Below are 102,226 nucleotides of genomic sequence, written 5' to 3'. Positions count from 1 at the left end.
TTGCTTTTCTGTTTGTCCTCCCTTTATCCCCTCTCCGTCCCTCCCTCCATCCATCCATCCATCTCCTCTTCCAACTACCCACTCCAGGAAGCAGAGTGTGTGTACGTGTGTGTGTGTGTGTGTGTGTGTGTGTGTGTGTGTAAAGTTGTGTGTCAGTGTGTGTGCAGTGTGTGTGTGTGTCAGTTTGTGGAGTTGAACTGCAGTTCATTGGGTTGCCTCTCCCTAGTTCGATAGCTTCATGTAATATGCAGGCAGGACCCTGTGAGCTCAGTTCATCTGCTACAGAATGTGCAAATGACTGGAAATACTGAGATGGAATTAGCATATTTGTGCATAAGTACTGCCCCCCACCCCCCCCCCCCCCCCCCGCTCATACTCCTTCACTTCTACTCACACTCTCTCTCCTACTTTCCCCAGCTCTCTCTCTTTCTTTTTTCATTTTCCGCATTGAAGCTATAGGAGGTGCTATTGCCAGGTCTCAGGACAGTTAGGTAAACTCCTCCTGTGTGTGTGTGAGCCATCAGCTGCGATCAGAGTTAGACTGTCAATCAGATAGAGAGAGAGAGAGAGAGAGAGAGAGAGAGAGAGAGGGAGACAGAGAGAGAGAGAGAGAGAGAGAGAGAGAGAGAGAGAGACAGTCCTGGCACACACAGAAATCAATACTTCTGACAGTTATCACTGATGTTGATGTCTCTCTCTCTCTATCTCACTCTCTCGCTTTTTCCCCTCTGAACCTCATTATTATTGGATAATAGACATGACATTCCACCTGCACTCTGATGTTGAATGTGAATATTTCTCAGGTCTGGGCTGTTCTACATGATCATCCATCGACACCAGAGAGACACACACCTCAGTCACAGAAACACCTCAAACTGCAAACACAGACACCCTCTCAAGCTCCAAAGTGTGTGTGTTTGGAGAGTGTGTGTGTGTGTGTACACTCAACAGGGTTTCCTCTATCCCCAGATGGGTCACAGCACTACGATTATAGCTCTGGAACCATGCTAACACCCAGCTTTGTTCAGCTGACCCAAGGCGTGCTGTGTTACTTCTAAAGGTGTGTTTGTGTGTGTGAGCAGGAGGCAGGGGAAGGGGAGATGGCCTTTATCAAACCTGCTGATAGTCTGCTGGCTTTTGTACTTTCTACTGGCAGACTGTGTGTCCAGGTGAGCCATAGAAAAGCCTTCTGGCTGAATCTGTGTGTGTATGAGTGTGTGTGTGTGTGTGTTGCTGACTGGCCAGTGTCAGCAGCATTCTGCTTATCTCGGTGGGTGGTTCTGTCAGTAGTGGCAGCTAGTTTACTCTGTTACACACACACACACACACCACACACACACACCACACACACACGCACTGACGTTTCCTTCTAAGGATACAGCAGTCAGCTTTCACTATGAATCTCTCACTGCAGTCTAACTCATATTGAGTACTCTCTGTGTCTTGCCCTCTCTCCCTCTTCCTCCCCCTATCTCTTTCCCTTCCTCTCTCTTCCTCCTCCCTCTCTCTTTCCCTCCCTCTCTCTCTCCAGTGTGTGTGTCCAGCAGAGACAGACAGGGTATTGATCCAGGCAGCATCTCATCCATCTCTGTCACTCTGTGTTCCTCAGACTACAGTAACAGATCTCCTCCTCCGCAACAACTGGGAGGGCAAGGGGGCGCTCCAGGAGAGCATGCAGGTCATGTTGTTGCACAGTGACTGACAGACAGACAGACAGTCAGAGTATATCATTTAAAAGTGCAAAAAAAGGGACTCTTCTTTCCGTCACTACCTTTATCTCTCTCTCTTTGTCTCTCTCTTTCTCTTTGCTTTCACCTGTTTCAGTCAATCTGTGTCTCCAGAGAGATTAGAACTATCGGGACTTAACTAATTGGACAATGACCAGTGTTTTCCTGGCTGTCAAGTGACCTATGGTAGCGATGCTAATTGAGCTACTGCGTCTGGTTACATGCCTCGTATCACTAATGATGGGGAGTGTGCTTCTTCTAAAGGTGAACTGATTTATACTGGGGCTTCATTAGTCTGAGCACACACACACACACTTACAAAGCTACACGCACGCACCCACACAGAGACACACGCACACAAGCACACACATACTCACACCCACACAGACACACCCACATCCACACACACACACACACACATGCTAACAAAGACACACACATGCTCTCCCACACAGACATGCACTCACAAACAAATATTTACTGTACACACACACTCACAGTCACACACACTCAGTCACACATACTGAGTAACCTTCCTTACTTCTTCCCATCCAACCCTGCACGGACAAGTGTATGTGAAAGTTGTGTGTGTGTGAGTGTGTGAGAAAGAAAGTGAAAGTGTTTAGCTTCCCAGTAGAATATTTAATTCCAGAAACAGTTCAAAATGTCAGGGTTTACAGCAAGCCCATGTGGTTATGCAGTAGAATCAAAGTTGGAGTTGAGCTGGACAAGAACATGGAGGTTGTTCTCGCACAGCCAAGGTCAGGCTTACCGCCCACACACTAGGAAGCCCAGAATAGTGCTGAGCCAGGAACTATTTTTATTACCATGGTGATGAAGTAGGCATGAGTATCTAAGGGTTATTAATTTCATGTGTTGGTATTATGGGATGGCCAGGCAGAATCTCCATGGTGATGTTAAACTGAGAAACTGAAACTGTCTGTGGACCTTCTCTTCATGTTAAAATGTTGGTTCAAGCACACTGAGAACATGGGAGCTTGTTTTTGTACCAGTATAGAAGTATAGAACTCGTAGAAGCTTGTCTGCAGCCTGTGTACCAGGCCCATCAGACACACTGCCTTCCTCTGAGGGCTTCAGTACTGGGCCCATGTGGAGGTGTAGACATTCAACTGCTTGGCACAAAACACATTCAAACTCTTTCTCGCTCTCCCTTTCTCTCTTCTCTCCCTCACATCCAAACACACACGCTCTCTTTCTCTAACACTTCCAAACACACACACACTCACACCCACACACACACACTCAGGCAAACAGAGGTATTAGAGAGACAGATGGGTGTGCAGCGTAGCTACATTATGAGGTCATAAACACAACGAGCTGTAGACATTGGCTCTCATTCCGACCAAGCTCTATCCCATAATTAACTGCTGCTCTGTTATGCTATTGGCCCCTGCAGCCATATTTCTGCTCACCTATTGGCTGCCCTCGCAGCCTGTCAGACATATATCACATCCAGTGGCTCGCTGGACCGTTTTCCTGTTTAGCCAATACGAAAAACCTGGCTCAAGGCCAGTTCCAATACTTTTTAATGATGGTCATCGCCATGGTGATGTAGTGCGGGATAAATGTCTCTCTGGTGACAGTAAAGGAGACTGATGAGGATGCGTGGCCAGACACGGGGGGCATCAAGTCCAGGTCCACACCTCACACCGACCCCAATGTCTGCCACTAGACCAAGAGGACATTCTTCTGGATCCAAACCACCTCATCTTCAGCCATAACTCCCATGCTACCCGCCGCATGCCCAAGTCCCTCTAATGGATGTTGTGTCTGTGCAATGTTTATGACTGTAGAACATAACAAGGTGCATTAAAGCATCAGTGAGCAGAGCGGTGTGCTGTCTCTGTGTATCTGATGTGTGTGTATCTGATCTGTGTCTCTACACTGTGTGTGTGTGTGTGTATGTGTCTGCTCTGTATGTGTATGGCAGTGTGTGTTTCTTATGTGTGAGTGTGTGAGTTTGGCAGGGTGCCTGGAACACTATACAACCTTTACTTTAGAGGTGATATACTCACCATGGAAACGCGTGTCAGCGTGTATTCTTACATCTCATTAGGCGCTGGTCAGACACAGGGAAACTAGTTCCACCTGCTGAGTGTGCGAATGTGGCTTTGCAGCAGTCATGTCACTGTAAGTGTGTGTGTGTGTGTGTTTGTGCGTGCAAATATTTAGGTTAGGGTCCATCATGTAACTGTGTGTTACTAAGAGCGAATCAGAATTTCAGATTGAGCAGAGTGGGAGCGAGACTATGGAGGAGAGACCAGGAGGGAGAGACTTGATGGAGTGACCAGGGAGGAGAGACTAGAAAGGGGGAGAATACAAGGTGGAATCCAAAGGAGAGAGACCATAAAGTGACATTTCAGTCATCCCTCGTGTTCTCTTTCTCTACATCTCTCTCGATTTCTGTCACCAACTCTTTCGCTCTCCCTTTCTGCATCTCTCTCTCTCTCTTTTCTTTTTATTTCCACCTTCACCTGTTTCTATTGGTCTGTGTCTCCACCTCCGTCTCTCCCCTTATCTCTCTCTCTGTGTGACAGTCTCTCCCCTGGGGGCCTCTCTGTGCTACATCTTCACTTCAACCTTTTTCAGGTGGCAAATCTATTGAATTTCAATGTGTTTTTCATAGAGGCAGGCTGGCCCAGAGGTAGAATATGTTTGACACAGGTCCATCCCTGGAATAGAGAGATGTTCACATTAGGAAGAGGAGACAAGAGGACAGCAGAGGAGAGAAGAGGAGAGAAGAAGGGAGATGAAGAGAGAGAGGCTGATAAAGGAGCATGTCTCTCTCAGAGGTGTTTTACCTTCAAATAGCAAATGTAAATATGTACCATTCTGCTCTCCACACAAATTACCAGTAATGCACTAATGAAGTCCTGAGGAGAGGGCTTGAAATAAGTCAAGTGCTAACTTTAGTTGGCAGGACTGAGAGAAGGAAAATGTGCGTGCCTGTTTGTTTTAGACATTGTACATCTTGTATGACTAGGACCTGGTAGAGGTACTTGAGCGTAGATTTTGCATGGTATCGTCAAAGTCCTTTTTCATCAAGTGCACTGTTTAACGCAATCTGACCAATGAAATTCTTAGGACAAAAAACAGCATGCAACGGCTACATAGGAGGCAACAATATCCAACTGTCGCAAAGGGGAAGAAGAATAACAAAAATAGCAGTCAAACACCACCTGCGATAGTCTCTCAGGCTGGTGATGGAAGGGTTATTTGTTAGGGAAGGGTAATGGTTGTCTGTTTGAAGCTGGTGGGGAATTCAGACCGGTTCAGAGAGAGGTGGAATATTGAGGTGAAGACGTTCGTTACCCAGGCGGCGCACGTTCTGAGGACATGGCCTGCCATCTGTTCCAGGTGACTTCCGAGGGTTCACTCTTTTAAAAGCTCTCCTCACGTCAGATGTAGCAACGGACAGAGTGCTGTCGTCCTGGTCTTCAGCTGGTCTTGCAAAAGGGATGGTGCCATCGGCCTCCTGGGGGAGAGAGGCGGCAGGCCGGGCGTCACTGCTACGTCTTCCTCAGGTGTTTGTGATGGAGAGCGGCCCCACAGGGAGTCAGGGCGGGGCTGGAGAGACTCCATCTTCGACCTGTAGGCTCCTTTGGCATCTTTGATGGTTTCTGAACTTCCTCAAGGCCCCCGGGTCTCCAGACCCACAGGCACAGGGCCATGTTCTTAGCACGGTTTGGAGGGGGGTGGAGTCCCCCCCTCATGTTTTGGACGTTGTCTGTGGGTTGGGGGTTAAAGAATGACTGTGTGATCCGCCTTCTCAAAGGTAGGCCGGGGGAGGGGTTACAGCTGTTTTACGGTTGAGAATAACAGTGGTCAAGATTCAGATCACCGAGAGAGGGGAAAAGAGAGAAAGAGAGAGGCGGGGTTTGAGAGAGAGAAGGTAGGAGAGAAGGGACTTGAGAGAGGGGAGAAAGAGAGAGAGAGCTGAGTATTCTATAGTTGAGTTATGAGGCAGTTTTCTGTCGTAGATGAGATCAGATCGGCCATCTTGGTGATGGATGACCTTAGTCTGTCATTACCAAGACTCCTTTTCTCTCCCCTTCTCCCCATCTCCTCTCCCCTCCCCCTCTCCCTCTCTCCCCCTCTCCTGTTGTCTCCTCTCCTGTCCTCTCATCTAGATGTTCTCTGTGAGTGATAAAAGCCAGCGACAGATTCAATAATGTGTACTAGAATCTTTTGACAAGCAGACAAATGAAAGTGAGATATCTGTCCTGTAATTTTCAGTCTGATGTGGATGATGATAAACATCAGAAAGCTCATTTTCTAAAAGCATCGTGATGCTGTTACCATCTGGGAGAGTCTTAAACACAGTCTGGAACCAACAGTCTGTCAACAGTCGGCTGGCAGTCTGGTTAAATACCTGTCTATTGATCCACATCATTGCTTTACTGCTTGACCTTTACACACACACACCTGGATTGTCAATCTATTCTGCAATGTGTGTGTGTGTGAGGGTGTGTGTGTGTGTGTCTGTTGTAGCAGAAAGAACACAGGAGATAGGCTTGAGAGGAATGACTCAAATGGTGAATGAAAAGGTAGGACTACAAGTAGGACTACAAGTAGTAGTAAAACAACAAAAAGAGCGTTGAGGCTTCCCTCGCTGTCATGGTAGAGCTGCTGGGATGGCCTGCTTGCCAGGCAGGCAGTGGTCAGGTCCTCCAACCCCTGAACCTTCTGGATGGGCTTCTTGCTCTCCCAAGAACACCAAAGGTGCGTCCTCCACTCCTAGCACTCTTCCCATGTCATGCAGCCATGGGTGTTTGTGGCTGAGGTTGTGGTTGAGGTGGTTGCTGCAGTAGTGGTCATGGTTGTGGTTGTGGCTGAGGTTGTGGTTGAGGTGGTTGCTGCAGTAGTGATCGTGGTTGTTTTTGTGTTTGTGGTTGAGGTTGTGGTTGAGGTGGTTGCTGCAGTAGTGATCGTGGTTGTTTTTGTGTTTGTGGTTGAGGTTGTGGTTGTGGTTGTGGCTGTGGCTGTGGTTGAGGTTGTGGTTGACAGACACAGACACATCCATGGAGGAGTGAATGTCTCTTTCTCTGGTGCTGAACCCCTGCTGGCATCTTTGACCTAAAAACCACAGCAAGGGCAGTCCCATGGTCAGCCAAACACAGTCACTGTGTTTGTTGTCAGAGGGTAGAGAGTAATTTCAGAGGTTACTGCTTGTACCAAACTGTAGCAGTGATGTGAAAACTGCCTTATTTTGTGTGAGTGAGTGTGTGTGTGTGTGTGTGTGTGTGTGTGTGTGTGTGTGTGTGACTGTGTGTGTACACAGTTTTGTGCTCATAAGTGCAACTTACTAGAATATTAAAGTCTGTGTTTTATCTCTAGGAAACACAGGGGTGCAATAATAAATCACTGTTTAGTGGTTTAATAGCTAAATGTATTCGTGGTGTGGAGGGCTCTCTCTCTCATCCAAGAAATAAAGCCAGCCCTCTTATTTAGCTTTGATTTATATCCAGTGTCCAGGGCCGCGCAGAGACCAATAATGTAGAATATTTATCAGGGTTGCTCCCTGGAGACTCTAAACACAGCCCTCAACTGAAAACACACACATACATTCATGTAAACCATTCACACACACAGTCATGTGACTCCCCTTCACAGACACACACACACGCATATGTAATCACACACACACACACGTGCTGCTGTAAAGCTGAGAAGGCAGCTTGTCCTTGTTATTAATCTATCCAGCCAATTGAAGCGTACCGCTGTGGACTTGATGAGAGAAGCAGGATGCATCTCTCTAGACACACATATACATCCACACACACACATATACACCCCTACACACACCTTCCACACACACACACATACCTTCCACACACACACACACATATACACACACAGACACAAGAAACCCACTCTAACACATAAACACACACAGACACAGGAACATAAGAAAGTAATTGGGAGCAGATTTATCTTGCGTGGACAAGGGTGGAAGCGGGATGGTGTGGCCATGTTAGATCACTGAAGCATCAGATTTAGCACAGCCCAGATACACACACGCACACACACGCACACACACATCCAAGGCCACAGCATGTGCCAGACTTATCTCCAGAGGTGTGCATCAATATCACCAACAGACAGACAGGCAGGCAGGCCGGCAGGCAGGCAAACAGACTAATAAGAATGTAAAAAAAAATTGCTGTACATCTCTGTTGAAATTTTGTGAAATAATTTCACCTTGACTAATGATGATGCAATCTTTCTGGCAAACACACACACACACACACCCTGTTCTTTCGTTACAGCTGCAGAGGCTCTGCCACGACCTGCAGGGCCGGAAATACTCTGCAATGTATTTACTGTACTCCACACATACACACACATAAACATACACACACACACATACAGACACACAAACACACTTACCCACACAGGGTGTTTAACCAGAGAAGTGCAGCGGTAAGGGAAAACAACTCCCTGGAGACTTCATTACCACCTGAGTGTCAGATGGTTCGCCCTCGGCCACACGCATGCACACACACACACACAGTTAATTGTCTCTGTTGATGTACTAGCAGCTAGAGAGCATGTACATAGTGTTGTGCCCCTGCTCTCTTCAGCAGTAAGACATCAGATATGGACAACACACACACACACACAAACACTGCATAACCAAACACATGAGCGCATTATGTACGTGGATAATAAGTTAATAACCCTCCAATATTTTTCACCTTGAGCCTAAAGGAAAACTGCAGAAAAAGAATATAAAATACTTCTCAAGGCCTCAAGTCCAGCCTCTGTACCAGCCTATAAAACTCCATGTAAAACACACTGAAAACCAGCCTCAACATCAGCCTCCCAGCCTTTAAACCAGCCCCCAAACCATCCACCCAGTCTCTAAACCAGGCTCCCAGTCTCTCGGCCTCCCAGTCTTCTAGCTTGTCAACCTCTCAGCCTCTGTGAATGAACAGTATAATTGAGTGTTCCAGAGTGTAGAGTGTTCTGTTTCCATGTGAGCACAGTTGTAATTACAGTGTTCTAACCTGAAGATTCTAGAAGGTTGAAACAACAGATCTGACCTCAGTCTCAGGTAACTGTATCTGTAATTACACACACACGCACGTGCAAAAACACACACACACACACAGAGCTGCCGTTCTGTCAGTCTGTCAGTCAGCAGGCCTGTAATTAAAGGGAGACTTGATGTAATTTTGTCAGCAACAAGGTCTCCCTCCTCTTTCTCCCCTCCTCCCTCTCCTCCCCCTCCTCCCTCTCCTCCCCCTCCTCTCTCTCCTCCCCCTCCTCCCCCTCCTCTCTCCTGTAACCTTGACCCAAAGTGAGATACTAAATCCACTTAGAGTCCTGAAGGAGGGATGGAAGGAGGACACATGAAGCCACAGAGGAATAGAAGAAGGGAAGGAAGGAAGGATAGAGGAATGGAGGGCTGAAGAGATGGTTTGAGGAATGAATACATGAATTAATAGATGAGAGCACAGGAATAATATATACATAATGAATATACATGCTGCTTTGATGGATGGATGGATGAAGAGGCTGCAGCGTATCATCCGCACTGCTGAGAAGGTGGCTGCAATCTGCCTACCCTCGAGGACCTGCACACCTCGAGGACCCTGAGGCGAGTGAGGAAGATTGTGTCCGACTCCCCCCATCCTGGACACTCCCTGTTTCAGTCACTCCCCTCCGGCAGAAGGCTGCGGTCCATCAGGACCAATACCTCACGCCACAAAAACAGTTTCTTCCCTTCCGCTGTTGGCCTCTTCAACAAGGTCAAGGATCCACACTGACTCTAATGACTTCCTGCTTAAAACACACTGCTTTTTGCACTGCATTACAAAATTGTATCTTGTACATATGTATTTTTTGTAATATTTGTATTTTTGTATTTTTATATTGTAAATTACGGCAACTTATATTTTATTGTATATTTTATTTAATTCTAATTCCACTTAGTACTGCTAGTTTATGTACCCTTAATATAGATAGTCCACATATTAAAATGTTTGGTCCCTATATGTTTATTGTATGCACCTTCCTGCCAAAGCAAATTCCTTGTCTATGCAAACTTTCATGGCGAATAAATCCCAATCTGATTCTGATTCTGATTCTGATGAAGGTATGGATGGATGGATGGGTAAATTAAGGAATCAACACATGGATGGATTAATAGATAAGGGATGGATGAATGGATGACTGAATGAATGTAAGAATGAATGACTAAGGGTGGATGGTTGTATAATTTATGGATCATCAGGCGTTTACAATGAAGACGTTGATTATAAAGTTATGATTGGTCCTTTCTCTTTCCTGACAGCCCAGCTATAACTCTCTCTACTTCAGTAGTCCAGACACCCTGCAGGTCTCTGTGTCACTCACTCACTCACACACACACACACACACCCATACGCACACACACACACACACAGACACCCATACGCACACACACACACACAGGACTCCACTGTACACTGATTGTGTTTCAGGTTTTACGACCGATCTCATAAAAGATAATTAAAAGGAAATGGCAGATGTAACAGTTTCAGTGGCTGGCATCAGCTCACAGAGAAATGTAGACGTGTAAATCAAACGCTATTAAACGTGGACGGTAAATCAAGTGTTATTGGAGCTGTGATGAACTTAGAGTGAATCAGAGTGAATCCTTGCTGGGTCCGACACTGGAACGGAAGGTCTGTTGAGAGCTGAAGGGTGAGCTTCACCCTGGCCAAGAGCAAACGGTTTGGATGTTTTTGTTTTCTTGTCTTACTTAATCTAACTCTAACTCCAACCACGTTAATTTTACACCAACATGACACACACACAAGGAACACACACATACAGTAAACACAGGTCGGACACATACATACACACAGGCAAGTCAGATTGGTGCACATGCACACATCGTACCAAAAACAGGGTATAATCTAGGAGCTTTACTCCTGACAGTTTCTCAAGCCCAGTTTTTTTTCAGTCTCTGACATTAATCATTTAATTACAGAGCTTGTCGTCGTGGCGACCACACAGCGGGCTCTCATTATTCAGGAATGAAAAGGTTACATTGATTTCTGCAGCCGTTTCCTGCCGCCACCACAGAATCTTAATAAATCACATCACTCCGTGACAGGCCTGGCGCTGGCTGGCCGTGCCGCCGAGAGTTGCATTGTGGGATATTGCGGGCGGAGTGCCATCGGAGCAGCGGTTGCCATCGGAGACGGTGGTATTTAGAGTAATGACCAGGTGACACAGGTAAAATGTCACAGTGTGTGTGTCATGGTGTGTGTGTAGGGAGATGACAGGAGTAATATTGCAGTGACAGGAGTAACATTATAGGAGTTAGATAATGGGATTTGGTTTCTGCTGCACCTGCGAACAGGAAATGTAGTAATGCTGTTAGTCACAAAGTTGAAGCGAGTTTCCTCTCATCTCCTCTACTCCTCCTCCTCCTCTTCCTCTGCTTTCCCAGCCACTCCTGTCCTGTCCTCTCTTCTCCTCTCTTCTCCTCTCTAGCTTCGAGGTTCTGAGGTCCAATGATAAGCGGCTCACCTGGTTATCTCTGAGGGAATGTCTTTTCCCAACTTCACCCACTCACAGAATCAATAGGCAATCTGCAGCTACGATAGAGACTCATGATAAGACACACATAGCCATGTGGCACATGCTTCCACACACACACACACACACACAAACACAAACACACACACACTGACATACACACACACACACAGACTTACACACAGCCTAGGGCCTATGCCCCAACACTCACACACACACACACGCAGCCATTCAAAAGTTCAGAAGGGTGTAATCTCATGTGACGCGTCACTGTGGTTGCAGTTTAAAGTATCCCCAGGTCGGGAAGCTAGAATTCTGGATGTAAGAGAATGTGTGTGTGTGTGTGTGTGTGTGTGTGCGTGGGTGTGCATGTGTGTGTGTGTAAAGCTGCTGAGGAAACATCCTCTCCTCATGGGCCACAGAGCTGCAGGCTCAAAATGGCTTTACACCTGATCAATGATATCACACACTGGCAGGCTGCCTGTGTGTGTGTGTGTGAGTGTGTGAGTGTGTGTGTCCAGATGTTTACCCGCTAGGAGTCTTAACTGCCCTCAGCATCCAGTCTGGAGAGCTCAGCCACAGATCCGATTAGCCCCCCCCCCCCCCCCCTCTCTCTCTCTCTCTCTCTCTCTCTCTCTCTCTCTCTCTCTCTCTCTCTCTCTCCCCTTCTCTCCCTCTCTCTCTCTCTCTCTCTCCCCCTTCTCTCTCTCTCTCTCTCTGTCTCTCTCTTCCACACACATTCTCTCACCATGTGCGAGCATTACCGAATCTTGAAAAGGAATTTCATACCACATCTGACAAAGGGTCATTCTATTTCTACATCAATAGGTTCATATCAGTCCTTTGTGTGTGTGTGTGTATGTGTGTGTTCTTTGTGGAGCTGTACAGAACTGTAAATCAATGTAAAGTTATTATTTCTATCATTAATCTGGAGCGGCTTGAAACACAGCTGTGAATACAAAGCCAGATCAATCTACCCTACTGTAATTACCTTCTGTTTGTAAAAAAAACAATGGAAAATCTCTATCTCTCCTCTCTCTTTCTCTCTCACTCCAGCTTATTCGATGCATTTCTCAAGCTCAAACTCTCTCTTTCTCTCTCTCTCTCTCTCTCTCTCTCTCTCTCTCTCTCTCTCTCTCTCTCTCTCTCTCTCTCTCTCTCTCTCTCTCTCTCTCTCTCTCTCTCTCTCTCTCTCTCTCTATCTCTCTCTCTCTCTCTCTTTCTCTTTCTCTGTCTTTCTTTCTTTCTCTCTCTCTCTCTCTCTCTCTCTCTCTCTCTGTCTCTCTCTCTCTCTCTCTCTCTCTCTCTGTCTCTCTCTCTCTCTCTCTCTGTCTCTCTCAGCTGACACCAGCTGTGGCGTGACTGCAGAGACAGGTGTTTGATATCTGAAAGTAGTTTCACATTTCAGAGGTATTGAAGATTACACGCAATCTGTCTGCGTTAGGCAAGATAGGAGGACAGGAGGATGAGCAGGGCAGAGGAGAGGGGAGGGGGAGTCAACCTTGTAGTTGTAAACATTCAAGAACTCTCTCCTCCTTTCTAGAACTATCATTGCCATTCCAGAACTCTCTCTTTCATTCTAGTGAAGGAACTCTGACCTCTCTAAGGGCCCAGCCATGGACTGCGAGACAGAAACACTGCACATGTTGGTGTCTGCACTTACACACCTGCTTGTTGAGGCACTGTCAGAAGTGCGTGCCGAGTTGGACTCTAGAAAATTCTTGTCTTGACAAGAATTTGTCACGTCACAGCTGTTTACAGCCTTGACGTGGCTGTGACAGGAACCGTCTGTCTGATCCACAACAATGGGATTGTAATCGGACTCGCCATCTCACAGCGACCATCTGACAACTATAGCCGCTGTAAACTGCCACGCACACAAGCACACGAGAACAGCTGCTAAAGAATCCTACAGACTCATGCAGCAGTAACCCGCCTCTCACCCAGCCACTAGACCAAGAGGACAGCTTTGGTCCAAGGAACACATGGGCTGTGTTATCAGCAGCCCTGGCGAGAGAAGTAGCTAGTATCTAGAGAGTTAGTAGAGTGTGTGTGTGTGTGTGTGTTTCAACCACCAGCACCTGCAGACCCAGACATTGTAAATAGCAGTTCTCATTAACCTCCAATGTGACACAGACCCACTAGTGGCTAATTACAACTGATGCTCCATCTCGGGGGAACAAGGCACACACACTCTCACCACATTTTTTATCTCTCTCTCACACACGCACACACATTTACACGCACACACGCACATATATAGGCCTCAAAGCTCATTAGAGGGAATGCTGGTGGTACAGTGTTCGTAGAGAAAGCTGTTTGGCCTTGGCTAGTACCTGAGAGAGACGCGTGTTGCTACACAACGTCAGACAGAGTCGCTGAATGTCAAGATGGGTTCTAGAACATCCAGGAGTTCTAGAACGTCAGGACGATCAGGAATGTTACAGTTATATAAAATGTTTCTAGAAGGTCTGAAAGAAGTTTCTCCAGGCTCTGGGGAAGATCCTAAAATCTCAGGCCCAGGACTGGCTGACGATTCACATGTTGGTTCTAAAGTAGTTGTGCTAGGGAGTGGTGTCTGTTTGCTGTGTCTTTGTAGCTGAAAGAAGAGGCTAAGAATAACTGTAGAACAGATTGGGTCTCTAATAATCAGCTGAGAAGCTGGCATGGTGGCATATGTTACAATATCATCCCAATATCACCTCCGGACGCTTGTATTTATCCACCAGATGGCTGCCCATTTCCTTCATCTAGCATGCTCAAATCAAGTCCACACCACTTGTAGTTGGCTCATATCGTTCCCTCCGTGTCTTTCTCTTTCTCTCCACAATATCTGAGGACCATCCCCTTCCCCTCCTTCCTCTCCTGCCCATCCGCTCCTCCACTCCTCTCCTTCCCCTCGTCTCCTTTCCCTTTTCCTCTCTCTCCCCCCTCCTCCCTCCCCTCCCTGCCATATCCTTTCTGCTGAGGTACGAGAACAGAACTCTAGCATGCGTCTACACCAGCACTTCTTCAACTCCACACTCAGGCGTTCCAACATGACTTTGACTTTCTGTCATTAGCGTAGAAAGAGAAGCTCATTACCATGAGAAAATCTTGTTTGCATCACACACCCCTCCCTCCTTTCCATCCTCTCCTCCCCCCCTCCCTCCTCTCCATCCTCTCCTCCCCCCCCCCTCCCTCCTCTCCATCCTCTCCTCTCCATCCTCTCCTCCCCCCCTCCCTCCTCTCCTCCCTCCTCGCCTTCCTTCCTCTTCTCCCTTTTCCCTCTACTTCTCATCTTCCTTATTCTAATATGGCCCTCTGATGTCACGGCAACGTCCTCATCCCCTTTCATTTAACCTTTCTAGGCTGCCACTCTGTCAGTTAGACTGGTCACACACACACACACACACACACATGCACACACACAGTATAGTGTACACATGTCAATGGGATGGCAGTTGATAATGCAGCTTATTGTTTTCTGTGGAAAACACTAATTAGTCAAGAAAGATGATAATTATCCACTGACAAACACTGTGCGCCCCCCCCCCCCCACAACAAACCCACCCACTCTCCCCTTCAACACACATACCCAGAAACACAGGCGCACACAAGCAGACCAAAACACACACTGCTGTTCCTGTCATCGGAAAACGCTCTTGAGTCAAGACGTTCCCATGGCAACAGATACAGACTTAGTTAATTAGACTGTCGGGAAGAGAGATTAATGTGGAGTTCTGAAGCACTCCGCGCGCTCGCTCCAAAAACCTGTGAGGAGTGACGCCGCGCTGAGCATCCTATCACAGACAGGTAGGAGGTGAACGGTGACAAGAGGAGGAGCTGACACAGTCCACGATGTTGTAGCAGAGGTGGTTCAGTGATTACACCGGAGAAAAATATGTCACTTCGTGTCACTTCCTGCAGGGCTTTGATCCAGTTCTCTCCTGTTCAGCCTGGTGGAGAATGGAATGGAGAGATGGAGAGGGTGGGAGCAGGGGAGGAAGGAATAGTGGCAGGTGGAGGGAGATGAGTCAGAAAGCGGAGCAAAGGAGGGAGGGATGAAGCTAGGGAAGGGTAGAGGAGATATGTGGATGCATGGAGATAGAGATAGGGACTCACAGGGCAGTCTTTCTCAGCCGGGTCTTACAGTAAAGTCCCTCTTCCCTGCATGTTTTAGATGTTTCCCTGCTCCAACACACCTGATTCAAAGGAACTGATTGTTATCAGGCTTCTGCCGAGCTTGATGACAACCGATTTATTTTAATCTGGTGTGTTGGAATAGGGAAACATCTAAAATGGTTGAGAAAGGCTGCACTGGGGAGTTGAGACTGGAGAGAGACAGAGACAGAGACAGACAGAGAGAGAGAGAGAGAGAGAGAGAGAGAGAGAGAGAGAGAGAGAGAGAGAGAGAGAGAGAGAGAGAGAGAGAGAGAGAGAGAGAGAGAGAGAGAGAGAGAGAGAGAGAGAGAGAGAGAGAGAGAGAGAGAGAGAGAGAGCACTGAAGGGTTGTAGAAAGAGATCAGTGCCGGCCAGGACTGATGTGCAGTGTCAGGAACCCTGTCTTCCATTAGCCAGGACAGAGCCCTCTGTAGCTCTGCCACCCTGCTGCCATCCTGCCCAGTCACATGCCAGCTGGCATCAGGGGGCATTAGTGACGCCACATAAACCAGGTGGGACAGCAACGCACAGCTGTAGATACAACTCTCCTTAAAGGGACAGCACACTGGAAACTCTGTCTGAAACAGACCCCCGGAGATACTGGGACAGGGCAGTACGCTGCCATGGCTACGAGGCTAAGCTAACAAAGACATGGCAGTATGCTAACGAGATAACTGCTAGCCCCAAGGCTGCACTCTGTTGCCCAAAACTGTGGTGTGGTTCTTAGATGAAAAAGTGTCTGTGTGTGTTGAGCTCATTCATCATATGCGAGAGAACACGTGTCTTTAAGAGAGATGATGATGATGTGTTTGGAGGGATGACAACAACAAGGGTCGATGGAACAGCTGCTCTGCTCTGCAAATAGAGACTAATATCCTGTCTGCAGGGCGGAGAGGAGAGAAAGGGACAAGAGAGGAGAGGAGAGAGAAGGAGAGAGAGACCCACAGGAGAGGGTGAAAGGAGGAGGGGATAGGGGAGGAAGAAAGAGGAAATGAGATGGGAGAAGAGAGGTGAGGAAAAGGGGGAGTGTAGTGGAGAGGTAGCAAGGAGGAAAGACAGGATGGAGAGGAGTGAGGAGAGACAGGAGGAGAAGGTGACGGGAGGGAGGGACAGGTGAGACTGTGGGGTGTGTGTGGGCATGCTTGGGGTCAACGGCCTGCCGACAGGGCGATCCATCAGTGCGTGTTGGAGACAGCTCCCTGTGACAGCTCTCTGTGAGGCTGCATAGAAACCAGCTCATCACTCACTCACACACACACTCACTCACTCACACACACATAAACACACACACACAAACTCTGTATTGCTTCTGTTGGACAGAGGAGAGCTTACAGAGATGTATGGAGACAGATAGGACACTTGCATACACATGAACACACACACACATAGAGAAAGACAATTAGCCTAATACATCCAACAGAGACACAGTTTCGGTGATGAAAGAAACAGTAATTGATAGTAACAGTATTAAGTATGTGTGTGTGCATGTGTTGGTGTTTGTGTGTGAGCTCCAGTAATTGATTGTAGTGTATTAAGTGGATCAGACAGCAGCTGAGCTGATAGATAATTAATTTATCTTTCACCTTCATTCATACTGATGCATCTACAGCTCCTCACTCATTTGGTTACGCTCACTACACTGATTACACATAAACACACACACACACTACACTGATTACACATAAACACACACACACACACAACCAGACAAGTTAGCTGGTATTTTGCAGAGTCTCTTTGGTGTTTATATTTCAGAGCAGCACTGTACCTCACGCTATTCTCTCTGAAGAACTGTTCTTTTTGAGGTGTGTGTGTGTGTGTGTGTGTGTGTGTGTGTGTGTGTTCGTGTGTGTGTGTGTGTGTGTGTGTTTGCTCTCTGTGGAGCCGAGGCCTTGATGGAGCTGAATTGTAATTAAGATAAATGGGGTCTGCTGAGTCATCTGTTTAATAAGCTGCCGACACACGCACACACACACGCACACACACACGCACACACACACACACACACACGCACACACACACACACACAGTGTGAAGGAAATAAGAGCTAATGTACCACATGCCCAGTTTTCAGCACAGAACCCCAGGTCTAGCCTGACAAGTCCTCTTTTAACAGGATCAGCTCTGTTCAAGAACTTTAGCTGTACCTCACATAAGTTATATAGTCAGCTCATGATTTAATGGCACCCCTGGTAAAGATGAGTAAAATATTTTACCTTGTTGTCATTCAGCTTGATGTCACATTGAAAACATTTAGAACAATCCAAACTTCAATTTAAGTACATTTATTTAGAAATTTTAAAAAAATCTGATATCGAGATATTATAATTTTTAATGAAACCATGTGTGCCATTATTATTGCCAACCCTACATAATATTATTTGTACAAACTCGCCTTGCTAATAAAACAGCACTGAGTCTTCTTGTATATCATCGAAGGTTGGAGAGCAAGGAATCTGAAACCATTCTTCTTTACAGAATCTCTCCAGATGATCACCTAAACACTGATCAACTTTGAAAAGTCTAATAAAAATTGAAAAATGTGTCTCTAAAATTTGTATTCATAAGAATGTTCTAAGGGTGCCAATAACTGTGGCAAACATGGTTTGATTAAGAATAATTATTTCAATTAATTATTTTTTATAGATCTATTTTGATAATAGATGTATTTCTTTTTTTAAATTGAGTTGACTGTGTATGTAATTAGAGCTACTAGATGAGGAGGCTCTAGCTGAGGAGGTTCCAGACGAGGGGGTTCTAGATGAGGAGGTTCTAGCTGAGGAAGTTCTAGCTGCGGAGGTTCCAGACGAGGGGGTTCTAGATGAGGAGGTTCTGGATGTCACCTGAGGTGGTTCTAGCAGGACAGATGGAACAGGAGCTCTGCAGCTGTCTCCTCCTCTCACAGGTGCACCCTGGGAACTGACACAAGCTCGCTACTTTCATGGTGAGAATTAACAGGTGCATTCTGTGTCCAATCCTGTGGGATAGAGGAGGCGAGGTGAGAGGGAGGAAGAGAGAGAGAGAGACGGAGGGGGAAAGAATGGAGGGGGATCGACTCTCTTTTCTGCTTCACTGAACATTGGCTCTGTTAACAAGAGGGAGGCGGGAGGAGGCGGGAGGAGGGGGGTGATGTATGTGTGTCCCTGGTGGTCTTACCTGAGATAAAAGAAGTGAGAGATGAAGGTATGTGGCAGGGAAGCTGCATGAGAGGCAGAGAGAGAGAGAGACAGGCAGACACAAAGACAGGGAGAGAGACAGAGAGAGAGGGAGAGAGAGACAGAGAGAGACAGGGAGAGAGAGAGAGAGAGAGAGAGAGAGAGAGAGAGAGAGAGAGAGAGAGAGAGAGAGAGAGACAGAGAGAGAGACAGAGAGAGAGAGACAGAGACAGAGAGACAGGGAGAGAGGGAGAGAGAGAGAGAGAGAGAGAGAGAGAGAGAGAGGGAGAGAGAGAGAGAGAGAGAGAGGGAGAGAGAGAGAGAGAGAGAGAGAGAGAGAGAGAGAGAGAGAGAGAGAGAGAGAGAGAGAGAGAGAGAGAGAGAGAGAGAGAGAGAGAGAGAGAGAGAGAGGCATATGTGTCAGAGGAGTGTGGCGGAGAAGTGCAGTCAGAGTTCCTAGCTGTCAGACAGCCACACTGGAGACGGCAAGAGGCTCTCTCACCTTGCTGCAGGCTAGTCTCGTCCTCTACTCTGACACACACACACAGTACATGTGTCCAGCTGTGTTGAAGGCCCCTAAGGAGGAAATTTAGAGAGGGAGGTCAGTGTTGCCAACAATCTACTTTAACAAGCGTGTGGTCTACAGGGTCACCACCAGGCTTCTCCTTTATTGTCCTACACACACACACACACACACACACACAAACACACACACGTCACACTGTCCCTCTAGCCTAGCCTTTCACGAAGCATAAGACAGCAGTGAGAACAGTAAGAGATCTCAGCACTGATTTAATGAGTGAGAGAAACACAGGGAGAGACAGAAGAAGAGAAAACGAGGAATAAAAAGAGAGAGAGATAGAGGGAGGGAGACAAAGGCAGAAACAGAAGAAGAGAGAGACAGTGTGTGTCCTCCTGACAGTCTAATTGGTGTTGTCAGGATCCTGCAGGAGATGGAGACCAGATTACTGCTGCTGCCACCTCAACTGAGGCTGAGCCTCTGACTGACACCTCCGCAGCAGTCAATGTGCAAATGAATGTCCTCATCTCTTCTTTATGTCCTCCCCTCTCTTCCTCTAGTCCTATCCGCTTTCTCCTCTCCTCACCTCTCCATTTCCTGCTACCTTCATGTACCCTCTCCTCTTCCTAATGTGAACATCTCTCTATTCCAGGGATGGACCTGTGTCAAACATATTCTACCTCTGGGCCAGCCTGCCTCTATGAAAAACACATTGAAATTCAATAGATTTGCCACCTGAAAAAGGTTGAAGTGAAGATGTAGCACAGAGAGGCCCCCAGGGGAGAGACTGTCACACAGAGAGAGAGATAAGGGGAGAGATGGAGGTGGAGACACAGACCAATAGAAACAGGTGAAGGTGGAAATAAAAAGAGAAAGAGAAAGAGCGAGAGATAAAGATAAGGGACAGAGAGGGAGGTGGAGAGAAGACAGGAGAAGGTAGAAAGGCAGAGAGAGATGGGGTGGGGTGGGAAAGAAAATTTATCCAGACATTTACTTAATCATGACTATTTCCAAGGTCTACCTCAGGATATTTCCTCATGCTGTCTTGAGGAGAGGAGAGGAGGCATCTGAATACCAACCTACCTTTGTTCTTCTCTGAGGTTGTGAAAATAAGTCATTTCTTTCTATCACAGTAGGGAAGCTCACACACAATATAGAGGTGCAGTTAGCCATCTAATCTATACATTCCATACATCCCACTTACTACAAAATGCTGTGGCTAGAAATACACACTTACTGTGCCATGTTTTATCTACTACACCCACATACGCACACACACACCAACATCTTGGCTCTGAATAAAGGTCTTGTTACATTGCTCTGATTATCAGAATATTGTCATTAGACAATTTGTCATCATATTTTTCTTACGGTTACAAACTGTCATTTGGATGCTTTCTCTTTCTGTGTGTGTGTGTTCACGAGTATGTGCATGGGATTGTGTGTCTGTGTGTGTGTGTGTGTGTATGTGTGTAAAGAGCATAATTAGCGATCAAGAACAACACATCAGCCTCTCTTGTAGTCAATCAGCTGATCAGCAGTAATCACGCAGTGGGTCACCCCACGGTGAGCACATATACACACCTGAAACACACACACACACTCTGAGCTGAGTGTTTAAAAAGCATCATATGAATGTGTAATGTAGACTAACTCTCTGCCTGAGGCGGACCATCCATCCTCCTCTACTCTGATCAACTCCCCCACGACACACATCTCAGAGTACGCCCCAAGGCACACAAACGCTCACACACACACATAGATATGGCACACACACACGGAGACACACACATCTCGGAATACAAACATACACCCGCACACACATTCCGGTATATACCCCAGGGCACACACACACATGCACGTACACACACAGCCCTGAATTTTATCTCACAGCCTAGAAATCAAAATATGTCATTGTGCTTGTCAGCCACAAGTTGGTTTAACACCATGTGGCAACAGTTTAGGTGATGACAACATTGCATAGCTTAGCTTGCTGTCAACACCATTAGCTCAGCTTGTTGATTACAGCATTGCCTTAGCTGAGCTTCCTAATGACAACATTAGCGTAACTTGCTGATTACATTTTTATCACAGTCAACAGGCAACAGGCAACACGCAACAAGTGGGTTAGTTTCAAATAGCTCTACAGTTTAACATATATCACATTAACGTTGTTATTAAACATGTATCATACTTACAGTATTATATATTAAAATAGTATACATTTACATCATTATAGAATCTATGTATAAATCATATTTAGCGTTCTTTTTTGGTCCTTGTGTGTATATGGTTCCTTCACTGGTCAGTCTTTGTCAGTTTGTCAGTTTAGTTTTCCTTTTCCTACGTGTGAGTAGTCAATCCATTGTGTTCCTGATTTTTGTTCATATAAATACAATAAAGTTCCTTTTATTCTGCCTGTCTACATTTCCTAGCATTTGGGTCCACCTGCTCTGTCATACGTAACAATAGTTTTACATACAGTATAGTATATATTCATGAACACACACACACACAAACATACACACACACACACACACACACACACACACACACAGAGCCCTCCTCACTCTGCTTAGCTCTAATGAAAACACAGATCCATGCTCCCTCCAACATTATCAGAACTGTGAAACTGAAACGATATTAATCGCCTCTGAAATAGAGCGCGGCCCCCACTTGGCTCCTGTCTCTCGTCTCTGAGTCACCCTCCCAGTAATATTATAAACGGATTGATTGGATCTGGTAATCGTCCAATCATGTCCAGCCATCCATACCTTGGTGGAGATCAAAGGTCGATAGATGCAGTTGACCCTGATAAAGAACCTGCGTATCACACAGCTCCAGGGGTGAAACGTTAACCTGTGTGTGTGTGGGTGTGTGTGTGTGTGGGTGTGTGTGTGTGTGTGTGTGTGTGTGTGATTTAGCGGAGATGGATACGTTTAGCCTCCAGAGTGCAAAGCCACCAGGGGAGTTGTATTACCACACATGTCCACGCCGGTCACATCAGATCCCAACCCAAACACAATCTCTCCGCCTCCACCTAGCGCCTCCTTAGAAAATCATAAAGTAAGGTAATTGGTTTTTCACCGTGCACTATATCAGAGTGACAGCTGAAAGCAATCAGCCAGGTATCATACACTTTTCACCTTGGGGAGATATTAACTCAGCGTCCACGCACAACAGCCCCCAACCCCCCCCCCCCCCCCCAAAGTTATCTCAATGTTTAATTTGTTCTGTTTAATGGTCTTTTGATTTAGATGGCCCACTCTCGCCTGTCACCTTCAATATGCTGCAGTCACAAGGCTGATGGATAGGCTGCACTGGAATCATTACCAGGAACTTACACACACACACACACACACACTCACACACACACACTCACACACACACACACACACACACACACTCACACACACCGACACAGAACACTGAAACTGAAAAAAACACAAAGTGATTTCTCTAACAGGCTCTACCGGGAATTCATGTGTAAGTGTGTGTGTGTGTGTGTGTATGTGTCTGTGTGCACTGATGACTGATGTTTTCTTCTGTGTTATGAGAGAAGAGTAGGGTGTTGCTGTCCGTGGTTCTGGAACATCCAGGCCACAGACTGCAACAGAAAAAGGCTGCAATGTATTTCATGACATATTGAAACCTTCTTTCCTGTGGTAAGTTAACCTGAAGGGAAGAGTTGCCTGGGTGGATAAAGTCACAGCTAGGAGGACAGAAAGTGGTTTTATTTTAGATCTAAACCAATCACATTTCAGGGAAGTGTATGTGTATAAACAGTACTGTGCAAAAGTGTTAAACACCTGCAATTTTTTACACGACTTGTTTTAAATATTTATAGTTTTTGTCATCTGTATTCATGCGGCAGAATAAAAGTGCACATTTGAGAAAATTGCAGTTCAGTCTTTTCTTTTAATTATATCTCAGGGTATTTTTGCATTTGTGCCTAATGACCTTTGCAACACTTTTGCAGTGCTATATGTCTGTGTGTGTGCAGTTGTACTGGCATGCTCCATGCTCCCACAGACTCGTCACCAACATCCTTGTTAGCTGACTGCTGTCTTCCTGCTGCCAAGCTAGTCTGTCTGTGTACACTGCTCTATATTTACAACCGCTTTTAGAAAAGTTTCATACATTCTTGGTCTCCTCCTCTTTCTCTCTCTTCTCCTCGTCATCGCTCCTCTCCAGGGGTGTCCTTCAACAATGAAAGGTTTGACTGAATTAATGTATATTCCAGAAGGTTCAGAGATCTCTATTTTCAGAGAGCATCCCAGAAGAGACCATACTCTCATTGTCCATGGCAACCCTGAGGCCTTGCAGACTTGGCCACACTAACAGACTTAGATGGGTCATGTTCAGGGTTTCTAAGGAAAACTATAGTCTGAACTATTCCAGTATGTGTACCATCTCCTAAAGCATGAAGAAAACTTGGTCAAATGAGTAAAAAAGAAACAACTTTTATGCAAAATAATGATTATGTTATCCCTTTTCAGACCCCCAGGGAATATGTTGAAAAACCTTAACCTTCATCCTGCTGAGAGATTTCGCTGTGACCGGCATGCTTTTTAAGTTGACAATTGTTGAACCCCTTAACGCCTATTTTATAATGACGACTGTGACACATTCTTTCTGTGACGGCCATTAATGTGAATAATAGAGAGAATTTAGATTTATTTTTCTTCTTGAACGCTTGTTCTATCCGTAATAAACCCGTGACTGTATGAATGTATTCAGCATGAGAGTTATGAACCCAGCGGACTGTAGCTTCTCATCATCACTACGCTTGTTTCCCGTGTCGCCGCGGTCTGACTGCCCGTGCCAAAGCGCTGTCTGCTCCGCTGCTGCTCTGTACCCTTGTCATCAGCTTGCACGGCTGTTTGACACCTCCGCGTGCCTTTGAAGCGTTCGCCAAACGGCGGGAATGCTTCCACATCTCATGCGCAGTGCACGTGGTTCATCATTAGGGTAACCGCAATATCTGAAGCCTCTGTGTTGAGGTCGTGCGTGCGGGACCGAGGGAGGGCAGGAGAGAAACAGGAAGAAAGATCCAGTCTCGGCGGGAGAGATGCAGCGCGAGAGGGATTTTCTCTATGAAGAGATTGAGTCAAACTCGGATTCCCTCACACGCGCATTGCCCCTTCTGGCGCTTCATTAATCATTCACGGACGTTGTGGCGAGGAGGAGCTGAATTATCACCGCGAATGATTCAACATGAAAATACGCACCAACTGTAAGTCAAAAATGTATTTTTCTTTGGATATTCGGTTTTCAAGTTCATCAGCCGTTGAATAGCCTAAATCAAAAACTGGCAATTGCCAAAATCGTCTCTCTCTCTCTCTCTCTCTCCCTCTCGCTTTCTCTCTAGCTCGCTCTCTCTCTCCCGCTCGCTCGCTCGCTCTCTCTCTCAATTCACTTTGTCGTCCTCAGGCTATCTAGTCTGACACGGCGTTGCTTTGATAATTCAATCGAATACAGCGGTAAACCTACGAATATTATAAAGGACAGCCTTTATAATAGACACTATGTACCTAGTCTAGCAATCTAATAAGCTAAAATACACTTTTTGCCGTTTTGTCGTTGCTTTCAGGCAAAACTTTCTCGTCAGCATCTTCTGGGGCAAGTGGTTAACATTGCGACCAGATATTTCAGCGGGAGTTGAGGGCGCAAAGTCCGGCCGTCGGTGGGTTTAGCTCCGGGATTCTACCTCACTTTCCGGTCACCATGAAGCGGCGGCAGAAGCGCGTGCTGCAGATGGCCTTCGTGTTCACCGTGGCGCTGATATTTCTCCCGAACGTTGGCCTGTGGTCGCTATACCGGGACAAACACCTGATGAAGTCTCATGAGGTTGGTGAGCAGGTAGGTCCAGCCAAAAACCTATCGACTCCTCCGCAGGGAAGAAAGGTAGAAGGTTTTTTTTTAAATGAATCGGGGAGTTCTCTGCACTCTAGTTGACATTTTAAAAATAAATTCGTCAAGTCTGGAGTTTCATATGAAAATTGTATGAGTGGGTAGTTTGCAAGAGGCTGTTACCCGCAGCGTAATTACATCTCTCTCTGATGTAGCCTATGTGTGTGTGTGTGTGTGTGTGTGTACACGCGCGTGCGTGCGTGTGTGTTTACATCACGATCCCCTCGGGCACCCCTGTGAGCAGAGCAAGCCAGCAGAGTCGTGCTAACTGAACTAAACAGTTGAACTCTGCCAGAAGATACAGTCAAATGTGTATGGAAAGGCAGCACACAGCACCACACACTGACACACACACACACACTCAAATAAACACACACACACAATTTCTGTCTTACATGCACACCGTTTTATACACACAATCTCTTTCTCACAAGCACACACACTGACCCAAACCACACTCTCTTTTGCACACCAATGTCTCTTACTTACCAACCCGCATTCACACACACTCTGTCTCACACACACACATTCACACACACACTGTCTCTCACACACACATTCACACACACACTGTGTGTGCCGACATGAAGCAATTTAGTACAGTTAAAGTGGCAGTAAAGAGATCATGGATGGAGAGATAGGTTTGGTCCTTTGCTGGTGCTGGTGACACCACAGCTATAGCCTGGTATTACGAGTGCTGTAGTAGCTGAGGGTCTTTCACTGAACACACACACACACACTCACACACTCAACAGCAATAATAAGCTGAACAATGAGGTCCAGAGAGCCATGGAAGTCATCATTACCATCAAGTGGTTCTCTCAGCACAGTGTGTGTGTGTATGTGTGCGTGTGTGTTTGCCCTGCCGAGTTGATGAGATTACAAGAGAGGGTGTTATAGCGCCGTGTAAATCATGGAGCTGGCCTGGTAACTGAGACTAATGCCACAGTATGATGCTAGTACTGTGTGTGTGTCTGTGTGCGTGCGTTTATGTGTGTGTGAGAGAGAAAGAGCCTCCCTTCCACTCCATGTCTTCTGTCTTCATCGTCAAACAGACCGAATCAGCTGCCTCCATTGACAGCGCTGGTTTCTTGTCTTTTCTGCTGTCAGAACCAATTAAATGTGACAGGAAGACTGTGTGTATGTGTGTGAGGCGACCGGAACAGTGTCGCTGTGATTCTGATGAGGCCTCCATGTCATAGCACAGAGATGCATCACGGATAAAGAGGGACGCTATGTTGACAAACGCGACACGGATGAACACCACTTCACTTTATCACTGCAGAGATGGAGGCTGGAGGATGTGTGTGTGTGTGTCTGCATGTGTGCGGATGTGTCTGAGTGTGTGTGTGTCTGCATGTGTGCGGATGTGTCTGTGTGTGTGCCTGATCTGTCTCCAGCAGCAAGCTGAAGCCTTAACTGTTTAAAAACGCCCGAAATGACAAATGGTGTAGTTGCCTGGAGCAGCTGAGAGACATCCAGGTAGTGGACCATCTGATGGGCAGGTGACTGTGTGTGTGTGTGTGTGGGGGTGTTTTGGGGGGGGGGCATCTGGAGGAGGAGGACTGGGAAGGGGGGGGGGGGGGATTTGGCTCAATCCTGCCCAGGTTCACTTGGAATGAGTCATGAGTCATTCCCTAGGAATCTCTCTTTCTGTCTCTTGTCTCTCTGTGTCCATGTGATCAGCATATATATGGTCATTTTTATGTGACTGTCTATTAATTCATTATCTCCTCTCAAGCTATAGTCAGCAATTAGTTACGTATGTTAGAGCAGGCTTCAGAGTCGTGGAGAATAGAACTACAATCATGTGGCATTCTTTTCAATTGCTCCTGTTGTGCCAGCGGACCAATAACAACCTCAGAAAATCATGGAACCAAATGTGATTGGTCAAGTGAAGAGTTTAGAAAACCGTGTAGAGTGTTGTGTATTAGTGTGTGTGCGTGTGTAGCTTATGTTTGTGGTGTAGGGCTCAGGGATTGAACACCAGCAGGATTTTATACCGACTAATACAAAAACACTTAGCCAAAACCGTTTATGTTGTGTGTGTGAGCGAGCGAGTGTGTGTGTGTAAGAGAGTGTGTGCAGGCGCCTCCATTAAGGTAATAGCACACTCCAGCAGCTGAATGACGGCCTCTCAGGAGCTGTGAAAAGAAATGGAAATGTGTCGCATGTAATGAGGTGTATTGTTTTTGTGTGTTTGTCTCGGTATGGGTGTGTGTTGGTGTGTGCATGCGTGTTTTCCTGTGTGTGTGTGTGTTTGTGTGTGTTTGCCCTTGTGTTTACGTGTATGCATTTGTGCGCGTGCACAGTGTGTAATTAGAGGTATTGTTCTCCGTCAGTCTCGTCCTCTCTTTCTTTCCCTCTCCCCATCTCTCTCTCTCTCCCTCCTTCTACATCTCTCTCCATCCCTCCATCTCTCCACCTCTCAGATACTCAGCCACAGGTCTCTTGTGGGCTGAAGATAGGAGTGTTGGTGTACCGGCAGCAGCCTGGCCCTGGCCCAGGGCTCGCCTCCCCATGGTGTGTGAAAACAGGCGAGAACAGAGAGATAACTCCGGATTATTATTGTAGCAACTAGGATTTACGCAATTTCAATTAGAGGCCGCTGAGGCCATTGATTGATTAAGAATTAGTCGCCCCTGGATTTCATTTAAATCGTTGATTTCTATTGATCGAAGCATTGTTGTTGTTTGGTGCGTGTACAAATGCAGACATAATGAGAAGGCAGAGATAGGAAAAGCACTGTGGAATCATTTAGTACTAATCACCTTCTTGATCCATGCTGGTGGTTGAGGAGACATCAATACCTTACATGAATTAATTCACAGCAGTGCTCAACTGATAACATCAACCTGTAGTGATCTGCTCCTCTCCTCATCGTCTCCTCCTTCCTCCTCCTTCTCCTTTCCTCTTTGTCCTCTCCTCCTTATGTCCTCCTTTCTCCTCCGGCTTTCTTCTCCTCTCCTCGTTTACATCCTCTCCCTCTCTCCTCCCTGGGCCCACTCCTCTCCCTCTCTCCTCCCTGGGCCCACTCCTCTCCCTCTCTCCTCCCTGGGCCCACTCCTCTCCTCTCCCTCTCTCCTCCCTGGGCCCACTCCTCTCCCCTCCCTGTCTCCTCCCTGGGCCCACTCCTCTCCTCTCCCTCTCTCCTCCCTGGGCCCACTCCTCTCCCTCTCTCCTCCCTGGGCCCACTCCTCTCCCTCTCTCCTCCCTGGGCCCACTCCTCTCCTCTCCCTCTCTCCTCCCTGGGCCCACTCCTCTCCCTCTCTCCTCCCTGGGCCCACTCCTCTCCCCTCCTTCTCTCCTCCCTGGGCCCACTCCTCTCCTCTCCCTCTCTCCTCCCTGGGCCCACTCCTCTCCTCTCCCTCTCTCCTCCCTGGGCCCACTCCTCTCCCTCTCTCCTCCCTGGGCCTACTCCTCTCCTCTCCCTCTCTCCTCCCTGGGCCCACTCCTCTCCCTCTCTCCTCCCTGGGCCCACTCCTCTCCCCTCTCTCCTCCCTGGGCCCACTCCTCTCCTCTCCCTCTCTCTTCCCTGGGCCCACTCTTCTCCTCTCCCTCCCTCTTCCCTGGGCCCTCTCCTCTCCCTCCCTCTTCCCTGGGCCCACTCCTCTCCCTCTCTCCTCCCTGGGCCCACTCCTCTCCTCTCCCTCCCTTTTCCCTGGGCCCTCTCCTCTCACTCTCTCCTCCCTGGTGTGTGTGTGTGCATGTTCTGTGTCTAAGAAAGGCATGGTTATGAGTAAAGAGCCCATACCAGTATGCTGTGTCTGGCTGAGATAGAAACTCCTGATTGATTGAGATATGAAACTTCAAGCACCCCTCGTCTCTCCTAAAGCAGGGCTGCAGGTCTTGAAAGCATGTGTGTGTGTGTGTGTTTCTGTGTGTCCAATCACTTAAGGGGAGAAAGATGCTAGTTGAGTTTGTTGAGTCTGACTCTACCTGAACATTTTGCTCTTTCGACTCCTGCCTGGTAGATTCACACGTGCCTTCCCTCCCCCTCCCCCTCCCCCTCCCCCTCCCCCTCCCCCTCCCCCTCCCCCTCTCCCTTTCCCTCCCCCCCCCCCTCTCCCTCTCCCTCACCCTCCCCCCCCTCCCCCTCTCCCTCCCCCTCTCCCTCTCCCTCTCCCTCTCCCCCTGCCCAAGAGACAGACTGGGGAGGGAGTCTGGCATGGACTGGGTGGAAGTGGATGGTGTGACAGGGGCCTCCTGATAAAGAGAGTCACTGATGCTCGAAGCTCATCATGGATGTTTACAGCTGACTGTATCGTCCCGTTTAATTAGCTGCCTGCCGTGACTTAAGGGGAGAGGGAATAAACATTAAGAGAGAGAGAGGTTGAGAGAGAGCGAGCGAGGGAGGGAGTTGCAGAGCTGAGAGACTTATAGCAGCAGCAATAGGTAAGAATAGTGGGATTGGAATTAAAAAGGAGTGGGGAAGACAGAGGGAGAGCGCGAGGGAGAGAGAGTGTGGGTGAGGTGAGAGAGAGCGAGGGAGAGAGAGAACGAGGGAGAGAGGTCAAGAAAGAGAGAGAACGAGGAAGAGAGGGCGAGAAAGAGAGAGAACGAGGGACAGAGGTCGAGAAAGAGAGAACGAAGGAGATAAGGGGAGAAAGAGAGAGAGCGTGGGAGAGAGAGAGCGAGGGAGAGGTGTTGTGCGAGTCTGGATGCAGCAGCAGTAGGTGAGTGATGACCTGAACAGACTAGTGGGTCAGCTGTTGCTGTGAGAAGTATCCACTTCCCCACTGAGGCATACTGCTTTTTGTGTGTGTATGTGTGCGTGCGCAGACCCTGAGAGCAGGATGGCAGTCTACTGTTCTCCCCCTCTGTGCTGGAGACAGTGTTATCTGACACTGGAACCAAAGCCAGCCTTCCAGTGTCCACTGTTTCTATCTAACCTCGTATCCATGCTGACGACGTTCTAGCAGAATGGGGCGATAGATTTACAGGCTCTAGTAATTTTCTATATAATCAGGGCCGGATAAGTGCTTGTACATTTTACTGATGCCTTAATGCAGGGGCCCTGGTTTGAATTCAGCCCAGACCATTTCCTCCCCCTCTCTCTCTCCCTTACATTTCCTGTCACTCCTCACTTTCCCTGTCCCAAAAGGCAGAATTGCCCAACAAAATAAATGTAAAACATTTGATGGGTGTATTTTATATCTGTGTGTGTACGCGTCTGTGTGTGTTAGTGTGTTTGTGTGTGTGAGGATGTGAGTGTGTACTGCTTCCAGGGCTGTGTGTGACAGCCACTTTGCCAGTGATTTGTGAACATGGCTCATTGTCTCTCTGTCTCTCATGTTATTTATGTTTCCTCTCAGATCCTCTCTGACTGCTGGCTCCATCCCTACTGACAGCTACTATAAACACACACACACACACGCATGCACACACACACATGCTCACACACATACACTGACATATTGCTCCCGTCCCTATAGGCAAACAAGGCACACACACTTACACTTGAAAACACACACACACGCCCCCAGCTCTTCTGTGCTGACAGATTAGACAGATCACACTGAAGCCCAAAACAAGAACTTTCATATTGTCTCGAAAAGGTTTCAGCCTCTAGTGGTTGAGTGTGTGTGGTGACAGGCGCCTGGAGGGACGTGTGTGTGTGTGTATGCGGATCTGTATGTGTGTGTGCATATCTGTGTTGATACAGTGTGTGTGTTGGTATGTGTGGGTATTCAATGTGACAGTTGATCAGTGTTATATCCTAATACATACCGATGTGAAAGGAGCTTATTGTATGCAATGTCCTACTCTGTCTTGTGTGGGTGTCCCTATGTCCATGCAGGTGCTGTGACTGGGAACAGTAGGCCCATGTCATATAGAAAAACAATACATAAGGTCATATTCTCTTGGTGACCATTGTTCATACTGGTGATGTTGCGTGTGATCATGTGTGGTGTGTGTGTGGATGTGTTTGGTGTGTGTGCGTGATTGTGTGTGTGGAGCCCAGCCGTGGGTGGTGATCTAGTGTAAACAGACAGTAAGCCACATCCTATCAGCTCCATCCATGCTGCTATGCTAGATCAGGCCTGCTACTGTTTGTATTCTGATCAAATCCTATTAGGCTGTGTTACTGTGTCGCCATGTTGCTCTTTTCTCTATCTCTTTATGTTCCTCTCTTTCTCTCTCTCTCTCTCTCTCTCTCTCTCTCTCTCTCTCTCTCTCTCTCTCTCTCTCTCTCTCTCTCTCTCTCTCGCTCTCTCGCTCTCTCGCTCTCTCTCTCTCCTTCTAGGTCTCCTCTGTCTATCTCCCGTCGCTCTTTCAAACACACTCGCACTCCCCTCTTCTCTCTCTCTCCCTATCTCGGTCATCACAGCCCACCCTGTCATCAGGCAGACACCGTTGACAGCTCAGTTGATGTGTTCTGTCAGTGTTACAGTGAGATCTGCTCATGTAATAAACTATGGTTGATCTGGTGCTGCACCATGTAGTGCTGTATCAGAATGTACAATAGAGCGAGTCTTCCCAACCTTTGCCCATCAGGACCCATCAGAACTCAACTTGTGAGGCTGGGTATGGACAGACAATGTTAAATGATGTACGGGTTTGGGTCAGGTTCGGTCTCGTCGGCTGGGCTAGCCAACTTGACATGGAGATTCAACAAATTTTGAGTGAAAATACAGTGTAAAAAAAAAAGAGTTGGGTTAAATTGTGGTAAAAGTGTGTGAATGAGTGTGTGTTTGTGTGTGAGTCAGTGTGTTTGTTCAGTGACAATTGTCTGTCAGTATGTGATGTGTAGGTCCTGCCCCTGTGAGGTTCCCCTCCGTGTTTCCAAGCGTTGGTGTGGCGACAGCACAGGGAACTATCGCTTCACTCTCAGGAAATGAGAGAAAAACAGCCCTCACGCTGAACCTATCAGTGTCTTTGTGTGTTGCGTGTGTGTGTGTGTGTCTCAGGGGAGTGTTTGTGAGTGGAACGATGCATAGCCATTTTGTTCATGAGTAATAGCATCTTGTTGGGGTGCCTGGAGGCTGGAGCTAACTAAGTTATTTAGGGAGCAAACAGCAACCTTGGAGAAAGGACTTCTATAGGCTAGAAAATGGAACCAGCTGATAGACTAGACGTGCGCACACACACGTGTATTCACACACATAGGAAGACATGTATCACATTATCTCTCTCACAAACACACACACACAACCTTACAAACACACACACACACTGAGGTAAGAGGTGTGTCGTGATCAGTCAAGGAGTTTTTTTGCTGCCTGGTGTTGTCAACGCTGACCAGCTACGTAGCCAAAGGAAAACCATGGAGATTTGAACCCCCCTTTCTCTCTCACTCCCACTTTCTCTCTCTCTCTCTGTCACACTTTTTTCTCTCTCTCACTCCTTTTGTTCAACAACAGAGGCAACAAACAAGCCGACCACATGCTTGTCTGCCCGTAGATTCACCAAAAATATATATGTGAGTATACATCTTTGTTTGTGCGTGTGTGTGTTCAAGATGTTGCGTGGGTGGGTGTGTATCCTAGCTTGCGAGGATACGCTGTATGATTAAAGCCTGCTACAGCCTGACAGGAACCTGCGTGTGTGAATGTGTGCGTGTGTCCTGTGTGTGTAAGTGTGTGTGTGAATGTGTGTGTGTTGCGCAGGCTTTGTTTAACCAGGATAGTGTAGAACCCTCTGAGGAGACAGAGTGTGAGCTGCACTGACAGGAGACGGATGACTTGACCTTGAGACTGCGCTGCCACACACACACACATGTACACACTCTCCCTCACACACTCGCACACAAACACACACACGCTCTCTCACGCCCACACCCGTTCTCCTCACACCCACAGACACTCTCACTCACTCACACACACACACACGGCACAGACACACACACAGGTTTTCGTCAAGCTGTAGTTCTCTTTAATCACACAGACACACTTGCTAGCTACCGTTTCACTTCACTACACAAAGCACACACTTACAGAAGCACACACACACATACAAAACAGAGGCCCAGACAGACACACACATACATTACACAAAGGTGTAGACAGACACTTACAGACACAGAGGTGCACACACACACTCACACACACATGAACTTAAAGCTAAGAGGGTCTTGTTATGTGTGTCTGAATCCACAGCGGCACTTTTTCACAGTAGAGATCCACAGAGGGAAGACACTCAATGAAATGTGTGTGTGTGTGTGTATCTTTTGCATTGTAAGTGGGCTTACACATCCTCTGTCATGGGTCTGTCAGCTCCATTGTTAGGATGCCATGGTGAATCTGTCTGGCCAGCCTGCTGCCAAACACACAAACAAACACACACACACACACACATCATGGCCAGGCCAGACCAGAGCTGATAGGACAGGCTAATGCAACTGCATTGTTCCATAATGATGTGTGTAATTACAGTGTTTCAGGAATATGACAATGCGTTTGTTGTTCGACATGAGTTCTGGGAGCTAGTGTTGTTCTAGAGTAAGGGAAATACTCTGTAGTGTTTTACTGTACTCTGTAATAACCGTTGTACTGTAATACTCAATAGCACTCTGCGATACTCTGCTGTACTTTGCAGTACCCTGTAGCACTCTGCTGTGCTATGTAGCACTCTGGAATACTCTGTTACTCTGTAGTAGGCTGCAGTACTTTTTAGGTGTGTGTTCCCCTGGCCTGCAGCAGACTAGATGTTCATCTCTGTAACAAAAGGAGGTCACCTTCACCTTCCTCTTCCCCTCCTCCTCCTCCTTCACCACCCTCCACCCAACTCCTCCACCCCACATACCCTTATAAAAGTACAGAACTGCCTCTGAAGTTTACCTTTCTCCTCCATGACTCCCTCCACAAACGCACACACACACACATACACACACATACACACACATACACACACTTGTCTACAGTGCCATGTTTGAAGCGTCAGTCAACCAATAAGTGGTTCCTCTCCCGAGCTGCAACACAGGAAGGAAAGAGGATAGATGGGGGACACGTGTGTGTGTGTGTGTGTGTGTATATGTGTATGTGTGTATATGTGTGTGTGTGTGTGTACCTGTGAGACTAAGTGTCTCCTGAAGGCAGCTTTGATCACAGTTTAATAACCTCACAACTTCCCTGAGGAGCAACAAACACAAACCTCCTCTCCTCCCCCCTCCTCTCCTCCCCCCTCTTCTCCTCTCCTCCTACCCCCTCCTGTCCTCTACTCTCTCCTCCTCTTCTCTTTACTGCTCTCCTCTTCTCTGTACTGCTCTCCTCTTGTTTTCCATCCTTTCTCTTCCTCCCCCGCACAAGCATGACAGGCCTGACATTTGTCAGTGCTACTGTAACAGACGAGGGGGAGCTAGGGGAGAAGGTAAGAGGGGGGGAGGAGAGGAGAAAGGGGGGATGTGATGGTGAGGATCAGACCGGAGGAGAGTAACAGGAAACAGAATGTCTCTGGGACACAGCTGTGAACATGGAACCAGGACTCAGCTGAAAAGCTTTTTACCTGTCACTACGATTCTCTCTCCTTAGACTGCTTCCTAGAATCAACCTAACACAAAGTCCTCTTGTCTGTTGTTCTGTGGCTTTCCTCTGGTACAGACAATAGTAACAGTTTGAAGTAGGTTCACAATTTGAGTATTTGGACAGTGAAAATTTTTCTTTGAGTTACTATACTGCTATACTGTAGATTTCACGCAATGTCTTAAAATACCGTCAGCAACATAGTAGTAAACCTAGGCATTGTAAACCTAGTTCTGTATGAAAACTATTCAGACACCAGCGGTTATACCGAACCTCTATATTAGAGTTGTGTAATGGCTAACTATCACAGCAAGTTCCATGGCAATTATTCAGTGAAGATGAGAGCAATGTCTGGATATTGAGAAAAGGAGTGTTTAATATTTCAGAAGGAGAAATGGATAGAGAGAGACTCAGATGCAGAACGGGAGGGGCAGGGGGGCAGAGATAGAAGGAGAGAGAAAGAGGCAGATTATGAATGTTGTGAAAGTAAATAAAACTATTTGCAGCGTTTCTCTGAGATATTGCGTTTTTTATCTTGGCAATAAAGAATGTGTTGCGAAAATGAGTGGCAATAAAAAAAAACTTTAATTTCCTGCCTGGCCAGCAGGCATCTGGAGAGACACATCTCTCTGGAGAGATAGGTTTCTCTGGAATGAGGAGATACTCGCACTGTCATCAGACTGTTCTCTGGTAATAGGAGAGAGACTGAGTGGTGGAAAGGGAGAGCGACAGAGAGATAGAGGGTGGGGGTATAGAGAGAGGGTGGGGGTAAAGAGAGAGGGTGGGGATATATAGAGAGGGTGGGGATATATAGAGAGGTTGGGGGTATAGAGAGAGGGTGGGGGTATAGAGAGAGGGTGGGGATATAGAGAGAGGGTGGGGGTATAGAGAGAGGGTGGGGGTAAAGAGAGAGGGTGGGGATATAGAGAGAGGGTGGGGATATAGAGAGAGGGTGGGGGTATAGAGAGAGGGTGGGGGTAAAGAGAGAGGGTGGGGGTATAGAGAGAGGGTGGGGGTAAAGAGAGAGGGTGGGGGTATGTGTCAAAGGGGGGAGGGGGCTCAGTGATGAGACGTCTCTGTAATTCCAGGAGAATATGATCCAGACAAAATGAGTTGGTGTAAAATGAAGAGCGTTCCACAGAGAAATGGAGCTTAAAAGCCCAGAATTAATCAAATTACAGATACACCATGACTGGATGAAATACTGGGGGAAATTTTGTGGATTCCTGAAAGTGTGCGCGTGCGTGTGTGCGTGCGCACGGCTTGTATGATCACCGATTCAAGGTTGAGAGGGTAATCGTTCTCCAGTAGAGAGGAGATGGGGGGGGGGTTGAACATGTTGGCTGATGACTTGAACAGGGGCCCATCATCTCTTTCACCCCCTTGTCTCCCTCCACCTCCCCCCATCCTCCTTCTCCCTCTTTCTGGGAGAACGTAATGATGAGAGGAGAGGTCAGGGCTCCCTGCTCTCTGCTAGATTTGAATTTGTTCTCTACATCATTTGCTGCTTCTCTCTCTCTTTATTCCCCCCCTCTCTCTCTCTCTTACAGTTCCCTTCCTCTCTCTCTCTTCATTTTCTGTCTTGCTTTCTCTCTCATTTTCTCTGTCTCATGTTCTCTTTGTTTTCTGTCTCTCTCTCTCTTTGTTCCTTGTTTCTATCCTTTCATTCTTTTGCAATCTGTTCTCGTTCTGTCCTACCATATGCTTTCCCCCCTTCCTCACCCCCCCAACCCCCTTCCTCTCTTGGTTCAGGTCCATGGAGCGTGCCTTATTGCCTTGTAGCCCCTGCGCTGGCTGGAACAAGCAGGATGATTTAGCTCTAGCATGCTAAGTACTGTAAAAGGTCTTTGGTGCACAATGGAGAACAGATTAGCTCTCTTGTTAAGTATCATCGCTTCACTCGACACTCCATTACCGAGCTGTGAATTAGCGTGGATGGTAACAGTTATTGATGTGACACGTTAGGGAAGTTAGCGCTGGAATGCTAACATGGAGCCTGAGACTTGAGGAACTTCACGGTCAATGTAGTAGATAGGCCGCCTACTTGATTTATCAAATGCAACTTTTGTTTTACACACATATGCGCTACTTCTCTTGCGTAACCCACCATCCACTTAGAACAGAGTCCCAATGTTACAGTAGTATCCTACATAAAACCACAATAGACATTCTCAATCCAGTATGATATTATCCACTGCCTGTCATACACTGCCTGTCTTTCTGAAAGTTGTTCAAGTGAATAGGCTCGGCATCAACATGTAACATCAAGTAGCCAAAAAAACAAAACATCAAGTAGCCTAGGCAGTCTAACCTGCAACGTGTGTGACATTCTTTGGACAATGAATAACATGTTGCTGAATGATTAAAGGCCTAGACAACAAACGAAATAATCACCGACTATCAATACGGAAATGAATGCCAGATTGACGAAGGCAATTTAATTTTCCGACCATGCCATTTCTCTATGCTAGAAGCACCATCTAGCGATCATTACTGTCATTAACAACGTCACTGTCTGAAGACTCGGGGGTCATATGACCGGATATCCACGCTTAGTTATCCACTCAAGTCATTTGGATATTGGCATTGATTGCTCCACAGGATTTATGATCATTTGATGCCCCTCTTATGGTTGCTTTAATAATCTATCAATCCCACCACAGTAATAGGTCAACAGCACAAATACAGAGAAATCAAAGCTGATGAAGTATTAGCTAACTGGTTGGTAGCACTAGCTAGCTGGCTACCAACTGTTACATCCGGTGGCGGTGCTTTGGAGAAGAACTGGATATCACCATCAGCTTGTAGAAGAGCATAATATACCATTTTGCTTACCTGGGGAAGCCGTCTTGTGCTCCATTTTGGAGCACTAGCCTCAGACCTGACCCCCGATCTAGTAAGTAAGTTGTACAGCTGAGCTAACAAGCCTACTTCTGTGTGGGATTGCTAGAGTTAACCTAACCAGTACGAAGAGCGAAAATAGAGGGTGTTGATATTCACAGCCTGGGAACATAGCTAGCAACATAAAATGTATACCCCCGGGCCTGTGCCTGTGGCGTTTTTGCGGGTGTCTTCTAGCTAGCTAGCTATCTTCCAGAAGCTAACGAGTTACTGAACTGATGTTCTACCTTAGGTAATCACACGCAGGTTTGTGACTTTTGTGACTTAACTTTTAGCCACAATTTCTTAAAATAATAAATGCCTAAACCATGCAACAAACTTTCCAGCCGATACATGTAACACAATTGTTATCAAGAGCATCATAGGGACTAGTTAGAGTGGGAAAATAGATCAATAATAATAAATATATATGAAAAAGAATATAGCTTGTGCCTGGCCAAAGGTAAGCACACTCAAATATAGCCACAAGTATGTATTTATACAATATAAATACAGGTATAGGGGGTACTTTCAGAAAGCCACAAACGTTTGAGAACCACTGGTCTACACCTATGTGGATTATTAACTATCAATAATGCAGTGTGTGTAATGGTTAGTGTGTAGGGAGATAGAAGAGAGAGTCTGGAAAGAGGATACAAGCAGAGTGTGACAACATGGAGAGAAGAAAGAAAAGGAGGAAAGTGAGGGGATGAAGACAGGATGGAGGGAGGAGAGAAGAAGAGTGTTCTGCCAAGTCCGCACTGGCCTTAATCTGGAGGGCACACGTGACAAAGGAGTCAAACTCCTGTGGATACAGAGAGAATGTATGTGTGTATCCGTGTGTGCGTGCATGTGTGTATGCATGTATGTATGTGTGTTTAGCTGGTCTCCGACTCCGACATTGTTAAATCTACTAGAATTAACGCGCAACTCCAGAGACACACACACAGGCAGGCAGGCTAAGCTCTCGAGCTGGAACAGAGGATGGCAGAGAAAAAGAGAGCAGAAGGGTAAAGGGGGAGGAGTAGTGGAAAACAGAAAAAAGAGGAACGCTGGTTGACTGACAGGTAGATAGAGAGATAGAGAGATAGATAGAGAGATACAGCTGGACAGCAGTGTTGTCCCTCCCTGAGGTTTGATTCAGTGAGTCTAGATTACTGCCCACCTGCCCTGCTGCCTGCAGCAAGGACACACACACTCACAGACACACGCACTCTCTCTCACACGCACACATACAGTACACATCTTCTCTCCTACACAAACACACATTCACAGACACACTCGCTCTCACTCTGGTTCACAGATACACCCTCACACACACATATAGTACACACAGACGCATACCAACACTGTTTGCTCCTCCTTTTCCTACCTACATCCCCTCAACTCCCCCCTTCAGGTCCTCCCCCTCTTCTCCTCCCCCTTCCTCCCCCCTCATCTCCTGAACACTCTTCTCCCCCCTTCTTCCCCCCTCTTCTCCTCTCCCCTTCCTCCCCCCTCATCTCCTGCACACTCTTCTCCCCCCTTCCTCCCCCCTCTTCTCCTCTCCTCTCCCCTTCCTCCCCCCTCTTCTCCTCCTCTCCCTTTCCTCCCCCCTCATCTCCTGCACACTCTTCTCCCCCCTTCCTCCCCCCCCTTCTCCTCTCCTCATCCTCCCCCCTCTCCTGCTCCCTCCCTGGTTGCCTCCCCCCTCCCCTGTGGGGGTCCTCCCAGTGAGCCAGTCTCATCTGCATTTCCCCTCCGAGCTCCAACATAGAGCTAAAATAACCCTCAATCAGCTCCTCATTGTTTACTCTGGGGCCTGCTGTGCTACTGTGTGTGCGTGTGTATGTGCTTATGTTCCATAATGCAATATTCACTGTTGGTATTTTTCTTAGAATAGACAGTTCAAAAGTACCCCCTCCCCAAACACACAAAGACACACATACTTTCTCGCTCACACACGCAAACAGACACACACACACACAGACACACACCCTGGCTGCTGCTGGAGCTGCAAGGACGATGAAGGGCAAAGCTAAACACACTGAAACTAAACTAGTTTCACAGTTTCAAATGAATCTTCAGCGACTCTGAACAATCTGCCTTCTACTCCCTCAGCTTCTTCTCCGAGTAGCCTAAAACATAGATCTAGATTATACCTAGAACGTAAACATAGACATACAACGTCGCTCTGGATAAGAGCGTTTGCTAAATAACTAAATGTAGTAGACCTGGAACACAAAACACAGACCTCAAAACATACAGAAGACCTTGAAGATAAACGTCAAACATGATGATGAGAAGCTAAGAATGTTAAGTAGGAGAGGGGATGAGAGAAAGAGAAGTGGACAATCAGTTGCTTAGAGAGAGGGAACGAGGGATTGAAAGGACTGGTGAATGTTCCATCAAAATGTAAATGCTGACAAAGACTTCCTTAGCCTGGACAATCTTCACTCCGTCTCAGAGAAACTACCACCTGACTCACCATCTCATCATCTAATTATTTCTCTCTCTCTCTCTCTCTCTCTCTCTCTCTCTCTCTCTCTCTCTCTCTCTCTCTCTCTCTCTCTCTCTCTCTCTCTCTCCTTCTCTCCCAGGGGTTCTCTCTAGGCGTAGGGGGGGAGGACCAGGTCTTCAGCTGGACTGACGGTCTCAGGAGGAGAGACTGGCACGACTACAACAGCATCAGGAGAGACCAGCAGCGCGTAGGTATGTCTCACTTCCTGCTCGCTCAGGCGTCTGGTGACACGGTCCCTCTCACCTGCCTCCCGACGGACGGAGAAAAATACCCTCTCAAGAGCTCACATACGCAAATGAAGACACCCGCTCACACACACACACACTCTCTCTCTTCCTTTCTCCCTCTCTCTATCTTTCAGTTCTAAGTCAACTCCCGCTTGGCATTACCATTTGGCACCTGAGTTAGATTCTCATTGTTTTGGTCCAAGTGACGTAAATTATGTTATTATGCTTCTCCATGGGGGGGAGGGGGGGAGACAAAGAGACACAGCATGAGAGGTAGAGAGAAGGTGTTTCCAGGTCCACAGTATGTAAAGTATATCTCTAGCTGAAACAGAGCTTGGCAGCACAGTGCCTGTTTCTCCCACTCTCTCCAAATCCACTTAATATTTTACTGAAACAAAGATTTTCTATTTCTCTCTTTTGTCTCCGTTCTGGAAAGTGTCCACCTTTTCTTATCCTCTCCTATCCTCTCTCCTCTTTTATCCTGTTATTTCCTCTCCTGTCCTATCCTCCTCTCTCCTTTCATCTGCTCTCCTCTTCTCCTCTCCTCTCCTCTCATAGTTAAGGATGTCATTGTTTCTCAGCAGCGCTTTTTCCAACATCAAACAATGCTGCTTTCAAGGAGTTTGAGCCATTTACGTCCTCGCACATACAAACACACACACACACATACACACGAAAACACACACACGTGTTTGAGCACCTGGGTGTTTACTGTAACTGGAACCATAAGTGGTGGTCATGATTGTGTGTGTGTGTGTGTGTGTGTGTGTGTGTGTGTGTGTGTGTGTGTGTGTGTGTGTAGGTAAAGGAGAACATGGGAAGCCCTACCCGCTGGCTGAGGATGAGTGTGATGACTCCGCCTACAAGGAGAATGGCTTCAACATCTACGTCAGCGACCACATCCCTCTCGACCGCTCTCTACCCGACATCAGACACCCCAAGTAAGGAGGTCTCATCATCATCACCATCATCATCACCATCATGATCACCATAGTCCCTATCACCATCATCGTAATAATTTTTCTCACTATCATCATCACCACCATCATCATGATTATCATCATAATCATGATCCCCATCATTATAATAATGATTGTCACTATCACCATCTTCATCATGACCACTTGTGGTATTACACGCCTCGATGTCAGCAGTCGTACTGAAAGACTGAGATTCGTCTTGAAATGGCAGAGATACTGTGTGTGTGTCTGTGTACATGAGTGTGTGCGTGCATGCGGGTGTGTGTGCGTACACACGTGTGTGTGTGTGTGTGTGTGTGTGTGTGTGTGTGCGAGGAGCAGCGGGAGGCAGTGTGTGGAGTCGGGAGGCCAGTGGAACTGTGTTTTCAGCGCCGCTGGTCGATAATGAGAACACTTTCCTCTCTCCAGGGGAGCAGGGAGGCTCTCGGCCCCAACGCTGCACTGATAACACCAGCAGTGAGAAGAGGGAGAGGAGGAGGCGGCAGGGGGGGAGAGAGGGGGAGAGAGGGGGTGAGAGGGGGAGCAGAAAGATATAAAGGGAATGGGACACACAGGGCAGAGAGTGAGGGGGATACCCCAGCATATCTCATTGGAGAAAACACACACTTATCGGGATGTACAGTGTCTATATATTTGTTCCCTGGTGTGAACCTGTGTGATGAGTTTAAGTGTATATATCAGTGTTTGTGTTGATGTTGTTTGTGTTTGTATATATATATATATATGGGTGCGTGTCTCCAGTGTGGATCATTGCCTTACCATAAGTGGTGGCCTGCGGCTGTTTTGAGGTCTGTAACAACAATGCTTCTTTAACAAGGTTACTGTACACCCCTCTCTCTCTCTGTCACTTTCTCTCTCCCCTCGCTTTTCTCCTGGACTGATTTCATCATCTATTCATTCCTTCCTTTTGCCCTCCCTCGACTCCATCCTCTCTGTTGATATTTTCTGGCCCTCCCTCCCCCCTCCATCCAGCAGGAGATAATTGATGTATTATCAGACTGTATGAAGTCTCTGAATAGATTGCATTCAGAGACTTCACATCCTTCCTCCCTCCTCCTCTTTCTCCGTCCCTCTTCTCCTCTCCTCCTTGCCTTCTTGAGTATGAGATAATGAAGGTATTATCAGACGGCATGTCTCTGTTCATCGCCAAGGTGACAGACAGAGCCTCACCAGCTGACTGCAAACCTGCCTTAATGGCTACATCTGCCTATTACTATGTAAATGTTCTCTTTCTCTCTCTCTCTCTCTCTCTCTCTCTCTCTCTCTCTCTCTCTCTCTCTCTCTCTCTCTCTCTCTCTCTCTCTCTCTCTCTCTCTCACACTCTCTCGTTCTGTCTGTTTCTCTCTCCTTCTCTTTCTCTCGCCATCTCTCTTTATGTCTTTCTTGCGTTCTCTCCCTCCCATCCTCCTACTTTACTATCCATTCCTACACTTCCCTCCTCGTGTCTTCTTTCTCCCACTACTTTGTTAATAAACCTAATAAACATCAACTTTGTTCCAGTGTCATCATCAAGATCACCATCACCACCACTACCATCATCATCAAGATCACCATCACCACCACTACCATCATCATCAAGATCACCATCACCACCACTACCATCATCATCAAGATTACCATCACCACCACTACCATCATCATCAAGATTACCATCACCACCACTACCATCATCATCAAGATGACCATCACCACCACTACCATCATCACCACCACCACCATAATCATCATCATCAACTTCATCACCACTACCATCATCCCCACCACTAACAAAATCATGAAGATCACCACCACCCCATCTTCACCACCACTGTCACCACCTGTGTTTAAGCCGTAGCGTGTTTCCTCCAGCTGCAGACAGAAGCTGTACCTGGACAGGCTTCCCAACACCAGCATCATCATCCCCTTCCACAACGAGGGCTGGTCCTCCCTGCTCAGGACCATCACCTCCATCTCCAACAGGACCCCCGACCACCTCATCCACGAAATCATCCTGGTGGATGACTACAGTGACAGAGGTAGGGAAGCAAGGGACACACACACACAGTCTCTCTCTCTCTCTCTCTCTCTCTCTCTCTCTCTCTCTCTCTCTCTCTCTCTCTCTCTCTCTCTCTCTCTCTCTCTCTCTCTCCCTCTCTGTCTCTTCATCTCCCTTCACCTGGTGATGATACAGCTGCCTTCCTGCCCTCCTCATCTCCTATACATTGCAGCATGTGTGTCTTCGGGGAGAGCACGCACACTCACACACAGACACTTACACACATACACACACTTTCACACACATTCACAGCTTGCTGCGTTCAGGGGGCAACCTGTGCTTGACTCGCTCCATACTTCCCTGCATAACTGGCCTCAATGTGTGTGTGTGTGTGTTTGTGTGTTTTAAAGGAGTTAGAGAATCCATGCATACATTAGCATCATTTACAGAAGGTTGAAGAGCTCAACAGAAACATCCTCTGCTGTCAAAGAGGAAGGAAGGGAGAGAGGGGTGGAGAGAGAGAGAGAGAGAGAGAGAGAGAGAGAGAGAGAGAGAGAGAGAGAGAGAGAGAGAGAGAGAGAGAGAGAGAGAGAGAGACAGCAAGTTAACTTTTAATCTAAGTTAGATTTTGCTCTTTCCTGTGGGTTGCTAAAGAACAATGCAAGCTGTTCTTCATGGTCGGTAGGACTATGACAGGAACAGGAAGCCAGTTTTTCTGCAGTACTAGGAAGGCTGCATGCAGTTTATCTGCAGTACTATGAAGGCTGCATCCAGTTTTCCAGACCCTCAGGTGTCTGGCAGGTGTCATGATGTTACCCAGCCTACCCTGGAGGTGTCTCAGTGGGGAATGTTTGGGTTGCTGTGCTCTGCTGGCATCCACACACACCAGGCTACCAGGCTCCTGCCGATAAAGATGTTTAATCACTATAGAGCAGCGTTCACCGGCACACAGTGAACAGAGTGTTGCAGATTGTTAAACAGCCCAGGGCAGCTTGGAGAGAGTAAATACCTGAACAGATTGTTCACCTGGGGGGAGAATTACAATCAGGGTTGGGTGGGTGTGGGGGGGGGAGTGGATGGATGGAAGGGGGGTGGAGAGGAGTAGAAGAGACTCCTTAGTGACTTTGCTCCATGTTCTCAGACACACATCCTAGAGGTATCTGTCCTGGGATTGTCTAAAACCCATTGCCCTTGGGACACCTGATGCCCAGGAAGTAAGCCCCCTCCCACCATCCCCCCCCCACACCTGTCACCAGCAATCTATTTTTGTCTCCAAGACAACATGGGGGGCATAGGTCCAGCTCAGTACAATCATTGTTCTGAGTGGGAGAGAGAGAGAGAAAGAAAGTAAGAAAGAAAGGAAAAAGAGAGTGACAGAACAAGATAATGAGGATCGCTCATTTGAATAGTCTGAGAGACGAGTCATTACTGCAGCTCATAAACAACTGAGAGGGGGGGAGGAGAAATAGATGGATCAGGGAGAGAGGAGAGACACCAAAAGAGACTTGGAGAGGGAAAGAAAAAAGAAAGAATTTGAGGAAATAGAAAGAAAAGGGAATACGGTGAGTGCTGGGATCCACGGTTTACAGCTTCAAAGGAACCTGTCATCTTCATGATTGACACTGCCTCATAGAGGAGATGGGAGATATCAGAGAGAACACACACACACACTTTAACACACATAAACACACACGGAGGCACACACACTCCCATCCAACGAACTGACAATGACTAATTTCCCCTGCTTGTAGTTTGGGTGCGCGCACGCGCGTGTGAGACAGAGTGAGCGAGTGCAACCTCAACATGTTTAGAGCCAACAGAGTTAGACGCTTTGTCCTTGAGATATGTCTCGCTCTCCCCAGCACTCTCATCTAATAGGAGACGCATGCACCTCCCTAACACCAGGCCTCCGGATTCAGACCATCTCCAGCGTCGCAACCCAGGAAGTGGGATATTAGGACATTGGGGACACGAACATAGCAAAGGCTTTCAAGATCTGTGTTAGAGAGCGAGTACCCCAGCAGATAAAGCACACACCTCCAGCCCCCCTGTCTATATGCACTCTGTCTTGTTTAAAGCTTCACTCTTAAGTGGCTGTGCTAACGGTGCTGCTAGCTAAGCTAATTAGCGGGCGTCAGTGAGAGCAAGAGGGACGTTAAATAAGGGCTAAACACCCGGATTAAGTTATCCCAGCTCTAGACAGCACCGAGGTGCGAGCCAGTCTTTTCGTCTGCTTCTCAGAGGATCCTAATGGAGCCTAAGGCCCCGTGGTATAAAGTTTGGGATCAGGCTAATCTCCCGAGATCAATGGAGATAAGTCTGAATGTGCACTGTTGATCTGGCTGTGTTTTGGGATCAGGCTAATTGCAGAGACTAGAAAATGTTAATTTGGGAAGATCAGGTTGTATTGATGTGTGTGACTGAGCCAAGATGGCCTCTCTGCTTCAAGGAGTGGCCTGCTGATTCAACAGTCTGTGTCTGTGTGTGGATGTCTGAGTGTGTCTGTCTGTCTGTGTGTGTGTGTGTGGGAGGGTGGGTGTGTGTGTGTGCTCTACTGAAGGTGTCAGCCACCCAGGGGAGGAGAGAGAAAGAGAAGGGATTGATTGTAGCGTCTAAAACAGACAGTGATGGACTCTCTGTCAGTGATGCAGCGTCTCTCTCCCCTCTCCTTTGTCTCATCGCTCTCTCCTCTCATTCTCCTTTGGGGGAAGCGTTTAAAGACAAATCAATCGTCTTGTCCGCTTCCCGCCGGTTCTGCCGATACTCATAACAGTCCGACCTTCCTCTGGGAGAAGCCTGCCTGGCCAACGCAGCGACAATCCCTCTCCTCCTCCTCCTACTCTATCTTTTCGATCTCTGTCCTCTCTCTCCTTTCTTTATCTCCCTGTTCCTCTATTTTGCCAGACTCTCCACCTTTCTCTTTTTCTTTCGCCCGCCATTCTCTCCGTCTCTCTCTTTCTCCTCTGTTGCCTCTCGTCTCTGCCGCTGTCCTCCTCTCTCTCCTCTTCAGTCTCTACATTACAAGAAACGCCGCAGAAGGGATATTTATTAAGAGTGCTCATGATATTGATCTCGATATCCGTGTGGGTGCTCCTCTTGCCGTTGTTAATGTTGTTGTTATTGCTGATGCTCTTATTATTATTATTGTTATTGACGATGCTCTTCTTATTGTTCTTGTTATTGTGGGATTGAGCTGCCGCAGTGTGTGATACTGAGAGACAGAGAGACTGGTCTGTTTTTTCTCTGCATCTGGTGACGTCCCCAGAGGGTCAGAGACTTCCCGGCCCTCCAAGCACCAGGGACAGCAGCCCCAGCCGCCTCACAGCCAGACCGTGAGCAGCCACTTGAAACTGTTTCCCTCTCCTCACTCAGCGAACGAGCCTAATTCGCTAATCAGCACCCTTCTCCACAAAAGCTGAACTGACAGGGCTCAGAGGGGGAGAGAGCCTCGAGCCGGCTCGAGGGGGCGAGAGTAAGTCTCCGGCACAATTACCCCCGGCCGATATTGTAAATCATTATTTTTGTGGAGCCTCATGGCAGGCGCAAGCGGCCGACCCGGAAGATTTCTTTTTGTTTTATTGTAACTTTCTAAGTCTCCTGAATTGTTAGGCATTTGACTCTCGGTGGGTTGTCAGTCTCCCTGGGAAATAATGGAGGCCAGCCTTGGGTCACACACACGCACACACACACACACACACACACACTCTCGAGAGTGATGGATTGATGGAGCTGTCAGTTTTCACTGCAGCCTAAGATTGAATCACCAGAATCTCTCAAATGCTTTTTCTTCTTGGTCTTCTCCACTGTTACTGTTCAATGCATCCTCATATAGAGAGTAGTCAAATGGAACAGTTCTTTTACACAAACACACAGGAAGACAATACACACACACACATGCGTACATAAATGCACTCAAAGTGAAGTGGTGTGTGTGGTCTTCCAAGCGCTGGACGGTGGTGAATTGTGTGTTGGAGTTGACCTTGTGTTTAAATCTCTGCTTTGAGTGTGTGTGTGCGTCTGTGTGTGCGTCTGTGTGTGTGTGTGCATGAGTGTTTGACCTTGCTTTATATACTCTGGCCAGACTTGCTAAGGTTTAAGAGCTGCAGCTCCAGGAGAGAGGGTTATCTCTGCTACACACATTGACCACTACTCACTTCAAAGATCTGAGACAGAGACACACATACGCACGCACACACCCGCACACCCACACCCACACACAGGGCAGAACATCAGACAGTCCCTTGTCTCCAAATCCCTCAAGTTTCCTGCAGCCTCTCATCTGGTAAAGATGCATTACATTCTCTCTTGGTATTCACTGACAGCAGAGTGCGTGTGTGTATGTGTGTCTACAATATTGGGGATTCATAAATGGTTGAGACCAAACCTATCTTTCATCCAAAACAAAGGAGCATCGATTTATTCTGCCTGCTTGGGCCCCTCCCTTCCAGTCAGACCAGAGCAGATGATGCCAGAGCTACTCATTAGTCAGACCACCAGATTGCCAGACACGCAAGGGAGACGTGTGCTAGTCAGAACCACTTATATAGGATGAGGCCCAGACGCTGTGTGTTCAGGATGGGGGTTGGATCTGTGCTTCACAGTCCTGGTGGTCAGGAAGGACACACAGATAAAACCCCTCTCTCCGCCAGGGTGAGGAGATGAGCTCAGGCTTCTCTTTTGGAAATGAATTAGGTGTGAACAAGCTTAGAAAATAGTTTGGCAGTAGAGGAGTAGAGAGAGCATTCCTATCACGTATGACCATCGATTCTAAGAACATTTACCGTAATGGTGTGTTTGTAGAGCCAGTCAGACAAACAGGAAGAAGCGACCTCCTCCTCCACATCCTCCTTCTTTTATTTTCTCTGGTTTTCCATTTATATCCGTCCCTTCAAAAGAGAGATCACAGGCAATTATCCCTCATTCACAGCCAGGGTGAAAAAGCCCCATTCAACACCATTATCATCATCACCTTATCTCTCTCACTCTCTTTACCTCACACACTCTTTCTCTCTCTCAGTTCATATCTCTCTCCTTTCCCCCCTCTCTCCTTTCCCCCTCTCTTTCTCCCTCTTATCCCTCTCTCTCTCCTTTTCTATCTTTCTTTCTTCATCTTTCATCTCTGTCAGTGTGATGTATGGACCTATGTGGCAGCTCGATGACTGTGATCTCCTGGCTGCTTGGATGGAAGTGGATGAGGCACACTGTTGGTGTCTAGAATAGAGGTAAAATCAGGCTAACTCCAGACTAGTGTAATGGCCCTAAACTATGTGTGTGTGCCTACGAGTGTGTGTCTGTGAGTGTGTGTGCTTGTGGATTTGAGTCTACGGGTGTCTGAGTGTGCGTATCTATGAGTTTGTGTGTGTATGTATGCCTGAATGTTTGCATCATTTTTCCATTTGCTCTAGCCTGATTTCAACTATGACCGAGTGAGGTGGAGGTAGTATGGAAGGGGTGTGGAAGGGAGGGGGGGGGCGTTGTAGGGAATTGGACTTCAGAATTCGGGGGAAATAGAGTGTGTGTGTGTGCATGCATAGGTTTTTCTGTGTGTGTGTGTGTGTGAGAGAGAGAGACTGATGAAGGTGTCTGCTGTGTGAGAAGGCCTCATTTGTTACTGTCTGAGATGACAAACCACAGATATAGCCCAGAGCCTGCTTCCCAGCATGGTCATACATTACCCTGATGGGACTCTCCTGGTGTTAGACCGGTCCAGCCCCATAGGAACACACAGACGCTCCTGCTGTTAGACCGGTCCTTCCCCCTGGGAACACACAGACTCTCCTGGTGTCAGACATCCTTGGAACAGAATCTGAACTGAATGGACGGTGATGATGTTCCCGTGATGAGGTTCATCAGAAGGAATGTTATAAATCCTGAAGTTCCCCCGTTTCTGGGTCAACGAAACTCTGTTCTGCGGAGAATGGTTCCTTAGCTCACCTAGAGGAACCCTGTGTGGTGTGTATGATGTGCAGGTAGCAGCCCATCTGGGCTCTAATGAGGCAATGTTCCTCAGAGCTGAAACATCGTCAGATGTTCTAGTGTTTAGGTGAAACTCCACTATTTAGGTCAAACGACGTCTTTTAATCTAAGATGTTTTTTATGTCTAAGGAAGCGAGGGATGAGAGGAAAGAATAGCGAAATGGAAGAAAAGCAGTGGTTTCTTTCTTCTGCTACTCATCCCTCTCTCCTGAATAATGCAGATTGCTCTCGTACCTCATTCCACACATTTACTCATTTGATCTGATATCCACTTTAAAACATGTATCCTTGTCTTCTCTCCTGTGCTCTCCCATTTCCTCTCATCTCTTCTCCTCTCTGCTCTCTCCTCTCCCCTCCTCCCCTTTCCTTGCCGTGTTCTGACAAGAAACAGAGAGTCCATCGGAACAGCAATGTTAACATGCTGCCATATCTGTTAACTTCGCATTTGAATAAATGTTATCACATATCCTGTCTGCATTAGCATAGCATCCTAGCCATGTTAGCATACCGCCATGTCTTTGTTAGCTTAGCCTCGTAGCCATGGCAGCGTACTGCCCTGTCCCAGTATCTCCGGGGGTCTGTTTCAGACAGAGTTTCCAGTGTTCTGTCTCTTTAAGGAGAGTTGTATCTACAGCTGTGCATTGCTGTCCCACCTGGTTTATGTGGCGTCACTAATGCCCCCTGATGCCAGCTGGCGTGTGACTGGGCAGAATGGCAGCAGGGTGGCAGAGCTACAGAGGGCTCTGTCCTGGCTAATGGAAGACAGGGTTCCTGACACTGCACATCAGTCCTGGCCAGCACTGATCTCTTTCTACAACCCTTCAGTGCTCTCTCTCACTCACTCACTCTCTCTTTCTCTCTCTCTCTCTCTCTCTCTCTCTCTCTCTCTCTCTCTCTCTCTCTCTCTCTCTGTCTCTCTCTCTTCTCCATGCATTCTTATCTTTCTCTTTCCTCCTCTATTATTCTCTCTCTCCTTTCTTTCCTTGCCTCTGTCTCTCTCTGTTTTGAATCAGTTAATTTTAGTTTTGCTAATGCAAAGCTATCCTAGTATAAACCCCTGTGGGTGGGTGTGTGTGTGTCTGCATATCTTCATATTATGAATTAACCTACGAGACAGCTATCTTGTTACTCAGAATAACCAATGAGACAGCTCGGGCTTCCTGAGACTAGCCAATGAGACAGCTCGGGCTTCCTGAGACTAGCCAATGAGACAGCCTGGTCATCCTTAGTCTAATAATGTAGTCATGTTTTAGTTTTTTTTCTGTGTATTGTGAGAATGGAAATTTAATTGTGTCAGTTTCCATGGTAGCATGGTTTACTTGGACCCTTTTACAAAAGGTAAATACTCTTCCTCTATGTTTATCTCTCACTTGCACTTTTTTTCCACGGTAATGGTGTTTTGTCTCTAACCTGACCGAGTAATTAGCACTGTGAGTGTGAGAGAGAGAGAGAGAGAGAGAGAGAGAGATAGATAGAGAGATAAGAGTATTTGTTCTAGGTTTTCCATTCAGGTAGTGTTTGCAGTACATAAATTAGTTTTATCCCAGTAAATACACACACACACACACACACACACACACACACACACACACACACACACACTGGTACCCAAGTAAAACATTCCCCATCAGCTTTACGCCTCCTGGAATCAGGAATGATCGTTGATTTAGACACACACAGCTGAGATGGATGAGTGTGTAACGGAAAGTTATGGATTGAACCCCAGGCGATATGAAACGCTCCACCAGCAGAGCAGCAGGCAGGGACAGGAGAGTGAGAGGATGGCAGAGACAGCCACCGTGTGTGTCGTGGGTGTGTGTTGTGTGTGTGTTGTGTATGAGTGTGTGTTGCGTGTGTGTGTAAGTGTGCAGGTGTGTGTGTTGTGAGGACCTGTGCGTGCGTGTGTGTGTGCTTGTATAACTGTAACCCTGCAGTATCACAACCTAGTTCTTCAGACCTCCTGGCCCTGACACTCAGCAGGTAATTCCTGCTGAGTGTGTTAAACAGGACTGTCCTGGTTGCCTTTACAGTAATAGCAGCTGGTGTGTGTCCACACCACAAACATGTGGAGCAAGAAATACAATCATTGATATTATTAGTTTGTAATGATCTGAAATATTAAATTAAAATAATTTATTTGTTATTCTGGGTGCCTAACACCCTGTAAGGTTCAGCTAACACTTCTGAGAGGGAGCAGAGAGGGGAGGAGGAGGAGGGTGAGACGGAGGAGTAGAAGGAGAGAGAGGAGGACGGAAGGGAGGAGATTAAGAGAGAAGGACGCAAGCTGGAAGGATGTACGTCGCTCTCATAGACCCCAGATCTCCTGAGGCGCTCTAGTCTCAGTGAACAGATTAGCACTAACGCCAGACCATAATATCTCTGAGGTACTGCTGTGGGACCCTCTAGACAGCCGTTACCACGGTAATCTATGGATGATGGTGTGGTCGTAGAGAAGAGGTCGTACAGTCAGCCCTCTTATGTTGGGCCCTGGAGACGGCTGCTTTGCATCAAGTGGAGAGAGGGAGGGAAGAGAGAGGAAGGGAGAGAAGGAATGGGGAGAGGGGTGATCAAGGATGGGGAGAGGGGAGGAGAGAGATTATGAGAAAGGGAAAGGAGGGAGTCGGGAGTGAGAGAGGGAGAAGTTGAGTTCAAAAATGATTTCCATTGAGAACTGTGGCTTTGGCAATATTTACCAGAGAATATAATGTCAATAAATCCCTCAGAATAAAATATGAAAAGGTAGAAAGGAGAGGGGGGGATGTGAGAGGAGGAGGAGAAGGAGAGAGAGAGAGGAGAGGGGGAAGAGTGGAACGGGGATAGAGAGAGGAGAGGAAGTAAGAGAGATGAGAGGAAGGTGGGGAGAGAGAAAGACAAGGGAAAGAGAGGAGATGAAGAGGGAGTGTGAGAGGGAGATGGAGAGGGAGAGAGAGGAGGAGTAACAGAGAGAGTCTGAAGAGAGAGTTCTAATCCATTCTCATTACTGAGGCAGGAATGATCTGAGGCTGAACAAGACCTGCTGTAATTGGTTAACTCAGGAGAGACACACAGGCCTGGGAACTACTGGTGTCCACCATGTCTCTCTCACACACACACACACACACACACACACACACACACACACACTCACTCATCCACCCTTCAATACACACGCACACAGCACAGCACACACAAAGCCCTTAACGGATACAGTATTTATACTTGACCTGAAATTACTGGATATATGCATGCGTGCGCGTGCAGTGGATGATTTTGTGTGTAGACAGAATGAGGTCGTTCTGTAAGAACTGATAAGTGTAGGAGATCTGAGATCATCATAGAAACAGACTTCCATTTGGCTCCTGTGTGTGTATGGTTCTTAATCAACAACCTGGCACTGCTTAGGATGTACACACACTCTGTGTTGTGGGTGTGTGTGTGTGTGTGTGTGTGTTCAGGCCTGGGAGTCTACAAGGCCACATGCTAATAGTAGCTCCAGGAAGAACAGGAGTAGCTTGGCTGTCAGAATACATGAACATTCATACACACACACACACAAACACACACATACACACACACACACACACACACATTCATACACACACACACACACACATACACACATATACATGCACACCAGCCCTGTCTCTTATTAATTTATTATTCTGGCCTGAACGTTGATATATGAATTATAGATAAGACTGGCTGTTGACTTGCTGTCTCTCCTCTCAATCTGTCCTATGACATCAGTCTGAGTGACACACACACACACACAGAGGTTAAACCTGAGGGTGAAGAGAAGTAGAAAATCCAGAGGTGTATCCACCCATAGTGACAGACTCCAAGAGAGAATAGACATCCGGTGGGTGTGTACGGGGGTGGGTGGGTGTGTACGGGGGTGGGTGTGTACGGGGGTGGGTGGGTGTGTACGGGGGTGGGTGGGTGGGTGGGTGTGTACGGGGGTGGGTGTGTACGGGGGTGGGTGTGTACGGGGGTGGGTGGGTGGGTGTGTACGGGGGTGGGTGGGTGGGTGGGTGTGTGTGTGTGTGGGTTGTGTGGGTGGGCGTGTACGGGGGTGGGGGGCTAACTGACAAAGATAGAAAGACTGACTGACAGAGAGAAAAAGACAGGTAGAGAGGAGAAACGGACAAAGAAGGGCAGGAGTGAAAGAGAGAGAGAGAGGAGAGAGGGAAGGATGGAGCACTGAGAATATGTCCATTCTTCCTGAGTGAGTTCACTACCTACAGGCCTGAGGCAGGTGTGTGTAGAAGACTCCTACCTAGTATGAAGCTGACAGGTGTGTGCGTGTGTGTGCGTGCGTGTGTCTGTGCGTGTGTGTGTGTGTGTGTGTGTGGTGAAGGGGGTTGTATTGATTCTCCAGCTGCAGCCTTTACATTTCTCATAAAACCAAGAGATAACCCAGTATATAATCTACAAGAGATAACCCGGAGTGTAACCCTGCCTGAAGGAGAGACCAGTGAAGATACCTTCCACACTATAACCTCCAGCACTTCTGAATCGGCTTGTCTACCTCCTCCACCCCTCCATCCCCCTCAAGCCCCAGGTGCTCACCGCAGAGCAGTAATCAATCCTGTGACAGGGTCATTGTTGAGATGCTCTCTGTACACTCGTTCCACATGGCAACCCTCTCCCTCTCTCTGTAACAGAATGTCCCCGTGTTAATCAATACTAGCACACTGGGGAGCCTGCCCTACCATCCCATAATGCTTATGCACCGTGACCTCCTTCCCATTCAGCCTTTGCTGCGAGAGATGGGTTCTAATGGCTGTGCCTTCTAGTCCCTGTGTGTAGAGAGGGCCAGGTTACAGATAACAGATCTACACACCATGTTGGACTATTATGTTCTATTCTCTGCTATTTTAATGCATTCTGATTTTATTTTTTTACATTTACATTTTTCACGTTCAGGAATCGAACCGGCAAACTTCTGATTAATAGCCCGATTCCCTGACCGCTCAGCCATCTGACATCTCTCACACTTTCCTAGCTCCATTTCTCTCCCTCTCTCTATATACTGTATACTCCTTTGTCTTTTTCTTTCTTTCTATTCCTTTCTGTCTTTCTCTCCCTCTCTCTTTACCCCTCTCTCTTTACCCCTCTCCTTTTCCCCCTCTCTCTCTCTCTCTCTCTCTCTCTCTCTCTCTCTCTCTCTTTCTCTCTCTCATGGTCCTGTTCCCAGTCCCCTGGGGTGGAAGTATAGATTAGAATGCTTAGAGAGGTGGCATTACCTCAGCAATGGCTGGACACACACACACACAATCCCCATCTCACACACATAAACACTGACACACAATCCCCATCATACACTCACACACACACACATTCACAAACGCTGACACACACGCTCTCACAGATACAACCACAGAGATGCAAACGCTGTCACACACACTCTCGTTCTCCCACACACACACAAATACACACATGTAATTAGCTGGTGTGTCCTTGTGGTTGGACCATGCTAGGCAGAGCCTGCGTCTTGTCTGTCTCATTAGAATATGAATGGAGACACAAGACTACTGTGTCCACTGATAGAGTTGTAGCAGCAGTCAGACACACACCCTGCTGCAGGAACTGGGTACCAGCTCTCTCTCGCTCTCTCTCTCTCTCTTTGTATCTTTCTCTTCCTTTCTCTGGCTACCTCTCTGTTTCGTCTCCCCCTCTCTCTCTCTGTATCCCTGTCTCTCTGTGTGTGTGTGTGTGTGTGTGTGTGTGTGTGTGTCTCTCTCTCTCTACGGAATGTTCCTCTCTCAGTCTCTCTAACCCTACCTGTGTCTTTTTGTCTCTCGCTTTACCTCTTTTTATCTCTCTCCAGTAGTTTAGCAGCAGGTTAGGGTCTGGTGGCTGGTGTAATGTAGCAGGTTCTGTGGGCGCTGGTGTGTGTGAGGGGGAGAGGGTGTGTAGGTGGTCTTAAGGGGAGGCGTTATAGGAAGTGGTGTGTGTGTGTATGTGTCCAGGAAGTCATTCTCTGGTCCCAGACCAATGAAATGTCTGAGAGCACCGAGGTGGAATGTAATAGCTTCCTGCACACACACACATAAACACGCATACATACACACACACACACACACACATAGTCTCCCGGTGCCCCACTACCTACCTCTTCAAACGGATAGTGGGAATTATTTCTCCCTCCTTCTCCCCTCCTGTCTCCCCCTCCCCTCCTCTCCTCTCCACCTCCAGCTCCCACCCTCTCCCTCTTTACCCTCCACTGTCTCCTTCCCCCCACCTCTCTCTCTCTCTCTGTCTCTCTCTCTCTGCAGATGTTCTCATTAGTCTCTGTTTGTCTTCCAGAGATGAGTCTCTCCTCTCATCAGCCTGTGATTGGTTGAGCTAATATTGACCCTGCTAGGGCATTAAAACTGTATGAGCCTTCAGTTCCCACCCACTGCTTCCTCCAGGGATGTTATTAAAGGTAACACCTCTCCTGCTGCAGATAGAGGAGGTGGTGTCTGTACTGCTGGTCTAAGGTACAGTAGGGGATTGATCTATGCAGGGGGGTATGCCACCTCGACTGATCAATCCCGGCCCGTCAACATTCACCTGCTGTCACACGCACTTCTCTCCTCCCGCACTTCTCTCATCCGCATCGCATCTCTTTCCTCCTCTCATCTTCTCAGCTAACCTCTGTTCTCTTCTCCTCCTCTCTCCTCCTCCCTTGTACTCTCGTCTCCTCCACTTCTCTTTTCTCCTCACCTATGCTCCTCCTCTCCTCCCTCCTCATCCCCTCTCTTCTCTTCCTCCCACTCCTCTCCTCCTGCCTAGTTGCCTGTCCTCTCTGCTACTCTTGACTTTTGTTGACTTATGAATACTGTGTTTGTTTTGAAGTTCTGCTGCCTGCTGGTTTTGGCTCAAAGGCTCCGTGAAAACAGTGTGTGTGTGTGTGTGCGGTAAGAGGGGTGGGGTATAGCAGTGTGTGTGTAGGTGTGTGTGGAGGGGTAGGAGACGGTACTTTATGCTCCATCCATTTTGCGTGTGAATACTTCACACATGAATGTGTGCGTGTGTGTGTGTGTTCTAAATGACACTGAACCAAATCATCATCATCACTGATGAAGACTGCTGTATTACAGGGCATAGTAATTTGATTTGAACAACACGCACACTGATAAGGGCAAACATGTACACACACACCCACACCAATCACCGCAAGCACTCATGCACTAATAAACACGAAGACATTCACTGTGAAGTCTCAAATATTTGCTCTCTAAGGGAGAGAGAGACGGCAGATTGTAAACAAATAAACAGATAAACAAACAGACATGGCGGTGGTTTGTTCAGTGGCGTCGGAGGGACTGTTTATGCTAATCACCAGGCTTGTTGTGACATTAGCAGCAACATCAACAGCCCAGGGAGAGATCCTTGCTCCCGCTCCTTGTCTTTCTCCTTCTCTCTCCTTCTATCTGTCCTCTTCCACCCCCCTCTTTCTCCCTATCTCTTACTCTCTACCCATCTCTTTTTCTCTCTCTTTACCACTTCCCTTCTGCTTCTCTCCCTGTTCCCTCTCTATCCTTAATTCTCTCTCTTTCCCTTTTAATCTCTCTATCTCTCGATTAACTTCCATAATTATCTGGATCAATTAAAGAGAGATGATTAACCGTCCATCACAAGGAGGAGAAGACGAGAGGAAGGGAGGAGAGAAAGATAGGAGAGGAGTCAAAGCAAAACAGGAAGGATAAAAGAAGAGGAGGGGGGAGAAACCCCCTCCCCTGGAGGCCAGGACAGGGGGTCTGGGGACCAGTCATCTCTGTCCTTGACTAACTCCTCCTAGCCAATCACAACCTTGACTACCCCCTCCCAGCCAATCACAAGATCATTCGAGGGCTCGGGGGAGGAGTCATGATTAATGTTTGCTACAGTCCGGCAGAGGAGAGCTGGAGCATGAAATGTGTGTGTGTGTGTGCTCCAGCGTACAGTACAGGAGAGCCTTCAGTAGGATCCTGCAACAACAGAAGGAGGATGTTGTTAAAGACACACACACAAGTTCCCTGCTCGGACCGGGCTGTGTTTCCTGGTTTGAGAGAACTGCCTTTCAGCAAATCTCACAGAGGCAGAATTTGTCTCAGTGTTCATCCGTGTGCTTATTTATGTGTGTGTGTGTGTGTGTCTTAATTGGCTTGGCTGCTGAGGGAGCCAGCTCAACGTTTTAAAGCTTTAGTCACCATGGAGGTCAGTCTGGCATGGCTCAAACTGTCTCACACACATGCACACACACACACACACATACATACATACGTACATACATACATACACACACCACACATACATACATACATACATACATACATACATACACACCCACACACACACCCTTCTCCCTAGAGCAGTGACATTGAAGAGGGACGTATCCTTCTTTAGTGCTGTGAAAGAGCAGGAAGATTGCAGCTATTTTACTGTCATTACTGCTCAGCTGTGAACGGATGTCAACCATACAGCCCCCCTGCCCTACACTCCGGAGCCATCTCTACATCCTCTCTCCTTCTCCCTCTGTCTCTCTGAGTCTCTCCTTCTCCCTCTGTCTCTCTGAGTCTCTCCTCTCTCCTTCTCCCTCTGTCTCTCTGAGTCTCTCTTCTCTCCTTCTCCCTCTGTCTCTCTGAGTCTCTCCTCTCTCCTCCTCTGTCTCTCTGAGTCTCTCCTCTCTCCTTCTCCCTCTGTCTCTCTGAGTCTCTCCTCTCTCCTTCTCCCTCTGTCTTTCTGAGTCTCTCCTTCTCCCTCTGTCTCTCTGAGTCTCTCCTCTCTCCTTCTCCCTCTGTCTCTCTGAGTCTCTCCTCTCTCCTTCTCCTCTGTCTCTCTGAGTCTCTCCTCTCTCCTTCTCCCTCTGTCTCTCTGAGTCTCTCCTCTCTCCTCTCCTCTGTCTTTCTGAGTCTCTCCTTCTCTCCGTCTCCACCCCCTTTTTCTTTCTCATTCTTTTTGTCTCACTCCCTCTCTCCACTTATCTTCTCTTTCCGTCTCAACCCCTCTCTCTTCCTCTCTTCCTCTCTCCCTCTCTCTCTCCTCTCTCTCTCTCTCTCTCTCTCTCTCTCTCTCTCTCTCTCTGTCTCTCCCTTTTACCATGTCTCTCCTTGTCTCTGTGTCTCTGCCCTCTCTTTCTTCTCCTCTGCCTCTGTATGGCCTCCTTTGCTTTATGCCCTCCTCTCTCTCTCTCCTCTCTCTCTTCTCTGTCTTTCTCTCTCCCTATCGCTTTTTCACTCTGACTTTGTTTATTTACATATTTAACTATTTGTTTTATGCAGCTCTTTTTTCTTCTTTCTGCCCTCTCCTTTTCTCTAATCTCCCTGCCTCCATCTCTATAACTGGTCGTAACCCCCCCCCCACCACCTCTCTTCCTGAGTGAGTGACAGGTGCCATGGCGACCAGGGAGAATAATTAAGGGATATGACTTCTCTCTGGGAGGGAATCTGTCCATGGATAGTTAATGATGGTCAGAGAGAAGAGGTGTGTGTGTGTTAGTGTATCTGTGTCTGTGTGTCTGTGTGTGTCTTTGTGTGTGTATGGTTGTGTGATAGCAGGGTAATTAATCTAAAGGACTGAGGAAGTCTTTGACTGACCTCACAGCCTGACTCTACTTTTAATTAGAGCAAGAGTGTGTGTGTGTGTTTGTGTGTGTGTGTATCTACTCAGGTAATCCCTTTAAATCCATCACAGGTGTCTATCTGCGTGTGTTCTACAAAGAAACATGACTTGAACACACAGTGTGTGTGTGTTCATGTGTATATGGAGCTATGGAAGGAGACAGAATCAGGATAACATGAGGTAGATCTCTCTCACATATTCAATAAAAAATTAATGGCCTGATTAAAGTAAAGATGCTTTGCTCATCACGTGTCAACACAAACACACACAGACACACACAAACACACACAAACACACACAAACACACACAGACACACACACCCACACAAGTGCCTTCCTGATGCACCAATGGTTAGCCTTCGCCTATCCGAGCTCAAGTGTAAACGAGTCAGAGTGTGTCTCTGAACAGAGGCATTCTGCTGCAGTGTTGTGATTGGCCTGGGCTTGGCCAGTAATCTCTGTCTATCCTGGTGATGACATCACTGCTGCTATCTCTCTGCACCAGCCTAGCCAACCTAATGACACCACAAACTATTAAAATATAACTACACACACAGACACATATACATGTAGACACTCACACAATCACACTGACACACACACACACACTTCTTAATAACATAGCAGCCATTCTGATATTATTTGGCTGGCAGCAGTTCGATCAGTGCTCCACCAAGGGCAAAGTCAGGCCTGCTGTGCAAAGAGAAGTATCAAACGACTCTATCCTGTCCCGAGGTCAGAGCAGAATGAACATTTATTCTTATTAAATTCAGGAACATTGTCATATTTTATTTAACTGGTGTGTGTGTGTATGTGTGTCCAGTTAACCTGCAGGGCATAGTAATTACTATGGATGGAGAATGGCAGGAGCCAACAGAAGTTATTGAAGCAGAAAAGTTAGATAAAATCATCTAAATGGATTTCTCCACATCAGCTGAGCTGGCCTGGGAGTTCTGATTCTGGGGGGGTTCTGGTCCAGGACTTTGCTAGGTTCTGGTTCTGGGGGGGGGGGGGGGGGGGGGTTCTCTCCTTCTCAGAATGTGGTTATTTATGAGCAGCGTTGCCACGGTAATCCCCTAGGAGACCATAAAACTGTCGCTCACACAGACGAGTGTCTACCCCAACGCATGCCAAGTCTTTAACCTGCCATAAAACACACACACAGTCTCTCTCTCACACACAGTCTGACACACTTACACACACACACAGTCTCTCTCTCACACACAGTCTGACACACATACACACACATACAGACAGGCAGTCTCACACACAGCCCTACACACATGCACAGTCTCACACACACAGTCCTACACACAAACGTTCACACTCACAGAGAAAGTTTCACAAACACATTTTGTCCCACACACACTCACCTTGTGGAGCCTGTCTCCCTGCCCTGAGGCCTTTCATTACCAGGGTTTAGAGTGTGTCTCTTTCAGGACGTGTTCTCGTGTTCTGGTCTGAGTTAGAACCACTCGATCAATACACACTCACACACACATAGCCGAGGAGCCTGTGTGTGTCAATCCACAGAGGTCCATTTCTGATTGTGTGTTTTGGGTGCTTTCAGAGGCTGCAGCTATCAGGGAGTATGGAGGGAGGTGTTTTGTTTGGATGCTGTGATGTGGGTGGGTGTGTGTGTGTGTGAGTATGAATGTGTGTTGTGTGGGTGGTGTGGTGTAGTGTGGTGTGTGTGTTTTTAGGAGGAGGATAAAGGGGGTTTAGGAGAGAAGATTGAGTTCCTTCCAGAATGCTCTGTTCTGTCATTCTCTCAGCTGGGAGGTAATGCAGGTATTACTGATGACATTTACCTTTACCTCTCTGTCTCTGCTTCTCACTTTCTCTCTGTCCCCCCACACATCTTTCCTAAAGTCCTCTTTCTCTCTCCTTCACTCTCAATCTCAGTTTTTCTCTCTGTTTCTCTATGCTGCTGTCTTCTCTCTCTCCGTCAAATTCAACAACTTTATTGGCACAGAAGAGCACATTGTCTGCACCAAAATGGATGAATCTGTCCTGTCTGGTTGGCTGCAAGCCTACCTCTTTGCTGTGGGTAGGCTCGCAGGGCTGCAGGGTTTCAGGGCTGCAGGGTTTCAGGGCTGCAGGGTTTCAGGGCTGCAGGGTTTCAGGGCTGCAGGGTTTCAGGACTTCAGGGCTGCAGGGTTTCAGGGCTGCAGGGCTGCAGGGTTTCAGGGCTGCAGGGTTTCAGGGCTGCAGGGTTTCAGGGCTGCAGGGTTTCAGGGCTGCAGGGTTTCAGGACTGCAGGGCTGCAGGGCTGCAGGGTTTCAGGGCTGCAGGGTTTCAGGACTTCAGGGCTGCAGGGTTTCAGGGCTGCAGGGTTTCAGGGCTGCAGGGTTTCAGGGCTGCAGGGTTTCAGGGCTGCAGGGTTTCAGGGCTGCAGGGTTTCAGGGCTGCAGGCCTGCCAGCCGGGGGAGCTCTACAGGCATGGTCAGCCTGTCCCTGCACCACTCTACTGGAGTGGTGCACTTGTTAATGGTAATAATATTGTGTTTATTTAGCAGACACTTTTATCCAAAGCGACTTACGAGGAGGGGAGGAGTTGGCAGGTTGAACCTGTGACCTCTCGATCTGCAGACAAACGCTCCAGCACTTAGCGACACCCACCCATAACATGATACCCTGTTCTGCTTGAGACAAGGGTCTAACGAGCTCCCAGGTTCTGTAGTGTGACTGGTTGCTAACTCTCCACCCTTCAAAGGTGAGTTTGAATGGTTATACAAATATCATGGAATGCTGCTCTAGGTTTGACTTAGAGATGCAGGGAGGGAAGGATGGGAGAAAAGGGGCGATAAAGAAGCGCAGAGATGAAGGGAGGAGTAGATAGAAAAGGGATAAAGACAGAGAAAGGGAGAGTGAATACAGGGCTGCCTGGAGGAATGTCTTCATTTTGAGGAAAGACAAAAGAAAGTAAATGCCACAGCAATTCACAGTGCCATGAAACAATGCCCTGTCAGCGTATCCACGACGATCAGCGTGTCCACGGCGATCTTATCTCCATCCCCTGAGCTGATGGCTTCTGAATCTGCTTAGTTACAGTTTTACACAGTCCAACAGGGTGACGGGGATGTGTGTATGTGTGAACAATTTACAGCCATTAGTAGAAGTATTAGAAAAACGTGCAAAACTGCATTTTGCTGTCTCCCTCCTCTCTCTCCTTCCCTTTCCTTCTCCCTCCCATTCTCTCTCCCTCTTTCTCTTTCCATCTCTCTCTCCCTCCCTCCCTCCCTCCATCCCTCTAAGCTTAAGCGAAGAGAATATGATCAGTTATCTCTGTGCAGCATGTGTGCCATTTCACAGCCTGCGTTTACCTCTGCATCTACACAAGCTGCTTTCATCTAGCTGGCTGTGTGTGTGTGTGTGTGTGTGTGTGTGTGTGTGTGTGTGTGTGTGTGTGTGTGTGTGTGTGTGCGCATGTGAGCTTGTGTGCATGTGTGTGAGTGCATGTGTCTATGCATTTGTGCGTGTCTGTGTGTGTGTGTGTGTGTCTGTTTGTGTGTGTTCATCACAGCTCCCCATGTCATGCGCAGCCTATTTCCCCACTGATAAAAAGCTAGTTGCTTTAGCTAGTTGTATTACACATACACACACAGACACACACATGCCATGTGTAATTACCAGCTAATCCCCTGTACCACGCTCGTCTTGATCACAGTACAGCGACAGGACGTGACCTCATTCATTAGCACCCCTGTCACCTCCTTAACGAGACATCGCTACGACAACACAGCAACAGCCCTGGGTGTGTGTGTGTGTGTGTGTGTGTCTTTGTGTGTGTTAGTTGAGGGTCATAGTCCTCTGGGCTTTGGTTTGGCAGATGTTCTGTCATGCTGAATCTCTTGCTCTCTCACACACATGCACACACACACACACACACAGCCCGACAAACTAAATGGCCTCAGCAGCCAGTCATGTAACTATGTGGCCCGTCTCTCCCCAGCTCTGAAAGGCTGCTCATTGGTCCATCAGGCTGGAGTCAGAGGTCAGGGGTCAGAGGAGGAGAGCTGGTCAGTTGAGAAGTTCTGACAGCAGATCCTGTTGCACTTCTGGAAACATTTTCTCTCCTGGAGATTCTCCACTGGTGGTTCTCTGCTGGTGCAGCAATCATTACTACAGCCACAGAACAGGAGGAAAGTGTGAGAACAAAAAGTGATTTTGAAAAAAATAATAAAAATGATTGTATGTACGTGAGGACACTACTGAAATACATCTCTCTCTGCTGACCTCTATTAGTCCCAGTTCTGTCTCTCTCTCTCCCTTTCTGTCGCTCTCTCTTTCTCTCCCTATCTCTCCCTTTACTCTCTCTCCCTCTCTTTCTCTCCTCCCCCCTTCCTCTCCCTCTCTCTCAGCTGACCTCTATTAGTCCCAGTTCTGTCTCTTTCTCTTGCTTTCTCTCATGCTCTCTTCCTCCCCATCTCTCTCTCTCTCCCTTCACTCTCTCCCTCTCTGTCTCCCCCCATCTCCCTCTCTCAGCTGACCTCTATTAGTCCCGCCCTAGTTGTGTCGCTCTCTCTCCTCCTGTTGTGTGTGTTAAACACCTGCCGTGAGCTGACGCGTTACCTGAGCTAACGCAGGTGTGAGCGGCGTGTTTAGTAATGCTCTGATAAGCTTTTAGTGAGGAGAGGCAGTCTGTGTGATAAAATAACAAAGGCTGAGCTTGCGTGTGTGTGTGCACAGTCCCAGTGGACCCAGTGCATTAGTGAGAACAGAGCAGTTATAACTACAAGCATGAGATGTTTCTGTGGTACCTACACCAGCCAGTCACACACGAACATACACACGCACAGTAATGAGAGAGCAGATAATGCAACAGGCGTGTTACTGCTCTCAATATTGCAGGACTGTGATTTCTACGCCACGCTCTATGTCTACACAACATACTGTGGGCGTGAGTGTGTGTCCTCTGCATCAGTAATAATCTGGTTGGAGTGTGGTTTCCAGGGATGTCAGTCTAAGTGCTCTCTCCCTCTATAACAGGAAGCATAGACTGGCCAAAACATCTACCCTGTGTGTGTGTGTGTTCGAGTTCGAATGTGTATGTGACATAGTGACTCATTCATACATCATCATGATGACTAGCTTGGTCATAGATTAACCTCGGCTCGTTAGAGACCAGACACACACACAGTCTCAGACAGTCACGCTATTGTACCAGGAGAGATTAAATTATATGCAGAAGCTTTTTAGCTGGCTCTAGTAGTAACACACACACACACTTTCTCTCACACTCTGACACATGCACTAACCTTTTTCCACACATGCGCGCCCACGCAGCACTGTGGAGGACATTAAAGATGTATTCCTCTGCAGGAAGACTGACACCTGGTGAGCCAGAGGTCAGAGGTCGTCAGATGAATATTTGATAGTCCTGCTGCTTCTCCCCCCACCAGCCACACTCACCGTACGGTGATTATCATGGAGGAGCACACACACCTCCTCTCGCCCCTCTGACACACAGCACCTGTCACAGGTGAGAGGAAAGGCTGCGTCTTGTTGACACTGACCAGTCAGAAAACAGACACTTTCTCCAGCTCTCTCTGCGACACACACACTTTCTGTCACACACACAAATGCCACAAGCGGAGAAAGACAAGGACTTTTTTCTGAGCAACGGTCGAGAGAAAGTGTCTTAGAGCCATCTGTGTTTTCTTCTCTGTCTCTCTCCTCTGCTACCCCCCCCCCCCTCCTCCAATACCCCCCTCCCCTCCAGAGACAGCTGACACACACAAACCTTCTCCACTCATCTTCATTCCTTTTGGTATTCAACTGAAATAGAATCCTTCTGTGTGTGATCTCTGCCCTCGATTGAGTCCTCAAGCCTGACTTACAGGCTTGAGGACTCAATCGCACGACTCAGAGACGGAATCTTGAAAACAAACAAAGTCTTTACTTGCAAAAGTTTGGTACACAGGAAGTCAGTGGGAATAATCCAGCAAACAAATCCAGCAGGGACAAGACAAAAGCAAGGTTGGGGTAAACAAAGCAGGGATCAAAATGCCAGGAGAACTAGACACAAGGAAAAATGATTGAATGCCTGATACAGGGTTCAAAGACACCCTGGCACAGACGATCAGGAAGACGAGGGTTAGAGACACTGGGGAGGGAGGGATAACGAGAGGTAAGGGGAAATTAATCAGAGCTGGGAAGACAGTCACACAGGCAGGGCAGGTGGAGACTGAAAGAGAGGAGAGTGAATCAAAATAGAACTGGACATGAGAAATGAATGACATGAAACGAAAACATGACCTCGGGAGCAGGGTGAGACGTCCCAGTCTCTCTTTCTCTCCTCTTTGTCCCTCTTTCTTTCTCAATCTCTCTTTTTCTATTTCTTTATCTCCCCGCTTTGTCCTTTTCCTTTTCACTTCCTCTCAGTAGCTTATTTCATATGATCAAATCAGAACCAATATAGGAAAGTTGTTACATTATATACCTCACACTAACATACATTTACATACATATATACACTCACTCACAGACACACACACACACTCACAGACAAACTCACAGACACACAAACCCACACACCTCTGCAGCCAGACTGGCAGGGTAATTCACTTTGAAGAAGCATGGAAACAAATGTCATTATGTGGTGACTTTCTCTGGAGAGGAAGTGGAGGAAGGATCTGTTCTTCTTCCCCTAAAAGAGAAAGAGAGAGAGGGAGAGAGAACTGGAAAAGATTAAGAGAAAGAGTTGAAGGACAGCAGTTGCCTGAACAGACCTTACATACTTCATTCCTCCTTTCATTCCTCTTTCACCCATCCCACCCATTCTCCTCCCTCTTCCCTTCTACACTCCTCTCCTCCAACTCCTCCCCCCCTTCTCCTCCTGTCCTCCTTCTCCTCCTCTTCCTCAGCTCTTTCTACTCCTCCTCCCCCGTTCTCTTCCTCTGCTCCTCCTTCCCTTCTCTGTCCACCTCCAGACAGACAGAACCCTGGGGTTGCTAGCACTGTCGTGTGTCTGAGAAATACAGACCCTGGATGTAATCTCTGCTCAAATGCGCAGTGTGAAACCTCGCACAAGAACTAGGCTTCCCTCTCATCTCCCTCATCTTCCTCCCCGGTCTTCTACTCTTCCTCTCTCTCCCCTCTTCCCCTTCCAGGTTGTTATTTCCTGCTCTCTCATTGGCTGGTATTTCCTTCGCCAGTGTCAGTCTGGCTTCTGTCTCTCGGTCGTGAATCCCTCCTCTTTATCTCTCCAGTTACCAGCGGTCCTCTCATCCTCCCATCCACCCTCGCCTTGCACAGCTAATCAATACAGCTTCAGCAGCCTGGGCATTGTTCCCTTGGTAACGATCACCATGTATCAAAAGATGCGTCTCGCTAAACCAGCAACTGCCGCCCTCAACATGTCAGCTAGACACACCCTTGTCCATACATCACACACACACACACGCACAGGATCTTGTCAGTAGCTGCTGTTGCTCCAGATCAACTGCAGGCCAATCAACAGCTCAGAGTTGCTGTGTGTCTGTCAGTGTGTGTCATGTGTATCCTATATCTCACTATGCGGTTTACCCTGTCGAAAATGTTCTCTTATCTGTTGACCTCATACAGCCTACCCTTGAGACAATAGCAGGGGTCACACACACACACCTACACAGACAGACACCTGCACACTCTCACCAACACACAGAGCAGCAGGTTTCTTTGCAGCACGAGGGGTTTGAAGTGAGCCTGGTAATTGGCTGGAGGGCCACATGTTGCTTAGATGTGGTGCTGATTAAAGAATAGCTATGGAGAGGATGTCCTCGGGCTGTCCGCATGACACCTGCCCCATCTCCTTCAATCCCCTCATCCTGCCTGTCTGCCGTCATCGTCCTCTACTCCTCTTCCAACCTGGACAAACACGGACGGCTATTCATCATTTTATGAGTGCGTGTATGTGCGTGTCGTTTGTTTTCTGAGCTGTTTAAACTGTTTGAACTTGTGACAGACAGATGAGGTCGGCAATGTTTGAACTTCCTGCATTCTAAATTCTCTCAACATTCTCTACCTGGATGTGGAGGAGAGGAAGGAAGAGAGGGGGAGAGTAGGAGAGAGAGACAGAGAGAGAGAGAGAGAGAGAGAGAGAGAGAGAGAGAATATGTAAAGTAGAGAAGTTTAAAAGTACAGAATGCTTTTTGGTAAACATCAAAGCATAACTGGTCTGTCAGCTTCCTCCCCCCAAACTCCCTCTTCTAACCCCTACTCTCTCCTCCACTCTCTCCCCTCCTTCCCCTACTCCCTCCTCCAGGGATCTCTTAACTTCCTACTTCCTCGTTCCTTCCTGAATAGTTTATTTGTCACTTCCTCCCTCTGGTTGCCGCGGCAGGCCCACATCACAGCATTGATTTATGACCTTGTTTAATCAAGCAGGGAAAGGACAGAGTGATCGATAGCTCAATGCTGGACAACACACACACTCTTTTTGTCTCGCTCGCTCTCTCTCTCTTTCCCAATTGCTCCAGTTCCTACAGACACACATGACACAGACACACACACACACTCTCTCGCTCACACTCTCTCTCATTCTCTCTCTCTTATTCTCTCTCTCATTTGCTCCAGTTCTTACAGACACACATGACACACACACACACACTGTTGGATGTGTGTGTAATCAGGGACAAACAGCAGAGCAGCCTGCTAGTCCCTGATAGGGCAAGAGGAGCAGGTATTAAGCTTGGATTAGAATAATGCTGGAACTTTGACGCTGTACGCCTGTGTGTTTGTGTGTGTGTGTGTGTGTGTGTGTGTGTGTGTGTGTGTGTGTGATAGAGAGAGTGAGTGTAATCACATTACCTCTGGTCTGTAAGTGAACAGGGGAATAGCATGATGTAGGTTAGGGAGGAAGTGAAACTGAAAGAGGGGATGAAAAAGAGAAAAAGAATCAACACAATAGTGTCTACCCTTCCTCCTCCCCCTCCTACTCCCCCTCCTCCTCCCTGTCTCCCTCTGTCTGTGTGTCCCTCACACTAAATGAATCAGTGTGGCACCAGTTCACCTTGCTGTTCTCTGTCTCTCCCCGCAGAGCACCTGCAGACCCGTCTAGAAGACTACATGTCCCAGTTCCCTAAAGTGCGCATTGTCAGAACCAGGAAGAGGGAGGGGCTAATCAGGACACGCCTCCTGGGGGCGTCTGTGGCGAGGGGAGAGGTGCTTACTTTCTTAGACTCCCACTGTGAGACCAACATTAACTGGCTGCCTCCACTACTGGGTAAGACACACACACAATCATACACTACCACGCACACACTCATACACTACCATGCACACACTTACTCTAAAGACAGAGATAAAGACCTCATATCCGAAAAACCTGGAGAGAAGGAGGAGCAGGAGAGGAGGAGAAGGAGAGAAATGGATAGACCTCATCTCTTCCACCCATTTATTTTACCTCCTCCCCCTCTCTTCATCCCCTCCTCTCCTCATCCCCCCTATCCTCCTCCCCTAATCTCTTCCTCCTCCCCTTCCCCCCTCCTGCCACCCCCCCCCCCCTCTCCTCCTACTATGATCACCTCTTCCTCCTCCCCTCTCTCCTCATCCCTCCTCTACTCCTTCTCCCCTCCTCCTCCCTTCTCTTCTCATCCCCTCATCTCCTCCTTCCCCCTTTCATCACCCCCCCCCTCCTCTCTCCTCCCCGCTCCTGTCCTTTCCACGGACAGTGCTGATCCGTCCCAGCAGGGCATCCTCTGAGAGGACAGCAGCTCTCCCTGCTCCACTGGCTCTGTCCTACAGTTCTGGGACACACACATACACACACTCACACACACAATGACAGGCGGTCACACGCACACGGGCAGGCAGGATGACAGTGACAGCAGGGTAGGTAGGCCTGGGGGAGCAGACCCAGTTTGAAGCTGTAATTGTTTCTAATCGTCTGGTGACCAAAAGCTGCCCCGAGTACAAAAAGGCGGCGGGTGATGAAAAAAAAAACCCTGAAATCATCATTCTCATTATTTTAAATCTCTTCTTCTATTCTCTTTTCTCCTTTTCTCCTCTTCTCCTCTCCAGACCAGATAGCCCAGAACTCCAGGACCATAGTGTGTCCCATGATAGATGTGATAGACCATAACCACTTTGGCTACGAGGCGCAGGCTGGAGACGCCATGAGGGGAGCGTTTGACTGGGAGTTGTACTACAAGCGCATCCCTATACCTCCTGAGCTGCAGGGCTCAGACCCCAGCCAGCCCTACCCGTGAGTACACACACAAGCCCTACCCGTGAGTACACACACAAGCCCTACCCGTGAGTACACACACAAGCCCTATCCGTGAGTACACACACACACACAAGCCCTACCCGTGAGTACACACACACACACACACACACAAGCCCTACCCGTGAGTACACACACAAGCCCTACCCGTGAGTACACACACAAGCCCTACCCGTGAGTACACACACACACACACACACACAAGCCCTACCCGTGAGTACACACACACACACACACACACAAGCCCTACCCGTGAGTACACACACACACACAAGCCCTACCCGTGAGTACACACACACAAACCTAGCCATACACACACACCTAGCCATACACACACAAAGACATACACATGCTCACGTAGACGCACACACATAAAGACATACACACACACATGTTGACGTACATACACATGTTGACACACACACATTGTGGTCAGTCTTCATGCATTATTAATTAGGCAAGTCAGTAGCGGCTTCTCTCAAGGGCGATGACATCACCAAGACCTCACTGACTAAATGCTGAGCAAAGGCAAATCTGTGTGTGTGTGTTCAGTCTAAATGTGTCCTAAAGGACCTGCATGTGTACTACTGTTCTCGGTGTGTGTGTGTGTTCGTGTAGCAGCTGTGACTGTCTCCATTATCAATGTCTCACACATGTCCTCACCAGCTGGAAGCACCAGAGACCACACAGACCACACACACACACACACACAGACCCCACACACACACACAGACCACACACACTTACACACACACACACACAGCCACTCCCACAGTCACTCACATAAGATTAATTTGGAAGGACCATGGAAATTAGCTGTGTCATCATCTGGCAGCACCTCTGGGAGCAGAGGAAATGATCTGAGAGAGAGAGATGGAGAGAGCGAGAGAGAGAGATGGGGGGAGAGAGAGAGAGAGAGATGGTGAGAGAGAGAGAGAGAGAGAGAGATGGGGGGAGAGAGAGAGAGAGAGATGGGGGGAGAGAGAGAGAGATGGGGGGAGAGAGACAGAGAGAGATGGGGGGAGAGAGAGAGAGAGAGATGGGGGAGAGAGAGAGAGAGATGGGGGGAGAGAGAGAGAGAGATGGGGGGAGAGAGAGAGAGATGGGGGGGGAGAGAGAGATGGGGGGAGAGAGAGAGAGAGAGATGGGGGGAGAGAGAGAGAGAGAGAGAGAGAGAGATGGGGGGAGAGAGAGAGAGATGGGGGGAGAGAGAGATGGGGGGAGAGAGAGAGAGAGAGATGGGGGGAGAGAGAGAGAGAGAGATGGGGGGAGAGAGAGAGAGATGGGGGGAGAGAAAGAGATGGGGGGAGAGGGAGAGAGAGATGGGGGAGAGAGAGAGAGAGATGGGGGGAGAGAGAGAGAGAGAGAGAGATGGGGGGGAGAGAGAGAGAGAGAGAGATGGGGGGAGAGAGAGAGATGGAAAGAGAGAGATGGAGAGAGAGAAAAAGAGAGAGCAAGATGGAGAGAGAAATAGAGAGAGCGAGATGGAGAGAGAGAGAGAGGGGGGGGGGGGGGGAACTGCTACCTACCTCTCTCTGTTCAAAACAAAGTCACCAAGCACTTGTTTCATCCTCAGTATCACACCTACACACACACACACAGTTTCCCGGTGTCATTCAGCTCACGTCGTGTGTGAGCTAGCATTGCTGTCCATACAGCTATTTTCAGACAAAGAAGAAAGCAGAGGGAGAACACTTTAGTAAATCTATAAAGTAGCAGCTCTCTCTCTTTCTCTTTCTTTCTTTCTCTCTCTCTTTCTTTTCTGTTCTCTTATTTATTTCTCTGACTCTGTCTTTATCTGTCTTTCTGTATGCTTGGGAGTGAGTGAGTGATCGAGTGAGTGGCGTGTGTGTATCTCTGAGGTGTTGTCTCCCCCTGCAGGCGAGGCAGAGTAACAGCACCAGAGCAGCACCCCCCCCCCCCCCCCCCCCCCCCCATACACACACACACACCACATTATAAGCTGAGCTCTGTTTGAATGAGAAAACCCAGTGATTATATGGCTGGGGCTCCATAAACACTCAGGAACGTAGTGATGTGTGTCATGCCTGTGTGCAGTGTGTTTGTATTTGATGTGTATGTGATAGGTGGAATGTGTGTCATGCCTGTGAGAGGTGTGTTTGTATTTGATGTGTATGTGACAAGTGTGATGTGTGTGTATGTGTCTGAGCCACTCTGACCTCTGACCCCAGGTCTCCAGTGATGGCCGGGGGTCTGTTTGCAGTGAACCGCCAGTGGTTCTGGGAGCTGGGAGGGTACGACACGGGACTGGAGATATGGGGAGGAGAGCAGTACGAGATCTCGTTCAAGGTGAGACACACCGCACACACCGCACACACCGCACACACACACACACCACAGACACACTCATACACGTCATACGGATATTTATAGGAAGCCAGTGCCATTGTTCCCAGTTTTTCATTGCTGTTCTCTCATAATAAAGTGCTTACATTGGCAAATTATTTGTGAAACAAACAGGAAAATCAAACAACGGTCCTTCTCTGTCCCTCTCTCTCTCTCTCTCTGTCTCCCTCTGTGTCGTTCTCCCTCTCTTTCTCTTTTGCAGTTTATTCTGTAATTGGAATGTAGCTCTTTCTTCCCTGACAGGAAACCATGGTAACAACAAAAATAGTTATGAGGTGAAGTGGTAGTGGAGCGTGTTCTCCTGGGAAGGATGGAGGAGAGAAGGGGAGGGACAGAGGAGGGACAGGGGGGGGGGGGAGAGGAGGAAGAGTCCACCCCCACGTCAGATGAGAAGAACTCACATCTTCCTCTCCTCCTTTCTTCCCTGCTGTTCCCCCTATCACTCCACCTTTGAGGAGAGAGGAGAGGGTGGGGGGGGGGGGTGCAGTGCTTCTGAAAATAGCCTTTCTTTTTCTCTGTCTTCCCTTTTCTCTCTCTCTTTCTTTCCTTCTTTCTTCTCTCCTCCCCTTCAGCCTTTCAGATTGGCACCCTGTGGCGCTGAGTCTGAGGGGTGTGAAGGCATGGACACATACACACATACCATGTTTGAAAGTAACTCATGTATGTGTGTGCGCCTGCATGTGTGTGTGTGCCTCCAGGTCTGGATGTGCGGAGGCAGCATGTACGATGTCCCCTGCTCCAGAGTGGGACACATCTACAGGAAGTACGTTCCATATAAGGTCCCAACAGGAACCAGCCTGGCCAGAGTGAGCTCACTTACCTAACACAACTACTAATTAACCAACCAACTAACTATTGACTCATTAAGTTGTATTTAACCGTCTCCCTCTTTTCCCTCTCTCCTCACTCTCCCTCTTTTCAACCCTTTCTCTCTCTCCTCTCTCCTCCCTCTCTCTCCTCCCTGTCTCTCCTCCCTCTCTCCTCCCTCTCTCTTTCCTCCCTCTCTCTCTCCTCCTTCTCTCTCCTCCCTCTCTCTCTCCTCCCTCTCTCCTCCCTCTCTCTCTCCTCCCTCTCTCTCCTCCCTCTCTCTCTCTCCTCCCTCTCTCTCTCCTCCCTCTCTCTCTTCCCTCTCTCTCTCCTCCCCCTCTCTCTCCTCCCTCTCTCTCCTCCCTCTCTCTCTCTCCTCCCCCTCTCCTTCCAGAACCTGAAGCGTGTAGCGGAGACGTGGATGGACGAGTACACAGAGTTCATCTACCAGCGGCGGCCCGAGTACCGCCACCTCTCCACTGGGGATCTGACCAATCAGAAGGCCAGGAGGAAGCAGCTTGGCTGTAAGGGCTTTAGGTGGTACATGAACACGGTGGCCTGGGACCTGCCTCGGTACTACCCCCCTGTAGAACCAGCTGCTGCTGCCTGGGGAGAGGTACACACACACACATACTCTCTAACACACTCACACACTCCTTCACACACACACACACACTCTCTCTCAGAAACTCACTCCCACACACACGTGCTCACATACTCACACATACAGTCACCCTCTCTCTCACAGACACTCTCACACACAGTCATCTTCTCTAGTAGACGTGGACGTTTCTGTGAAAATGGTCAGGGGGGGGGGGGGGGCAGTACACATTCTACACATACATATCCTACACACACCTCTCATTCCTGACCCCTCTGTCTGTGTGTAGATACGTAGTGCAGCATCAGGCCTGTGTGTAGACGCTAAGCATGGCTCTACAGGAGCAGAGGTGAGACTGGACACCTGTCTGAAGGAGGGGGAGGAGCGCACCTGGGCCCACGAGCAGGTAGGACCCAACCTGACACACCTGGACATACCTGAAGACACCTGGACACAAGTGAACATTACACTACCTGGCCATTAACCCTTTGCTCATCTTATGTGTCGGCAACTGTGTGTGTGTTGTCTCAGATCTTCACATTTGGCTGGAGGGAGGACATCCGTCCAGGAGACCCTCTCCACAGCAGGAAGCTGTGTCTGGACGCTGTGTCTCAGACCAGCCCTGTCACTCTGTATGACTGCCACGGCATGAAGGGCAACCAGCACTGGAGCTACAGACAGGTACACACACACACACGCTAACACAGGTATACAAACACACGCATACACACACTCACACAGGTAGACAACCGCTCACACCATCATACACACTCTCACACAGGTATACACACACACACACTCCTGTTCTGTTCCTGTGTTTCTAGGATCTGTCCCTGTTCCATAGAGTGAGCAGTGGCTGTATGGACAGCTCTCCAGCAGACAGGAGGATTTTCCTCAGGCCCTGTGACCCCTCCTCCCAGACCCAGAAGTGGCTGTTCCAGAGAGTCAACACCACCGTGCTCCACAAACTCAACATCATGGACCCGCCAACCTCCTAGGACAGCCAACCAGCTGCCTCCCTGGACCCTCTAAGGGATGGTCCAGCCAATCAGAGGCCTACTAACAGACGGAGGGGGAGGTCTGTCTGTCCTGCCCTAGACTCCTCCCCCTGGGGTCTGATCTAAAGTAAAGGAGGAAGGCTGCATTGACTTACTGTCTACCTGTCCCGCATCCTGCTGGGATATGTAGTTCTCAGAAGAGTAGGAGCAGGCCAGCTAGGAGGGTGTACCTGGCTCAGGAACTCAGAATCTTCTAGAAGGTTCTATCCTGCTTCACTAGGGGTTAAAGGTAAAAAGGTAATGAGGTCTTGTAGACTGGTTCTTGATCAGAGATCTCTCTATACCTCTCCCTCTTTCTCTCTCTCTCCACAGCATGGGTTGCCCCTACTGGAACTAGGGATAAAGGGTTATCTTTTTATATGACTATTTATGTATGTATATATTTATTATTTGATCTGTTTATTTATGTATTTATTTGGTCTTTTTAGGGAAGTAACTTATCTCAGCGTGTTTGAAGGTGATTTAGTTATGGTTGAAATGGTCATTGTAATGACCTAATACACTTGAACTAATGAACTTTGCACAGCAGCTTCGTATTCTGTTCTGTTGAAACGTCTTTTTTTTAAATAAAGATCATGTTAGGCTCAATAAAAGACTGAGCAGGATAGATGGAGATGAATGAAGTATTTTACCATCATACAATCATGTTTCCAGAAACCATACAATTTTTTTTGTGTTATTGTATTCAAATACATACACTATCTGTTGTATGCATAGATGGGAAGTAACAAAGTAGGCCTACGAATACTTTTCCATAGAAAGTTTGAAAAAAAGTTTTGAAAGGTTGAAAAAATATTTTTTCAATGCAAAAAAAAAAAAGTTCAATATGAACTGCATTTTAACTTGCCATCTTACGCGCCCTCTACTGGGTGCTTTGAGTAAATGGCGTCCTTTCTTGTCGTTACTACAGATATCGACAGGAGACGATCTGTCATAATTGTTCTTATTTAGTTAGGGTTAGGGTTAGGGTGTGACGAAGGCTGTGTTCATTCATCTTTTCTTCTGTCGTACACGCGTTGTTCATGTGCACTTGCTTGGCCTCATTGAGGGTAGAGGGAGGCAGAGTCGTCATGTCTGGGGTGCACATATAGTATAATTATATAATATACATTACATAATAATGTACAAACATTTAATGTTTTGTACCATCTAGTGTTAGTGTGTGATGGCTTCCTCATGACAAAGTTTTTTTATGTAGACCTGCAGGCTGCTTATATCATAAACCATTACGCTCTATCACTGTACCACGTATTTTAGAATTAATCATGTATTGAGCAGATAGCACAGAAGTCAGTTCAGCTAACCGGACCACCCTCGAAAGTCAACATCCACCTAAGCTACAGTGCTTTGCATACATAAATAGCGGAAAGGAAGCATTACTTTTTTGACACTTTAAAAGTTTTACTCCACCCATGAAATAACAAATCATCATTTCAAATCATTTGACTCCTAAATGTAATTCCAAGATAAATCATACATTTAGTCCGTCACTTACACTCCTAAATCAATGCTGTCTTCAGCTGCATACATTCAAGATCCAAAGGATGTCTGTCGGTTTCTTTGTCAGTGGTTGTGATAATGGGGGTCAATGTCTACAGTACACAAACAGTATATACTGTAGCCATATAGCTATAATACAGCGGTTTATCCATATATGGGTTCATCTGACTGCACCGCTAATCAAATACACCTGCGGCGTCCTGTTGTTTGAGCTAACATCCGTGTGTATTTGGCAAACATAACGCAGCAGCTTAGCTGTAATACACTCCCATTCAAGCGAAAGGGAGGGTCAGTTTGCGTTGCACTTACTAGCGTGCCTGTAAAAATAAATTGAATAAACATAAGTACGCGGCAGAGCGGTACAGGGTCAGGGAGGAATAAGCTACTACTAGCTAGGCACAGATCTAGAACTGTCGAGAGGGGTCGATCAGATACAACCGGGGCGACAGACACGGACTTTACCGAGAGAGAGCAGGGGTGCCACGGAGCAAGGGGGTTGGTTGACAGCTAGCTCGCTCGCTAGCATATTTGTAGCTAACTGGTCTTGTTTTAACAATGAGGCTGAAAGTAGGATTCATCCTTCGTAGTTTGATAGTCATCGGGACGTTCCTGGGGCTGGTGGTACTTTGGTCGTCCCTCTCACCGAAAGCAAATGACGAAAACCCCTTTGTAAAACGGGTAAGTTAATGTTAGCTCTCTAATAGTACTGTACAGTACAGTACACCGAGTCTAGCTAGAAAACGTCAGCTAGCTCAGTAAGGGTCACCAGTAGTAGCAGCTAATAGTAGCTAGTGCTAAACTGCAGGGAATATTAGCATACTAGTCAAGTTTTCTAGCAGAGATACGAATCACATTAGCCCTTTAACTACCAGTTAACTAGTACTACTATTACTAACATTACTAGCTAACCCCGTCTTTCGTTGTCATGGATATGGCTAGCTCGAGCTGTCTTAGTTGGATGCAGTTTTTGTGATCGATTTGAACTGACCATTCATTAGCGTGAAGCTGAAACCCATTCCTACTAACGAGTTAATAACTAACATGCATACATAGGTGCATTATCAACTTAGCCATTGAATTATACCGCTAAATTAGTTTGCTTGCAAGACTAGCTAATCAGATAAGTCCCTGAATGTCTACTCATGTCATCATATTAGAAAACTGTATCAACAGTATTGCTAGCGAAATCAGTAAAACCCGGAAGCAGAGATACTAGTAAGTATTACAGCAGCTAGACTAGCAGTTTGTACAAACGGCTTGAAAAATACGGAATTAAACTTCTCATAACTTGTTCTTATGTCCTTAAACATATGTTATTATAACATATTCTTATATTATTTTGAATGTGGCACTAAATGAGAGTATATGAGTGTGTGTACCAGTCTAACTTCAGTGTTTCCCTCCAGGAGGGGAATGTTGGTGCCAAGCTTCTGCCCAAAGCAGAGGCAGTGGATGGAGATCAGTTCAGACCGGTGGTGCCCTGGCCACACGTGGAGGGGGTGGAGGTGGACCTCGACTCCATCAGACATAAGAACGGAGCTGACCGACATGACGCCCAGCCTCAACAGAACAAGAACCAGAACCAGGTGAGGGTACAGTGAAGGTGCATGTGAAAGGCAGAAACACTACATGTGTGAATGAACAATTATGAGTTGTATGTAACAGTAACACCTCCTCCTCCACCTCCAGGTCATCCAGCAGCAGTACGTGACCTTCAAGCCCCACACCAACGCCTACTCGGCCCCCATGCTGAAGAAGGGCACGCTGGGGAACTTTGAGCCACGTGAACCAGAGCCTCAGGGGATCCCCGGGGGGCCAGGAGAGGGGGCCAAGGCCTTCGTCCTGGGCCCAGAGTACAAGGAGGCCGTGCAGGACAGCATCAAGGAATTTGGCTTCAACATGGTGGCTAGCGACATGATCTCTCTGGACAGGACCATCAGCGACATCCGGCACGACGAGTAAGTATCCCTCCTCCAAAGGGGGAAGAAGGCCCACAAAAAAAGTAGACCTGGGTGTACATCCCTCCGACACCAGAGCTGTTTGGTACGGCAGATCTGAATCTGGTAGATAGAACACCTGTAGGGCAGGTTGAGTGTGGAGATCAGGCCTGAACCAGTTGCAGGTCATCTACATGTGCGTGCCTCAGAGATGCCACTCATGGGGAGTGGACCACTGGTTTGCAATGGCAGTGGGTGACTCAAATCAGGAACACCTTGGTTGTTGACAGGGTGTGATGCTGTAGTGGCTAGTATGGCTTTGAAGCAAAGGCCAGACAAAGGAATCCCTCTGAGGACACGCCTTGCCTATCCCACACCTGCTGACGTGTGTTTGACGGTGTGGCGCTGCTGTCAACCATGCTGTGGAAGGAAGTACCTCCATGTTAACCTACGGTTCCTACTATGCTGGGCCTGGGTGTGGGCCTGTGTCCACTACCAGGTTAACCTGTATTCGGTTCTGTGTGTGTACCTGGGTTAGTGTTGGTGTCTGTGTGTGTGTACCTGGGTTAGTGTTGGTGTCTGTGTGTGTGTACCTGGGTTAGTGTTGGTGTCTGTGTGTGTGTACCTGGATTAGTGTTGGTGTCTGTGTGTGTGTACCTGAATTAGTGTTGGTGTCTGTGTGTGTGTACCTGGATTAGTGTTGGTGTCTGTGTGTGTACCTGGATTAGTGTTGGTGTCTGTGTGTGTGTACCTGAATTAGTGTTGGTGTCTGTGTGTACCTGGATTAGTGTCTGTGGGTCTGATAATGAAGCTGCAGTCTGCAAAGATGCTTGTTTTCTTTCAGGCCTGGTTTGAGGAAGGAGAGAATGGCAGTACACACACATACACGCATATAGAAACAACGAACAAAAGTGTACTGGTGTGTGAGTTTTAGAGTGCCTTTCATTTGGCCCTGAGCCAATGTGTGGTTGACAAAGAACACCTTTGTTAATGCTCCTCTCTGAACAAGCAGCAAGTATGGGATACTGTGTGTGTGTGTGTGTGTGTGTGTGTGTGTGTGTGTGTGTGTGTGTGTGTGTGTGTGTGTGTGTGTGTGTGTGTGTGTGTGTGTGTGTGTGTGTGTGTGTGTGTGTGTGTGTGTGTGTGTGTGTGTGTGTGTGTGTGTGTGTGTGTGTGTGTGTGTGTGTGTGTGTGTGTGTGTGTGTGTGTGTGTGTGTGTGTGTGTGTGTGTGTGTGTGTGTGTGTGTGTGTGTGTGTGTGTGTGTGTGTGTGTGTGTGTGTGTGTGTGTGTGTGTGGCAGAGAGAAAGACGGAGACTCCAAATAGCCAGTATCCTACACTGTGGACAGGACAGTAAACACACTAGCTAGCAATGTAGCCATCACGTATCATTATAATTTGTCTGTCTGTCAGCCTGTCTGTCAGTCAGCTTGTTTCTGTCTGTCAGCCTGTCTATCTATCAGGATCTGGACCCTCATGTCAAGGAGCTGCCCTGCTTCACACCACTAGGTGTCACTGTAACAGTATTATAATATGTATGAGGCTCCGGCTAAGAGCCTGTCTGCTGTTGTTTACAAAGCCTGTGGTTAGAAGCTAGGTTAGAGCGGTATGCAGAGGAGGAGAGCGGGAGGGGGCAGAAGTGAAGAAAGAAGCCAGTCTAACCACATCTTGTGTGATTAGCAGCGAGTGTGTTGTGATTATACAGGCAGGCAGACAGACTGACTGACCCGAGGCATGAAGGTTGTTTGACTGGTTAATACACAGCATCAGGTCTGTTGTTAGATCTGTTTCTCTCTCTGTAGAGAGAGTATGTCACACTCCAAGTAGGGCTGGGTATGTACCTGACTTGGGAGCAGGGGGCCAAAATGGAGGCTAGCGCACTCATACTGTTGAAGTCTGGAAACAACAGCCCCAAGTGTGTATGAGACAAGGATGAAATATGGTCTTCTGTCTGTAATGTTCTAGCTTTGCCCCCCCTCTCGTGTGTCTCTGTGTGTGGGTGTCAGGTGTAAATACTGGAACTATGACGAGAACCTGCTGACGTCCAGCGTGATCATCGTGTTCCACAACGAGGGCTGGTCCACCCTGATGAGGACTGTCCACAGTGTCATCAAGAGGACGCCGCCCAGGTACCTGGCTGAGATCGTCCTCATAGACGACTACAGCAACAAGGGTAGGGACTCGCTCTCTCTGTCACACACACAATCTCACAAACACACACACACAATCTTACACATGTACAGTCACTCACTCAGTTACACTCTCACACGCACTCTCTTGCTGTCTCACGCATTCACTCCAACACACACACACACAAACTCACACTGTCTCTCCCACACAGACTCACTCCTTCTCCTTCTCAACCCCCCCAGCCCACCTGAAGGAGCGTCTGGAGGACTACATCAAGCAGTGGAACGGTCTGGTGAAGCTTCACAGGAATGAGAAGAGGGAGGGGCTGATCCAGGCCAGGAGCATCGGGGCCCGTGTGGCCACTCTGGGACAGGTAGCACCCCAACACTAGTACACACACACACCTAGACAGGTAGCACCCCAACACTAGTACACACACACACCTAGACAGGTAGCACCCCAACACTAGTACACACACACACCTAGACAGGTAGCACCCCAACACTAGTACGCACATTCTCCACACCTACACAAGAACCAGCATACCCTACACACACACATACAAAGTCTCTGTTGTGGTTATCAGGATCTGTGTGTGTGTGTGTGTGTGTGTTTCGCCTCCAGGTGCTGATCTATCTCGATGCCCACTGTGAGGTGGGGGTGAACTGGTATGCCCCCTTGGTGGCCCCCATCTCCCTGGACAGGTATCAAAGACTACATACATCTGTGTTAGCTTCTGTTATTGCAGAGCTACAGCTAGCAGACACTTTGTCAATCATTTCGACTATCGATAACAGACTATTGTAGTGCTGAGCACCCTGCAGGAGCTGGGGAACAGCACTGTCTAGTATGAACACTGTTCAGTCCTTGACATGATTACATGAGAAGAATAGGGACCATGTTTTGGTTTAGGGACGGACCCTGCTTGCTCACTCCTATTTTCAAGCTGAGCAAAACTTGGAACATCGGTACACTCTACTGTAGAATAACGATTGTGTCTCCACCCACTCTGCTGTGTGTGTGTGCACGAGTGTGTGTATGAGATCTTAATCCATGTGTGTTGTATGTTTACCTGTGTGTGGCATGTTGACGTGTGTGTGTGTAGAACGGTGTGCACGGTGCCTCTCATAGACTACATAGACGGTAGTGAGTACACTCTGGAGCCCCAGCAGGGGGGTGATGAGGACGGGCTGGCCCGGGGGGCGTGGGACTGGAGCCTGCTCTGGAAGCGGGTCCCCCTCAGCTCCAAAGAGAAGAGCACCATGCAGCACAAGACCCAGCCCTACCGGTACACTGCTGCCTGAACGTTGCTAACACCCTCCCCCCCTCTGTTCCCATCCCTCCTCTGTGTGTCTGTGTGTGTGTACACTTGTCTGTGCATGCGGGCATGCTTGCATGCTTTGTGTGTGTGCGTGTGTGTGTGCCATTGTGTGCCCCCCTCCTTCCCTCCCTCCAGAACGGTGTCCACTGTGCCCCTGATAGACTCCATCCACGGCCAGACCTATGTGATCGAGCCCCAAGGGGGCGGTGATGAGGATGGGTTTGCCCGGGGGGCATGGGACTGGAGCATGTTGTGGAAGAGGGTCCCTCTGGGCAGCAGGGAGAAACAGAACAGAGCCACTAGAACCGAGCCCTATCGGTAATGATATATATATATATATATATACCCCGAAGCTGTTCTGGGTGTGTTGGCTGGTTATACTGGCTGGTTGGTTATACTGACTGGCTGGTTATATTTGCTGGGTGGTTCTAACATGACTTCTGGCAGCTGCTGTGTCGGGCCTACTGTACTACTTCTCTTCCACTCTCCTGCTCTGTGATTGGCTTCTAACCTTAACCGTCTCTGTGATTGGCTTCTGACCTCAACCTTCTGCTATGTGATTGGCTACTAAGAAACTATTGAGAATGTTAGTGAGACTTACGATTCTGCCAACAGCTCTTCCGTAGTCTTTTTGGCTGCAATGTTTGTCACTACAATCTTATTGGCTGGCCTGTTAGAATGTGTTTTGTTGACTGGATAACTAATTGCCACTGTGATCATGGTTCTCACACAGCTAACTAGTACAGTGGGACTAGTTCCACAGCTAGCTATCAGACTTGATAGTCTTTCTTCTCCCTGCTACTTAGATAACTAGTTTCCTAGCCTGCTAACCTAGTCTCCTGGCCTAGTTTCAATAAGTAAATATGAGATAGCTAGTGAAGGTTAGTACATATGGGTTAGTGTAGGTTAGTGAAAGGACTCTCTGGGGCAACGTTCACCTCCTTCATTCATGTCTCACCCTGTCACCATCATTTATCTTCACCCTCTCTGGTCAATGTGCACTTACTTCCTGTTCTCACTGTGGAATCATAGGATTTGTAGTTTTTGGCCTGGTCTGACTGCTGTGTGTGTGTGTGTATATATACGTGCGTGTGGCCAGGTCCCCTGCCATGGCCGGAGGTCTGTTTGCTATAGAAAGAGACTTCTTCTTTGAGCTGGGCCTCTACGACCCTGGACTACAGATCTGGGGAGGAGAGAACTTTGAGATCTCATACAAGGTAAACAAACACACTTATGCGCACACTCTCTCTCACTCTCCCACCCTCCCACACTCGCACACACACACACACACACACACACACAAACGCATATAAAGACAAACGCTCTTACACTGGAATAAGGTGTGTGTGTGTGTGTAGATTTGGCAGTGTGGAGGCAAGCTGCTCTTCGTGCCCTGCTCTCGTGTCGGACACATATACCGCCTGCAGGGTTGGCAAGGCAACCCCCCACCAGCACACGTGGGCTCGTCCCCCACCCTCAAGGTCAGTCTGAACCCCAGATACTGGAGTGCTGCTGTGTGCAGGCATTTGCGCACGCATGTAACCCTAACCCTATGAACACGAATGAGAGAGGTGTGTGTGTGTGTGGTGACACTCACACTGTGTGTGCGCACTCCCAGAACTACGTGCGTGTGGTGGAGGTGTGGTGGGACGAGTACAAGGACTACTTCTACGCCAGCCGCCCAGAGACCCTGACGCTGGCCTACGGTGACATCAGCGAGCTGAGGAAGTTCAGGGAGGAGCATCGATGCAAGAGCTTCAAGTGGTTCATGGAGGAGATTGCCTACGACATTCCTCAACACTACCCCCTGCCCCCGAAGAACGTGGAGTGGGGAGAGGTATGTCTGTCTGACAGAGAGACAGACGGAGAGACAGACGGAGAGACAGACGGAGAGACAGACGGAGAGACAGACGGAGAGACAGACGGAGAGACAGAGAGAGACAGAGAGAGACAGAGAGAGACAGAGAGAGACAGAGAGAGACAGAGAGAGACAGAGAGAGACGATCAGTCTGCCAGTCTATCTGACTGACTGAAGGTAGGCAGGGAGGAAGCTGTTATATATGACATCAGTGTTACAGCGACTGGATATGCTGCTCTGTCACGGACAGAGCAGCATATCCATGCAGAAGTATCAGCCCAATCCTTCCCCCGTCTAACTCCTGCTCATGTTGTGGTTGTAGATCCGTGGCTATGAGACCAGCTACTGTATAGACAGTATGGGCCACACCAATGGAGGCAATGTTGAGATAGGACCCTGCCACAGGATGGGGGGGAACCAGGTAACACACACACCGCTAGGCACATCCACACTTACGGGGACACACAAACTTATGCACACCCACATACAGACATACAGACACACACAGATATGGAGATGCACATACACACAGAGGAGTAGTGGTGCTTGCATAATTGTTGTTTGTGTGTGTGTGCGTTTTATATATAACAGTTGTTTAGGATCAATGAAGCTAACCAGCTGATGCAGTATGACCAGTGTATGACCAGAGGCCCTGGCAGCTCTGCTGTCATAGTAACACACTGCAATATGAACGAATACACCGAGTGGAGATATTTTAAGGTATGTTGACCCCAGACTTCATATACTGCAGAGTTGAGCCCGCATCACCATTCAGTCCCAGACAGGTACTTGTGTCGCTGAGAGGATATAGCCTGATGTGGTTTCTCCCATCTCCTGTTCTCCCCCTCTCTCCTTCTGTGCTCTCTCATCCTGTCCTCACTCCTCCTGTCCTCTCTCATCCTGTCCTCTCTCTTCCTGTCCTCTCTCCTCCTGTCCTCTGTCCCCCTCCCCCTCTCTCCTCCTGTCCTCTCTCCCCCTCCCCCTCTCTCCTCCTGTCCTCTCTCTCCTCCTGTGCTCTCTCATGCTGTCCTCTCTCCCCCTCCCCCTCTCTCCTCCTGTCCTCTCTCATCCTGTCCTCTCTCATCCTGTCCTCTCTCTTCCTGTCCTCTCTCTTCCTGTCCTCTCTCTTCCTGTCCTCTCTCATCCTGTCCTCTCTTCCTGTCCTCTCTCCTCCTGTCCTCTCTCCTCCTGTCCTCTCTCTTTCTGTCCTCTCTCCTCCTGTCCTCTCTCTTTCTGTCCTCTCTCTTTCTGTCCTCTCTCATCCTGTCCTCTCTCCCCCTCTCTCCTCCTGTCCTCTCCCCCTCCCCCTCTCTTCCTGTCCTCTGTCCTCTCTCCCCTTCCCCCTCTCTCATCCTGTCCTCTCTCCTCCTGTCCTCTCTCCCCCTCCCCCTCTCTCCTCCTGTCCTCTCTCATCCTGTCCTCTCTCCTCCTGTCCTCTCTCCTCCTGTCCTCTCTCCCCCTCCCCTTCTCTCCTCCTGTCCTCTCTCCTCCTCACCCCTCCCTCCAGGACCTCCACAGGTTCACCTACGTCCCCACTGGTCAGTGTCTGGATCGGTCAGATGTTCTCCACAAGGTGTTCATCTCCGACTGTGACACAAGCAAGACCACCCAGCGCTGGGAGATGAACAACATCGTAGCCGTCTAGACCTGCAGACCCAGAGTGCTGCGGACCCAGAATACTGCATACCCAGATGACTACTGCCTGCAGATCTGCAGCATGCAGCTCTACTACTGCAGTAAGCACTTTAATGCAGGCCTCCAGACCACAAAGATAGACTGTCCCAGCTGCAGAGACAGACTGCAGACAGGCTACTGCAGACACACACTCGCAGAGCTGCAGAAGCCCACGGCTGCAGTTCCTTGAAGGCTTCAGTCTGCAGCTACCTTCTTGAACGCTCTACAGGCACTCCCACTCCTCGTCTGGCTGCATCTGCTACTGACCCTGTACATACCTAAAACTGTCTCTTCCCAATCAAACTTGCCACACACACAGCCACTGCCCCAGTGTAGGTGATGTTTACATTCTCTTCTCTCCATCATGTGGTTCTCTGGGGTTCTGCTCAGGGCTCATGTGTTTTTAGTTTAGTTTTTCTCCTTCTAACTTATCCAATCATGTTCTTAATGGTGGAGGATTCGGTGATCGTCATGCAATGTGAGAACTGATCAGTGAATTGTCAGTCAGAAGTGAACACAGCTAGCATGGACGGAGCCCGGGCGATGGAGTCTCCTCTCCTCCTCTTTCGTCTCTCCTGTCCAATCTGGTGTCGAACTCCAGTCTTCTGAGTGATGTTCAAGAGTCACAGAGCTGCCTGGGACTGCAGCCTATCAGTGGGCCCCCCTGACTCCTTTACCCGACTCTGTCCCTGACACTGGGGGGGGGGGGGGGGGGGGGGGGGGGGGGGATGTTGATTGTTATATATGAGGAGGGAAGAAGAGTTTTTTTTTATTTGTTTCCAGGTGCACATTTCACACTGGATGTGTGGGTTGAAGATGAGGATTGTGGTGGTGGTGATAGTGATGATGCTTGTGATTGACGAATGATAATTTGATGATGGTGAAATAAAACCGAAACTGTGTCGAATGTAGATGACGACAGTGAAAGAGGGACATCCCTTTGTTCACAGGAATACGTGAGGATCTTCCTCTTGTGATGTTTTGTAAATATGTTTCTACTGGGTAAAGAGGCGACGAGCAGAGTTATGAACCTGAGAGTCGGAGTTAAAGATCCAAACAAGCAGTGCTGGTCTCCATGGTAAAAAAAAAAAAAAAAACTTTTACCTACTGACCTCATCCCTCTCTTTTAATGAGGAAAAGATGAAACATGGCACCCACACTACATATTCAGTAGGTGTTTATATTTGGTTTCTCCTATGTGGTATCCCGCATTGAACATTGATCTTTGTCCTAGTTCATCAGGCTGTCTAGCATGGTTCAAGCATTGGTGTCTCAGACCAGTGGTTCTCAACCCTAGTCCTCAAGTACCCCCTGTCCTGCATGTTTTAGACGTTTCCCTGCTCCAACACAACTGATTCAAATGAATGGGTCGTAATCTAGTTATGCAAAAGCCTGTTTAAAACCTAAAACGTGCAGGACAGGGGGTACTTGAGGACCAGGGTTGAGAACCACTCTATTAGGCCTTCCCTTTACAGCCCCCCACATACATTTTCCATTTGTGCCTTTGCACCCTAGTAGGAGTCAGATGGCTGAGCGGTGAGGGAGTCGGGCTAGTAATCTGAAGGTTGCCAGTTCGATTCCCGGCTATGCCATATGACGTTGTGTCCTTGGGCAAGGCACTTCACCCTACTTGCCTCAGGGGGAATGTCTCTGTACGTACTGTAAGTCACTCTGGATAGTGGATTAGCGCTATGCACTAGTTGGGTCCAAAAAGCACCAATTTGACCTGAGATCCTTCGGACTAGAATAGAAGCCCAATCAAAACTCTGAGCAGATGTTACAGGTCCTCATGATGGCCCAATACTTCCTCCAGACATAGAACCATTTCCAGCTAATTAAACTGACGCTATGAGTCATTTATGAAGCCAGTATCAGGTGACCCAAATTGTGGTCAACATCTATTCAAGTTAGATAAAGTAAAAGCATGTATATTAAGCTACTACATAAATGATTTGCATTACACTTACAGCACTTCAAACTAGTATCCAACAGCACTTCAAACTAGTATCCAACCAATGAAGAGTGAGTGAAAGTCAGCAAAACAGACATTTTAATCATAATATACAAAATTTTATTATAAAAAAAAAAACTGAAAAAAAAATCATTCTACACTGAAACAGTTTTAAAGCTCCACGTTAAAAATGGTTTCAAAAACGTTTTAACTACTGGTTGTTCCTTGTATTTGTAAAATGGCAGTGGAAACGATATAGGGAGTTGAACACAAACACCACCACTAATCAAGACAAAATAAGCAGTGCTTTGAGGGGGAAAAACAGCCAATAAAATTTACAAAACAGCACAAGACCTCAGTGTGTGTATGCGTGTCTGCAACACAGCGGGCCACACCATCTATCCACTTGCTATAAACGTGTTAGCATGTCGATACCAAGGCCTCAACACCCACGCATGGACAAGAATGTGGATTTAGACATGCTACCAACATTGCACCCCGGGTTCACATTGTTTTGTAAAATGCTCCAGTTCCCAGGCTGTCTAGTCATCATCCTCATCATCGTCATCATCGTCATCATCATCTTCCTCCTCGTCGTCGTCATCATCGTCATCGTCCATAGGCTCCACCTTCTTAGTTGGCCGGCCGGGTCCGCTCTTCTTCCCTGCGTCACTCTTGCCGCCGCCGGCACCACTCTTCGCACGGTACGCCGCCACATCCTGAAACAGATGTGAGGCATCGTTAATATATTATAATGTGTGTGTGTGACACACACAGTGATGGTCTACAACATCCAAAGACGCCAGCCTCGTACCTTCTCATATTTCTCCTTCAGCTTGCCAGCCTTGGCCTCGTAGGGCACCTTGTCCTTGGGTGTCTGTTTGGACCACAGCTCACCCAGCTTCTTTGCGATGTCTCCTATAGAAATGCCGGGGTGCTCACCCTTGATCCTGGCACGGTGGTCAGAGCAGAACACGAAGAAGGCAGATCTGGAGACAGGGGGGTGGGGGGGTTAAGACATGCCAGACTAAGAAAATGTTTTTATCTTTCCAGGCCCTTGGAAGGGCATTTCTTATCATAAAGATGACTGGAACTGGAGTCCCGTACTGGGCCACTGGAGGGTAGTGTGGTGTGAGGTGCAGTACTTACGGTGGCCTCTTGGGGGCGTTGGGGTCCTTCTTTCTTTTGCCTACTTTGGTTCCTTTAGGAGGCACATAGCCCTTCATCTCCCTGTCGAAACGGACTTTGTCACCCTTGGCCAAGTCCTCAAACTTCACCTTCTCCTTGGCTGACATGGTCTACAGAAAGGGACTCAGTTAATGACTAATTGTATACAAACTCATGTGCATCAGTTCATACCAATTACAAAATGAGTGCTTATTTTCATTCCCACCCCATAATAAATTTTATCAATTTAATCCATCAAAGCTGGTCAGATCCAAACCGCCAACCAGTTCTGTTGTACAATAACCCATGTGGCCCCGCCCCCACCCGCTTCCCTGACCTGCCTCAGCTGTTGTTGTAAACCAGTCCTCCGTTTCCCTGCCCCCCCCCCACCCGCTTCCCCCGATCTTAACCCCTCAGATTGGCCTCCGGGAAAAAAAAACCTGCGTGCCTCTCACCTTCCATCTCTCGCTGCACTTCTTGGAGAACTCTGAGAAGTTCACGGAAGTTCCCGGGTGCTTTTTCTTGTGCTCCTCGCGGCATGTCTGCACGAAGAAGGCATAAGAGGAGGTCTTTCCTCTGGGCTTGTTAGGATCTTTACCCGGCATGGCTGCTTTGGTCTGGAAACCAACGGACAAAAAAAAGTTACGTTAAGTTACAGTTAGGCGGTCAAGTCAAATTCATCGATTCGAAGTTAACGAAGTCAAAGCCATGTGGCCATCTGTTCGGCACTCCCTACAGCCGAGGACGCTAAACCGCCCTAATCCGATCAAGTTCCTGCTTCTCCGTAGACATACCAGACAATGAGCTTGCCTCCATCTTGTTTCCCGCCTAAACACACTCCCGTGCCAACTTTTCACCCGTAACACAAATTAAGTAAACAACTTGCATAAATATTATAAAGAGTGTTAAGCTGTGCCTTGACGGTAAAAGAAAATACGTTTGAAATACTTAAACATAACTCAAATCATTTGGACAAAAATGGCTGTTAGCTTGCAAGCTAAGCTAACTGAGAATGGAGTCTGGACTGCATCGTGCGTAGTAGCATGCTAGCTCTATGCTAAGTAGTTTTCTGTAAAAGCTGATTAAAGTACAGTCAAGTAGTATAAAACATCTCAAATTAAACAGGAATACTATCACACTTGACTGCTTTCGATCACATGAGTTATAGTAGTGCAAATGCCTATTGCACAACCAAAATTAGATAAAAGGTAATGGTTTCTTGTAAGCAAACTACTGTAGATATCCAACTGCGTGTAAGCTAGCTAATGTAAGCTAGCTCGCCAGCCCCTAAAGCTAGCATCGCAAATTGTGAATTTTGTTGAAATATAGAATAGCCACCAAGTCGATTAAGCATGCGAGTGTATGACTACCTTAGAAGCCTTATATAACAAAATATTAAGACAAATATAAAACATGAAATTTCTGTGGAGAGACATTCTCCGTTTACTCACCTATATTCAGCCAAACAAGTTGCGATGAGTGCAGATCCAAACTTCTTCACAGTGTTTTGTCAGTGACTGTCGGACCGCACACACTTGCTGCAATGCTCCGCCTTCTCGGCATTTGATTGGCTGAAAGCAAACATTTAAATTTAAATGCGGGGCACAACGCAAAACTCGCTTTATTATTGGTTGTTTCCAAGAGTTCTCATGGCATCATGGTTGTATGTCACATCTTATGGTGGCGCTGCAATGATTGGCCAAATAGGGGATTTAAACTGGATGGCGCGAAAACCCATTTTTGATGGGGGGATGTGTCCTCCACAAACCTGCACAATTGACTACAATGAAGGTTCAAGTTTAGCGTTGTAAGGAAAAATAATTCACATAGTTGAGTCACATTTTCTCAATCTGACAATATCATTATGTAAAACTACAGACACGTAGCTATACCTTTTGTAAATTGCTGCTGGACAGATACTAAAATAGAATCAGTTAGTTTATTTACTAGTGTTATTATTATTATGATATACTATAAACAATACTGTACGCAAACACACTTTCAAACTAGCTGTAATAAAGCTTGATAGCATGACAGTGAGTGACCGGAGTTAGAGGCTCGCCTCGCCGCCATTATCAGCGAGCATAACGGCAGCGCTACAAAAGCACAGTGGGGCGACAGCTGTTGGGTGAGTACCCGTGCGCCCCCACCGAGCTTCCACCGCGCCATGTGTCTCGGGTCGGCAGCGGTATACTGTAGTGTATGTGTGGGTGTGTGCTCAAGTTTGACCTGCATAAAGCCACGCCACGCGACTTTATCTTTTTGTTTACAGTTCAGTTTATTTGTTATAAAGATTGGACCTATAATCGGAACCAAGGTTAGCAATATGTAGCTGTTTTATTAGACTCCCAGGTCTTCTTCCATAATTAGGCTAATTGTAGATAACAAAAAAAATTGTCTGTTTTGGGAGTGTAGATCGATGTTGGTGTAGGGATTAACATACGCATAACCCTAAACCTTGAAAATATACCAAGCCTATTAACTTCTTAGAGCAGGGCTCGTCTCAGATCATCTGATATATACCATGATTTGACTTACGTAATTCATCTGTGTTTAACACGGTATAATACAGACAAAAACTGTTACTGTTTTCTTTGGAAGACTATGACCAACACCCTCCTCCCCCCATCCCCCATCTCTATTAGACAACCAGAGCAGTGTCCCCCCCTCCCCCCCCCCCCCCTCCCAAGCTCCGTGAACCAGACCAGATCTGCTCAGACCGGTTTGAGGAAGCTGCTCTCCTGCAGGAGCTGGGCTGGCAGGCTTGTATGCCAAGATGTTATTGTCTCTGCTTTCCTCAGCCCTATGGCTGCTACAGCTGTCTGTCTGTCTCTGTGTAGTGTGTGTGTCCGTTTAAGGGCCTCCATACTGCTACAGGGAATGTCACTACGGCAGCTGAAATGAGAGCAAGAAAGAGAAAAGAGAGGGATGGGAAGGGGGTCGGTGGGTGGGGGTTAGCACTAAAGTTTCTATACGGCAGACAGTTCCCATAGCTACACAGTGTGTTGTTAAAACCTTGTAGGCAAGCCAGGGACGGAAATATCATCAGCGAATCACCGATTCTATAGATTTTGACTTGTTTAACTGCATGCTCTGGTTCTTCCCTTTGGCACTTATTTGTTTTTTCACAATGTATGCTTCATGTTTTGGTTGCTCGCAATGTTTGGGGCTATCTTGTTGTTATGATCAGTGACCTATGCACTTTGTAAAGCTCTTTCGTGGAAGTCGCTTTGGATAAAAGTGTCTGCTAAATGCATAAATGTAAATGTAATTGATGATTGATAACATTGAAAAGTTACATCAGATGTGCATTTGTCAACGTTTTATTTATTTGCATTTGTACTACAGAGTATCAAGACTGACCCTGCTACCTACGAGTACTCACCTACAGTGAAATAAACAGTATTTACACTCTATGGGTCCCACATTGAAATGCAAAGATAATGACCCCCCCCCCCCCCCCCGACTGTCAGTACGGCCTTAGTATGGCCCATAGATAGACAAGGGGAACCAAAATACGAAGCCCCTTTCCCCCTCCCCCTTATGGCCCATAGGAGCAGTGTTAGCCACTCCAAAGCTACCAGCATTAACAACACACTGATGTAGGTCACCCTGCAGCTGTGAAGAGACAATATGTCCCTTGCACACACATCCAAACCCACACACTCACACTTCAGAGGCCCCATGCAGACAGTGAATAGTGATTGTGAGAAGTTGATGTCTCAACCACAGGGAGTCTCCCTAGGAGCTGCAGCTTTGAAGTGTCGGTCTATTGCTGTGTGTGTTTTTAGCATACTTTCAATTTACCCTCTTGAGGTGGGTAGAGGAGAGATACAAAGGAGAATTCACTCACAGGAAGGATGCTAACAGGAAGTGAGGCTCATGCTGCAGCAGGAGATGCCTGCAGTCACACCATTGTTTATTATAGTTCTATTCATTCTTGGAGACAGAGCTGTAATCTAGGATGGAGTCATACTCATAAACACCCAATTGCGGACCCCTCCATATTTTCAACTGTGGAAGAAATTGGGATTTCCTGTGTGCTTACATTATTCACAAATCAATAGAACTAGTCATTGGATACAAGTTAGTACGTTCTCATGTAAGCTTGCTATTAATAAGAGTATATTGTGTCTATGTGTCAGGTTAATAGATGTTCGGGGTCAGGAGAAAGTACTGGCTAAAAGTCCCTTGTCATGACTACTAGGAGAGCTCCAACTATGAACTCTCTAGTCTGAGAGTTGTCATGTGTTGGGAGCAGTGAATCTCTTTCTCTGAGACTGTTGTAACATCATTACTGCCTGACTGTCACTATCTATGTTTACATTCTTGTGCCCTATAAAAGATGGTCCTCCGGCTTTCCCAACGGAGAGAGACATGATTGAGACCTAAGCCTGGTGTTGTTTTGTCATTTATTGTCAGAGGTCTGGTTTTCTCTCCCAATCTGCAGATTGATAAATCCGTATTAAAATCCAGAACTCAACTGAACTTAGTCACTCCGTTTATGAAGAGACGGACAAAACACTTTCTTCATCACAGTCCATATACAGAATTAGGTGAAAAACGGTCTTTCCTTTAATCAGGTTTTTCCCTTCTTTTTCATTGATCACAACAAAAACAAATAATTTTTGCATGTGTATCAAGGCTCAGAAGAACGCAAGTTGTAAACAATAAGAAATATTCATACTAAAGTAAACTGCAACTGTATTTATGCTGCAGCCATCAGGGACACAGACACTGTATATCTAAGTCACAGTAGGAGTCTGGCAAGGTTATGTCTAAATACTGTCAGAAGATGTTCCTTCCTCCAGATCAGAAGGTTCTGCAGGGGATCACGAAGGAGATCTTGGGTCCGAAGAACACGTCCCTGGATCGAGACAGAAACAACCACAAAGTCCAGAATCAGTCAGACAGGCAGGCAAACAGATAGACAGACACAGGTAGTTACTTTTATGGGATAGGAAGGAAGCTCTTTCCCAGCCTACCCCCTAACACCACATGCTCTATCGGTCTGTGGCGCCCTGCATATTTGGTGCCACCTGGTGGCAGAGCCTGGAGTTACCTTGGGCAGCACAGCAATTCGCTGAAGTTGCAGTAGCACACCATGTCACACTTGTTGCCCTGCCAGAAATGGTTTTGCAAGGAGTCGATGGGCCGAATGTGGTCGACGCCGTTAGCGACACTGTGACAGTCCCGGTCAATCAGAACCTTCTTGTAGCACGACAAGCGGTTTGACGGCATCGCGTTGACGCTCAAATGCGCAAGCAGCAAGGTAACCGTGAGCAGTAGAGCCTTCATTCTGGCAGGTTTGTGGATAAGGACACAGAGAAGGATATGGGAGTTTACAAAGTGGACATTTTTTCACGTGCGACCGCACACTGGACCAGTGACAAACTGGTTATATATTGCCTACATCTTTGTCATCCTTGTCAACCCTGTACCCAGTACCGTTCCCTACCCATGTACTACTGCTCATTTTGGACATGCATGGATGTATGTGTACATTGCAAAACCTTTCTGCTATTTCCTTCAACTCAAACTGTCATTCTGATGAGCAGAAATCAATAACCTCAACTCAATTTAAACATTTGTCATTTTAGCAGATCTACTTACTGATTTGATCACGTGTTCGTTCTAATCACGAACATCAGCAAGCCTAAAGTGATTAGCAGTGCTGTTATGTCATTATAATGGGAAGCGTCCTACCTTAAGCTGGTTCTGTTTCTGTCTCTCTGCAGCAACGTCTGAGCTGCCTTCTCAGGGAACGTGAGGACTTACTAACCCACACAGAGACCACTTTGTCCCCCTTCCCTCCCTCTCTACCCCATGGGTAGACTGGGTGTCTCTCCTCCTTCTCCTCTCTCCTCCACCCCTTTCTAACCCTCCATAACCAGGGCCATTGATAAGTCAGCTGCACCGTGAAAACATAGAATCCTCCTTTGCCCCATCATCTCCTCCACTCCTCTTCCCCCCCTTCTCTTTTCCTCTCCTCTCCCCCTTCCCCACTCTCCTCGTTGCTTTCTCCTCTCCGCTCCTGCCCCCTCCTCTACTGCCCCCTCCTCTCCTTCCCCCTACTCTCCTTCCCCCTCCTCTCTGCTCCTGCCCCCTCCTCTCCTGCCCTCTCCTTCCCCCTCCTATCCTTCCCCCTCCTCTCTGCTCCTGCCCCCTCCTCTCCTTCCTCCTCCTCTCCTTCCCCCCCTCTCTGCTCCTGCCCCCTCCTCTCCTGCCCTCTCCTTCCCTCCTCTCCTGCCCCCTCCTGTCCTTCCCCCTCCTCTCCTTCCCCCTCCTCTCCTGCCCCCTCCTCTCCTTCCCCCTCCTCTCCTGCCCCCTCATCTTCTTCCCCCTCCTCTCCGCTCCTGCCCCCTCCTCCTCTTATAGTATGACCGGGACCATTGACCCTCTTTAAATAGTCTGAGGTGGTGGGGCCAAGAAAGGTATTGCTGCTAGCAGTTAGTCACTAAGCAGGGTACACACACACACACACCAAGAAAGCTACACACACACGCCAGGCTTCACACTCACCTTCAACAAGCAGACTACTACACGTATGCACACTCTGAAAGACGTGTGTAGGCCTTATGGGTCTGTATTAGGGCTGGGTATCCGACTCTGCACTTTAAGGATACCGACTGAATAACATTAATACTTGAGCCAGATCGGGTTTCATGAGAACATCTCTGGGTGAGTAGTAGAGAGAAAGAGAGGGACGGACTACACAAGCAAGATTACGTAACCCTTGCCCTTTTACGTAACCCTTTTCAAAACTTGACGCAGACAACGCTTGCTACAATATGATGCAAAAGCGTATAAAATGTCCGAAAGAACTGTGCTCAATCCTAGTCTTTATGACTGTTATTCTGATCCCTTGTTATTATATACTTTGTACCCAGAGACTATTCTACAGGAACCCCATCTCTGACTCAGACATAATAACCCCAAACTCCCTGACCCCCCCCCCCCCCACCCTCTCTCTCCAGTGAGGAGCAAAGATAGAGCATTCCTGTCACACTAGCAGCAGTAAGAGATGAATGATGTTGTGTTTCTAAGGGACTAGAGGCCACTGTCACCACGCAGAACACAGTTCATTCACTCAAACTGTGAGGACTCAGTCACTATGGGTGTGTGTGTGTGAACACATGTGGGTGTGTGCACGTGTGTATGTGCACGTGTGGGTGTGTGCATGTGTGTGTGCACGTGTGTGTGTGTGCACGTGTGTGTCTGCATAATGAACTAATGACCAGTGACTAATGAGAGTGTTGTCTTGAGCCCCGGGTGAATCTCCAGGCTCTTTACGGCCTTCCAGAGTGACAGTTCCAAGAGGATCAAACACACGCACACTGGCATGTTTACAACTCTAATGGAGTAGCTGGACAGAAACACTGTTTCCAGTGAGCTAACCTCTGGTTTGACTTGGATCCGTGCCTTGTTTACACACACACACACGCACACACACACGTTCAAGTCTCTTTACAGCCAGACTAATTTTCTACTTAGAGCTACTCATACAGCTACTTTCTCTATGTGTGTGGCTGCGCTGTCTTTCTATTTTTTTCTCCTCTTTTTCTCTCTCTGTCTTTCCTCCCTGTCCTCCTCTGAAACTGTGCACTCTCATGAGGTGAACTGAGATTCATGTTTTACAGTGTCGGTTGGCGTGCTTACAAAAAAATCTCCTTCATTACAGATGGATCACCTGGACAGCTCTCCTCACTGATCCACTGACCCCCACCCCCCCGCAGTTTGAGTGCCATCCATTGGGCGTAAAAGAGCAGGAAGGCTGGTGGGGGCTGGATGCGTGTATTAACCGCAGGTCACCACCTGGTGGCAGTATTGAGCTGCGATGGCTTCCTCCTCCAGACCTGGGACCTGGAAAATCAACCCTGGCAGAGGGGGGGAAATAGAGCTGCAGTTTAGTGATTAGACTCCAAGTCATTTCCTAGAATAATTTTCCTAATAGCCCCTCTCTTTCCTTCCTTCTCTCTCTCCTTCCCTCCCTCCATCTGTCTTTCTCCCTCCCTTTCTCTCCTCCCAGGACCTGGTCATCATCCTTGGGTTACCGCAGGTGAGTTTGTCCCTTCTGTCGATCCAGCTCTGCTCTCCTTCTGGCTTGGTGCCAGCTGTTCACATGTGTGCTGTAGTTTCTAGAGGGGACGCTTGGGGGGGGGGGGGACAGGTCATTAACACGGTCCTGCAGGCACCATTCTCATCACAGCCCCCTCCCTCTGGGCCTCCTCTGGAAGGTTTTCTATTTCAAGTTCCTGTGGGGACAGGAAGTGGTCCTTGAGTGGCTGGAGAGGATTAGATCTGATGTTCGACTGTAGATCTGCTTATCCAAAGGGCCTAGTCAGCCGTGTGTGTGTGTATTATGAAAGGGATGTCATCACTCTGATGGCTGTCGTGTGTTTAGAAGGGTGAGAGGGTCCAGATCAGCTGGACCCATGAGGCTCATCTGATGTGTCTTCTATTGTAGCTTTACCTTTCTCTCTCCCATCTCTCTCTCTCTCCTAAGTCTCTCTTTTTCTCATGATTCTTTCCTATTTCTCTCCCCTGCCATGTCTCTGTATCTCTCTCACCCAATTTGGTCTCCCCCATCTCTCTCTCTTCCATTTCTCTTCCATCTTTGTATTCCACCCCCTCCACCACCACCTCTCAGAGTAGAGCTGAGTATCTGTTAGGTGACATGTATTCTTTCCAGGAGCAATCTGCTTTCAGCACCTACCGATCAGTGTCACAAACACACATGCAGTTACTCAACCACAAACACAATCACACATACACACACATAGTCACCAGGATGTTCTCATGGCTCTGGAATCTTAAGATGGCGGTTATGAAGTTGTGTGTGTGTAGTTGGGGGGAGGTGGAGCTTATGAATGGGCTGGGGTTTATGTTGATGTCTCAATTTCATTGATGGAGTACACCTCAACAGACTGGTATGTGTGTGTTTGTGTGTAACAGCGATCTATAGTTCCATCCGTGATAGTGCAGCGGAATAGTGAGCTACTGTTGCATCCAAGGTGGTTGATTTGATAGATTAACCTAGTGAAAATGTTTCATTGTTATAAAAAGCTGAACATTTTGTTTTGGATTTGAGGCTTTGTTTAATGCATTCTGGCTTAATAAATGCATTCAAAACCAGAAGTTTTTGGTATGTTAGAGGTTTCTGGCCTCTGGTGTGTTTGTGTGTGTGTGTGTGTTTGTGTGTGAGGGGTGGGAGGAGTTGTTTATGTGTGTGTGTGTGTTTCCTCTTCTCCCAGTCTTGTTCAGTTTCTAATTGCCCAAAGGGCGCCACAGAGTACCTGGAGGTTTATGCACGGGCGCAAACATGATCAAAACCATCCCGTGACAAGTCATGAAAGCGGCGGGGTGTCGTGGACGGGACCGGGCACCTGGAGCCGCCGGCCACCCGGGAGACGGACGGTGGTCTCGAGCCCCCAGCCCCGCGGACACGGCGACCAATAAACGTGAGGCCACACCGTTAGAGATCAGTCCGTGTGCCACTCATTAAATCAATACTCGAGAGCGGGTAGGAAACGAGGAATGTTGGAACGACCTGGGCGGGAGAGAGTGAGGTCTCGTTACAACACAGAGGTCACACACGAATCACCACTTCCATAACAGAACACTGACTAGTTATTAGCCCCTAAATTTCTTGCTTCACTTAACTCAGCAGTTTGAGGCAAAACATTGAGATGGTTTCCAACCAATTGGGCATGCATAGAATAATATATCTCATATTATTTAAATATTGTCAGTTTGGGGAGTGTTGTCCTATACCTTTTATTAAGGCTCCATTTTCCACTAACAGTAGCCTATAATGTCTAGTTTATTTGCCCCAAAGACGTAAAATGAAAGCAGGATTATTGCTAATTTGTTTCATATGTGCATCTGGCTTTTCAGATTGATATATCTTGTTACAGTAGATTTGTTCATAAAACGTCAAAGCCATATATGAAGTTCCCTGATTTGATTAATCAGTTATAGAGATAAACGACCACAAAATAACACACAATGTTAAACTGTAACCGGCTGCGTTCTCAGGCCTATCAATAACTAAGCACGGCGCGCGCAGACCATGACATCTAAACTAGCGTTGAACGACAGGAAATGAGACTTTTTGCCCGCGTGGATTAATCACATGATGTCATGGTCTGGAACGGCACAGTTGGAACAGCTTCCTCAAGACATAGAACGTTGAGGAGCTCTAAACACCTGCCTGCACATCTCAACAAGTCTCATAGTAGGCGTGTATCCTCTTTCTAGACAGACAAAGTTAGGTATCTTTGTAAAGAATACAAGCATTACAATCTGGACAGAGCTGGAATATCCTATGACTACACTACCCTCTGTCCTATTGGCTAGTCAGGGAAAGTCCATTGGAGGTCCATAGTCTGTGATTGGAGGAGGGAGAAACCTGACACTCATGGGAGTGGTGATTGGCGGAGGTTTGGGGAGCGTCCAATGTTTTCTTTGATGTGGGTCAGACAGGAGTGTGTGTAACTGGGCAGCTTTGGAGAGGCTTAGCTAGGAGGCGCATAGAGCTCTGCACCTCTGAGTAGGACAAATACCTGGTAGCCCTGGATTACAGCGGGGTCAAGGGTCAGGGGTTGGGGGAGGTGGGGGGGTGGTATCGTAGTTCACAGGTCAGGGTGGGGCTGGGATGATATTTACCACATCAGTCCTCATTCAAACCAACTCAACATCCACCATCAGCTGTCACAAACACACCAAAATATTTCAATTATAGATATTTGATCCTGGTCTTATATATCCTAGTCTGTGTATGTGAGAAAGAGTGTGTGTGTGTGTGTGTGTGCGCGTGCGTGCATGTGTGTGAGAGAAAGAATGTGGTTATACCTGAGTGTATCTGACTGCATGTGTGTGTATGTTTGAATGTGCGTGTGAGAGAGTGTGTGTAGGGAGAGAGTTGAGAAGGAGAAAAAATCTGTTGGTCTCTCAGGCTCATCTATCAACGGTGGTAGTGGAGGATTCTGTGGGTGATGGCCTCCACCACAATCCCTCCATCCATCCACCACTTCACTTCACCTCTCTCCTACTTCTCTTTAACTCTTTTTCTCCTCTCTCTTCTTTCTCTGTCGCCTAGTTTTCTCTCTCATTTTTCTCCTTGGTTTGTTCTTTTCTGAGATTTGTTTTTCTGGAAAATAAAAAAAGTTTAACTGAATTTTACACCTGTGTGTGTATTAGAGAGAAAGATTGATATATGTTTTTCTCACGAGCCATTCCCGTGGTATCGCCTCTCTCTGGGTGTAAATATGTGGAGGATGACATCATCCCAATCCAGCTCGCCGCGCGATACCCCCCTCGTTATCCAGACACTTCCACCTAAGAGATAACGGAATAACTCCTGGTCAGCCGCGCGCCCTGGGAAAGGGTCAGCGAGGGACAGCCCGTGACGTCTGAGTCGACATGATACCATCGTGTAGTAGCGTTTCCCACCAAGCTAACCTGCCATGCACTTCAACAGTTAGATAACGTGGAAAGAACAATATTTTCGTCTGATAATATTGATAGTAAACATGTAGCTTATTCCTTCAGCTGATTGGCATTTTAGGGAATTCAGATTGGCTAATCAGAATTGTTTTTATGGGACATTATATTTTAGTTATTTTAATCATAGATAGCCTATATGAAAGTAGGCTACTAGGAGTAAGATCTCTCATGGCCCCGTTTCGAGAAGAACTAATGCAACGCATCGTTTTGGGAATGGCCCATGGTCCATTTGTTCGTTTTAAATCATTGTATTCTTTTTGTTGTAGCCTTTGAAATTTTAGGTGCTTTTTTAATGCAGATCTATCTACAGAAATATGTCTCAACACGGGGTTTGGAGAATTGTTGATGAGAAGATGTAGCCTATGCTTTAAACTAATTTCTCTATTAACAAAATGTGTAAAGGCTAAAGGATCATTCTTTATTCAATTTAGTCTAGAGCCCGGTTTACCGAAGCACTTCCTGCGTCGTAGCCTGCGATCATCTTTAGTGCCACGTAAACTTAAATAGGCCTATGTGTTTCCCAAAAGCATAGTTAGTTAGTGACACGTTAAATTTGTTGTAAAAGAACGACGGTTTCGGACCAGTCGATAGTCCAACATGCTCGTTGCAGCTTTTGCACATAAGCCAACCGCTTCATTTAGCTGGCGAGAAATGACCGCAATCAATACAATGCAAATCAGCGAATAATTTTGTCTTTCTCTTTTTTTAAATTTATTTTCAGAGAATAGTAATATAGCCTTAACAATAAGCCTATAATGTTTTTATATTAGCCTAATTTTTTGATGAAATCAAGGTGAAGTTGACTAGAATATCAAATGAAATTGTTGGGTGAAACAAAAGAAAGCTAAGTCTAACTGATGGCCAATGTACTGTTGACGTGCATGGACAATTTTCTTCTTCCACATTACAACAAATGTTGCCCGATTTCCCTTAAACAATAGCCAATTATTTAACTATACTGGAGGAAGTGAGGTGTCTCATTTGTCGTGATCTCAACTGGGAGAAGCATTTCACTTTGTTGACGTGAATATTTTTTTATTTTGATTGGCAAGCTTACTCTGACAGACAAACCTTCAACTATGGCAATGGCTTATAGGCTATTTGAAGATGCATGCAAATCCGGTATTGGGCTATAGATGGTTGATTAAGATTACACTAAGCACATTGAACAGCCCCCCTAAAACGGACTGAATGAACAGATGCACTTTCTAACGCTGGATTACTTAGAAAGTCAGTGACCGCAAGTGCATGCACGTGCATTGTGCACCGTTTGACCATCGTTTTGGGAAACGAGGCCTATTTTTTATATTTAAATCTGAAAGGCACGGGATTCATTTCGGTATTCAATGTGAAGTAATTTAGGCTATGTTAAAGTTGATGCGTGAGCAGATCGATATTTTGTTTTAAGCAAAGTAATGTTTCATTACGAATATGGAACTAATTCTGACTTTACATCCATTGTCACCGGAATGGTCATTTATCCTCAATGAAGACTTCTCTGTCAAGGATGACAACATTCTAGGAGATGGAGAGAGGTGCCACGGACACACGCTCCGGAACTCTCGCCATATGGAACAGACATAGGCTAATCCAACACTGCCACACACTGACCCGATGGTTGAATTTATATTGGATTGATCTAGCCTATGATGCTTAGACGTCTTAATTTAGGCAAGGATAGGCTACATTTTCTGAACGTTGCCCGTTATGGTTAATTAGCCTTTTTATTTATAAAAAAAACTATTTTAATTATTAGGCTGTGATAGCTTGTTAAATAGCCTATGTTAATGTATCGAGGGCATCTGGCCAATATTAGCCTATATCTCTGTTCATAAATTTTATGTGACCATCACATTTCTTAACCGTCTTTTTGATCCACACCATTCTAAATCTGTAATGACGGTTTCTACTCCGCTGGATTCCACTGCAACCATTAGCCTATTCAACACTGAAATTAGGCGTTTTCAATTGAAATATTAATAGGCCATCAGGTTAATGATCTCTGACCCGTTTTGCTTCGATCATTCCTGTTAAATTGGTTAGGCAACAAGGCGGTTTGATTGAATCAGTGCAAACCTTTCTCTTTACTCCGCGTGTTTAATAATTGGTCTAAAAGGTTAATCGCGCAAACGCGAATCGTGTAAAGGATGTCTGTGATGACCAAGCTCTGTTTATTTCTCACCGAAGACAAATTATACCAACGCCACCGTTCATTTTACCGCTTCAGCGCGTGATCTACACCGGGCGAATGGCGTAGAACGAGCTGCGTCCCCAGCAGGGTCAGTGTGTGTCAATCCCAAGCGTTTAGCTAGAAAAACATCTCTATTAGTCCTAATAGAGTCTAATGTGGGATCTAGAGCGATCCGCTTGACGCTGCTGGATTGGGGGCTGCAGGGCGGGGCAGGGCTGCAAGTTTTTTTTTGTTTTTTTTGTTTTTGGGGGGGGGGGGGGTTATTATTATCTCCGACTGTTACGTTCACCCTTATTTGACCAAACTAAACAGGTATAGAGGATACACAGTGTCAATAGTTGTGCATTTGACTTCTGATCACGAGGTCGCAAGTTCAAATCCCCCCTTTAGGTCACTTTGGATAACATTGTCTATAGAACATAGTCTGTACACACATAAAGGAAGAATATCCACGCCATTACGCACGTAAACACTCAGACACACACACATACATCCTTGCAATGCAATATAGGCTAATGGTTTCTCTTTAGTCACCCATCAGCAAACTTTTACCCAACCAGGTAGCACGCAACCCGTCACAGCGTGAACTCCAGTGAATATGCGCTGTCATGAAGGTGGCTCTGAAATACCTTTATCACGCATAATGTTGTTCTCTGTATCAAGGCATTAGAGCCAACCAGGGCGGATATTGAGGTATTTTGTTGCCGCCCTAACAACTAAATAGGCCTATAACAGAGCTGACCCGCATGTGTTGCAGGGCATGCAGGCAGACGTTTTCCGGTGAATGTTTTTGCATGCAGCTGGATTTACGCTCGGTGGTAAAGGTTTTAAATGTTTATCACCGGCAGAACAGAGCAGTGGCCCCGCGCTCGCCACGATGAATGGAGTGTGAGAGGAGTCCCCTAAAATGACACGCATGACCCCCTCGCCACGTGGGAGGTCCGCGAGCCAAACCTATCCTTGTGCACTTGAACTAGGCAATCCAAGCTGAGTACGCAGTAGGCTATATCAAAGCATTGATTTATAATTTTAAGACATGTTATTAGATTATGTATTAGCCTAACAATAGGCTATATAGTCCTATAATAATGTCAGGGTTGCATGGCATATTTATTCCATCCTAAATTATTTTGATTAGGAATATTTTGTTGTAACCTATTTTTTAATTTATTATAAAGGCTATCCGGATTATTTTTTGATTATCACAATAACATTGAAAATGAATGTTAAAATCCAAAGAAACTGTAGGCCTACAATGTCGTTATATTTTGACTTCAAAAATTAAACTTTGGACCTATATTATATTCATTAAAAATTAAACAACAGCTGTAGCAAATATCAAAGACGAACTCGACCACAACGGAA

At 47.5% G+C, this 102,226-nt stretch overlaps 4 protein-coding genes across 5 annotated transcripts; 2 read left to right on the top strand and 2 right to left on the bottom strand.

Moving 5' to 3' along the window:
- The first annotated feature begins 24,827 nt into the window (after window positions 1-24,827).
- On the top strand, window positions 24,828-73,565 carry galntl6 (polypeptide N-acetylgalactosaminyltransferase like 6). Its single transcript, XM_067250328.1, has 13 exons — window positions 24,828-24,962; window positions 34,785-34,787; window positions 39,934-40,045; window positions 40,884-41,022; window positions 42,910-43,076; window positions 67,605-67,790; window positions 68,588-68,771; window positions 70,985-71,102; window positions 71,858-71,965; window positions 72,361-72,582; window positions 72,857-72,973; window positions 73,099-73,248; window positions 73,392-73,565. The coding sequence occupies exons 1-13, from the start codon at window positions 24,828-24,830 to the stop codon at window positions 73,563-73,565; spliced, it is 1,815 nt and encodes a 604-aa protein (XP_067106429.1).
- Window positions 73,566-75,425: 1,860 nt separating this feature from the next.
- On the top strand, window positions 75,426-85,114 carry galnt7 (UDP-N-acetyl-alpha-D-galactosamine: polypeptide N-acetylgalactosaminyltransferase 7). 2 transcript variants are annotated; one of them, XM_067251035.1, is made up of 13 exons: window positions 75,426-75,803; window positions 76,532-76,711; window positions 76,815-77,083; window positions 79,068-79,234; window positions 79,434-79,564; window positions 79,816-79,895; window positions 80,297-80,479; window positions 81,612-81,729; window positions 81,871-81,993; window positions 82,131-82,349; window positions 82,693-82,791; window positions 82,962-83,090; window positions 83,878-85,114. In XM_067251035.1, exons 1-13 carry the CDS (start codon window positions 75,681-75,683, stop codon window positions 84,013-84,015), a joined length of 1,959 nt encoding a protein of 652 aa, XP_067107136.1. In that variant the 5' UTR covers window positions 75,426-75,680; the 3' UTR covers window positions 84,016-85,114. The 2 variants fall into 2 exon arrangements, with proteins under 2 accessions (XP_067107136.1, XP_067107135.1); XM_067251034.1 differs by lacking the exon at window positions 80,297-80,479 and adding an exon at window positions 80,648-80,830 and having other exon boundaries at window positions 75,427-75,803.
- Window positions 85,115-86,071: 957 nt separating this feature from the next.
- Window positions 86,072-88,665, bottom strand: hmgb2a (high mobility group box 2a). The gene is made up of 5 exons (XM_067250215.1): window positions 88,614-88,665; window positions 87,618-87,779; window positions 87,145-87,293; window positions 86,810-86,984; window positions 86,072-86,714 (listed from the first exon to the last, which is right to left on the bottom strand). The coding sequence occupies exons 2-5, from the start codon at window positions 87,765-87,767 to the stop codon at window positions 86,538-86,540; spliced, it is 651 nt and encodes a 216-aa protein (XP_067106316.1). The 5' UTR covers window positions 87,768-87,779; window positions 88,614-88,665; the 3' UTR covers window positions 86,072-86,537.
- A 3,309-nt stretch (window positions 88,666-91,974) lies between these two features.
- LOC136956432 (scrapie-responsive protein 1-like) lies at window positions 91,975-92,915 on the bottom strand. The gene is made up of 3 exons (XM_067250327.1): window positions 92,869-92,915; window positions 92,225-92,461; window positions 91,975-92,029 (listed from the first exon to the last, which is right to left on the bottom strand). The coding sequence occupies exons 2-3, from the start codon at window positions 92,458-92,460 to the stop codon at window positions 91,975-91,977; spliced, it is 291 nt and encodes a 96-aa protein (XP_067106428.1). The 5' UTR covers window position 92,461; window positions 92,869-92,915.
- Window positions 92,916-102,226: the final 9,311 nt, after the last annotated feature.

The sequence above is a fragment of the Osmerus mordax genome, chromosome 14 (assembly GCF_038355195.1).
Source record: "Osmerus mordax isolate fOsmMor3 chromosome 14, fOsmMor3.pri, whole genome shotgun sequence".
Lineage (NCBI taxonomy): Eukaryota > Metazoa > Chordata > Actinopteri > Osmeriformes > Osmeridae > Osmerus > Osmerus mordax.
Note: the sequence above shows the minus strand (reverse complement) of the source record. Positions and strands in the feature narration are given on the sequence as shown.

Excerpts from the sequence above, each read along its gene's own strand:
- galntl6 (XM_067250328.1), top strand. The coding sequence starts at position 24,828 with ATGAAGCGGCGGCAGAAGCGCGTGCTGCAGATGGCCTTCGTGTTCACC. Across the intron at positions 71,103-71,857 it reads AGTACGAGATCTCGTTCAAG|GTCTGGATGTGCGGAGGCAG; the intron begins GTGAGACACACC and ends GTGTGCCTCCAG. Across the intron at positions 73,249-73,391 it reads AGCACTGGAGCTACAGACAG|GATCTGTCCCTGTTCCATAG; the intron begins GTACACACACAC and ends CTGTGTTTCTAG.
- galnt7 (XM_067251035.1), top strand. The coding sequence starts at position 75,681 with ATGAGGCTGAAAGTAGGATTCATCCTTCGTAGTTTGATAGTCATCGGG. Across the intron at positions 80,480-81,611 it reads CACAAGACCCAGCCCTACCG|GTCCCCTGCCATGGCCGGAG; the intron begins GTACACTGCTGC and ends GCGTGTGGCCAG. Across the intron at positions 81,994-82,130 it reads GCTCGTCCCCCACCCTCAAG|AACTACGTGCGTGTGGTGGA; the intron begins GTCAGTCTGAAC and ends GCGCACTCCCAG.
- hmgb2a (XM_067250215.1), bottom strand. The coding sequence starts at position 87,767 with ATGCCGGGTAAAGATCCTAACAAGCCCAGAGGAAAGACCTCCTCTTAT. Across the intron at positions 87,294-87,617 it reads AGTGCAGCGAGAGATGGAAG|ACCATGTCAGCCAAGGAGAA; the intron begins GTGAGAGGCACG and ends CCCTTTCTGTAG. Across the intron at positions 86,985-87,144 it reads AACGCCCCCAAGAGGCCACC|ATCTGCCTTCTTCGTGTTCT; the intron begins GTAAGTACTGCA and ends CCCTGTCTCCAG.
- LOC136956432 (XM_067250327.1), bottom strand. The coding sequence starts at position 92,460 with ATGAAGGCTCTACTGCTCACGGTTACCTTGCTGCTTGCGCATTTGAGC. Across the intron at positions 92,030-92,224 it reads GAATTGCTGTGCTGCCCAAG|GGACGTGTTCTTCGGACCCA; the intron begins GTAACTCCAGGC and ends GTCTCGATCCAG.